The 144,179-nt window shown below is 43.2% G+C and overlaps 3 protein-coding genes across 7 annotated transcripts; 1 reads left to right on the top strand and 2 right to left on the bottom strand.

Moving 5' to 3' along the window:
• Nucleotides 1-6,023: 6,023 nt before the first annotated feature.
• On the bottom strand, nt 6,024-7,863 carry GSX1 (GS homeobox 1). The gene is made up of 2 exons (XM_048294762.1): nt 7,449-7,863; nt 6,024-7,004 (listed from the first exon to the last, which is right to left on the bottom strand). The coding sequence occupies exons 1-2, from the start codon at nt 7,834-7,836 to the stop codon at nt 6,649-6,651; spliced, it is 744 nt and encodes a 247-aa protein (XP_048150719.1). The 5' UTR covers nt 7,837-7,863; the 3' UTR covers nt 6,024-6,648.
• A 41,478-nt stretch (nt 7,864-49,341) lies between these two features.
• On the bottom strand, nt 49,342-66,883 carry POLR1D (RNA polymerase I and III subunit D). 2 transcript variants are annotated; one of them, XM_048294960.1, is made up of 3 exons: nt 66,755-66,883; nt 58,806-58,880; nt 49,342-50,689 (listed from the first exon to the last, which is right to left on the bottom strand). In XM_048294960.1, exons 1-3 carry the CDS (start codon nt 66,778-66,780, stop codon nt 50,404-50,406), a joined length of 387 nt encoding a protein of 128 aa, XP_048150917.1. In that variant the 5' UTR covers nt 66,781-66,883; the 3' UTR covers nt 49,342-50,403. The 2 variants fall into 2 exon arrangements, with proteins under 2 accessions (XP_048150917.1, XP_048150919.1); XM_048294962.1 differs by having other exon boundaries at nt 58,806-58,876; nt 66,755-66,853.
• A 517-nt stretch (nt 66,884-67,400) lies between these two features.
• Nucleotides 67,401-127,006, top strand: LNX2 (ligand of numb-protein X 2). 4 transcript variants are annotated; one of them, XM_048294958.1, is made up of 11 exons: nt 67,401-67,579; nt 97,113-97,163; nt 100,199-100,730; nt 108,423-108,661; nt 109,703-109,902; nt 113,493-113,864; nt 115,391-115,537; nt 117,748-117,925; nt 119,648-119,879; nt 121,621-121,779; nt 124,615-127,006. In XM_048294958.1, exons 3-11 carry the CDS (start codon nt 100,330-100,332, stop codon nt 124,748-124,750), a joined length of 2,064 nt encoding a protein of 687 aa, XP_048150915.1. In that variant the 5' UTR covers nt 67,401-67,579; nt 97,113-97,163; nt 100,199-100,329; the 3' UTR covers nt 124,751-127,006. The 4 variants fall into 4 exon arrangements, with proteins under 4 accessions (XP_048150915.1, XP_048150913.1, XP_048150916.1 ...); XM_048294956.1 differs by lacking the exon at nt 97,113-97,163; XM_048294959.1 differs by lacking the exons at nt 67,401-67,579; nt 97,113-97,163 and adding an exon at nt 89,266-89,459.
• The last annotated feature ends 17,173 nt before the right edge of the window (nt 127,007-144,179 follow it).

Genomic DNA, 144,179 nt, shown 5'->3' with positions numbered 1-144,179 from the left:
ACACATGAGATCCAGCAGGTTTGACAATGGCAACGTTCCAGCTGTCTTGACTTCCCTCTGTGCCCACAGCACATCTAGGCTCAGGACTGGTCATGCTCAAAAGAGCATCTTAATGGCCAGGCACTAAGGAGAGGAGTTTCCCACATCATCAGCTTTCATTTACCTACCCGCTAGTATAGTGTGGTGTCCTCCCAGCTCAGGCACTAAAGAAAACTCAGATTTGACATGGTGGCATCAAAGACAAACACCTCTTGTGGATTCAGTGCATCTCTCACACTCTGGTCAGCTCAGAGATCAAAGCTGGTTTTCTCCAGAGAGATGCCAGAGAGGCATGTTAACATTTGTGTGTCTCCTATAAGAAAGGACCTCCAATCCCATACACTGTTCATAGCTGAGACCACGAGAATAGACTCAGGAGACAACCCACATCAGATGTGAACAGCTTGCTCAGCAGAATAACCTTTATAGATCAGGCATCTCTGTGCTACCTACACCAGAACACCAGTGAGGAGACAACTCTGGTCTGACAGAGTCCTGTCTAGTGTGAAGGTTGGAGTGCAGACTGAATGAAAAGGCTCCCAGGTGTGTTTTTGTGTCATTCCTCAGGTAACAGCCTCTGCCTGATTCATTCCATGTATGTCCTTTGCACCACCTGGCTTGTGGAGGCCTTTTCTCCCCAGAGTTACTGATTCCCATAAACTTCCTCTGGGTTTGTATCATACTAAGTGCAAAACTACCATGACTTTAAAGAAAACCTAAACAACATACGTACACATATTTTACCATTCTATGCTTAATGTTTTACTATACTATGCTTAATCCTTCTGCTCTGCCTTGCACACTACAAGCCACCCAAACACCTGCACATGTTGCAGGTCTGTATGAATCATCTACTTTTATTTGGAATTTACCTGAGGTTAGACTGAGAACGGGGTTCTAAAAAAAAAAGTGTTATCCAAGACACTGCAGACTTTTGTAGTTTACCCACGCCAGGATCAGTCAAACACAGGCAGTTAGTCTCCCACACAGGATATTTAAATATTTCAAAATAAAACTAAATACAGATATATTTGCAGTCACAGCTACCATGTATTCTCTCCAGCAGTCTGGCTGTATCTGTTTTCTCTACTTGTGTTTTCAGGAGTAAGTTGTCTTGTCAATAACCATTTGATGTGCCTGGATGTGTGCCTAGAGCTATTGCAGATGTACCAGGGTACCCGACATCCTCATCAGACTGGCAAAAGGGACTTATCAGCTGCAGCCCCTTCTGGAGCAGTGACTGAAGCCAATCCAGACCAGATAATCCCACCCAAGATCTAACATATTAGTACACACCTGTGTTCAAGTATGGGAGCCACTGCCCATCCAGCTGTGAAGTGGATGAAGCACTTTTTAAAAGTAAAATAATGTATTCATAGTCTGTGACTGATGCTAATAGTTTTCATAGTTGGAAACCTGAGGCTGAGGAAAAGAATAGACACAGATCTGACAGGAGTCAGACTGTCACCAAAGCACGTTTTGGGTCCGTGCTGAGATTCTATTGATGTGTTTTTTCCAATTTGGTCCATATAGACTGGTAGCAAATATGTGATCAAGATGTACTCTTTTCCATGTGTTCTTTGTTGAGAACAACACCAAGAAGGAAAGGAGAAATTAGAGAAGGTTGCAGCAGAATGAGAAAGGGGGTATAGCAAACTTAAGAATGAAGAGTTTTCCTGTGTATGATAATTGCTACTTCTATTTTTAGTTAGCTAGTTAGTTTGGTTTTATTTATAGATGTCAGATGATATATGTATGGGTTATATAATAGAGAGTATACAGAGTAGTTCCAGGGTAGTCAGCTGTCCAGCACCGGGCAGGCACTCCTGTAGAGCTACAGCCATATTAAGCATCAGGCCCAGCCATTTGCTGTCATCATCAGTGTCAGTATCCTAGGAGATGTCCTGATCTTGCATAATTACATCCTGATAAATGAGTACTTTGTGTTCATAGCAAAAACACTTTCAAAATTAATGTAATTGAGAGATAGCTGCTGTTGATGTACCTGCCTTCAAATCATTAGGAATATCATACAAAACTATTTTATTTAGGATCTTTTGTTAACACCCACCTATATTTTAAAGTAATCACATACAGAGACCAAATTATATTGCCATTAGCGAATCAAATTTCAGAGCTGCCCTCAGGAACCTAAGGATTAAAAATGAATCCTTGTTATCCCAGTAAATTAATAGGTAAGATTCACTCTAAGTAAACAAGATTGAAAGACAAACACCCACAATGTAATGCTATTCCAAAGCAGAAAGTCCATTTACTCTAAACACTATTCCAAAGCCATGGGGCCAGCTCAGAGCTGGCACTGTGTAAATGCATTAACAGCAGATAAACTGAATTATGGAATTCCTGGGTTAGTAATACTAGTTTTGTGGTTAAGAGCAACAGCATTTAAAATACCAATGCATGTTTCCGACTGTAAACCTATTTGATGCAGCCTTTATGTGGAATGAAATGAGGTTGAGAGATAAAAATAAAAATCACATTAATGTAAAAGCCAAATAATGTAAATTAATATTAAGTAGTTGTAAGTACACAGGTAATCAATGTTGAAAAGATTCTTCATTCCAAACCTTTGTTTTTTTCCAAGGTATCCATACCATGTTCACATTTTTTGCCTGTGAAAAGAGAGTAGTTGCATATGTGATGAGATGGGGTGTGGGACACCAAAATTCAGCAATACGAGTGTGCGGAAAAGAGAGCCCAGCATCATCCTTTGTCCTCCTTTCCCTGCCAGGACAGCCACTTTTGCTCTGGCATAGAGTCTTTAAAGCCTTTATAGCATCCAAAGAGTCTCCTCTCTGCATGCTAGGGCAGGAGTAATTCAACCTTAAGATAGAAATACAATCAAAAAAGTATATGCTGGAAAATATTCAAACTCCCTTTGTGCATTTATAAGTCTGCTTCCTGTTGGAATCAGGTGAGACCGAGCATTTTAGATGCTAAAATGCTTAAGTAACTTTCAGAAACCTGCTGCCAAAATGGCTAGAGATAGAAAGTTGAAAATTGGCATGTTATGACATTCGCTTTAGCAGAGGTGCCCATGCTCTTCCCACAGCAAAATGACTTTAATTTGCCCAACCTCAGAGTCCTTGAAAATGACACTCTGAGCATTTGCTGTAATGATTTCTCACTAAATTAGAAAAATGCCCAACTAAGGAGAGATTATCTCTGCATGTGGATGTGGCATAATGACTGTCAAGTGCACTGAGAGCCCCACTGGGCTTTGCAAGGTACACAGGGTCTGCAGAAGAGGCCAGTGTGCATCAGAGAATATTAATACTGTCTTGTTGGGGCCATCCATTGTGATACTCCGCTGCTGTTCAGACAAAATTATACCATACAAGGGAATTCTCTTTGCTACTTTACATATATGAGGTACATTTTAGAGCTGAGGATTAGTTCCAAATTGTCTGACAAACTCAGTCCACAAAGGATGCAGTCACATGTGTGCCCCACACTCTCTGTAATGTGTGCACTGACTGGGACAGCATCACTACAAGATTTTTCCTTGCAGCCCACAGCTGCTGTGCCTGCAGTGAGGATGTGATAGTGAACTTGGTTCTGCACAACCATGAAGTTTTCCAGCTGTTCCCTCGGATCCCAGCAACCCTGGTTCCTCAGGACAGAATGTGTTTGTCCACAAGGTACTGCTTTTCTGCCAGGCATGCTGCTGCCCAGGTTTCAGAGGGAGTGGGGAGCAAGCTGGGTAGGCTGTGCCACTGCCTCATCATCCCTATCATAGTGGTGAGAAACTGTCCCTGTCTGTCTCTGCTCAGCCTCAAAACCAGAGTGCGAGGAGGCACATTTTGTACATCAGAGCTTGTGCCATGGAGGACCAGAGACACGGTGGGAATGTGCTGGCAGACAAGGATGTTGAGAGCTTCAGCACAAATGCCACAATACCACTCCAACAGCAACACTCAAATGCTCAGTGCTGGTGATCCTTGCATCTCACTGCCAGCCAGCTGGCTCAGTCCCATGCTGCTGAACAGGCATGAGGAGCGCACGCATGCGCCACTACGGGTGCCCGCTGGCTTCAGTGCCAGTGCTCCGTAAGAGGGTGCCAAACCCCTTGCTAAACCTACATTCGGCTGGTTCTGCCTCTATTTTGCACTGACTTTTTAGAACAAGTCTGGTAAATGTGAGCAGGATGGGAGGTGAGTGCTGGAAAGTCTGCAGGGCCCTGCTGTGCCAATTAGGGTCCTCTGAGGGGTCTTTTCTGTTGAAACTGGTCTGCTGGGGAAAGAAGGGCACACAGGGAACATTATGGGGCCAAGCACCAGGCAAGACTGACTCACTCTTGTATCAAGGCCAGATTTTGGTTTCAAACCTGCCAAATTCATCCCCAACAGTCAAAGGAAAAGGAGCCAGGAAGATGCTGCCCATGGGGTGTCATAACTATGAGCTTGCCCTGCCATCCCATCTCAGCTGGAGAATGTGGGAAGCCAACAGAGGAGGAAGCAGAGATGGAGAGGTGAGAGGTCTGAGAGTCCCAGGAGTCAGCAGGTGAAGGAAGGCCACCAAGGAGCCTGAACACTTTGTCCATGTGCCCCAATATTGATAATGCTGCTGCCTAGTGTCACCAGGTCCTTGCAGCTTCCAGAGAGGGGAACACAAATCAGGCCAGTCACAGCAGGGTGAGAGTACTGCCTTGTGCCTGTCCTGCACTGTCATGTCTAATGGTTTCCTCCCACCTCACATCATGCTGACTGTCCAGAGAGGTCCACAGTGTGCCATGGGCTGCAGGGTCATACTCTCCACTCATCCGTGGGATGGAGTTGCAGGAACCTGTAGATCTCCTGGACCCACAGCTATACAACGGGACCTGGGAAGGCTGAAGGGTGACATATTTGTTTTATGGACAGGACTTTATGTTGTCCCAGCCGTGGCTATTTTACCTCTGCCTTTATCCTTGGTGCCTCGGGATCTCAAACCCACAGCTTCCCACACCAACTTCAGCCTGTGTGAGGAGCTGCACTGACCTTCTCCCCGGGGATTTTCCATGAGGGAACAACATCTCCTTTCCTTGCTCTTCCCGGTGCATGTTCCGAACATGCTCTGGGATGAAAATCAGGTCCCGTCCCGGTACGGGCAGGAACCGACAGTAGCCCAGGGACCCAAGCACATTTTCCGGATTGCAGGGCATGAAACCCGCCTTGCCAGGCGGTGCAGCTCTGCGGGGAGAGTCAAGGCATCGGCTGCCGATGCAGGGACTGCCGCTGCACCCACCGATAATCGTCCCCGTGAGCCTGAACGGAGCGGGAGTCCCGGCACAAGCGGCCTTTTCCCGCACGAACGGAGCGGCGGCGGGAGCGCCGGGCTCTGGGGGTCCCGCACCCGAGGAGATTGATGCCAGTCCGGCCCCGCGCCACCGCGTGTGGCACCCCCGGGGCTGCGGGACCTCTCGGCTGCTTCCGACGGGGCTCCCAGCGAGCCGCCGGGACGAGTCACCGCGCGTAAAAACCGGCAGAACGCTGCCGGGAGCGGGGCTGCTGGAACCCGGTGGTCGTGAGGGAGGGAGCCCCAGCAGGGCCGACCCCGGCACCAGCCCCGGAAGGTTAACGGGAGCCTTCCTGGCTGGCTACGGCGGGCACCGGGAGAGAGGAGCCGAGTCCCGCCGTCAGCCTGGTGTTTATATTGACCTACAGCCGTAAGCAGACTTGCGGCTGGGATGGGAATGAAAGGTGTTCAGCCCAGCCTCTGCCCGGCCCCATCTTTAGCTTCGCGGGGAGGACCGAGAGAGCCCCCGCGACCGAAGGCAGGGGTCCCCCGCACCCCGTACCTTCAGCTCGACACGGAGAAAGGAAGACTCCCCGTCATCTGCGCTGGCCGGGGCGGGCGAGTCCCGGTGCCGAGCTGCGGCGGAGAGGGTTGGAGAGCGACGGTGCTCCCAGCGCACTCCCGCGGGAGCCGAGTGCCTGCTTTCTACGCGAAGGGAAGGAAATAAACCACCAACGAGCTTTTATTGTTATCATAATCATTATTATCATTGCCATCATCGTTTCTCTGCACATAAATAAATAAATAAATATCTCCCGCGGGGAGGGAGTGGGACGGAACGGTACAACCACAGCTGTGCGCCCGGCAGCGACGGAACCAAAACAAAACCGAGAACAATTTTGGAAAGGAAAAAAGAAAAAAATAGGAAAAGGTAATAACTCAAACAGCCTTCAACCCTCCCCGTCCGTCCGCCCGCTTTTGGGCACCGCCGAGTTACCCGAGGGAGCCCGGGATAGCATCCCTCCAGGCGGGCGCATCGGCCGTCGCCGCGCAGCATCCGCGCCCGCCTCGGTGCGCGGGGAGTTCTGAGAGGAGCTTTCCGGGCTCGGGGCGGTGTCTGAGGGGAAAAAAGTGAGAGAGCACTATGGGGGTACGCCTGGGGTCCTAGGGAGGGGTTTATTTACAACAGGGTGCCGGGACACCCGTCCCCCTGGGCGGGGGTCTAGAAAGGCGAGAATGTCCTTCGTAAATTACACAAATTATACAAAACGGTATAAAATCCTTCGGCTGCATGTCAGCACCGGGGCAGGCAGGACTCCCTCCCCTGCTTTCGCCACAGTTCCTGCGGAGCCGGGGTGGGCGTGCGGGTGGCTAGGGGGTGACTGCGAGACCTCTGTCGTCCTTCCCCGAGGAGGACGGAGACATGCGCAAGTCCTCGTCGTCCTCCGAGCACTTAGTGGTGGAAAGGGACGAGCATTTGCAGCTGTGACCGCCCCCCCCGCCCCGGTGGGAGCTACTTTTGCCTTCTTTCTTGTGCTTGACCCGTCGGTTCTGGAACCAGATCTTCACCTGCTTCTCGGAGAGGTTCAGGTAGGTGGCGATCTCGATTCGCCGCAGCCGGGAGAGGTACATGTTGGAGGCGAACTCCCTCTCCAGCTCCAGGAGCTGCGTGCTGGTGAATGCGGTGCGCATCCTCTTGCTACTGGGCAGCTGGCTGGACGTGCTGTCTGGGAATGGAGAGGAGCGCACCGTCAGGACCTGCCGGACCCTCCGCCGCCCGCCCCGCAACGCCGGGCACTCGCCGTTCCCTCTGAGCCCTCCTTGCCGCCCACGGGTCCGCAGCCCTTCCTCCTCCCCGGGGGCCCTGAGACTCAGCAAGCGGCTGGCAGGCTGGAGTCCGGGCTCACAAGGGTACCGCGGCCGCCTCTTCTCGTACGCACAGCCTGGGTCGGAGGCTCGGCGGGCAGCACGGGGGCTTCTCCTGCGCATCGTCCGGGGGGCACCGACAGAGAGAAGTGCCGGGACTCCCCGTCCAGCCTCCGTGCGGTGGGCAGGCACCCCCCTCCCCAGGTGTCTTCGGCAGGGTGCCCCGGGATCCCCATCACCTCCCCGCAGCGCCCACCGCTGTCACGCAGGCATGCACCCCCGCTTCCAGCCCCTGCCCGCCTTACCCACGGAGATGCAGTGGAACTGCCGGGGGTCGGGCAGCGGGTAGGCGCCCTGGTAGAGCGCCGGTGCGTGCCCGACGCTAACGGCGGAGACGGAGTGCTGCTGGCGGGCCAGGGGCGAGTGGCAGTACTGGGAGCCGAAGGGAGGGAAGGAGGCCTTGATGAGTGGGATAGCGGGCGGCGGCGGGTGCAGCTGGGAGGCGGTGACACAGAGCGGGCAGACGCAGAGCAGCCCTGCCTTGCGAGCGTGGCAGGCGCCGGCCGGCAGCCCGGGCAGAGGGTGCGAGGGGTGCACGGCGTAGGGGAAGAGCGGCGGCGGAGGGCTGCCCTCCCCCTTCTTCTCGCCCGCCTCCCGCAGCACCAGCGAGTCCACCAGGAAGGAGCGCGGCATTGCCCCGCGCAGCCCCCGCGCAGCGCCCCGCGCAGCGCCCGCGCGGCGCCGCTGGCCAGCCCGAGTGGTGCTGAACGGCGCCCGCCGCCCGCTTAAATAGCGCCCGCGCCATGTGATGGCGGCGCCGGGCGCTCAATGGGCTTTCTGTGGCTCTTCTCTTGGCATTCACGCCGCACGCTCCCTCATTATTTCCCTTGTTAACTAAATGAACTGCATAATGTACTCTATTCTTGTCGACCCCACCCACGCCGTAGCAGGCGGCCTCTCCCCTCCTCTCCCTTTGGCGGGGTTATTTTCTCATTCTCTCGCGATTTAATATTCTTTTCTTTCTCTTTATCGCTCTCCTTCGCTTTCAGCCCAGATTTCAGCCCGCTCCCACTTGTTTATTTTGCCGGCTGCAGCCGCGGTCTCCGCCGGCGCCAGCTTCCCCTGCCAGTCCCCGTGCCTTTCCCACCTGTGGCACCAGATCGGCCCCCCGGTGCCGACGGCCTCTCTTCTCTCCCCTTGCCTCCAGGATGCCTCGTCCCCACTACCTCGCCCGCCGTCTTCCCCAGCCCCGCGTCTTTGTTCTCAGCCTGGGTCCGGGACCTGCCACTTGTCGCTGTCTCCGCCGTCGGGCGAAACCCCCGGTCACAGAGATGTGCCAGCCGGTGCTTCACCGGCAAGGACATCCGCACGGCGTCTGCGTGGGCGTGGGCGCCCGGGCATAGCTAACGGGTACGGAGCGCCACAAGCATCGCGGCTGCCCTGGTGCGGGTACAGAAAACCCGACACGCAGACACTGCTCCGTGCCGGTGGCACCCGCGGAGGGAGAAGAGGCGATCGGCACATTCCGCATGTCTTTACACCAGGTCCCTGTGCCCAGTCCCAGCGGTAACACCTGCCATGGCACCATGGCACCCCACGTGCGGCGGCCCCGGCCCCGGCCGCCACCAAGCCGCGCTAGCCCGACCCCGCATCGCCGCGCACAAGCGCGCCGGGAAGTCCCCGGGGCTGCGGTGACGGCAGGGAAACGGCTTACTTTTCCCGAGCGATGAGATTTAACTGAAACACTGCGGCGGTGTCTGGATGTCTTAGCACAGGGATCTGCTAAGTTCACAGCGGTCCCCAAAGCGAGTGCGCGTTCGTCGGAGCTGAGGCGCACCGGCGCTGCCCCGTGCAGCGGCTCCCCTCGTCCCGCTCCCTGGAGATTGTTGATTTAGTAGGTGAATAAGGAACGCTAACAAATAATAAGAAAAAAAATTCGTGGGGCTACATATTCTGCCCCGATTTTCCCATTTAATATACAGGGAACAAAAAGACAGACGCAGCCGCCGACCCCTGTCAAAACGTGGGGAGATTGCTCCCCTACAGTAACCTCCCCGTCTCGAAACCAAAAGGACTTTTTTAAAAAGGGGGGAGAAAAGGGGAAAAGGAAGTAAAAGCCTTGAAAGCGGTGTACTCCGTGTCTCCGGGCTATGCAGACGTTGTTTTCCCTGCGGTCACATTTCTCACTGTAATCCACGGGAGTTTTGCCGAGATACTGTTGATGCCTGAGCCTAAAAATGTACTGATGTGCACAAGTGAACGGCGAAAATTACGAACAAAAACGAATGTTAATAAGAACTCAGTCCCGCAAAGATATAAAAAGGTTTCCCAAGCATCCTTTCCCTGAAAGCCTTAATTGGGTTTGGATTTTTCTTTTTTATTTTTAAGGAAAAGGTATTTTAAAATATTTTCCGCTGGAGCCGGCTCCAGGGACGAGGCATCTCTCCCCGCTGAGAAGTGGCTCGCCACCGGGGGGTGGTGGATTCAGCCTTATTCCGAGGGATTCCCGCTGCCCAGGGGCTGAACCCCGGGGCTCCGAGCCGCAGGGAGGCAAAGGGTTAACAGCTTCTGAATGCACACCAAGCCCAAAGCTACTGGGAAAGAATATCCAAAAAAATAACCAGTTTTTTCTTCCAGCCGCTGGACCTTATTGAATGTCATTGAAGAAAGTTTTGAATGCCAGATAAAGAGAGGCGAATTAAAGTGTGTGACAGCAGAGGATAAGCAAACACAAAGAGAACTCTGTCACACTTTGGGCAAAATCCGTGGGCTTTTTACCAAGCCTCTTCGCTATGATTGAATTAAGTAATAGGAAAACATTTTCTTTCAGTTTAGAGCCATTAGACAAAAACTTCAAAGCGAATAACACTTTTTAATGTGCAGCTCAACAATGGAATCTGTTTTGTGCTGAAATGTTTAAATGGTTTGTTGTGCAACTGTGGGCTGCAATAACCTAGACTGCAGCAAAATAGCATCCTTCAGGCCGTTTTATGAGCGCTTGAAACTAGCACAGACCTTTAATATCAGAGCTTTAAACCAGCTCCCCTACCCGTCTTTTTGCGCTCCCCTCTTTTTTGTATTTTGGGGTGGGGTTTTTTTGTTTTTTAATAGAGGAAATTCTCCTCGTATATTTGCTGTCTCGAAACGATCGCAGCTAAACGAAAAGGGTTCCGAGAGCGGGGCAAAGAGGTCCGCGGGCGGCGTACGCGCTGCAGGCGGCTCGGGGGGCGCGGGGGGAGCCCCTCCCGGGGCTGCGGGAGGCCCCCGCCCGGACCTGCGGCTGCTGCGTGGGGCGGCCCCGACCCCGCGGGGCTCCTGCCGGGACAGGGTCCCCGGCGGCAGCGGGAAGTGCCGGCGCTTGGGCTCCCGACGGAGAGAATCGCCGGGTGGTAACTGCTCCCCCCGCGCCCTGCCCGCTCTGTCACAGCCCCCGGAGAAGGGGATGGGGACAGGGACGCATTAGGGTGAGCGTCAGCCGGGGGACCCTTAGTGAGGGGAGCGTCAGGGATCTCTGCGGGGGATGAAGGAGAGAGAGGGCAGCAGCGCTAGCACTGACTGAGCCGTGCCTTCCCCCCTGGGGCTGGGTGACCTACGACACCGCTGCCTGCGAGGGGACAAGGTGTCACACTGCCGCTGCCTGGGGGCGGCTGTGCCGACATCGGCTGAAAAGAGCTCCCTCATCATTTTGAGGGACCAGCCACCAGCGCCTTTTTTGACGAGGCCCTCACTCTCCGCGGTGGTCGCCGTTTCTGTCTGAGGGTAGGAGGTGCCATGCGCCATCAATCCCTAAATAAGGCATGGAGAGGTGCATTAGTTTGGGAGCTGTGGGGAGGCGAGGATGAAATCCTGCTGGAATGGGAAGGAATCGCTACTTCCAAGGAGACCATGTCCTTGGTAGGTGAGCAGGGCTGACGATTGGTGAGTGACTGTAACATTTCCCAGCCTAGCCTGAGTCATTATTTTCTAATGGCGAATACCAACATGTAAATCGAAGCCAATTCTGAGCCACAAGGCATACACCATGTGATGGATTCTCCAAAGAATGTGCTTACATTGGACAAACACACCCAGGAGCAAGCCTGTGAGATACCTGTGAATCCCTTCAGTTAACTTGATCACTGAATGAGTCTCAGTTTGAGTAACCAGAAATAGGTTTTTTTTAAAAATCACTGCCTTATCAGCAAGATTGATTTTTGTAGCTGCTGGACTTTTCTCACTGATCTCTTGCTCCATTGTACAGGACTAACTGCATGAACAGATACACAAACTATGTTATTTCTGGTTCCTTACTCAAACTGTGCTCTGTACAGAATGAATGTTTCCTCATGGGTTTATCTTGTGCATCGACACCACAGGGCCTGCGTGACCATCTGTTTTGGCAGTGTTTATTTCCACAGCATTTCAGAGGAGAGGTGGAGCAAGATCTGTTCTGCTGAGGGATCAAAAAGGTGAAGTGATGAGGGGCTGGCAACTATTTGGGACCAGCAGATGATGCTTGTGGAGTGTTTGTGTCACTCTATGTTCACACGAAGCTCAGTGTTTGAAAACTGCAGTGTGCATTTGTATGTTTTATGCACTGACTTTGGTCAAATGCTGGAAGCGTTTGTCACCCTCAAAGCCAGACCTCAGGGAAGGCGAGCAGTCACTGAGAAGAGCACAAGGACTGATTATCTTCAGAAAAACCAAACCGAAACATTTTATCATGATCTCAGTAATTTACTTTGCACTGTCTGTGACGTACCATGAGAAACACGAATAAAAGCCAGTCTGAAAACAGGACACATCACATCAGACCAGAAGCCCATCTATGACCATCTCTGCAGCAGCGTCTGTAGTGGAAATCTTAGGAAGTCTATGGGAAAATGAGAAGTGTAAAGTGAGTCTTCCATGGTTTCCTTCTGGCCTCCAGTGATCCACAATATAAGGAATTCCAGAAACATAAACTATGTGTTTCATTGCTGTTTTTCCAAAATAAAGTCTAAACCAAAGGGAGTTTTGTTGTGCAAGTTTTCCTTTAGCTCTTGTCTGTTCAATTAACTCCTCTGAAATTTATAATTGTATAAATTTTGTAGCCTATCAGCAATGGTTTTAGAGTGGGCTTAAAAAAAAGGAGAGACTATTTATAAGGACAAATAGTGATAGCACAAAGGGGAATGGGTTAAAACTGCAAGTGGAAAGATTTAGATTATTTGTTAGGGAGAAATTCACAGGGCAGTGAGACAGTGGAACAGGCTGTCCAGAGAAGTTGTGGATGCCCCATCCCTGGAAGTGCTCAAGGCCAGGCTGGATGGTGCCCTGAGAACCTGGTCTGGTGAGTGACATCACTACCCATGGTGAGGGGGGTTTGAACTGGATGATCTTTAAGGTCCCTTTGACCCTAAATCATTCTATATTTCTGTGATCCAGCCCTGCCACATTTCCATGTGGTTCATCCAGTTTCATCTGTTTTCCATCACAAGCTATTAAGACAATAGCTTATCTTGCCAGTAAAACCTGTGCCACAGGAGGACCAAATCAAAGCTGCTTGTTTCTGTGACCTTTATTTTCTTTTCCTTTGACCGTTTTCCGCAGAAGATATCTAGGGTAGAGATTTGTCATTTAGATCTCCAGTCTCATTGGTTCTTAAGAGTGTTGGTTTATAAGGCACTTGTACTCATCTTCTAAGAAGACAATTTGTTGCTCTGCTTCTCCTCCTTCATTTGACCTTTCACTGAGGAGGAGGTTTCAAAGAAGTATCTGGACATAAATAACGAAAAAGTAACAAGAAAAGTAGGACTATGTAAAACCAAAAAATTTAAAATAACCTTTTGCTTTTACAGTGAGACCACATTTCAAATGCTGGTGACCTTGTAGAACAAAAGTACACGAAGGATGGAGAAGCTCTTGAGAGTTATGAAGACAAGGAATTGCAAAAGAGGAGTTGGATATTAGTTCTGTAGATGTTGTTAAAATACCAAATTGTTAGAAATACCATCCTCCAACCTCAGAATCCATGCTATTTCCCAGCCTTTTTTTATTGATGTCTTCTCCTTTCTCCAAACTTCTCACCTTCATGTATTTCAAGTCCGCTAAAAACTGAAAGTTTTAGTGGTTTTCAGACTGCCCTTTGAGAACATCCAAGGGGAAATTCTGTTATCTTGTACGGTAAGAAACTATATCATATCTGTATATTCATATGAAGCATTTGAACAGTTTCCTGTAGCTGATGCACTTCTTTTTGGGCTCTAGTCACATTAAGATGGATGCTATCATCAAACCATATTGATCTGCAGCATGGGTACTTGAGGTTGTGGGTACACTGGTTTCAGTGCTGGCTTCTGGTCCCCTTCCTGGCAGATTTGGAGGGTCTTGCAGTGGTGGTAGTTATTGCTGAATGGACATCTGGTTAATGCGTTCTGTGACGGAAGAGAGAGAAATAAAGGTCTATTAAATCACTGATAAAGATCTTTCTTCGTCTTCTAAGTCAAGTTCTACAGGAAGCCAACAGAAAAAAAGGAGTTTCCCCCTATCATTTAAAAGAGAATACCAGAGATCTGAAGATATTAGAGCCAATAAAGCCACTGAAGAACAAGCTCCCAGGTGGAGCTCCCCAACACACAGAAGGCATTTCCTAGATGCTTTTGCAGTGCTGCTCAACAGCCACATGCAGAAACACATGGCAAGTGTTGCCAAAGGAGGAGCATGTCAAATGGGGCAGGGTGTTCTGCTCTGGATCAAGGGCTGGTAGGTTGCACATGGTGAGTGGCAAGGGTTGTGAGTAAAGAGGGAGGTTTTCTTACCTGCACCAGGGTTTCCTGGCCACTGCTGGTGATATGGTGGCAGAGCCTGAAAGTTGCAGAACTCTGCAGCTTGGTTCCTTCTTTGATGCTGACTAATACATGTTCCTCAAGTGTTTATCACAGATGGATGTGAAACGATTATCTTAAATGCTTATTCAGCTTGTGTAAAGCAGATCTCACCAAGGTGTGCTAATTCCTTTAATTTGCCAGTCCTGGCAGTAGACTGAGAAAAGGAACACTCTGAACTGACAAAATAATTTTCTTATTTTCATTACATTTTTGAGGACTTAAACACCTCTTTTGAACACAGTAGAGTATCCAGAACATATTAGGTTACATGTGCTTGTGTCTGCATACCTGGACACGAACTGGTATATTTTACATATATATTTATAGAGACATATCAAGTCTGTATGATGGGTGTTTACAGCCATACACAACCATATTGTGGCAACTATATAGAAACAATTTCCTGGAAACTGAGCCATTTGTTGACCTCCTTATATTTGCACATAAATCTTCTGGTTTACAGTAGTTCATTTTTTAGAGACAGGAAACAACCACTGGCTAACAAAAACAGCATCAAGGGTATCCAAGGCAGTACATGACAAATATATGTGATGGCACTGCATTTTTTTGTATTTTAAATGCAAGTAAAGCCTGTGAACTTCTTTTTTTCAGCTTGTTTGTTTCAGTAAATATCGTGATCTAACACTCAACAAAGTTTGGATTTGTAGTTGTTATAGGCTGTCCTGGATTAGTAACAGACCTGGGAAGTTTCCTACTCAAAATGTGAACGTCACAAATCTGACTTCACACCCTTTTGCTGTCAGATCTTCATCTTCCACCTTTGGAGAGTGGTGTCAAAGACTCTCCTGTCCTATGCCCCTGTGTACCCGGTGCGTAGAATCACAGCTGAGCTACGGCTGGGAATGTGCATGAGCAAAGAGGCTCAAGGTTTCTCTTAAAAGAGCTCAATTTTTGGCTTTAGCTTCATGTTCCAGTCCCTCTCATCATGGGCTATGGTGGTTCCTTCCATTGTGCTTCAGCAGTACTGTCCACATCATCCCAAGCAGAGCAGTCTTATATTTTGGGAAGATAGCCCCAAGCTGGGCGCTTTGATGGGAAAAAGATGATCCCCAAATAGGGGCCTTAGACCTGTGAAGTTCAATAGGAAGGCAGCATACTCCAAAATACTAGTGGGATTTCCTGGATTTCTGGAATCCCACAGGTTTGTCAGACCCTTGAACTTAACTCTTGCAGTTCGTGAGAAATACTTGATCATGAAAGGATAAATTGATGGCTGTATAAATGCTTTTCATCAGCCACTCAAAATATTCTTTCTCCCCTATAAGGAACAAAAGAATCTTAGCCAAATTTTATTCTCAGTGTGGTTGTATACATAAACTTTCCTCAATGTGTTACCTTCCACTGCACCTCTTACACACAATACAGGGAATGCACTGTTTTAAGAGGAGAGTCATAAGAGCTGGTCATTGCTGACTCCCTCTGTAGTCAGTGGGAAGAAACATGTACGTGCACAGAGGGATTCATTTGATTTGTTGCAGAAATCCTTAAAGTTAAAAAAATTAAAATATACCACCAGAAATACTTACCCGGTGCTCTAAAGGGTCCCTAAATGCCTAACCCAAGTGCATGTGCCCAGGTGAAGCCCACGGGTGCTCTGTCTCTGTAAGGCTCTGCCTCAGCTCTTGCCTTTTCTCATGGATGTAGGCTGCAACTCTTTGGAGCATGAACTCTCCAGAAGCCATGGAGCTGCACAGCGTGAGCTGTGTGGAGCCCCTCTACTCCCACTTTTGAATCACTAAGTCTGACAATGAATCATTGTTTTTCTGACACCTCTTGCAGCTTGTATAGATGAGGTCAGAGCCTTTTAACTCTACTTCTGTCCCAGAGTATGGAAACTAATTAGAACCCTCTGTGGGTTTGGTGTCCCTGTCCTGGAAGACCAGATTGATCCATTAGATTTTAGGCAGCCCTTCCCATTTACTCTGTATCTCCAAAAGTTTCCCTCTAGTTTTTCAACTTCACTCCTTCTTTGGATGCTGCCCTTACTTTTCCTCCTCTTCTTCAGTGTCTGTAATTTTTTTCCATCAGCATCTTCCCTTGTTGCCTCTCTTCTCTTCAGCCAGATCACCATCTCAGTATATAGAACAAGTCTTCTTGTTCTAGAGTTCTTCTTGTTCAAGTTCTTCTTGTTCAAGAGTTTCATCCAGAATTGTGAGAGAAAAGGTTTGAGGCTGAAGTCTTCCAGTTGTCTCCTCCAAAAGATAAAACTAGGATGGTTGATAGAGTCTCCTCCAAATTTTTGACACTGCCCTGATGCAGGGCTAGAAAAAAACAAACAAACAAAACCAAACCAACAGAACTCCCAAACGGATGAGGAGACTCTGCTGTCTTGGTCACCGGCTCATAAAAAGAAGCAGTAGGTTAAAGTGGCCACAGAGACAGGCTGGGGGAAAAAGAACTTGGCAATCAAGAAAGAGGAGGAGATAAATTCAGAAATTTCAACCGATGTCAGGAGAATGATTGTTCTCAGTGGTGAATAAACATTTAGATCTAATCTTCAGCACCAACTGAAAAAGCTCAGTAATTCCACAAATTGTCCCTGCTTCTTGAGAGATTTTAACCAAACTTCCACTTGTTCTCTTTTGAGAGATGAGATGTTCTACACCAAGAAAAAACAGACTGAAGTGTGCCTGCCATGATTTTCCACCTCACTTGTCCTGTGGACACTCTCTGTCTTTTATTTTATCAGATCCCTTCCTTTCCAACAGTATAATCAACCTCACATCGGGGAAACTCCTTCTCCCTTCAGAAGGGAAGTTTTTTCCTGTCACTGGTGGTCTTGAAAATACACCATCCTTTTTGGAGCTGAGGCAGTGAAGGAAGGCTCATGCTCTTGCTGCATGTATCAGCAAGGCTTCTCTGCTTCTTCATAGAGCAACAAGACTTAGATCAATAGTAAAAATCTCTCTTCGAAGCAAAGAGACCTTCTTGAGGGAATTACTGTAGTGGTTGCATGTGATAGGCAAAAATAGCACGAGAGTAACGTGTGCCTGTCTATTCAGGACCTGTCTGTAGATGAGATGCTCCTTTCAGACATGTGTTTGCAATCTAAATCAGATGCTAAAAATAATTTGTAGACATGACAAAAAATCCCATGTAAAACTTGCCTAGAAGTGAGCTGAACACCTAGCGAAGGGTGCTAATACAGAGTTGAAGTCTTGACAAGTGTTTTCCACTCTGAAAACCAAAGAAATAACAAAGATGCCAGTAAAACATTAAAAAAAAAATATCCAAACCACAAACACACACAGAGGGATACAAGCCTGAGTCTGAAAATCACCATTGTGGCCTCCATGAGCCTACCAGCATGCAGAATTCAATTCAGCTGGTTGTTAGCTCAGGTTATTTGTCAGGGATCAAAATAACACTCTAATGCTCTTCTGAGACCAGTTCATTCTGACGCCTCTGGTTGCTCCAGAAGCTATTGCCAGGGGGCTCTTTGCCTGGAAAGCATCACAGGTCCTATCCCATCTCTGCCTCAGCTTGGAAACTTTGTTTGGAAAAGAATATTTTCTTTTATGTTTGGGTTAATTTCAGCTGGTCATATGGGCGTGTTCAACCCAGGCAATGTGGGCAAAGCAGTACAAGTTCAACACCACTCACACATGTGCCTTTGGTGGCCCCTTCAGTTATGCTTGGAAGTGAGAAATGGGGGAAGTAATCTCTGCTGCAGCTCCCATGAGACAGGGGAAGGCAGCCAAGATGTGAGTGTGTGGGAGGAGAAGAGCTCTACCACCTCCAGTTTCAACAAATATCATTCTTACTGTTTGAAATGTTATGGTAAAAATGAGGGAATAATCAAGAATTAAATAATAATATTTAAAATTTTGTGGTAAAAATAAGGGAATAATCAAGAGAAATTCTCCTTTAGTCATGGAAAAATGCCCCCAGCAGAGTTTCACAGAATAGCTCAGGAGAGAGTGGCACATATTTCATTAGAATTAAAAACTAACAAAGGACAACAACCAAAAACCAGCCCATTCATTTAACTTATTTTTTTAACGGCAAATTTAGAAAATGGTGCCACTTATGATGCATATCCCATTTTTTTTTTATTTCTTGGATCAACATACCATACCTGCTCTGTCACTGTTCCCCTCTGTTGCTTCACATCCTCTCCTGGGCAGTTGGGCATGGTGGATGGCTCTGGGCATTCGTCCACCTCTCAGCCTCCAAACAGGACCAGTGCTGAGAGACTGTGGGCCCTTACAAGGGACAAACTACTGCATCTATGCTTCCTTGCCTCAAATTAAACTTTATTTCTTAAATGCTATCACATCTTCAGGTTCCTGGTCAGATGTGTTTTGAAGTCAGTGGAAGAACTGCCATTGCTTCCAATGGCTTTTGAATACCTATTCCTTGCAATACTTTCCAGGGGTTTGTTGTTGTCCCCTCCTCAAGGAATTTGTTTTGTGCTGTTCTTCACATCAACACGAGGAAAAATGTTCAGCAGTTGCCAATCCTCCTTCCACTTCATGGTTTACCTTCACAACCCTCTATTTCCCATTCTGAATCAGGGAGCACAGGCCAGCCACCCTCTTCACATCCCAAAAGTGCTAACAGTGGCAGCAGAAGCTGCTGAGCTGTGCTCAGACTTTAGAGGGCCTTCAAGAGTAGATACATCCTGTGTGATTAAGTCCAAGGTAGGAGCTAAAGTCAGGCGATACATCTTGCTTGTTTTCATGTTTATATTCGTGTTTTTGAAGGGAGCAATATTTCAATTACCTTGTAACAACTCCCTGGCCATGTCCTCATATCATACTCAGGCTTGGTCGAGAGAATGGTTTAAGGACGTGTGGGTCGGGTGCCTTCTTGGAAAAACAAAAAGGGAAGCTCTGCCCCAAGAGGCACGTGAAGTGGGTACAACCCGTAGATGTGGCCATGAGGACCTGAACCAGCTACTGGGCTCTCAAGAAGCAGCAAAGCAGAAGCACAGCAGACACATTGGCTCCAAATCTTGTTCAGAAGATGCCCCCTCATCTGAAAATGAACCTAGGAGACAGTATTGCAGAGGCTTCAGGCTACACACCCACCCCTACTGTGCTGCATTGCTGCTGGGGTGGGTGCAGCCCCAGAAGACAAAGGTCACCCATCCATGGGGACAAGCACATTGTCTCCATAGCCAGGCCTTCCAAATTCACCCTGCTGAGCCTGTGACTTTGTTTCTAAATTACTGAGTGGATGGAAAGCTGAGCTGCAACAGAAAAACGATACATCTAAAACCTAAATCCTGTTTATTCTGCTCCTAATAATTGTCCTTGTTTTGACCACTTTGCTGAAAAGAAAACAAGGATCTGGGTCTCTAAGCCCATATTTCTCTGCTAGGGCATCACTAACAGCCATGAATGTGACTTGCACAATGCTCATATCAGTCCTGGAATAGAGGAAGCCACAATCAAATGTATGGCCTGTCCCCATCTACCCACCCAGTTGTGGTTATCTCCTGGAAGGCCACTTTTGTGAAGATTCACCTCCAAAAGAAGAGTGTAAAGCAAAGTACATGCTCACTGTTACATGCCTTGGCTTCTCCTGGAGGACAATTGCCCTGCAAGCTGTGCACAATGCAGCATTTCTGTCAGCACAGGAGGCTAAATCCCAAAGAGAGGATAATACGATGCCTGAGTCATGTTTGTTAACTCCTCACGCATTAGAGAGCTGCGTACCCAGAAGTAGGAAAGCACTAAAGAACAACAGTGTTAGAGCCCAGAAACAACCAAAGTCCCATTTTCATCTCATGTAGTGCAATACACCCACCTCACAACACAGACTTGATGAAAACAATGGTATTTTTAACCTTTTGAAGGCACTAGGAATAGGACAAGGCTCTGAATTTATAGGTTTTACATTGGCTGATATTTTACAGGCTTTTTTATTAGTATCATTAGAATAAAACTTGTGAGTGATAAGGATATAAGTGCAATGCAAGTGATTAATATAAATAAAAAAAAGATAATTATCTTTCTATGGCAGAAGATAAAACCAGACACAACCATATTCTTGAACTTCTTTTCTGCGTATGTCTCAAAGGTCCCTTTGTCCACTTTCTAGATTGCTCATAGAAATGCCTTTCTCAAGCAGTGATTATTCATGGTTTCACAATGGACATGGAGGTCACTATTGGAATCAAAAAATTAAAACCTCCAAATTTTTCTTTTGCCATTAACTTCTAATATGGAACAAAAAAAGGCTTTATTTCCTTCAATAATAGATAAGGGTCAAAGGCTACACATTAAAATCCCCTCCATTAGGCACAGTCAATTGAATTTTGAAGTTGGAGTTTTTATTCTTGGGAGTCTTGGTTGGGAACTAAATATAAGAAGAAGTCACATTTCCTGGAAAAAAAAAAAGCCTGAGGACAAAGGGACCTGCTGATGAGTGTTCACACGACTCTGGGCTATGGCAGCACTGCAGATCAGGTTCTGACTCTCAGCTCTAAGGAGGCAGTGATGGATGATGCCCCAGTGTGAAGGCTGAGCAGTGATGAATGAGGCAGCCACGCTGAGCACACTCAGGGTAGCATGGTAGTTTTACAACACATCATAAAACAACACTGGCTGCTGCTTTGATGGACAAAACTCGTGGAGACTGGAGAGGAAATATCAGCTGTCTGTGACAAGCCACCGGGAAGGCAAGCAAATGCAAACTAGAGCACCTTTGCTGGTGCCTCTGCTGGGAGAGCAAGAACAGCCATTCTGCAGGAAAAGACAGCTCATGCCTTTTCTCTATGGATTGCCATCCACAGAGGGGCTGTAGGTCAAGAACGGTGGGCAACACAGGAGACAAAACCCCTGAGGTATTTTGAGCCTTGGTCTCAGACACATAGGTATGGTGGGACATTTTTCCTGGACTTTGGAAAGAGATAGATGCCAAAACTTGGTGGTAAAATTTCAAAGAGATTAACTGTGTGAGTTCATGGTTTCACCAGTCCTTTGAGTGGGCTTTCCTCATTGAAGATAGATGGCCTCAATCCTGGGAAAGAAGAGAGTGGCCAGCTGACACATTTACAGTCATAAGGGACCTGTCCCTGTGACCTGCAGCTCTGCAAGAGCTCCAGCCAACCTCATTTCCCTAGGACCCCATCCCAAAACCCAGACACCTGTCAGAGTGGCACTCTGCCCCTGAGCAGTGGCTGTAACCACACTGCAGTTACATTACCCAGGGCTGAACGCTCTCCTGCACGCGCCTGACTTTCCACATGTGAGTACCTGGTGTTAAGAACATGCATCAGTCATTGCTTTATCGAAGACTAAGTTATTCATCCTGATTTATTAGTACAGATCCTACATAAAAGCTATGAAAAGAATTATATTCATGCAGTACTGAGGTCATATGTTCAGCACTATGATGACTTTGACCTGATTAATTTCCATGTTGACACAAATATTTTGTTACTTTTGTTACATGTGACAATTTGCACACATTGAACAATGCAGCAGGTAGGCCGTATACCATTTTCACTTTGTGATTGAAGGTGGGAATCAGTGAAACCAGCAAAGTGAGCCAAGTTTGGAGGAAGAGAGAAAAATGTTGATTTGTTTTATATTTTTTTGTTGTTTTATTTGATACAGAATTGCCAATCCAGTAGCAGTTCTCAGAGGCAATACCGAAGATAGAGAGCCTTTAAGACAACTTGCAGTTCCTTTTGCCCTCCACAAAGTCAGGGTGTCTTAAAAAGGGTTCATCCTTTATTCAATTGAATGATTCAATTTATATTATTTGATTAAATTTATCCTGTGTAATGGGCTAGATAGATGACCTTGTGTATCCCTAGAATACTGGCCTTTTAAAAAATCCCTAACTTTCTTGATTCTGTAAATGTATATGTTTTGGGGGTCCAGGTCCAGCCTGAAAACAACATACAGCTCAACTGAAAAAAAAAGAAATCTTCACCAGAAGAAAAATGGAGATTGGAAGCAAGGCAGCAGTGGACAGTGATCCAAGAAGAATAAATGGAAGTGTTGACATCAGGAAAGAGAGGCTTGTCCTGCAGGCTCCAGGGTACTGAGTACATCTCCCCTCACACCGAGCCCAGAACTATTTGAGGATGGTGACCTGGCACAGGAGATAGCCTGGGCACCTCACGAGTCTGGATGAGAGAGCGGGCCTGTGGAGAAGCCTGCGACAGCAACATTGTCACTGGCCTGTGAGGATGGCTGACAAGAGGCTTGAAAAGAGAAAAAAATGGGGAGAAAATGGCTGAGCTAGGAACTGGGGCGCTAAGGCGATAATGGGATGAGGATGTCAGATGAGGGCAGAAGAATATTAACATCATACCACAAAATGAAATTTCTGCTCCTTCATTGTGCCTAGGGATGTGCCTGCATGGATGGGTAAAGATGCCATGAGCTTTGAGCTTGGCTTCATACCCTGGGCTCTCATGCACATCCTGCAGAGCACTCTCTGTGCAAAGCAAGGGAGAAAGAAGCACTTCAGACCCATGAGCTGCTAAATTGCAATTCAGTGCAAATGGTGCCCTACGGCTGCCAAAGTTGAATGCAGAGGAATAAGAAACCTGGATTCAGTCCCAGGCAGGGCATGTTTGGTCTGATGCAAACAAACATGTTTGTATTGATGTGGACCTCAAAACACAGCAGGAAACAAAACCAGTCCCCAAGCACAAGGACATTAGCCCGCATGGTTCAGACCAAGACTTAAGAAACGTCAATGGGGCATTTACAGTGAAAGCTTTGCAAGGCAATGGAACTTCAGAGCTGCAGCTGCTGGCCATTGCCTGCACCCTGCTCTGCACCCATCCTGCTGCGGCCTCTTGACCTGCTCCTCTGTTTAACTCTGCAGTTTATCAGTTATCAAGCTGGACATTTTTCCCCAGAATCCTCAAAGACTGGCTTTGAGGTTTTCCTTTCTTTTTAAGTTGTATTTGGAGAGGCATTAAGGTCTTTTGTTGTATGACTCCTTTTGGCCTGTGCTACTGCGGTGAAGGCTGTACCTGCAAACTCCTTTCTTTACATTCTGGGGAGTTCAGTTTTCCTAATAAGACAGTGTCTTTGCAGGTTCAGGATCCTCTTCAAGTTCAGAATAAGGGTAGACATCACTTCTGCATCTCATCTCAAAGATAAGTGATAGAGAGAGCTCCAGATCTCAGAGAGTAATATGTTTGTAATAATAAAACTCAACTTGTCTTCTTTGTTTCTGGTGTTTTCTACCCAAAGGCAGCCACCTTTTCAAACTCTCCTCTGCAGTTTGGACAACAGGCAATATGGTGTTATGGCTGTTTCTTAGCCCAAGCTGAAAACTTCATATAACTCAGAACTGTACAACCAGGACTGAGAAAAACTAGAAATCAAGAGGCATTCACTGCATCTGACAAACCTGGTCAATGATAAAGCTCACTGGTTTTTTGCTGCTGTCCCATTTGCTGCGCTGATCTGGCAAAAAGTAACCCAAGTGAGGACTTCCTGTCCCATTACAGACTCCCCACACAGGGCTCTTTTCCTGGCTCTGTGTCCCTAAGTCTTTTCCCTGTCTGCACCTTTTCATGTGGTCCCTCCTTTCTGTTACCTTGGACACGATGTGTGTGCTTGTAGCTGCTCTGTTTTTCATCTCCAGGACAAGTCCAATCTCCAACTATCATTCAGCCTCTGAATTAAGTTTACGTTTTTCTCCACTTCTCTTTCTTTACTCTACTCTCTTTTCCCTGCTGTGGTCTAAAAAACCAAGTTGTATTTACCTTTTGTTTCATAAACAAATAAATGACGCAGAAAAGAAAAAAGCACAACTATCACTACTTTCACCTTCCCAAGTGAAGCAACCCCCAACTCCTATATTCTATTGAATGGTAATTGAACCTGGATGAAAACCCCTGAAGACAATTTTCTATCATATAGTCATCTTTGTCAAAACCAAGGAAGATATTAAGCATGAAAAATTTTCATTTAGAAGAACTTGCAGTGGTTTATCCTGTCTATATTATTCCTCAGTATGGAATAATGGATATTGTAAAATATTCCATATTGATAAGGTCAAAATATAACGGTTTGACATTTTTATTCCAGTTTTGATGCTACAGTAGCACATATGTTTTATCATTACCTAACATTTTATTATAATGCTTTCTCTTTACTAAAGTTAAATAAATTGTTAATTTAAAAGGTACTGAATTACCGAAGCAAAATCCTTCAAGGATCTTAAGCCATGCTTTTTTATTTTTAATTCAAATGTGTATTTAGAAGGAATTCTAAAGTATTGGCTCTGCATTTGGATACAGTTCAATATGAAATGCCAGCCAGTATACACAGCATTTCCCTCCCTTCCTCCAGCCTCTTTGGAATGGAACCATCGTCTCCTTGCTGTTCTGAGTGCACTCCCATCTGTCATGGGACTCCTTTTACAGGTAGCAGTCACCATAACTTGCTATTATTTAAAAACCCTCTTCATGAGCTGCCAGAAACATTTTAGGCTGACTTTCAAGTTGATGTGTCCGATAACAAACTTCAAGCACAAACCATGTCATAGCTACTGATGGGAAAGTCACTGGCTTGTGCTCAGGAGATACGAAACCAATAATGAACTGTGTTAGTTCAAATGAAAACACAGAAGCAAATAAAGTTTGCATCAGTGCAGAGTAGATAAAAAGGCAGTTCTCTGCCTCATTTCCAATTATTTTTATTTCTGAATAGCAGAATTTAATGAAACTTCCTTAATAAAACACCAAAATGTTTTAACTCATCTACTTTCACCAAGGCTGCGTGCACTGCTGACACGCTCACTACAGCTTAAGGCTTTGGTTTCAATTTAATGATATTAATTCCTCATTAAATTTTGTTGAAATGGGATGTGCCTTTAAAGCAAACAAGGGTGTTCATGAGGTCTTTTCACTGGTTTGACTAAACGTGTTTAAACTTCTGATTTCAGGCAAGCCTTAGCTGTGTTCTGTCACTGATGAGGCTGAACTGATACGTAGAAAGGAGATGTTTCTAGGATCCTGCAAAGCTGAAACATGAGTGGCTGAAACACATCATTCTCGCACTGCTCTGCCACGTGTTCCTCCTCTTGGCTTTCAAGTAGAAGCCTGCATGGTAAAATCCTTGTTTACACGTGCCTAGACAAAGAATCTGCTTGTACAACACATCTGAGTGAGAATACATTTGAGTGTTTTTCATCTATCCTGCAAACACTTACCTGGACCAACAGGAAAGCCAAGCGCTGACATGTTTGTTCAGTTGGTGTCTACCACCTCACCTGTAGTGGTGGAATAGTGGCAACAATTAACTAAGCCAAACTATCAAAGGGTAGAATCAAAACCCTGTGGAAAATAATAGAACATTTCTGACTTCAGTAGGATCGTGAGAAAAGATCCAAAATGTTATTTTGATGGCTCAGCGGGAAGACATCAATGTACTCTGAACTTAAAAAATTAATTTTCCTACCCAAGCATTGGGCGTTACTTCTCAGATCAAGACAACACTAGTACAGGTCTGACTGCATGAAGCAAAATGAACTCATTAGCTGATGAGATAGAAAGTCTAGGGAGGAGCCATAGGCAAATTATTATTGAATTTCTTCTTCATGGGATAATCAAACAGAGATCACCCTTCAATATTCTCTGCTCCATGTGGCTTTTGAATGGAGTAGAGATGATGTAAGATTTTTCCTTTTTTTTTCCTTACAGCCTGTGATGCCAGTCTGCCTTATGCACTGACTTCACCTTTTGGCCCTGAACAGGTATAAATCACTTGATGAGATGCTCGCAGACCTGTAACCTCTTCTTCCGACTTCATCCAAAGTGTTGACCTCTGACTGACTCTCCTACATTTGTTCACCTGTATCTGCCTTACCACAGAGGAAGCAGAAAAAGCTGGTTTTCATAACCAAAAGCAGCATATCCTCTCCTTTCCACACCAATCATAAATTAACTCATGAGAGACTTGGCAGTTGTCTAGTGAAAATTCCACTGTTCACTTTTTCCAGTTCAGCTACTACAAGTAGAAATTTCTCAAACTGAGACTTTGACTCTAGAGGTGCACTGGGGTCAAGGCTGGACCCTCCCCGACTCCTGTTCATACTCTGGGAGCCCAGTAAGAGTGCTTTTAGTCTTTACTGTGCATTCCTGTAGACTCAAATTGTAGGCAGAGCATGAATATTTGGCTATTCCTTTCCAAAAACCTGTAGTAGTTTATATTCTTTTCCATCCCTTTTAGAAACAGTCCATCTACCTTAATTACAACCTGGCCCTCAAACTTTACAGCAGAGAAGATGCACTGCCCACCAGAGCTGTCCACCCTGGAGCTTTAGCAGCAGTGTCTGGGCTCTGTGCTGTCCTTCAGCAGGGATGCTAGTTATGGCACTAAAGGGAAAGGTGAAAGGATCATAGTCATTACTATGCTCATTTCCACCAGACTTTGGTTCCACTTTCTTTAATGTAGAGTTGTGACAAGACATGAAATACTGGAGAGATGGAAGGTGTATTTCTCTCTGTTGTCCAGCTGTGACTCTCAGAGCACTATAAATTGCTGAAGATGCTGCCTTCATGAATCTTGCATCCTTCTCCTTGCTGATGGATGTGAGGATATGTATAATACCCCATTGTCTGCAGTCCTACATGATACAGGCACTTGCTCTTTACTGTACTTTGGCCGGTTTGTCTCCTCCTGTGTGAGTTTATTATACACACTGTCACCACCAGAATGAGACTTGTCTATACTCTCTACATTTTTAACTACAGAATTGTTAAAATGTTTGGAGCTCCTTTTCTTGTTTTTTTTTTTTATTGGAACTTAAACTTGTGAATCTAACATTTTTGGAGAAAGCTCAGATTGTTAAGGAATCAGCAGGACACATCACCAAGCTACAATAGGTTCACTTTCATGTGGATGCTGTAGCAGGCAAGCCTTCATGGAAAAACTCTGAATGTGAATTTAGCTAGTTTTGGATAAAGACGCCTTTCAGCGTCAATAAACACCATGAATGCAGCCACGGTAGAGTTACAACTTAATGAGATGAGGGGAAGTGCACAGGGTCAGGCCTCATCTCCCAGCCTCTGTCATGCTAATCAGCTGGGCAGCCTGCAGCTGAAAAACTGCTGGAATTTTTATTTGCATTTCATTTAGTTGGAAGGAAATTGACCCAGATGGTCCACAAAGGCAATAGAAGGCTGGCAAGCAGTCTAGTGCTGCACACTTTTCCGAGGGGCTGCACTTGTCCACCCGTCCCTCTTGGAGCCCAAAACATAAAAGATTAAAACAGCGTAAGGGAATTGATTTCATGATTTTTAGATAATTTCCCTAAGATTTCAGAAAAGACCTAAATAACCTAATTTAATCAGCCAGGAGCTCAATAGTAATTAAAGGGAAGAAAAGCTGAGATAATGAAAGAGGTGGTGGGGATTTTTGCTGTTGCTGGTGGGAACCTTTCTTAATTAGAAAAAGTCTAAAATCTAAATGATGTTAATGACGACAGGCATGGACATTTATTCCAAAGACACTGTATTCTTGGTCAGTTTAGATGATTGATTGCCAACTCTGATAAACTTCCTGAGGAAAAGCTAAAATAATTTGCTACGCATTTGTCCAAGCTGACTATTTCCATGTGTTTGCTCAAATGAACCATATTGGTGCCGCTGTTACTCCTTTGGCCAAAGCTTAGATATTTGCACAAGTGTTGTTTGATTCCACGCCATCTGCTCATGGTTTCACCTATTTTGCTTTGAAAACTTAGTTAAAACTCTGATAAGAATAAGGACACTTCAGATTCCACACACTTTTTTCACTGTATTGTTAGAGATTGTAACATTTCAGAGCAAGTGCAGCAACCTCATGGAGGGCCAGCTGAGGGCATATCCACTTAATCAGAAGATATAAAGCACAACTGTAATCATTTGACATAAAGTATTTCCTAATGGCAAACTTTCAGACAGAAATTGTCGTGGCACCCCAGGAGTGCATGAAGCTGGAAGAAATGGCTGGGGATCCTTCATCTTCTAGTGAAGGCACCACTGTACCAGTGAAGGTTCTGCCCTTTACCTCCACCTTTCCCTGGAAGGGGGAAACTGACCGGTCTCCCATTTCCACCAGCATTACTCCAGTCCAGGTGAAGCTTCTGTCTTTGTAGGCAGTTAGGCGGCCTCGGTCCGCAGCATGCGACCCCCTCTTGTCTGGATTGTTATTGAACATGAGCAAACAAGTCATCCCAGTGCAAGCCCCAGGGTACACCACCAAGGTGACCCAAACATACCACCTGGGCCCTGCTACAGTTGTGAGAGAGACCTGGTCTTTGTCTTCCAAGGAATTAGCGACTCAACCATGAGTTATCTCAAGGATTGTTCCTTCCCATCTTTATGACAATCACACTTCAGTTTTGATTTTATAAAGCTCACACAGAGAGCTTGTCCTCAGTCCTCTATGCAAAGCAGATTGGGATAATTTCGATTTCAAACACAGTCAGAAATCCCAAACTGCTCCTAATGTCCCTGTTAACATTTCAGTAGCTAAGAAACAATGGAAGAATGATAGGAGGTCATTAGCTCTTTTTCTTGATCTGGTAGTGGTCTCTCTAGTAACCTAGGGCAATTTATAGGACAAATATTTATAAGGCAGACAAGATTTATGTGGTTCTAAAGACCAAATACTCAGGATGGAACACCTTAAAATCATGCCTAGGAACTATAAGGCACGATGCACAGCTACTGTCCACATTGAAGGTGGCTGAAAGAGTTTCTGGCACTGCAAAACCTTGAATTATCATCTCTGAAGAGATCAGTACTTTCCATGTGGCTTCCAACATCCCTGCTTGTCCTCCACTGTAGAAGGGAAGGATGCTGACTGTTGGGAATATCTGTCTCTCAGAGACTGAGCACACTGTATAGGGGTGGTCTTGACTTGCTTGGAAGAACAAGCTGGTTAACACTTTTATTTGCACACATCCTCCTATCCACTTAGGAGCTGCGAGGTAATAGGACTTGATAGCAAATGTGGAGGCCTGAAGTATTCAGATGATCCACATTAAACCTTGAAGCTCATAAGAAGCTTCTTAAAAATGTTTAAAACAGCTCTTCCTAGTGAGACTTTACCACAGGATGCTCCCCTAGAAGCACCCTCAGTAATGTCTCAGAGTGAAAGACTTAGAAAGTTCAGGTCAGACATTCAACATCACTTGGACAAACTCATGGATATTGTTGCTTCTGTCTCTTCAGGAGCATTCTCAGTGCAGATACAAACCAACTTTGCAACTGAATGGAGAGTCAGTGCTAGAACTGAATGGGGCAGGTCCTGGTGTGCAAGCTATGTTTTGACTGGTGCCTGAAATCCAGATGTAAGACCAAAATTACCTTCTCTTCATACTGGCAAGGCAGAAGAAGAAACATTCTGAAGCAAAGGCAGAGCTTTTAAATTGTAGCTATACTGCTGCTGACCCAGAGCTGTCTCATCTGCGATGTGTGTGACATGCTCACCACCAAGCTGCCCGTTCCACATTCCAGCGTTGCATGAAATCCACGCTCGCTGTCCGGGGTAGCTGTGGTGTGCAGGTGGATTGAGTTCACCGCACCACACATGAGGGCAGCAGCAGGCTGGGCCTCATGAGCCACACTCATAAGCCCTGGAGGATGCCCACAGGGCAGATGATTGACTGAGCTATTCTCTGGCCCATCTTGCTCATGAAGCTCATGCTGACGGTTTGGATGAGCACAGTAGAAATGGAAGCTAAAATATGGGAAAAAAACCCAAAAAAACCACCAAAAAAACCCAAACCAAAAACCATCTGCAAAAACAAGCAATTTCTTTAGAAATCATTAATTGTGGTTAAAGAGCCTTATTATCACCTTGGCACATGTTTCAGCAGCTATCACTAAAAAGGGTTACCAGAACAGAAGCCATAGCTGCTGGAGGAAATTGAAAGATTCATTTCAATCAAGCTGAAATGAACTAAAAGCTGTCAGATAAACTAAACACACTTCTGGGATTGATGGGTCCAGTTGCCTCTCACTGCAAGACCCTGAACCCTGCTGGTTTCTAAGTATGTTTCAAAGCATTTCAGTATCCTTACCATATTTTCCTTAAAGACTGCAAAAGCAAATTTGTTGCTTATGCTGGAATCCTGAGAAGGTCTCTGGCAAAATAGGGAATGTTTATATAAGTACCTAGCAAGGAGAGCTACAGAGTGAGCTGGACTCTGACTAACTCTCCCTCCCTGCTCAGCAGTGATCCATGCTGCACCAGGGCTCAGCCTGGGACGTGCACACCTGTGAAGGTGCAGGCAAAACAGAGAGCCCAGTGAGGACAATAAGAACGACAGTAAGTCCAGAAGTGAGATGTACAATGAAAGAACTGGAGTTGCTCTAGTGCATGCCAGGGATTTTCTGATAATTTTTTCAAATATATCAAGACCTGCAGCAAAGGAGGAGGAAAATGCCCTTGGTGCCCATATAGGACAAGAAATAACATACTTAGGTGCAGTGCAGAGGTTCCCATAAGACACTTGGAACACTTGTGAACAGCATGAACAGTGAGGGAGTGGAGCTGTGCTGGAGAGGTGTGTGCTTGCAGAATACTCCACCTGACAGGTAAGGGTGATCGTGTCTTATGGTGATGGTTTGTACTAAAAGACTCCTTGAAAATCCCTCCAGCCTTATTTTTGTAACCTTTCAGAGTGAATCTACTTTGATGACTTCGGCTCTCTGGATACCTTTGGTTAGATTCTGTCAAGTCACCTTACACCCTATGTAAGGGTGTCTGCAAGGATTCATCCCTCTAAAAAAAGATAATGTCAAGTATAGGTCTCTAGTACATGGATACAACTCAGCTAAATGTATTAGGTTTGCAAATTCTTGTCCTGAGTCTGAATTTGATCTTTGTGAACCCGATAGAAAAAGTGCTATAGAATTAATAAAGGGAAATAATTTCACAAAAGCTAAATGATTTTAACAGAAGAAAAATCACACTACACAGCTCTGCAGTTTAACTTAAAATTCAACAGAAAGTTAATTCATTAGTAAAGTCACTCAACCTTGAATAATAACAGTCTGAGCCAGAAAATCTAGCGATTTAAAGTAAACCCTTAGCTGCGTGCATAACTTGATGCATATGATGCCAGCTGCAGAAATTGCCATTTCAAACCTCACTCTGGGTTGGCACAATGGGAACAAATAGCTCTCAGCTGCAGGTGAAGCCTATCAGACCTTTCTCCTCAATCTTTGTATAGTGTCAGTTCTTCTTAAAAACAGCCATTAAATTATCGCCATTGTCTTGGGGGAATGGTGATTGATGCCTCTTCTTTTATGCTAACTCAGCTTGTCTCTCTGTTCTAAATGGCCTTGTCTTTGGCATGGGTGTTGGTAGTACATCATTAGGTTTTGGTATGCTCGCTCACAGCTCGGCAAACAAGGCTGTCAGATGACGTGGCCGTGCAGAGGATTAACACAACTCTCCTCAACCCTTTAATGCAGAAAGCCATGGGCTCCCACCTGTTGGGGCTCGAGCAGGGCGCTTTGCAAGGAGTGCCCTCCCCTCGTGAACGTTAAGGTGACAAGGTGAAATAATAGGGCTTTGTGCTCCTTTTGCATCGATTGGGTGTCATCCCAGCTGCCACAGGTGACCTGGGAGGATGCACATGAGAGAGTGGGAGCTACAGGAACTCCCACGATGGCAGTGGAGACAAACTCAACCATTTCAGGTGTTTATGTTGGCATTCAAGTGCTGTTGCTTTGCAGTTGTGCTGAAAATGGGAGCTCCTCCTGTGTGTGTTGGTCCACTGCAGAGGATGGCCTGTATTTGTGCACAGCTGATTACTCTTTTTGAAAGTACAATTTATGAAAGCCATATACATTTGGAGAGGGACCGAAAAGTGAGAACAAGGAGAAAGAGAAAGCTCTAGAGGTCTGCAAGGACAAAAAGCCTGATCTGCGAACACCAGTACAAGCCCCCACCAAACCCAGAGATACTGGTGGCTATCCCTGTGACCATGGCCACTATGGTCCTGAGTGCTTTGTGCCAAGCTGGGTTCCCTGGGAGGCATGGAGTGGTTTCAGAGGTGACCCTTGCATTCTTGCAGGCAGAGCAGAGGACTGGCCGCCATGGTCAAGAGCAACCTCCCTCCTGCACCACTGTGCTGGCCTGTGCTGGGATTGGGACTGAGCCAGGAATCAGACCTGACAGCACTGCACTTTTGGATGAAGAGAGTTTTCAGTCTGAGCTATGATTTCAGCTCAAGTAAGTTGTTTCACTGTGTCTTCCCACAGAGCAGGAGTAACTGTTGTTGACTCACCAGGTGACTTCTGAGAGCAAATTTCTAAGGAGCTGTGGGATGTCTCGACAAGGAGATTGGGGAGGGCAGGGAGGACAAAGGTAGGAGTGTTTGAAGATACTTTTCTTGTGTGAAAAATCTTTCTTCTAAGGCTATAAATCTTGCAATAAAAGAGCCAGGCTTTACATTTCTCTGGTCCCACGTGTAGCATCACCCTTCACTTAACTGGACCTGTTCCCCCTTTTTCTCCCTTGCCCATTTTGATTGCAAGTTCTTCAAGCAGGTAAAGTTTCTTGCAACATGTCTCAATCAGCATAACATGCCTCTAGTGCTGACTGCAGTTTATTAGAACAAAATGAGCCTTAAATGCTTTATTTTTTCCTTTCTGCTCCTCACACAGTCATCATTTGAATTAGCTGTAATCTTCACAGTTCGTAGGCTTCAAACTTCCAAGACAGCAAGTACTAAAATAAATAGGATACATCAAAATTGTTACTTAAATGGATAAAAGAACCTTGGCCTATTAGTTACACATCCTACCTGGGGAGCGTGTGAGGCTTAGCCATGTTTCTGCACTTCAGAGATGCACGGCCTGGGCTCAGGGGATGTTACTTGGGCTCATATTTTTAAGCAGCCTCTGACTCAGGAGGCAGCCTATGTGTGCTGCAGCCACCAGAGCACCTAGCAGATGTCACATGGACAAAACCTCTCCCACTGTGAACCTTGTTTGAACCTAGGCTACCCACAGGACACTGCTAGTGAGATTACAATGGTGTTCATGGTATAATATGACTCTCTATATAGTGCATGATGTTGCTTCCATTTGCCTCATTTTGTATTCTTTTTCACTTTCTTTTTAGGAAGAAGAGAGATTGAAAATCGTATTTCTCTCATACCTTGACTATTGGGTGCAGCTCAGGTCTCTGCATCTCAAGAAGGATGTAGTAAAGTCAGAAGAAACAGAAGAAGGCAATGAAAATGACTCTGGGGTGAAGCAGCCAATTTATGTGCAGAGACCAAAGAGGCTCCTTAGTTTAGAGGCGAGAAGGCTGAGGGCTTACGTACAAAGTTCACCAAATCACAAACGTGATGGGTCAAGCAAACTTGGAACTTCTGTTCAGTAAATCCCTTAATGCAATGCCAGAGAGTGCTCAGGGAACCTGGTGGAGATCTGTTTAAAACAGAGATCAGCGCCTGGCTGGTCGTAAATATCTGGAAGTCACATCCATGGGAGGCTGCAAGCAAAGCTGGATGGTATCAGCAGGTTCCCAGTAGGATTAGACACATCTGCGAACAGCAGGCTCTTTAGATGGTATTCAGGATCTGAGCAGGTACCTCCCACTAACATCCCATCACCTCTGGGGCTGGAGGCTCTCACAGCAAGTGATAAAAATCCTGTGCTCTCCCTCACAGCAGCTCCTACTGCCCACAACAGAGGATGAGTAGGGGACCTCTGCCCTGGCCCACTAGGGCATGTCTCAAGTTCACCTTCTGCAGTTTTTCTCCCCAACAGCTTCTTGCTCTCCCCAGAGCCCAAAGAAGGCCCTCACTGCAAAGGGACCGCCTTGGACTGGCAGGAAAGGGGCACATGCCATGGACTAGAAGGTTCTCACATCTCTCAATGTGGTCCTGGAGTTACTTTTATTCTGCTCTGGTGGTCAGAAACAATACTCCTTTAATAGAAACACTGTTTTAGAGTGGCCCTGTTTACAGCCAACTCCAAACAGCTTTTTGCAAATGTTTTCCTAAACACAAAATAATCAGTCTTCTTTGGTGGCATTCAACTCCTTCTTCATCTCATTCCTTTCCAGAGATGTGAGGGCAGTACGGTTTGTCAGGATGTTCAGGGACACAGAGTCTGGCAAACATGTTCCTCCATGAAGAGTCACAGTAGGAGGGATCATCTGGTAAATCTTCAAAGCTCCAGGAATTGCCCAATTGGACATTAGAAAAAAGTGTCTCTAAGTTACCAGTTATGACCCAGTCACAAAACATAAAAAACCATCTTGGAAATGTACAAAGCAATAGACTAGGAATCTGCAGACAATCCAGAGACTGCCCAGTGCTGATCAGAATGCTATAGGGGAATAATTAAGGCAAACAAAATCCTTCTACAGATAATTTCGCAAACAAGAAAACGTTAAACAAACCAGCTCTGGTCAGGAGTCATGATTGAGATTTTGGAATCTCGATTTTGTATAAAATTGGAATAATGGAAAATAATGGCCCAAAAGGGCTGGTTTAGATCTGGTTTGGTGGGTTTTTTCCTTAAGTTTGAAATTGTTTCTTTTGAATGAACACCATGCCCTTGGAAGATTTCTGGGAACTACAGAATTCAATCAAAAGCTAAAGAAACCTTCCTTTATACCTCCATTTTTCTAGCCAGCCTTTCTGGAAGATGATGTCCTGCCATTAGCCAGCACCAAAGGCTTTCTATGTGTTGTTTCTGCTTCTTCCTTTCATCTTTGAGGTGGTGAGATATACAAAATCATAATTCCGTGAACCTAGAAATAGAAACAGAGCCTACTCTTTTATAGACCTACTGCTAGATGAAGGGGATTTAACCTGCTCCTGGACTTTCTTTTGAACACTTAAACTCATCAGTGATCCCCATATCAGCTGCTGTGTTTACTGAGGTCATTCATTTTATGGATTAGAGCACTGGCTTTGTCCTGGTTCTGCATCAGCTCAGAGCTGGAAGCATTCTGCTGGCAGCTGCTGAGAAAGTATTTGAACTTCTTCAAAGCTCCTGAGAGCATTTCTGCTCCAAGGGGACCATGAAGAGATAGCTGTGTTCAGAGGGGAAGAGGAGAAAGGGTGGGATGGCCAAACTCTGGCTGAGTAGGAATCCAAACACAGCACAGTCTAACACCTCTTGGCTCATTCCTTTTGCTGTCTTCTCCCTCTTCTCATGCTCAGTCCCCCATCCCCACAGGCACCAACCCTCTCAGCCTTTGAGGTGAGCAGGGACCCTCTCGGTTAGGAGCTGTTATCCCCAGTCCATGGGCCTGGTGCCTGCTCTGTCATCACTGTTCCTCTCTTCTGCTTCGTGTTCACAGGGATGAGCCTTCAGTCACATAACCAAATACCTCTAGGCAGCTGAATCTCACTCCTAATGCCACTCACAAAAATAATTGTTTCTGGACTGTTGTGCCAAATACTTGGATCTTGCATGATAACTTTTATTGACATTATAAAACTGCAGATCTTCTCAAGACAAGTTGTTTTTGAAGATCTGTGTGGCCTGTCATTTGGCTGAAGTTTACTCTCATGTTTGTAATTTATTTTTATTTCACTGCACTCTTCCCATTGTAAATAAGCCATGAACCTCTGCCAGGCAAGCAAGGTGACCAGTCCAATCCAGACTTGCACAATGGCATCCCAGGGGCAAGACAGGGCCCTTGGCGTCTGCTCTTGACCCCATCCCCACAGGGCAGGACCTGCCTCTCTGGCCAACTTGGGCTGCCCCTGCCAGTTTACAGTCAGTCTCCCCCTTCTCAGACCCACAACATTAGCTGGGTCAGCCACATGTAGAAACATCTCTGGGTTCATCTTACTAGGGCTGAATGAAACCCCCAGATTTCCGGCTGTTTGATGTCTGAGTCCATGTTGAGGACTAAACTGAGACTTAAAACATATGCTTATTCTCTAAAGGCCTTAAGTTTTATGCTGTGTTTCCAGGCAGACTAAACACTAGTTGTAAAATTTGATCTCCAAATGCAGAAGAAAGTTTGTTTCTTGATATGGTAAAAACTGATCCCTTCTTTTTCCCCAATAGTGTGGTTGACTCTGAGCATGTCAAGAGTCTAATGTGAAGCAACAAAACTCATCCCCGCCTGTCTGTGTGCTAAAGAGATTTTAATATTATTTGTCTACCCCTGAACTTTGCTATGCCCTGTTGAACAGATGACTTGGGGCAAGAAAAAATGGCCAGTGGGACTGTCTGCAAGCTTCAACTTTTTTTGTCCTCATTTGAGAGAGGGAAAGCTCTGATGAATTCCTTCAATGCTCTTGAAAAAACTGGACAAAACTGCCACTCCAGCTATAGCCCACACTTCAAATGGCCGTGAGATGGCCTTTTCTGTATGTTACATAGTTCAAGGAGGCAGTGAAGTGCTCAGTGGAAGATTTTGTATGGGAACTTTAACTTCCCATTCCATTTGACTTTTGGTCTTTAAAATACAGGTCAAATCAATGAATTTAATGAAGGCCGTGAAACACAAAGGCTTTGCCTTGCATTTTGACCTAGATAAAGGAGAGTCAGTCCAGGTCAAAAGGCTTTAGCAGCACTTTAAGTGGTTAGTACACAAATGTGACAGAGTGTTTAGACTCTCGGAGACTTGCAAGACCCAGTGACAAGCCGTTAAAAGTATTTGAAATAGCTGCTTGAATGAACTTTGATAAGGTACCTCTATTGTCTTCCATTGTCTCTTTCTTTTCATACCAAAACACCCCCAAAAGAACAAGAGTCAATGAATGTATAATGCAGTCCCACTTTTACTGGATTTGGGGCTTCTTTTGGCCCTTTGGACTTTTTTTGTGAACAGTTTATGGCATTTTCATTCATTTCCTCACATTAGGCCTTTCTCAGAAGCCAGTGATTAATGTGAGTTGTCAGTAAGAGCTTTTAAAGTGCAATGATACTTTCAGAAGCTATAACATGTCAATCGAACCTAAGATTAAGAACAAATTAAGAATAAATTTACTCTCAGTGAACCTTCTTGAGAGATGGAGCTCCCGTACGTGGAGGTGGTGGTGGCACTTTCCAGCTCCTACCTCACAGATCCAGACATCTGAGGCAAAGCTAGCTCAGAGCAGCAGACCTGTACATTAAATTCTGGATCCATACCTTTCCCCTCACTGGGATTAAACAGCTTGGTGAGACCACCAGGCACTTAACACACATTCTCATACTCTATGCAGGCATCTAAATTAGGTTTTGGAATCAGCTTATTGGTAAAGGTAAGTTTCTATCATCAAAAATAAGTATACTTTAATGGTGGAAAGTATACTGCCAGAAAGCACAGGATCTGCCAGATCTGCCAGAAAGCAAATCTCCATTTAAATACATAATTATTCGTCATTACCAGAGAGCATTTGTCCAAGGAAAACTGGTAAAATGTGTAACAGTTCATTATGCAGGACCAAATTTGTCTAGAAAGACCAAAATCCTAGTTAATTTGTGCAAGGCAGAAAGGTTCAGTTTTGTTTTGCTTTTCAATTTTGTTGTAAAAAGTCTGCTTCTTGAAAGCTTTCCAGGCCAGAGATCAGGTTCCCCCTTTATAAAGGGAGCTATTAATGCCTGAAATGGGCCACTCTAAAGAACCACATGTCCGTTTCACATGGTTTGATAGCTCCAAGATTTTGCTCACTGTGCTTTTGGGACTTTTCTCAGTATTCTCTATAGTGAGATTTTTATTGTATTTTACTCTTTTGTCTGGTTTTTGTGTTAGAAATTTTTCCCTTATTCATTGACCAGCAACTTTCTGTCACCCATCTTTGACTTTTCTTCTTACATCTGCATTAAAGCTGTCATTTACTTCTGCTTTTTCCCCTCTCTCCATATTTGACAGCAAAAGCCTTCATCAGCTTTTATCCCTTTTTGTTCACATTATGACATAACCTGCGCAAAGTGGCACAGCTCCCCAATTCTTGTATATAAAATTTGCAACATTTTTTGAGACGGGTCAATGCCCATTTTTGGGATCCTTTTCTTTATCTGAGTACCGTGTTAAAACTTTTTGCAGATGTGAGCTATTCAGGAGCAGCCTGCGGCTGCATGCAGAGATGGGGAAAAGAAGAAAAGGCCTTCCTATTTTGTGATTGCCATAGTAACTCAAACATTGCCAGGGCGTTTGTCGGTTTGGTAGGGCACAGCCAGGGAATTTTATTTCCTGTGCAATCAAGCCCTCTACTGGAGATCGTGGCTTGTATGACACAGGGTTACAGAGAGGACAGTGGGCTTGTTAGGCCTGGGATTAAGCATTTCACATTAAAATAATACCCGTTTGTATCCATTTTGTTCAACATAACAACAGCTGCTGGCCTTGGGTTGACAGGCTTGCCTTTTTAACCGAAGTCTCATATGACATTTATGAATGAGACAGACTCCATTTTCACTTTGAATTCACACTCGTTATTTTTGGTTGTTTGATTTTTTCTTTTTTTCAACCATGTGGTCATAGTCAACATTGTTCCTGCAATTACATTCGTGGTTTATGAGAGGGCAAAATCTAGCCTTATTTGGGGTGTCAAATTAACACTTTCATTTGAGGGGAAACAGGTTAAAAAAGAAAGGAGAAAGAAATGAAGAAAGCATTTTATGTCAGTATAGTGGAAGCTTTTTACTAAACCAATGATAGAGATGGAGAAAGAAACCTCAGGTGTAGGAGGTTTTCTTCAGATCTGTACAGGAACTGCAGACTTCAGGCAGAAAAGGTTTCTGTCTCTTTTCTGGGTCAGCAGAAGGACTTGCTGCTCCAAGAACTTCACGTGTTTCCAGACTGTGACAGACACCACTACTCCCTGCATACTGTGCTTTGCATGCACCCGCCCAGGCCGCTCTTTATCCGCAGCTGCTGCTACTCCAAAGCATCCCAGCTTTCACCTCACCCTGGCTTAACTGAGAGGCAACAGCTCCACCAACCTTGTCTCCTGAGGTCCCAACAGAGGACTGGAGAGAGATGCACTGGGGCAGACATGGAGAGGAAAATAGCAGCTTTTGGAGAGGCTCCTTCAATGTATTCATTTCAAAGGGAGTTCAATTTTCTGCTGCTTCAGGGTCATGCTTTCTGCTGACCTCAGGGCTGTAGGGAAAGGACTGACCCACCCGAGCAATTCTGATGAGGCTGAGAGACACCCTTTGTCCCTCATTCCCCCAAAAGAGCTTGTTGTATTGGTTTGCATTCGTAACCTGAAGCAAGTTAAAAAGTGAGGACCTCATTGATCCTGGCAGCAAGTTTTCCACCCAGAGAATGCAGGGGAGCTCTGCAGCTGCAGGTCTCATGGTCTTTGGCTCCGGCGAGCCTTCACGCTGCTATCAGGTAAACACAGGACAGTCCCATTCCAGTCAGGCAGCAATGGCACCCCTGCTGAGGTAATGCCAAGGAGCAAGGCCAGGGCAAATCAGGGCTGCCCAGAAATCTTCAAGGAACTTGGGACAGAGACACAAGTTTCATGTTTCCACCAGCTCCTCTCCTGACTTACCTGCTCCTGCAGCAGAGCTTTGATAGCCTCACAAAATTATCTTGACACATCTCTCCAACCTAGGACTCTGCATTCACTGAAGAATTCCAGCTCCATTTAGATATCAGCCAAAGTACTTCTAATCTGGCGCAGTGGGAAAGCTATAAGGGAAGCTTCCCTTCTATAAAGCCAGAGGTGAAATTCGGCTTTCCTTTTCCTTGACGTATTTCCTAGAGGAGACAGTCACCCTGACCTTTCTCCCCCACCGATGCTCATATTTATGAGCTTCCCTGATCCAGGACAGCAGCAGGAAGCAGTTTGGTGCAGGTGACCTTTGGCAGTGCCTTGCACCTGCCTGCAGAAGAAACAAGATGGGGTGGGAGAAGAGAGAGTGCTCTTGGTGACACCAGCACAGTGAGCTCAGCATCAGATCCTGCCTGAAGAAGAGAAGCTGCCTTACACCATATCAGATAAAAAAACGAAAAAAAAGCTCCCACCCTCCTCCCCTCTTCCCTTCCTTCCCTCTTACTCTCCTCCTTTCCCTCCCTCTCTCCCCTTTTCCCTCTCTCCCCTCTCCTTCCCTCCCCCATAGTGAGGTTCAAATTTTTCATTCCTGCATCATAAGAGAGGCTCCAAACTAGGTAAAACCTCAAAGCTTCCTTTAGTGCTGGTGACTGAGGGAACAAAGAGGAAAACCACTTTGATGGCACCAGAGGGGCTACAGTCTGACTTAGAGAGATGAAGTACTGGGAAACTGTTCATTCATTGTACACTCCACCTTGTGAACCTGGCATTTGTGTACACTAGACCTTCCTCAACCCTGCGTCCTAGGATCCACTGCTTCCCAGTGAGAAAAAGAGGAAAAGCCAATGAAGAATGCAGTTATCTTTCTACCTACTTTAGAAATGAAATAAAGTAACTTGCTCTCACACAGACACTGAAGCTACAACATAATACTCAAAAACATCATTAACCAAAGGTGGTGGTTCAAGGAGGGATTTCTCCTGCAAGTGCCCTGTCGTTAATTGATTTGGAATTTGGCTTGTTTTGCTTTTCCATTCCAGGCTGGCTTCACAGCTGTGAGATTGGTGGGCGTGTCACATACTGCCACATGGATCCACCTTAACCAGGCTGCAGTGCAACCACAGCCATGACCTATCTGAGCTGTTTGACCATGGAAATGCCTGGTGTTGCCCACTACTAACAGTCTCGGCCAGTACTTGCCCAGCCAAGCCCTAGGAAAGGCAGTGCCCTGTGCCACCTCACACGCAGTTCCAAGTCACACCACTAAGAACCAGAATGGGGATTAGGATCACTGGCCACTGGGAAAAATCTCTCTGGCCACATTTATTGCAGAATCAGCCTTTTGTCTCCTCTCAGAAATAAACAAATTGACCTGATGGAGAATGAAGAACAAAGAAGATAATGTACATTAGGATAATGGAGTGGCTGATCTTCTTAAGACTCTATTTTTCATGAACTACTTGCTTTCAGACTGAAAAGGTTAAGATTAATATTCATCTATTCCCCTGAAGAAAACAGGATTGTAGCCCATTGCTACTTCTTTAAGTATGCCCAAGGACCTGGATCCATGTCACTCAGTACACAGAATCTTAGAAGCCTGAACATGCTGCACATGACCCATTATCCCATGGAAGCTCTTTCTCAAGGCCAGCCTTCCTCTGTACCACACCCCCACGCCCCCACTTTCTGCATTGAGGTGGAAAAGCTAATGTGGGACTCCTGAAGAGGCTGCCCAACATGTGCACCTCTCCTGATGTGCAACCCACCTGGTGGGTGGGCTGGATGGGGCTGCAGTCCATGACCTGTCCTCTTAGCGCCCATGGCTGCACAGACCAGAGCTGTAACCACCAAAAAGGCAGGACGTCTGGAAATACCACCACTTTGACAGCAAGATCTATCTATACTAAAACCCCAATTCTGCCCTGAGATCAATCCAGTGATCTCAAAAAGGCTCATATGCATATCTTCCTTCCCAGAGGAAGACTTTCTTCATTAACACAGAGCTGTCTACATTCTGTGCTCTTGCGGCCTCTCTATTTTGCCAATTAATGGGAAATTTCCCATTTCATCTCTTTCTTCCCTTGAGCCAAAGAAACAATCCCATTGGGAGAGCCACCATTAGTCAAATAAACTTCTTTATGCTAGCACAGTTGATGATCATAATATTCTTAAAATATTTTCCCATTTCCATTACCAGGAATTCTTCCTCTCCCATTGCAGCAGGTAAAAAACATAAGGGAGTTGGCATGCTTTTATGGTGTCCATTATCTACATACAGTGAAATCAGTCACACTGTTACCAACAGCAGTTGAACCAACAACAAATCATCACAATGTGATGCCTGGAGATACTCCTAACTCCTTGGAGATATTCAGAATTCTTCTGGACGTGGTCCTGGTCAACAAGCTTTATGTGGCCCTGCTTGAGCAGGTGGTTTGGACCAGGTGACCTCCAAGAAAACCAACTTCAGCTCTTCTGTGATGCTAGGTTGAATGCTGAATATTATAATACTGCTAAATACTCTTTATGATATTGATAAACTACTGTAAACAGCCTTCAGAAAGGAAAGGTAGCAAAAATCAGCAAAGGATGTTGAACTTCAGTGATAAAAGAGACTACGAAACAGCTTCACTTCAAACTTGCACCAACATAAATTCACAGTAACTCTTTGGTTTATGGATTTGCAGAGATTTAAAAAAGGAATCCAGTCCAAGTCCCAGAACTCTGAAATAAAGTGTCTTAAAGGTCAGTTAAATACGGTAATGCATGAAAAACCATCGTTGTGGAAAACTTCACTTGGAAGCCATTTCACACCTTCCCTACTTACATTATTTGCAGAAGAATTTAACTGCTTTTTTTCTCCACAAGGTGCTTCATTTATAAGCTTTACAAACCCAAGCAATTCAAAAGATTGTATCTGTATGCAGCTGTTTCCATCATGGTCAGACCTATAAACACAGCTCTGATTTGGTGCGATCATGGTCCATCCTGCAAGTGAGTTGTGATTCACTGGGCAGCAACTTTGCCCTTCTTACAGCATACAAATTAGGATGGTAGAGGTACACATTTGCCTTTAGGTAAGAAATATTAAAATTCAGGGAGTGGTGACCTCTGAAATAGAGAGGTAATATGCCTTTTATATAAACTCCCAAATTTACTTGCCCAAATTTACATATATAAAATACCTACTCAATTACAGAACCAAATGATAGGAAAAACTTTGTGCAATAACACAACACATGGTGTAATCTGGTTCTAAGGAGAGCACTGATGTGTCTTAGAGCTTGTTTTCAAGGTGTGCATGTCTTGTCACTACAGTTGTCACATTAAGGTTGTTATGTAACACCTAAAATACACCTCTGAACAGGGGAAATCAGTAGACTGCTATTGTAGCTCAGATACTTTGAACGTAGCAGAGCTTAGAAGCTACTTCCATGTTTTTATCCTTTGCAAAGAAAAGGATTTAACCAAACCTCAGTACAATTTTTCACTGTGCTATTACCTCACCAGGTACTTTACCATGATATAAGCACAAAGAAAACCAAATAAAACCTGCAGCCAACTCCTCCTCAGTAAGTACGTAGTGTACAGCTCCTTTGCTGCTGCTGCTGAAAAAGGATGCAGAGACCAGATGCCTAATGGCACAGGAGAGGGGAAAAGAGCCTGTGCTACCCATGGCACGGCTGAAGTTGGCTCTGGCCCTGGAAGTGTTAAATGCTTTGTGGTGAGGTAGGACAAACTTCACTTAAACTCAATTCTGTGGCCAGCCCCGATTGTTTTGACACCTGCACTATGTGAGGGATGGCATGGTCTCCTTTGTGGTGCATAATGACACATCTTCATTATTGTTCTAATACTCTGAAAAAAAAAATCCCTAATCTTTCTGTGGTGCCAGTGACTGTAACAATGCCGGGACGTTTTATTTTCCTCCTTGCTCTCTCTTTCCCTTAACCCGCTATTGTTGCCATAGCCACGATGGTGCAGTACTGCTGGTTCAGGGAAGTTTCTGTACTGTACCGCCCTGAGCTTATTGTTTAAATCTGTATTATTCAACTGTTCTGAAGATTTACATTTTTAATGGCTCATTTATGTAATCCCATAAATAAAGTAGCAGAAAAGCATCCCACACAAATGAGTGAATTGGGGTTTGAAAAAAGCTGCTGAAGCAGGTCACTCAGGGTCTCAGCTGCGGGGCCTTGATTGGTATCAGCGATATAACCACTGTGGCAATGGACTTAAGACCACCCAGTCAGCCCCAAAATGGTGCATTACCAGGGAATAGTGGAATGGTGCTATAGTTCAATCTCCCCTATTTAACAGGGAGCAGAGTTCTGCTGCAAAAACCATTTCAGCCTCAGACTCATTTACCTTATTGCTTTGACAGCTGCACCTCTCCCGCCTTAAAGTTTAGATGATTAGCTTTTCCCTCCTTGCAGCTGATGGTGATAGGCTTTTTTTTCTTAACCAGTATATTCCTGAAGGCTGATAAATTCCCTCTGAAGAGTCGGTGAATTCAAGCACCTGTCTGAAGAATTTGTTTTACAAACTGAGCACTGAGATGGAGATACATTCTAACAATTCTAAGCTTCTGCCCAATGCTCCCCTTGCTGGCTCCCTCCCTGCACACAAATCCTTCATGAACTGTAAAACCTTTGAGCAGGGCAAGTCTATTCTACTAGTCGTGCTAATGAAAGATGGGGAAGATACTTTGTTTTCAGACAGTTCTCACCCTTCAAAGTTGATTTTTGGTTGTTACCTCATAGACCAGCCTCACAGCTGCTGCACATTTGGGGTACTCTGCCTTGGGGCATCCACTGCAGCTCCTGAAGCATCCTGCTCTCCAGGACAGGTACCAGCAACAGTGGCTGACACTTCACACCCTTACGCTACTCGGCTGAGTCAGTAGGAGAAACCCACCTAATCTCAGGCTTGTGACCCTGGCACAGCTTTGGATCCACCAGCAAGCCCCACCACAGAGGGTGCCAGGCTCTGCATGGGCAGCTTGCCTGGGGTGTCCCTGTTTAAGGGACTGCAGGCAGGCAGATGTGAGGCAGCATTCCTGGGGCTGAAGGATGACACTGATGTAACTGTGGAGAGCTGGTCCTCAGAACCTCAGCTGTGCCCTCATCACCTGGACAGCCTGGGCTTCAGGGGAGCTCAGGTCACAGCAAGATGGGGTTGCTGGGGCAGGGGGATGAGCCTGACAAATGGATATAGGACTGGCACTCCTTGTCACTCCAAGAGTTCTTCTGGGGATCCCAGTTGGCAAAGCACATTTGGAGAACAGTTTGTTCTCCTATCCCCTCCAGGTGGACACCCCTGCAGCTGCAGCAGGGAAGCCTGGCAGAGGCACGAGCCAAGACCCTGCCAAGGTGAGCACCTACCCCGAGGGCCTGCCATCACCCACCTCCCAAATGGTACTGACGGGTAACAGCGGGGACCATCCTTCCCCTGGCAGCCAGGCCAGGCCCTCGCCGTGCTGCTCCCACACATTCCCTCCTCCAGGAGAGCTGTGGGAGGGCATGGCTGTGAAGACAATGCCATCCCTCCTCCCTGGCTCTTCCCAAGGCTGTCAGGACAAGTGCCAGCCAAGGCATCGGCTGGAGGACAGACAAGCACCACACAGTCAGAGCTGGAGCCACGTGCCCTTGTGTCCAGCACCGCACTGCAATACCTGGTGTGCTGTTACTGAGACACAGCGACACTTCCATCCCTATGCACGAGTGTTTCTGATGCCAAGAACAAGGCGTTTTCCCCTAATTCCAAAGCAAAGCAGCTCCTCACAGAGGTGTATGCCTGCGGAAAGCTCTGCTGGCAGATAAACCACAGCGATCCACAGGGGAGGGGCAGCTGGACAATAGCCCTTCCTCAGTTTACCTGCTGGATCTTGTTCTGCCTGGCTGCATGGAGTGGAGTCAAAGAAGCTGCTCAGAGGCAGGGAGCAGGCAGCGAAACAAAGGCGGGGAGAATACCAGCCAGCCCAAAGGAACAGTGGGGAAGCTGGTAATTGGGCCGTGTGTGTTTGGCTTTCGCCAGGCTAGCAGGTTTGTTTTTCCCAGGCTGGAGCCCAGACTGAAAGAGACACGAAATTATTAAAGACCTCAACCCAGAAAGGAGAAAAAAAAGGAAAAAATGTTAGCAGGGAAGGCTGGAGGTGAATCTCAAGTAATAGCGGTGTGGTGGGGGCTCTCTTGTTCCTTTCCAAGGGCATAGATGCCTGGGAAATCATTTTCAATGGCAAAGAAAAATGAAGTTCAGATAAAATTCATTCCAGTTGACTTTTATTGCTAGTTTAACTCATTTCTTCGACAGCTGGGAGCTTACTGGGCAGGATGCAATAGGTCCTGCTACAGAAAGGTAGAGCTGTGCCTTCCTGGTCCCTTTCTTGTTGCAAGAAGTTTCCTGCAGAGATCCAAGTCTAAATGAGACCTGTTGATGAGGCAGACTCAGAGCCACCCTCAGGGATTCCCCCACAGTGGGGCTGATCCCCAGTCCTTTTGCCAGACAGATGTTGCAAGGAGCTGTAAATCTACCTGCAGGTCTGTAGACTTCTGGCAGGCAGGATGTGTGCAGGAGCTCAGCGCAGCAGAACTTCCCTGATTCACACCAGATATGGGTTTACTCACTGACACAGTACTAGCCACTTCCCTAGGAGCCTATGCTTTCTCACAGACATTTATTTAACCAGACTGACTCAGGTGCTTGACACGAAGGAGGTCTTTCAAGTAGCCATGCTCCACACAGCATCTTGCTGGAGTCCTCCGGAAGGGAGGTAGAGAGCCAGGGCACGGGAAACTTCACCTGCCTCTCCTTGGGGCATCCCCCAACTTAGTAAATGGACACTAGGAGAGAGAAGGGGCTAACACTCAAACTTTTCTAGACAAAACACACTCTGTTCTCCAGGGACTTAGCAAGTGCCTTCTCAGTATGGAAGGGTTCAGAGAGGTACTGACCACACAGCACTGCCTCGAGGAGCAGTGTCTGCTAATATGGTAGGTAGAGAAAACTGTATTTGAATATAATATACAGAATTAAGACAAGGTAACAGCTCATGCAGGGCCTTGGTTTTCCTTCATGTGTTATACTCCTTTCTTAATAATCTTATTATTGAACTTAAACAACAGTTCATTGCCAGCAACTGTCAGTTGTTGCTGGTCCTGATGGCTTAAGCTGCTTGCTGGCATTTTTCTTTGAGAAATTTTAAATGACTAGCATTAGGCAACTTTCATCCCTCGTGTGGTGCTTTAAAAGACACAGGCAATTCCTTTCCAGGAAAAGCTAGAGAATTCAGAAGACAGAGTCTCAAGCAGATCAGAATGCCCACTCATGTTTCCCAAAACCAGACTTTGGTCGTACTTACACAATTGATATTGAGATACCACTCAGTTGATATTGAGATATCACTCGATGTTGAGTGTCATATTGCTGCTGTAAGCACTTTCTGCAGGCAAAATTTTTAAGGCTTTCTTTTAATCAGAGATATGCGCTCTTTAACATTTACTCTTGATTATTTCCTATTGACAGTCACTAAAACGAAGTGTATATTAATGCAGACAGGAGTTTCATTCATTGATGGTGAGCTACAACAGGATTATTTGCAAGTGCAAAGATCACTCACATGAATAAAGATTTGGTGGATCAGTGATTCCACTGGTAAAATGACTAAAATCCTTCTCCAAACACAATCCAGATATGTTTTCTTGCTACTTATCCAAGCAAGTCTGCTTTCGTGTTGTTCCAGCTTAATTAACTGAAAGCACGTAATTATTAGTGAGAGCTTCGATGGGACAGGAGAGGAAACATGCTTCTTGGTGATTGACTTGCAGCCACAACAAAAAAACCCCCAAACCAGTTCTGTGCAGGAAAAGCAACCCCCTCCTGCTACATTATTCCATTGATCTACAAACATTTACATCTCCTTTGTTAACTAGTTTTCTGTAGAAATTTTGTGATCACTAAGGAACACTCTTTCAACTGCACCTCAAGAAACTTCTCGTTTAGACCGATCCAGTCTAAAAAAGAGGGTGGGTTTTTGCCTTTAAGTCGTGTTATACATGAAATCTGTTGGCTTTTCTTGGATGTTCATGATTCATTGTAAATAATTCAAATTGGATTTACAAAAGAGAAGAGGCTGTACAATGAATGCAAGAACTGCATGTTACTATCTCTCTGACCATCAAAACTAACAAAAGGATTTAGTGAAGGCTACATAAAATGTTTCCTCCTCCTTCACATTGTTTTGTGATCTACATTCAGTACCAGATTGATGAAAATGAACATTTGGAGGATTTCTATCCAAAATAATGATGAAGTCTAATGAGAAAATTGTTCTGGCTGTGGCCAGAGAATAGTCTCACCTGAATAAACTTTATCTACATAATGTGCACTGAAACTAAACATAGACAACACCAGTAGCTCACAGATTAACAAGAAACACCTCTGAAGTACCACTGCAGCAACACTAAGGCAAGGTGCATTCCCTTCCCACGAGAGTAACTACGGAAGCTGAGACCAAGAACATACTATTTATTTACGTATTTATTTAAGGACTAGGCACTTTCACAAGTAACAAGTGTACAGCAGTTAGTAACACATTGGGAAAAGTCATGTCCAAGTCTGAATTTTCAGGGTTAAATCCTATCTTTAAGATGCCTTATAAACATGATGCTAGTGTTGCACAATATGAGCAACTGCAGACAAAATACAAACCTGGCTTTGTGCACCCAAGTTCTTATTAGAAAAGTAATCACTGTGCCCCCTTCCAAGTTTACTGTGATTCTATAGAGTTGCCTTTAGAACAGTTAATGAGCAGCAGAGGATTTTGTTTTTATTAAGTACACTTACGAAAGACAACATTAAAAGATGGAATTAACCAATGCAAGATTGATAATTCGTGTATATTCTGTAAGTCAGAAAAATGTGGAATTAAATCTGAACCTACCACCAGCACCACCACCACTCAAAAAAACAAGCTTTCTCCAGTTATCTGTGCAGGTCATGTCAGATCCTTTAGCTGAGTATTTCCAGTATGCAAGCATTATCAGCAATCCAGACTAATTTTGAGAGCATGCTCTAATCAGTTTCCCTACCTGAAAGCCTGGCATAAATTAATATAGCATCAGCAACAGCCCTTACCCAAAGTGGTATTTGAAGGCCTGAGAGTTGAAAGCTCTCAGGACAGCATATACCAGCATGAGCCAGAGCAGCAAGAATTCACAAAAATTTGTTCTGTGGAACATCTCCAGTCCAAATCCTGACCAATGGTGAGATGAATTCTCTGCTTCAAAGTCACATCCATTCAGCACTGTCATTGCAGCAGAACGCAGCCAGTATTATAGCTGCTGTCCTTCCAAAAAGGATTATTAAGGAGTACACAACGGGCAATCAGCAAAATAAGGACTGCAAACATCATCTGTTTATTTAAAACAAAGACAGTCCTTACATTCTCCAAAGATACTCCTTTTTCACTGATCCAACTTAAATAATTGTAAATTTTCTGAAAGACTGAGAGTTCTATTTTAGTGCTGTGGGTCTTGCAGGGAAATAGAGGACTTGTGCATAACTCCTCTGGGGAAATGTCAAAGTATCCCACTTCACTGGATATGCTGACCCTGGCAGTCTCCAGAAGGCTCAACACCAGTATAACTACCTTCCCACTACTCAGAAGAGCAATTCCCAGCTCATGCACCAAAATCCAGCCAGAGCAGACCTCCACTTTGGCCGTCCCGTGTCGCAGCTGACACGAGCTCTCCGAGAGTCAGGTAAGCGCAGAGAGGAGAGGTGCTCACATGCCTATAGGTGGCACTCTTGCTCTGACTCAACACGGAAGGGCCACGGAGCCCCGCTCCTCCTGTCCCTTGGAGGAGAGAGGCACATCTCACTTAAGAAACCCATCAAAAGCATTAATTCCACAGGGCACTTTCAATTAACATTTTCGATTTTATTGTCACACACTCAAAAACAAAACTATGTTGAAAACAATTATTTCTGAGAACAGTAAAATACAAAGTATTTCACACAGAAGTTTGTTGTTGTAACACAAACAGAAGTGAGACATAGAATATGCCAACGTGTATTATTTGTGCTCACAGTCACAAGTTTAAAAACTGTACCACTATAGAATTGTCACATAGGCTTGGAAAGTGAGCATTTGAATGAAAGTTTAAGCATCACCTCTGCATTTCTAGTATTACATATTTACTTCGAAACTTTTTAGCAGTAGACAGAGAACATGAAAATTTTGTCTTCAGGGTTTGTTTTGAAAGCACCGTTACAACAGACTGTTAAAACTACTTCCTTACAGAGGGAAGTCTAAACAGAGACAATTATTGCAGTTGCAGCTTTTTAGGGGTAATGTTTATTGTTATCTATGATAGGTTTGTGAATATACATTAACAAGCAAAGTCACTATTTCCCAGCAGTCCCTCCTGGAAAGCAAAACCAGCATCGCCCATTTAAAATTTGGGGTTTTTATACTAAAGAAAGCAATCTCTTCTATTCTATACAAAATGCATATGCTTGGCCAGGCACTGACCAGCTTTCTCTTCTTCTACATTCTAAACCAAATAAGCAAAACTTCTTTATTGGCTAGCAGCAAAGAAGTTCTGCAAACTTCATGCAATAAATAGAATTCTGCTTAATTTAAATTTATTTCCAGAAGAGTGACATGACTAAATGATTTGTATTAGACAGTGACACACATATCACGCTCCATCACCAAGACCCTAAGCTTAGTCAGAAGGGGAGAGAGGAATGGAGTAAAGGGAATGTCTGTTCTAAAACAACTGAAAGTTTTATGCTGTACTTTGCTTTTCTCTTAAGTCCCAAAGGAAAGTTTCTAAAGCTACCTCAAGGTTACCTCTCACACAGGCAACTTGGTTCAACACGCAAGTTTGAACATCATCTCTTCCTGAAAAACTGAGACACCCCTGCTTTCCTATACTTAATGACATTCCTGACTTGTAACAACACATACTTGTCACTCTCCTCATCGCTTGCTTGATCGCTTTTCATGTTTATCCTTTGTGTGCTGGTTCCTGCTTTGGTGCCTTGGAGGAGAGTAGCTGACTCTCCTTCTGGACTGAAAGCTGGGTGTGTATGGGTGAATTCTGCGTTTCTTTGGTTTTTCTTCTTTCCTGCTTTTGTTTGGCTCAGACTCCTTATTGTCTTCCTTTTGCTCACGCTCTTGGTCTTGTTCTTTTTGAGATGGCAACGTGTTTTTGATGGTATTAATAAGAAATCTTTTATTTGTACCAGCAAGAGGACATTTCAACCTGTAAAGACATTTAAAAGTGATCAAAAGAGAAGGTAAAAATATCCGAAAACAAGTCTGAGATTTTAACTTCAGTGATTTTAAGACAGGTTTGTGATTTTGGCTTTCCTTGCATGCCACCTAGTGTAAACTCTCAGTACAGAAAGAGAAGTTCCAGATTATCTCCATTCTCCTTTTGTTTTGCTCTTTATGGGAAGAAAACTATTTTACTTCAACACAGTGAAAATCCAAATGATTTTCACAAGGTAGTGTGTGCAGGGGGAAGCAAAGGATAATACATTTTAAGGTTGACGGTGCCTAACTTAGGTATTCAGAAATCAAACATTTAGTAACATATTCTAAGTCAAATTGGAATGGTTTACAGAGATCGTGATCTTCTAAAGGCAGCATTATCTAGTGAACTGTGATATTCAGAAAGTAAGATACATGGGAATGAAGAACCCAAATAGCTGTACCATAAACATATACATGAGACATACCAATTTAAACATACTTAGCAACCACCAAAGTGTTTAATTTCTTTTTCTTAAACAGTAAAGATACTTATCCAACTATTTTCCATTTTTTTGACTTTCTCCTCTCACATCTTAACAATTTTGCACATAATTTATCAGCTAGTTTTAGTAAACAAGTATCGTAAATTTCATTAATCTTGTTGGTATCAGCTGTATTCTACTTATTTCCAATTTATCATCTCTTAAAGAACAGAATAAGAAAAAACAAGTTTGAATATGTTCCTACAGAAAGCAGAAATCACTCTGCAGGCTTTGTTTATATTTGGAGTCACTGTGGTGTTTGTCTTAAAAATATTTTTGAGACAAGTTATGGGACTACTTTTAAAAAAATCAGAGCTCTTAGAGATCACAGCCACTTACTGAATCAACCACAAAGCCATGGAATCCTAACACCACAATGTTAAGATCATCTATTCTACTTGAATATTTTGTGTAAGTGTAGAAACTATACCCTAACTACTCAAAAACCTCTGACACCTCTGAACAATCAGAGCTATCAGAACAATAAGCAAACTACAACAAAGATCACATATGGTTATTTAGCACACTTCATGACTTAACTGGACATGGAATTTATCATGATGTTTTGCTTCAGGTCTGCCTACTAAGCATTCCTGATAATTGTTCTTTTCCTAAATCCTTTAAGAACTTGGGAGAGCAATTTTAGAAGTACACAGCCATGCTGTTTTATTTCCACTAGGTATTTTCTGGCGCTTTTATTGCATAGAATTTTAGAATTTTCTAAACTTTCTTCATATAAATCTACATTATTTTTCTCAAATCCTGGTTTTAAATAAATAAGATCTTTAACCTAGTATAACTCTTTTGTAAATTAGGGAAACTATTTATCCATTATTTGTATTACTGAGTAAAAACAAGAGGCTAATAAATGTCAGTAGAACAGGGTTTCTACTTCAAGCTACACCACCTATGAACACGGTGCTGAACGTGTCATGGCACAGGTTACACTCAAGACATAACACAAACCAGCTAACATTTAAGTCCTCTGTATATCTTATGTGAGCATTAAACTAAACATTTCCTACCAAGGAGGGCAACTTTCTGTAGGCTGCATCCAGGCAAAAACTACTTCACATTTGTTCTTCGTCTTGCTTTTTCTTAGGAGCTAATGCACTGATTGATTTAAGCACTCATATATATAATGCTAGAATGAGACAGTCAAAGTGCCAAAAATAAATTTGTCTGCTTGAAGCATTTATTTCTTTTTGACACTATGAGTGCTGCCTGAGCTATACTAAGAACGAAAACTGATGAGAAATGCAGGACTTGAGAGTCAGCTAAGAGATGCCATTAGTTTACCATCATACTGTGATTAAAGTGAGCCACCAGGCTTTCATGGAGCAGCAGTAAGTCATGGCACTGAAGCAAAACATTAGTTCTTAGTTTTATTGACCTCAGACTTCAACAAAGCAAATTCTACCTTTAAATCTTAAAGCAAACAAGATGTATGGCATGTGCTACATTACATACACACACACGTGCGCATGTTTACATATAGCCATGGCATACATGGAACTGTGAAGATTAAAGTGAACTGTATTAATCCACTGATATCTTTGAGAGCATCTCTAATGGTGAGAAAATTGACATCTCCAAAGATCAGCCTTGGGTTTGCTGTACGGTCTGATCCTGCAGTGCTCAGTTCACAAATAGGTTTGCCCTCAGTGTGAGTTCTGAAGGGCTGGGAGGCAATCTCAGCCTGGGCACGGTGGAACACAATACTGCTGTGACCAGTAAACAGTGCCACAGAACTGATTTGACAAGTTTTGCTTTAAAACAAACAAACCAACCAACAAACAAAAAGAACAACAACAAAGACATGTTAAAAGAACATTAAAGTTCTGAACTGAAATGTGCCCCAAGCAGGGCTGCAGGCGTGAGTGAGACAAGCACACAAACTGCAATGCTAGAGCTATCCTGTCTACTAGACCCCTGTTCTGTAGCCGTGTATTCAGCCATTGTAAGGTTCACTTTTTGCTTTGCGTGCTCCAAAAGCTAAACCAAGCTATTTTCGCCAACAGAATCTTGCCTCCCTCCACAAATAAATCTCACACCCTCCAAAACCTCTCCACGATGCAATAACCAAGACAATGCAACGCATTGCATTTTGACAATGATAGTGCCTTTTGAGAAAAAAAATTAAATCCATCATTGTGAACATAGGTTACATCTCAACCTATTGACCCTTTAAGCCAACTTCTGTGCAGGAACACAGAATTTCTAATCAGTGCCTGTCACCCAGTGCAGTTCAGCACAGAAATGTACTACACAAGTTCTTAACAGTAAAAACATGCTGACACCATTTAAGACACAAGAGCACAGTGCCATGTGCCACAGTCTTGTCTCTGCTGAGTAACTGGACGTACTAAACAGGATTGGCACAGTCAGCCTCATCACACAGAGTAAAGCCATCTTTCCAAGAAAAAAGTTCACTATGAATGAACTGACAAGTACATTTCTACCATTTCCAAACTGCCATAGAAAATATCATATTTCAATAGAAGAGTGACTGAAGGGGGGGAAGCAGCGACAGATAGCTTTGGCAAACCAACTAATCTATGCTGTTACCCTGTCACAGGGGACCTTACAAAAGAGGATGCCTCAGAGGACACTTAAAGCTTTGAAATACAGTCTTGGCAGCCAGGTGCAGCTGGCAGGACTTTGTAGGATCATAGACTCACCTGGTTTGGAAGGGACCTTAAAGATCATCAAGTTCCAACCCTGCAGATAGTAATACCTTCCACTAGACCAGGTTGCTCAGAGCTCCATCCTACCTGGCCTTAAACAGTTCCAGAGATGGGGCATCCACAGCTTCTCTGGGCAATCTGTTCCAGCGACAACTTGACTTGGGATGTGCCCTGATTACAAGATTTTAACATATTTACTTTGCAATCTCTATCTGTACCCTGTTTCTCCTCCTCCTCCTATTCAAATGATGAGGGGAATCACATTGCAGTGTTTCTGCACAGTCACACAACACCCATTCGAAGACAAAATGCAACACAGCACTTCACAGTTCCGGTACCCTCATCATCATCATTCTGCATTCTGCTGTACTTCTAACAGATTCGGTATTGAACAGAAAGCTATCCATAGGAATGAAAGTGGTTTTAGGATTGCTTTACAAAAAAGAGAGTTGAAAAGAATTTAATGCTTCCAAAATTTTTTTGTTGTTCAGCTGCTCTTACAATGCAGAGCTGAACAAACCTTCTAAAAATATCCTGTTTTCCAGTTCTTAATTTACATAAGCTTTTCAAGTAAGATGATAAGCTACATTTGATTTAGCTTTAGCTCACATTATCAGCATCTTTGAATATCAGACCTATACACAAAAAAAGGCCTCTAGAACTTTTTTCACACAGTAACTTTTGTGGCATTTTAACTGCCTTTCTTGGTTAAAGTAAGAACAACTGCTTAAAATGGGACCTAACTTCACTGCTATAAAGAAGCTTATGGATTATCTACATAGAACCAAGAGAAACAATTAAAGGAAGCTGAACTTTTGGCTTCATTTTAACCAGACACAATGGAAACCCCCCAAATATCCTATTCCATCTATGTCAAATAGCCTCTGATGAAACAAAGAAATTTATCTAACCATTTCAAATGTTCTTACACTATTTTTCCACAACTTCTCACCCTGGATCCAACTGATCCCTTCAAATGTTAGCTTCCACACAGCTGCTCTGATGTCTTTTCTCATCTCATAAGTTCCAGCATATCAGCATCATCACTAGTATTCAACCACAGATTCTGCTCTCTTCTGATCAACTATTCCAGGATTAAGACACCTTCAGAAGCAGGTTCTTCCTTACCCTTCTCTCACACATTTCCTTTCATTTGTGATTAGCTGTACTAATGCTTGAGCCAGATACATCAGCAGCAGGATCTACATCATGTGTTATCATAAAGATGCAGGAGACCCCCCAACAAGAATGACCAAGGCCACAGAGTACATACAAAAGGAACACTGCAGGAACTAGAAATACTGCCTTGCTGAATGAAATCTATAAATAAGAATATCGAGTATTTCTTAGATTCATTTACCATGGACCTACACACTGCCTATCTGAGCAGTCCCTGAGAGTATGGAGGCCAATGAGCTGAGACTCTTAACCAACTAAGAGATCATGCAGCCCACCGGCAATACTGACAGCTGCTCCATGTCCAGAGAGTCTCAGAGAATTACCCTTCCTGCACAAACTCTCGGCCAATATCACTGCCAACCTCCAAACAGGGACAAGCCTTTCTTCCACCAGCCTCTAACCCACACAGGTTGCAGCACCTGCCCATGTCATCCACATTAAACTTGTAAGACAATGTAACACCAGCAAAACATTCCCAAACTGGAAGAAATACTAACAACACTGTCCTGTGTTTCAAGGCTCAGTCTTTATATGAGAGACTGGGCTACAGGTTGACTGCTTCGTACGTTTTTTCTGCACCTGTCAGCTAAACTGACAGGTTTATTTTAGTGTAGTATTTAGTTTATTTAGTGTAGTATAGTGTATTTTAGGCTCCAGCAACAGCTGACTATCCATCTCAAATGATGAGACAGCAAAAGGTTAGGCAGGGGTGCTTGGGGAACTTTTTTGAAAGTTTTTGTGGAGAACTAATCACACTGGACAGTAACAGAGCAATAGCTTGAACCTGAAAGCAGTTCCAAAACAGCGTTCAGAGGCTTGCTGGCTAAGGTTTTGCTGCCATCAACATCCACCAGGAGACACTACTCCTTTGTACTGGTATGCACAGTATCACCCCACCCAGGAATGCCACTTCTCCATACACCTCCCTTTGACCAACTTCTGTCAAATGCCACTGACTCCAGAAATGTATTTCCCAGTATTCAACAGCTGCTGGAAAGCAACATAAACTGGAATCAGTGAAGTATGAGCAGTAGTAGCCTCTGCTTCTCCTTACCCAAAGACAGATGGCAGAACAAATCTTTTCTTCATAGGCCGAGCTGCTTCAACTTTCCAGTGCCAATGCAGGACTGATGGCCTTACACTAGATGTCTCCAGGGTTTGTGCATCTCTTCTCCAGGACTCCTCTGACAAAGGGCTGAGGAATCCCAGAAGTCCTCATGAAACACACCTGCAAGTATTTTGAGTTTGGCAAGGAAGGAAGGTTTTGCGTTTTACCTGTTAACACTGTGCTTTTAGACAAGTTAATGATGACCTTGTCTTTGCTTCTACCAGTTACGATTTCGTGGATCTGGTCTACTAATACACATTTTCATGAACTAACTTTTCTGCTCATTTCATTTGCTATCCACAGAGCTCTGAGCAGCAGTTACCTTCTTCTCAGTAGTTTACACCTTGCAAGGTAACATATCAGTCCTGGATATAATTTCTGAAGGCCTTCAGGATTTACTTTTTTCCAGGATCAGTTACACTTGATAGCATTTTGCTGGAGTATGATACTCAACTGAGCACAGTTAAGTTTTCTTAACTTTTTCTTTCATTTTATCCCCCACATCTATATGCAATACCCAGCTGTTGGGCCAGTTCAGAAGCACCAGAACAGTGTAACAGGGCATAAAAATATTAAAGAGGTGAGAGTAGTGGCAGCTTGCAGCTGCTGTTCAGTCCGTTGTGCCTGCAGAACTGAACAGCAAAGACTTACTGGGAGTTTGCCTTTGGGGGGCTTTATACTTTCCTTACAGCCACACACACCAGCCGTACACTAGCCTATGCCAAACCCTACAGCAGCAGATTTGTGACAAATGGGACTACTACCAGTCTAGGGATAAATTCAGTGACATAAAAGTCCCTGGAGATGCATTACATACAAAGAAATCATTCCTGAGAGCACGATATCCTGAGCTGCAGAAGAAGTACCTTGAAGAAGGTACGACAGATCGTATTCAGAAACAAAGATATTCAGCAAAGCACTTCTTAGGCACCGGGCATGGGCCACTGATGGAGACAGGGCACTACACTTTGACCTAGTATAGGTGTTCTCAGGTACCACTGCAGTCTTCAGAAAGTACTTCAACAGCCTCAGTTCAGGATATCACCATGCCAATCCCTACATCCCTGTGTCCCTCTGCCTAAAGCCTTCTTGACAATCCTTTCCTCCTACAGCTTTAACAGAACCCTGGCCTAGCCAGACACCATTAATCTGCAACTGCACTGAAGAACAGGCCACCCTTGGCTATCCCATCTCCTGGCAGGTCTCGGGCATCAGGCTTTAGCAAACTGCATCCCGAGCTGATCATCACAGCCAGCTGAACAGGACCACTACCCTTTTACAAACAAGGAATAAGAAGGAGCCACACTCAGGAGCAGATGCCCATACACTCTCCTGGCAGGTATTCCAGACTGAACAAGTGGCAGCAAAATTGTACAGGGACACCTGATTATCTCCCTGAAGAAATCTTCAGTTGCCATATCTGGAATCAACTTGGAAATTCTCAGTATCTGGATGCATGCAACACTTCATGGTGCTAACTATGTGCATTGGCCACATGGCTAGGCTGACAGGGTCAAAGCACGGTGGATCAGTACAGCTATAGCCAATCTGGGGGATTAAACGAATTAAGCTACTTTAACAGAAAGGGTACAAACTGCATCCCTAGAAGAAATACTGAGTAAAACATACAGAAAACCCCAACCTGTTTGGAAACATAAAGGAGTAACTTTTTTATCAGCAAGGCACTATTTTAATCTCTTCAGAGCTACTAAAACAAACAGATAACTGAGCTGAGAACTTCATGAACAGTGCAAGCTTATCTCTTACTACTGCTGATGGAGGAAGCCAAACCTTATCTACAAGCGCGTTTAGTGCAGTCAACTGGTGCACTACTTGCGTGAACATCCCTAGATCCAACAGCTTCTTATCAAAGTCATATACACTATGTCATGATGAATGACTCTCCTCAGCATGTTATTACTTCTCTAATTACAGTTACATGCATTACATTCCATGACAATCTAGCTGTAAAATCTGGAATACTGCATTGAAGAATCAACGCTGTATTTAAGATTTAAATACTGTGATTCTTTTCCCAGTTACTATACAAATCAGCCCCTGGGTTTTAGGGTTTTTTTAGTATTAAAAAGTAACCCTCTCCCAAAACTGGATTATACATTTGAGTTCAATGAGTTCATTTTTGGCTACAATTTACAGATGAATTGTCTACTAAAGGATAGTTTGTTATTTTATTAGTACAAAGCTTTAGGTTTCCTTGTCAGGTTATGAATTCTTTTCACTTAAAACAGAGTCCAACCCAGGAACATGTAGCTAGTATGTAAGTACATGCACAATGAAGACAACTGGCATTTTAAAGACTCATGAGGTTCCAACCCAAACTTTGCAATTCCATCTATTATAAGAACATATTCCCAATTTTCCAATTGCTTTGTCTTCAACACATTCAGACAAGCAATTTCACGCAGACAGAATTTACCTGCACTTCTTTCTTATTTAGACTGCAATTTTTGCCCAAATTAACATGTGGATGAAGATGAATTATTTAAACATGAAACACATAAAAAGGTAGAGACTTCTCTCACACAATAAATATAAGATTTATTTTGGCATCAGCTGTAGCATTCATTTCCTTTCGGCACAACTTACCAACCCATAGCTCCCATTGTTTCAGCTCTAGTTCTCCCACGTTTTGCCTCTTTAAGTAACTCTTCCACAGCCTTCCTAAGAAAGAGAAAAAGAAAAAGGTCACCACTTGTGGAACACAGGAAGATGCCACTTTATGCACTTAGGCAAATAAAGCAGATAGCTTTATTCACTGTAGTGAATTAAGCAATAAAGAAGCTACCAAAATCACCTTGACTTTAAGATAATTCAGATTCCTATGCACCAAGATTAAGAGACACATTCTGAAGTACTGAAACTAACAAAAGTTGTTGCAAATACAAAAACTGTAATACTGAATGAAGAACAGGACTTGGCACACTTCAAATCCTTTTTAAGCACACTTCTGACTGTGAGGACAAGTTGCATGTCCCATCATACCACAGGCACTCATGGAAACAGAGTATCTCCCAGGTAAGCTATCATCTCTGGGCGATACCTGCTCCAAGATGCCAAGCACAGCATCAGCAACCTCACCAGCTACTACTGCCTTCCCACGTAAGAGAAGAAATGTGTGTGGGATGGCTACCTGCAAGAACACCAAAAAAAAGGGTGAAAAACACAGGCTGTACCACTGGAATGTGAGAGATGTTGCATTCACAGATCTTCATGAAATTACAGCAAAATTTATTTTTTTCTCCAGACCCAGAACTTGCTATCTGAGCATCCTGAGCTAGGTTATAGTGATAACAACAGGAACACATGGCATTTATAGAAGCTTGTCCTGAACCTTCAAATAGCAATGTCAGACAAAGGTGAGGAAAAAGGAGAAGAAAGTGTCTGACTTTTAATTACCAGTTACCAAACCCGGTGATTCTCTTTCTGAGAAAAGCCTGTCATTATTATTGTACTATAAAATCTGTCACAATTTATAATTGAAATAATAAACCAAAGAATCTGAGCTACAAAGCACTAATAAAACACACACATAGGTATTTAAAACAGCTATGATTCAGTCTTAGGGAAAAGATCATAATAAATTAATATGGTGACACCAATTCTATTAACTTAGGTAGGAATTACACACCTTTAAGTATTTGAGACTTTTTTTGTTATATCAAAGCTCAGACTGACCTGGCATCCATCTTAGTAGCCTTCTAGGTCCACACCTTCATTATCAACATTGTTTCCTAATATTGTTCTTTCAACATCACCCTTTTTCACTGCACCTTTACAAAGCCCTTTCAGCTTGCATGGACAAATGAAATGCAATGCTCAGATCCTCTTTGAAATCGTATGTTTCCACTCACTGAACTTATATCCTCTACACAAGTAAGCCAAAAGCTACGCAAACAAGTTTTTAAAATTTGCTTTTAGAGGCCTCGCAGGACTCCACATTCCTCACTCTCTTCATTTTTACAGCTTGGTTACAATACAAACAGTTCCGTGGCTGCCAGCTTCAATTCTAAGGGCAGCAGCATGAGCAAAGGGAATACAGCATGCAACTTTCACATGAGAACCATCCAAACACTGGGGGACTGACGGGAGGGAAAATTAGGGACAGGGGCACATTTAAGAATTCTGACATCTTTTATAGCAAGCACCACTTAAAACTTGCTGTGGCAATTATTTTTGGGCAATCAAGCTACAGAATTACAGCAACATGAAGGTACAAGCAGTGATATTTTTATCTTCAAGAGTATGGTACAAGACCTATTTACATTTCTGAGGGATTAGACTTTTTCCTCTTTCTATATTCCAAGGTTACAGGCAAAGCTCCCATTGCATATACCCTAATAACCAGTATCATTAATGCATGTGTCAAAAGAATAATGTTAAAGGCTCCTAGTCAGGCAAAATGAGAAGTACTTTCTATTCCTCACTCAGGGGAAGAGCTTCATCATTTTTTTCCAAAAGGTCAAATGAATAGACTGAAAAAATGAATAAATAGTAATAAAGAGGCATGTCTGATAGTTACAGGCAATGAAAACACCATGTTATTACAGAGACCACCCAATGTCTGTGATTACAGATGACTGTCAGAAGAAGACGTATCATGCTGGATCCGACAGCCGAGAGGCCAGACAGTCACAGCCCCACGTCCAGGTCCAACCAGTAGCAAGGCTGAAAAATCTGCTCCTAAGAGGCAGATACACACACCGTGCACTTACACTGCTGGCCACATCAATCACAGACAGACACACAGAGTGCTCACACCGACAGCTTCATCCTGCTCTTCTCTCCAGCTGGGTGTGGGAGCCCAAGACATCAGCCCAACTGCACTGCTGGTACAGACCACCACGCAAGGCTGACTGGGACACCCTGGTCCCCCAATATCCAACCCCACTGCGGTCTTGCCTGTAGAGACACACAGGCATACATACACATCTCACCCCCGACCCTACAGTCTCTCCAGCAGCTGACCAGGACTCCCTGGTGGCCCCAACAGCTAGCTCCTCCTGGCTCTTGGAGATACAAGCTTACACACCAGCTCTCTCCTTATTCACCCACTTACCAGCTACTCCAGCTTGATCTTCACCAGCAGCCACTTGGTCCCATACTTGCTCCAGTACTACAACACAGATAAACAAGTCCCCAATTCCACTTCAGGGACTAACATTTGGTTTTACTCCCTCCATGAAATGTCCCCAGTTGGTCTGGAGACCAGGAGTGCCTCAGGCCTCCAGCCCAGGGTCCAAGCCCAACTACTGGCATCCAAACCTTCACATGTTCCAGTTGCTGGCACCATGGACACATGGTCCCTCTGACCCACAGTCTGACTGTAGCTGCTAGCGCTGAGATGTACACCTTCTCCCCTCAGAGGCCCTCACCCAAGAGAGAATTAGAAAGGAATTTAACCGGCAGACAGGACAGGCTGTGATGATTAGGCATAGGGCATGGCCAAACAGGAGTACCAACCAGCAGCCTATACACATATGACCAGACCTTTTTATCCCCTTATTCCTCTATTTTCCCACTCTTACTTCTCCCCAAATCACTTGAACTTCCCGCTTTCCCTGTCTTTGGTTCCTCCCCTACACATCCCATAATAATCCATGAGTTAATCAACACATACAGGTAACCAGGGCGTGGATTTCTTTCCTTACCTCACTAACAAGGCCGGGTGGCATGGACGTGTGGGGATACAGGCTCTGTTAGGCTCAGTACATCCTGGTGGCCAGGGGAGCCCACTGCCCGCCCCAGTTTACCAGAGGGCCTCGCACACGTGCAGTTCATCACCTTGCTGTACTTTATGTCATCTCTCGGCTTTTGATCTCTCTCTCCCAGCAGGAGGCTCAAGCCTGTCTGTGAAAATGCCTCTTAAGTCTCTGGTAACATTTATGTTATCTCTACAGCTCTGTCAAACCAGACAGAGTACAACCAGCAGTAGGCATAATATGAGAAGTTTTCCCACACTGATATTCTTAGCATTCCCAGCTGCAACATCACTTGAGCAAACTATTCCCTCCCCTTGCCAAATCTTCCATTTTTGACCCTTTCCTCCCAACGTGCCATATGTGATCACAAACTGCTTTTCTTCTGCATCCCACAACCCCTCCCACAACCCTATGCAGCAATGCCCTTGAGTCCCAAAGATGCTCCAGCACTGACTCCTCTTGATGGGTATCATGCCTGGAGGCCCAGGCTATCTTTCGGGATCAGCCCTGGAGTGCGAGGGGGGCCCAAAGAAGACATCCATTTCTCTCTGACCTTACTGTGGGTTCCTACCCACCAGCTCCTCTGGGCTCATGGAGATGGAACTCTGATGGGCTGGTAATTCTTGGCATGGGCCTGGGAGAAGCCAGGACTGGGTGCTATTTGGGCTCCCCCCATCCATCATGGTCTCTCTGTAGTCCTCACTGGGAGCTTTTGGCACATAACCTAAAAAACCCTGCCATCTCCGCCCATGCCATCGTCTCATTAAAGATCCTGATGAGAACTCTAACGAAAATGTATCTACTGGACTTGCTTTACAGCACAGTCAGCTACAGAAGTGCACAGACCTGAAGTAGGAGGGCAGTGTTCATATTCAACATCTCCCAGTCAGAGAAGGGACATCTTTAACAAACACATCTTCGTGAAAGCATTAATAACTGTTTGCAGTCTATTCCACTACTATTCAAGCTCAAAGACCAAGCTTCTCTACTGTAATCGACAAAAATCACACTTAAGCCTACTTCCTGAGGCACTCTAGGTCCTGACAGCAAGATGCAAGCTCAGGAAAAACAATTAGCAATTTTTAAAATCAATTTTCTCAAAGCACTTTTATGCTAACTATACAATTTATTTTTAACTGTGCATGGGGCTAGAAATAGAAGTGAATGTTGGTATTCCAATTACAGCTGAATAATTAATATCAAGATCTTCAGTCAAACAAATGACTGAAGACACTGACAGTGTTATTTAAAATTAACTCCCGTGAGCTGGTCCTATCTGCTCACCCTTACTAAGAAAACTGATGAAAATGGAAGTCAGGAATAAAACCTAGGCCACAACTGTAAGAGCAAGAATGAAAAGAGGCACAAATACACCACAAGCTTTCTAACATTTGTTCAAAGGCAAAGGCATTCCACACCAGGCACATGAATGCTCTCAGTCTTTGTTGATCAGGTTTTGTACTTATTTAAACATTCTACTTGTCAATCTTGCGCTATTTGCAGTACATTTCTGTGCTGATATTCTCACCAGCCCGAACATACCACTCCATTTCAAACACCAATCTTAGCTTACAGACCACTTTTTTTTTTTTTTTTTTGCCAGGAGTATGGAATACTGAATCCTGACACTTGACACTGTTAAAATCAACAGTAAGAACCATCAGTTTTCTCCAAGGCACAAAGCTTGCTTGCTAAAAAGCATAGCTGGGCTGTCTGTGCAGCAAAAATATTAATTATTGATTCTCAACTCAACTACAGGCCTCTTGTTACAGAATTATAGCCTTCTTTGTGATTCAGAGCAGCATCTCCTCAGGAAACACTTAATCCCAAGTAAATGATGCTCTAAACAAGCTTGGCAGGCACTTCTAATAAAGTATGATATCCAAAGTTGAGAAATATTTGTAGCTATTGAAAGACAGAATGGATTATGGAAGGGTTTGGACACACAGTCTAACCAAGCCACTTCATCTGTACTTGAAGAGAAATGATGCATCTTCTGTGCTTCAAACACACAGAACTACCATGACAATCATTTAGGAAGAAGGGAATTAATTTTTTTTTTTTTTAGATAGGAATGAAAATGGTGAGCTCTGTAGTATCCCAATGGATGTTTAGCTGAAATAAACTAGGAAAAGCACATACAGGCACTTGCAGAGGAAACAAACTGAACAGCTCCTTCTGGCTGGTTTGCAACTTCTTTCACCTCCTTCTTGGGTCATAACTTCACAAGTTATCATTATATGTTAACAGAACTTAGAATTTTCTTAAGAATCAATGGAATCTCAAGGCTCAAGTGTCTTCACTGATGTACCAGCAAGTTCACAGGAGCAAGCCTCAGTTCATACCTCCATCAAAGGTTTTGGGTGAGATGGAGCAGAGGATGTAATTCAGCAGAATGTAGCAAATATTACTATTTTACACACCTGTGGAATTTACAGCTTTCAGAGTTTTAAAATCCACAGAATGCAACAGTCACACAGGGATTTATAAGTTAGTACTCAGCTTTCTAGGAAAACTTCATATTAAAGTGAGGAAAACATCAAAAGTATGATCAAGTGAGAGTCAGTCATGGTAAAATTGAAAAACAATATCAGGAAATGAAGCAGTAAGGATCAAATAGAAGAAACTAGATGAAGAGACTTCTCCTTAGATAGTCAATATAAAAAAAATAGGACAACTGACTCAACAGATCACTTTTTGGAATACTGGGACACAAAATTAATTTCTGACCTGAAAAAGCATGCACAAAACCAGTTACACTTCCTTCTCCCTCACGGTAAATTAAATAAAAACCACATGTACAAAACCCTTAAGTTTTTCTTTAAGATTTGTGCATTGCAAGACAAGCCTGAATTCAGAGACAAACTACTCAAAATATTCCACATAAACCTGCTTTTAAAGACTCAAAATCCACCCAAAGTAGTTAACACTGTGGCTACAGAACAGAAATGCCATTAATTGTATGCTAAAGCCATATTACAAACCCCCTAAAAATTATAAGCCTAAACTACCGTTGCTACACTATTCACAGGAGAGTATGAGCTACAGGTTATTGAATAGGAATCTAAGGCATAATGTCTGTAACCCAAAGGACAAAGAAAGGTCTGTATTAGACTGGAAGGGGTCTGTATTGAAGATTGTACATGGAAGCATATCTAGAGTGAGTAATACCCAAGTACGACATCTAAATGCACACAGCACAAGCTCATTTCAGGGTGCTACTACCAAACTGAGCTGTTAGGAAAACTTAAGGTATGAAAAAGTAACCAATGATAGACGGATCCAGGACAGAAAAGAGTTAATTGTCAAGTGCACTACGTTGTAGTTACAATGTGTTTGGAGCCGACTGAACACACTCTGAGGTGAACAGTGGCATGGATTGGCGACACCAGACAGCTAAACCCTCCTGCGTACCCTTTGGTAAGTGTCACTGAGCTTCATCCTCATTATCTACCACGCGGCCACAGAAAAGGAATAGCAAATCCCAGCTTGGACCGAACCATTAAGGCAGGGTAAAACTTTAGCTCCTGGGAAGAAGAGCATTAATATCAGGAGGAGACTGTGGAGCAGTTGGCCTTAGGTGGTGAGTGAGCAGCTATGTCCTGAACTGCTTAGAGAACCCCAGGTCCCTGGCATGGCAATAGCAACCAGAAGTCAGTGTGGAAGAACAGTGACATAGTTTCAATTTGCCATGAATGAAAATGTTTAAGTTTGGAATGGCACTAGTGAAAAAAACATTCATGCATACACAGAAAGAAGCTTTAATTATTAAACTGATGATCTGAGAGCAGAAGTAGCTTAGCAACTATTAAAAGCCTCTTAGAAAGCATTATGCTCTCTAGCCCTTCCACTGTCCCAGTGCTATTGCTTTTGGCACATTTCATATACATGCCAGACATAAAGAGAATAAAGTTATTTTCTACAAGCATACTCAGACACAGTTTCTTAAAAGTTAAAGGTGAGAACCATGAGGAGAACAGTTCAGAAAGCTTCTGGTCATCATGTCACTGTAACAGTTGTTTTAAACAGCCATAAGGAAAGTGAACAACCCAGAACTACGCTTGCAAAAAGAAAAAAATTCCAATCACACAAATAGGGCTATTTTGCAAAAAAATTTGTGATATAAACACCAAAAGTCTATTCCTAAAACACAATTAAGACAAGCCTACTTTGAGTATCCAAATATAGAAATCTATGTTTTATAACTCAGTGTTTGCTCGGGAGGACTGCAACTCAAAACGTGCAGCAAGACAAATCCACTGGTCCCAACGAAATGCCACGTAGAAAACAATTTTATTTTGTGACAAAATAACTGCCAAGCATTTTATATTTTCTTGATACCGGGACAGGGAAAATTCAACAACTGGTCAACAAGCACATCTCCAGCACTGAAAATTGAAATTTGGGATTTGAAAAATTTATTTTACCGAGTACACAATTCATCAAATTGTAACTGATGAGAGGTGAACCACCCACGACTTTCCAGTCTTGTCTCTAAGCGATACCAGCACGCACCCAAAGTTCTGTGCGGAAGACACGGCAGAAGCAGCTCCAGGCCGCGCTCCCCTCGAGGCGCACCCGCACCGCACAGCCCACAGGAGGGGCAGTCTGGGGACAGCGGGCAGAGCCCGGCGGAGCTCGGGGCCCGTTCTGCACCGCGGACCACTCGGGCCGGGAGGAGCCGCCCCACGGCCGCCGCCAGCCCGCACCGGCCCCAGCCCAGCGCTGCCCGGGCCTCGCGGGGCGGGAGGCGGTGCTGGGCCCAGGGCGACGCAGCAGCCCCGCAGAGGCCGCTCGCCCTCGGGGCCGGTTCTCCCACTATCGCTCGTCCCTCACCTCTCCAGCTCCGGGTCCTCCTCCATGGCTCCCCCACCGTCCCCCACTGCGACTCCTCAAGCGCAGGCCGGCGCCATCACCCGCTGTCGGCCGTGCGGGGCGGGGCAGCGGGGCGGGCGTAGGCAACGGCGAGGACCCCGGCAGGAGGAGCCGGGGCGGGGCGAGCCGGGCCCCGCCACACCCCGCCGGGCACCTGCAGCACCGGTGGTCGCGCCCCCCGCCAAAAGGAGAGCGGGGGCGGTGGGCTCCCTATGCGGGCAGGACTCCCATGCATCTCCGACAGGGTGGGGGAAGAGGGCGCGGGGCGGTGACTGAGTGTGCGGAGGGCGGGAGCGCCCGGAGGCGGGAGCGCCGCTGGAGCTGTTACTCACGGACCCCCCCGGGGTTTGCTCCCCGGGCACGGCCGCAGGGCTCGGGCAGGCAGGGACAGGTCCGCGGGCAGCCCTGGGCGGGCACCGCCCCACCCGTCCTCTCCTCCGTGCCAGCCCCGCCCGCGCCCCCCACCGCTCCGGGCTCCGCATAGCCGATCAGGCGAGCGGCGGGGACACCCCGGCCCGGGGCTCCGCCGCGTCCCGCCCCGGCCCCGCTGCCATAGGCTGCGGCACGCCCGGCCCCGCTCCCGGGGCCGCCGCCGGAGTGGCGGAGCGCCGCTGTCACTTGGGCCGCGCCGCTGCCCGCGGCGGGGGGCGGAGGCGGGAGCACCGGCCCGGCCCGGCCCGGCGAGACACGTTCCCGAAGTGCTGCTGCCCGGAGTTTGCTTCCCCGAAGGCGGGGCGGGCGCAGCCGGCGCTGCTGAGGAGGAGAGCGCGGCGCGGAGCCGGCGCAGTGAGTAACTTCCATGCCCCGCCGCGGTGCCGGGCGGCTCAGCCCCGCTCAGCCTTTCTCAGTGGCAGCCGCGCCGGGGGTCCCCGCGGGGGCTGCGGAGCCAGGTTGAGCCTCTCTGCGCGGGCAACAAGTACGGGAGAGGGACCGGGGCCAGGAGCCGCCGTGCGGGGCTGAGGTGGGAGCTTGGGAGTAGGGTCCCCGCCCTGGAGCCCCCGGCTCGGCGGCGGGGCTGAGCTCGGCGGCGCCTGCCCCTGCGGCGCGTCTCTGCGAGGCTGAGCTGTGGGCTCGGGGGCTGGAGAACCACTCGGAAAGCGCCTGGTTCTGGATCCCCCGATGCACCTTTGCTGCTCTCGTGTGGCTTCATTAAAGAAGCTCCTTCCTGGAAAGGAGTCAGATTACTGCGTGCGGGGGAGGCAGAGGAACAGCTGCGAGCGAACCCCTGCTGCAGGAGCGGGTTTCAGGTTGTGGGTTTTACAGCTGCGCCAGAGGAACTCGGGGCTGGCTGCAAAATGCCGCTGGAGTCCGTATGGTTGGCAGCTATTTCCAAACGTTCACTCTAGCCCTCGGTGCTCTGACCCACACTCCCTGGTTTCCCCCCTCATTTGTTAGCTCTTAGCACTGAAAATGTGGTTAGAAAACTTTTTGTCTTTTATAGTTTTAACAAGGCATACTTGTTAAAATTATCATTGCTCTTGACGGAATCATACTATTTGGTCAACTAACTGAGAAAACCGTTCCTGGAGCTCTGGTAGTCCCTGGTGATTTTTCTTACAGTGTTCCTAATGCATAGCGCTGATTGTTTACTTCTCTAGGACTCTATTAAGTACTTCTGAGCTTCCCTTAATTCCTCTTTTAATTACATAATATTAGAGGTTTGTTTTTTGTCTGTGTGTAAAGTAAAAAATGTCTGTTAGGGATTAGCTTTGGACTGTATTTGATAGTCTCTGGAAATACATTTCCAATCATAAATACTTTCGAATTTCTGTTCAAAAGAGAAACTGGTCTGAGCTGGACTCTCATTAAATAAGCACTTTGAATTACTGAATTTGTTTTTTTATTCTTCTACCCAGTTCTTCTGGCTTCATAATGCTTTATTCTAAGCTGCAATCCAGCAGCAGATCAAGGAGGCTTAGGAAGAAACATTAAGATGGTTTTGGTTAGTGTCCCTACCATTTGGAAAATAAACATGTTAGTACCATATGCTGCCCCGACTTTATTAAAGCAAATTTTCTCAAAATGGAAACAGGCTATATCACTGTACTTGCTAGAACCATATGACTTAATAGGAGTATTTGTAATTACTTTATATATAATATATAATTTGCTTTATAATTACTAATTTTTTTCCTAATTATCAGATCACTGAGTAAGGAATCCTCTTTCCTGAACATAGTACAATATAAAATTATTAACTCCAGAGTCAGTAGGCTGCAAAGAACACTATTGTGCCCAAGTAGATTTTTTCAAAATAAAAAAAAAGTTGTAATATTATGTTTTAAAGTGCTCGTACTGTTGCAATTCTAAAATCGATGGATATTTTTAAAAGCTCGTAATTTTGCAATGAGAGTTTTCGGTACTGAATTTCTTCCTGTACTCACCCTTAACTTTGCTTAGTGACTTCAGCAAGAGGGAGCCCAGGGCCTAGGACGCAGGTCTGAGATTTGCAAACATGGTATCTTTTCCTAACACTACCCCCGAATTTTCTATTACCAAAACAACAACAAAAAAAAGCGCAACAATTTAGAGACAAAACTTTGGAAGAGGAATGTATGCTGGTGATTGGGTAGAAAAGGACTGTTCTTCTGAGACAGGTTAAAAAATAAGCTAACTAAAACCTGTCCTGCCAAAAACGGTGGCTTTGACATTGCAATGTTTGGCATTTGTTTGTTGTGCTCTCATGGAAGCGCTGATCACCTCAGTGAAAGTTTCTTTTTTTTGTAAGCCTTTACCCATACTGAGCGGCCTCAATCTTGGTATATAATTATGGGCCTGTATTACTGAAAAAACAGCAGAAGTTTGTTAGGTACTAGTTAAAACTCTATACGTGAAAATATGCTGAAATATCCCCTTCTTCCATCTCATTTTTCTGTACTTCTGAAGAATATTAATGTATTTGAAAGCAGCTGGGAAGAAGTTATACTAACAATATCAAAGTGAAATGTGTAAAGACACGATGTGTACTAGACATTGAATTAATATAAATTATTGCCTCACATCAGCACAGGGTTGCTTGTTTAAAGAGCTACTAGACATTAAGAGCTGTAACTAATAAGAAAACAACATTAATTTGGTGTTAAAATGCTCCCTGGTGTAAAAGGCACCAGAGGAAGCTGGTTGCCTATTTGATACAGCAGTGGCTTGTCTCTGATATTTGAAAATTTTGTTGATTTGGTTTGTAGAAGCATTTTTAATGTGACACCATTGAATTGCATGCTGCTTAATTGCTTTATTAGGTCAGTGGAGTTTGTCCTTTAGAAATTGTAGTGCCTTTTGAATATGAAAATGCTTTTAAATATTAGTATTAAGTTATGTAATTGATAGGTCGAGGTTTCTATGGAACAATAAAAATTAATAATACTGTTGAGTGTGCTTTTTGTGGGTATTTTTGGTCCTAATTCTGTAGATGTTTGTGCTTGCATTTGCTTAATTTTAAACATCCAAGTATTTCTTCTGGAATTAGAGGGTCTGTTCTTAGGCTTAATGTTAAGCCTGCATGTAAATGTTTTCAGGGTCAGGATTTATGTTCGCAAAATTCATAGGCTAAACCTGTTGTGTTTTCATACTGACTGCTCTGTATTCTGCATGAGATGATGTAGGTGGCTGGCTGGGGACTGGTCTGCACCTCGACACATGTGGAGATGCCCCCAGCCCTGCTGTTGTGTTGCAGGGGGTATCAGTGCTGTACCTAAGATGACCTCATCCTTGCAATGTGCTCTGCAATACTACAGATGTCTCTTTTATTTCCAGAGTACTTTGGTGATACCAGAGATGTCAATCCTTTATGTTCTCATAGATGCTTATTTCAACTGATGTCAGTTTCGCAAGTAATTTAGGGGCTGGAACAGGAGGGGAATCTCTTGCAGAGTCTCTCCTGCTGAGCTGTGTGTTAGATGGTGAACACAAAAACCAAAGTATGCAGCTGTTTGATATAAAGGCAGATAACTTGTGAACATGCAAGATTTCAAATTGTTTTGCATTTTTGCAGTTTTTTCCATCCAAATAGTGGGAACTATTTTTGACATGGAAACTTGGGTTAACACAGCTCAGTATTTGTAGTCTCATTTTTGCTTCAAGTAAGTAAATTGATATTGCTCTGGAGTTGTGGCGTTTTGTTAAGAAAGTCTAGAATTTTCTTGCTGGCATCACAATGAACTGGACCAAATTGGGTAGGAAAGTAATTCTTAGATTATAAATGAGTCAGATCAGATACCTTATATGGAAGGTAATTTTTACTCAGGAAGAGTTGGTTTACTTTGGAATGGAGTGATAGATGTTGTATTTTGCCTGGCTGTTTTTACTTCCTTCCACAGAGGGGAATCCTTAAGTCATATTAGAATGGTTTGGGTAGAAAGGGACCTTACAGATCATCTGGTTTCAATCCTCCTGGGAAGGGACACCTGCCACTAGACCAGGTTGCTCAAAGCTTCATTTTGGAGAGGTGATCTTTGAATATTAACCAGCTTTTTTGGGCTCCTCTTCCCTCAGGGGCGTTATCTCATTATGCTAAACCAAGCAGACCCCTGGAGAGGCCAGTCTGCTCCCCTGAAGCCCAGGGTACTGAGCCTGCCATGCTCCCTGCTCGCTGCCCTAAGGTTCTCAAACTCCACCATTCCAAGGTCACTGCAGCCAATGCTCCCCCCTAGATTCACATTCCCTACCAGACTCTTTGTTGCTGAGAACAAGGTTCAGCATAGCACTTCTTCTTGTTGGCTCTTCTGTCACTTGGAAGAGGAAGTGTTTTTGTATTTCTTTGGAGAGATTTGACAAACTTAACCACTGTTTGATGGGCTGTACAGAATTTTTCAAAAGAACCCTTGTTTGCAGAACAAAAGGCAATTTACTCAAGTAGGATATCCAATATATGAACTGATCCAGTTTTAAAATGTTGTAAATGGTAGTAATAAGTAGTTCTAAATAATGAAGCAGAAGGAACAATGACTTATTTATCCTTTTTCTAGCATAGAGTACAATGAAAAGTGGTCCATGTTAAAGGAGAACCCATATGTTTCCAGGCAAAGGGAGGCACACAGTAGTTGCAGAAAGGCAAACCAGGACTTTTGGATTGTGTTGCCTGGAATGGTGTAGTGCTGTCAGATACTATTCTGCGCAGTGTGGAAAAATGAGCTACAAGCTTCCTACTTCTGCTTTGTACATTCCTTGCAGTGGGAGCGATTTTGAAGTGTGATACAGGCTGTGTTCCCCAGCCCCCGAGATCACACTACCACTGCATGTTCCCATGACCTTCTCTGAGGAGGTTGCACAAGCCCAGTGGAAGATGTCAGGATGCTGGCATTATGCATTCCCAGGGGCTGGCTCTTCAGAAAACAGTTGGTAATAAGCACGGTTTTATTATTGGGTTCAAGTCAGTGTTCTTAAATGCTGGCACTTCTATTGACTCTTGCAGTTGTACTCATTGTGTAGATTTTTGTTACATTCTTCGCATGCAATTTTTGCTTGAATCTGCGCTGTCTGCCGCAGACAACCCTCTCTTAATGCAGTGTCATTGTTAAAAACTGTGACCCCAAAAGACCAAAGAATACTGGTGATGAAGGATTTTAAGCTCTTACCTTCCTGTGGCTTTCTTTGTTCTTCACATTGGTGCTAATCCTTGTTTCTGAATTCATAGATAGGAAGAAGAAAGCTGGTGCAGCAGAGGTTTTTGGCACAACAGAAGAAAACTGAAATTCAAACAAAGCTAATGGAGGCTGACTTGTGTACTGAAACCAGTTCGTGGAAAGCGATTTTCCATGGTTGCTGTCTTGTGCTTGGACAAGCTGTCGTGTTCTGCCACAGGAATGTTGTGTTTACTTTGAAAGGACCAACCCAGGAGGCTTTTCTTGTGATACAAAGCAACGTTTCAGAATCCAGACATGTCGTGATTCTTCTGGCCATTGAGTTTTGGTTGGCTTTCCTGAACGAGGTCTAAATTTTAAAAAAACAAATAAAGCTTGCCTGGTATCAGTGAGCCACCTTTGTTGGTGCATTTTACTTTGTCATGAAGTGAAAGTGCTTTTGTCTGCGTACCTCATAGTCCCCAGATGAAATGAGCTGTATCATAGTGGCAATAGGATAGAGCCTCTAGTGGGGGGTTCTGTGGCTATGGCCATTTCATCCAAATAATTCTTCGAATTGACCAGCAAAACCAAAACAACAAAGAGAAAGCCCATTACCCCTACAAGGCTCTTAAGCTAACCATATTCTGACTTCAACACAGCTGGTTCAGTAAGAGCCTGTGCAGAACAGCACCTTCGAAGCCCATCTTATGGCCAAGTAGCCTCCATTTAGAGCAAGTCACATTTTAAGGAGGATGCTGGAGACATTAATATCTGGATGTGCCTCATGGATAGTGCACTGAATATCTGCAGTAGATTAAATACTTAAGTATGGATCTTCTTAAGTTGCCTCTACATGTTTGGAGCTTAAAAGTTACAGAAAAAACCCAAACGAGTTGCTACTATTGCCAGTTCATGTAGAGGAGGATTCCTTACTCTTACTTCCAAGTTCATGCGTTTATGCACCTGTGGCCCACCCTTCTTTGTCTTTTGGTCTCTTCTTACTGGATCTATTGCCCTGCCCCATGTAATTTTCTCTTACATTGGTGTTTTAAATCAAGTTGACATTTATTTATAACCAGAACGAATTAAGTGTAAATGAAGGCTGATCGATGCATCACAAGACCACATAGATCCTGATGTGTTGTGTAAGCGTTCTGGTCGTGTTCAGAGTTTGCCATAAACCCCATCCTGATTGTGCGTCTCTAAGCACCTTGGCACAGTGCGTGTGCACCACGGCTCTCAGCCAAACCCATGCTGCTCCGTGGGGGCTGCCCCAACTCTGAATTGAAGTAACTTGTTTTTTAAATTTCTCAAAATACTTTTTTCAGTCAGGCTTCTTCCGGAGCAGTTTGATGAGGGTTTCCTTCTGTCTGGCCTCTTTTTCCTGTTTTTATGTCTTGTTTGCTCTAGTGCAGTTTTCTCAGCCTTTTATTGTTACTGACAGAAGCTAATGAAGGTTCATCCAGTGAATTAGTAAAATAGTTCTTTCCTGCCTTTATGTTAATTAAAGATTAGTACAAGTCAATTCCTGGACTATTTTTACAATTAGTCCATTGCTAAGCTGTCATTTCTGCTTCAAATGAAGATTGAAGGTTTAAAATTCACAGGGTTTCCTGCCTAGTATTAAACCAGTATTGAATGCCTTCAGATTTAGGTTCGCTTCTTAACTATTTTAATTCCTTTTAGATGTTAAAGGTACAGCTAGATTCATCCAGATTCGATTAGGCTAAAAACACAGATATGTTTGTGTATTTGTGGATCTATCATGCATTTCATGCAAATGTCTTAAAACTGTGTAAGTTAGGTCTGTACATACACATAACAAAACTTCATAAGAATTCCGTGACAGCTGTCAAATGTGTTTCCTTTTGAAACCACTAATAAAAAAGGTACCTTTCTACTTTGTCCGGCAAAGTAACTACTCTTTATTCCTGTTATCTGGGGGGTGGCTCCGCATGTCTGTTCAGCACTGATACTTTTATATTCTATAGCTGGAAGTGGCATGAGCTGAATTGGGCTTTACTACATGTACAGCAGCATATATACCTGTCGTGGTGTATTTATACAGTGTTGGAATGATCCTGCATAAATAATCCTGATGGATTTAGTTGCGTGGAGGGTTTTTTTCCCATTTTGAAATCTCTTTTGACTGTAGCTGCTTACTTATCTATTGAATGTGGCTCCCGTGCTTTTTTGCAGGGAAAATAACTTTGCAGTGAAGCAAAAGTGAAGGTGATTTAGTGGTGGTATAAAGGAGAATCAGCAGCACAGCTTGTCTGAGCACTTGACCTGAGATGTCTTGCTGTGTAAGCAGAAAAAGAGAATCTATGGGAAAATTAACACTAAAGTAAGTGGTAACACAAGATTTTGGGTTACTGGAGTGTGAAATGAAAACTGTTAACAGTCCTTTCTTCTGCAGTAAGGGATGTGTGCTGTTGACCAGAGAAATGTTGTAGAAGTGTAATGCTTTCCTAACTGATATTTCGAAAAGTTTGGAAAGCTGTGAAGCCAGGAAATGTTCCTAAGCATTGTGCTGTTATGAAGTTGAAGATGCTTGACTAGGAACTTTTTGGTACAGCTTGACTTGTTATCTTCTACAAACAATCAGATCTGGATTTCACAACAGGTGAAGCCTTTAAGTAAGCCTCAAGTTCAGTGAAGGTAACTTATTTCACACAGTAATGTTAACATTGTGCTGACATTTTTATTTTTGCCTCAAATTGTCAAAAAGGGAAAGAGTTTTGTTTTAGCTGATACTGACTTTGAGGATAAAGAGGATGTTTTGATCTAAAGTGTTCCTGTAGGTGAGTCTGTCTAAACCTGAAAACCTGCTAGCAGGTTAAGTTGATATGCAGGAGAGAAGGGACTTCACTACAGTGCACCCAGGTATTAGGAGCAGTTGGTATCCTTTATATACCCTTTTTAAGGTGATGTATCACGTGTTGAATCCTATTTAGCCATCCCTGTGGCTTGACTGTACAGTCGAATCCACACTGGTGACTCCATAGGGTTCTTTATGGGTATGAGAGTTCTTTTGTCTGCTTCTGCTACCGAGAAAGTCACTGAATTCAGCACAGTTATGATGATATGGTTGCAGAAAAGCAACCCTGATGGGCTTTCTTTGCTAAGGCTCAATAGCTGCTTGTACAGATCTGGTTAACATTCTGCTTGACACTGAACTTTACGTGTATGTATGTATATATAAAACTAATTTCTGTGTGTAAAGAAATAAAACATCTTAAAAAGGGAAAAAACAAACCCTATAGTTTGTTTTCTTTCTTTCTTTTTTGCTTTTCAGATCTTAGAAATCCTTCCAGATTTAGCTCCAACATTAAGTATTTTTATGGAAGAATGGAGTATAAATATGGAGTGAAAGACATTACAAAATCTGAGCCAGTATGTTTTTACCAATTTAATTATTGTTCAGTTCTGTAGTTTTTACTTTTTAGTAGTAAAATAAATAGTCTTCTGATGCTTTCAGCAGTTATAGCAGTGAGGAGCTTCAATCATGCAGTGTTTAAATAAAGAGGAGTACTGTTAATTGTCAACACTGATTATAGAAAATGTCATGAGTTTATGTGTTCCATTGTGGGGATTTTCACCCCACACCAAGAGTTTGGAACACAGTAAATGGATGATGGAAAAATAGTAACGTTTGTAAGATAAAAGGAGTTATTTTCTTAATTTTCCAGCTGATGAGTAAGCAAAAAAAGAAAGACACCAAGTTGCTTTTGCTATCATGATATATTTTTATTAGTCCACAAGTTGTTCTGTCCTTATTTAATAATAAACTTACCCAGTTTTCTGACATTAAATTACCCTGCTTCTCAAATTTGGAATAAATTTGGAGCAATTAAAAAGTGGAGTAATCAAGCAATCATTTAATCAGGATTAAAACTGTATGTAAATATATTTAAGTATTCATCTATAAAATTACATTTAAATATAGTGATAACAGTCTTTATTAGAAAAAGTGCTCTGATTTAACATGAATTGACAAGGATTAGGATTTAATAATTGATTAATTACTGTTTCCTCTTCGAGAGGGGAAAATATTTTCACCAAAGGTTTTGCTTTTAATACTACCATCTTTTTTCCCAGATGTTCTTGAATACATTCTGCATTGTTTTAAAACAACTCTAATCTTTAATACGATTATCTGTAAATTTCCTTTGTTTACTGAGGGATTTTTTCAGATTATCAAATCATTTTATATACAAATCCTCCTTTCCTTGGTGCGTGCTGTAACTCTTCATTGCATGCCCTAGGCAGTGCCCCAAATGAAACCAACTGACATCAATTATTGATGATTACTCTGCCCGCTGGGAAGTGAAATCAAGTCTCAGGTCTTAATTCAGGATTTGTTTCAAACACCGGGTAATGAGAGCAGGTGCAGGGAGACACCGGAGCAGACGCATTGATTTGCAGTGTAAGCATAGACAGGTGCCTTATGGAGTACACAGGATTGAGAAGACAAAATGGTTACAGCTGGAGTTGTCATTGCTTCTGAAGAGCTTGGGTGATGTGTTTTCCTGGTACCAACATACCAAAACGAGAGGAGCTATTTTTTTCTCATCATGGTGATAATATTTCATTACACTGGGGCATGTGATAGCACTTAACAGGAGGGGAGAGCCCCTCTGTCCCAGTTCTTCATCCCACCTAAATGTGGCCTGATTTGATTTGCTGTGACTCCATCAGGCTTCACAAGCTGAAACTGTACTCCTTGTTTCTCATGCACCAGTAACTGTTTTTCAGTGGGGTTTCCTAAGTGTGAACTCAAGCAACCCAACAATGGAAATATGCTTATGCATCCCTTATGGTACTCCCTTTTGTGTCCATGCTTTGTGTGGGATTGGGTTGTGGGGGAAAAAGCTTCAGAACAGAAACCAGCAACTGGGTTACAACATAGGTTCAGTAGACATGAGGAAAAATTGAAAGGCAGTGGATAAGCTAAAACATGGCATTTCTTAATTTTGTAAATAGCTACATGTAATTGTAGGGATTACTACATGTAATTTTCGACATTGGCTTTTTATTGCAACAATTGCAGCAACTACATCATTAATAAAATCCTTATTGCTTGTGAGGTTGAGAAGGAGCTGGCAATACTGGCTGAGCTACAAGACAGCTTAGACACAGCCGAAAACTTATTATCCTATAGGGGAAAATAAGTCTGCTTGATTTTTTTTCTGGTGAACAAAGTAATGAGTGAGGATTTGGGTCCAGCCAGATTTCCTCCACTGCAAATTTTTTCCAATGCTGGCAGCCCCTCATTGGCCTGCCTGCCTGGGTTTCCCTGCAAAGCGTTCACTCTTGTGTGTTGTGTTGGTAATCTTTCAGGCTTTCTGAACAACAGACAAAAGAAGGGAAATACACGTTTTATTCAAAACCCAGTGTGGAATTTCTTGGGACAGAGCAAGGTGTGCAGAAACATAAGCATTTTTCATGTTTGAGGTTGTCAGAATCTGTTGTAGGGAAAAAGGTCGGATATGAATACAAGAGTCTGATGTTTCCCCATCAGGACTGCCCCTCCATCCTCCGTCATGGATTCAGAAGTTCCAACACCAAATGTTAGGCAGGAGCAAGAAGTAAGTGAAAGAGGATGCATCTTCGAAGGACAAAGCAATGCAGGGAGAGCTTCCCTTGTTGGCAAAAGCCTGAGTAAGCAGGTGGGGCTGGCAGCGTGCCCTCAAGGTTAATGCAGTTGGTCACCAAGCTGGAGGGGAAGGCAAAGCCCTCCCTACTGCCAGGCCTCTCAAGAAAGGTGCTCTGAGCAGGCTTCTGGCTGCTGCCTCTCATTTCACCTTGGGTGCTGGGAGAAAGAAATGGTAGCTAGGACTGAGACAATGCAAGGCTAAAAAAAGCCAACCAAAAAATCAATGTTTATAGTATTGATGTCATTTAGAGCCATGTTGGTTTCTTTCTTTGGTGAGCTCCAAGTGGCAGGAGGGCCAGTGTTTCCTTTCTTCTGCAGATGAGCTGCCCTGGTAGGCTCAGAGGCTGCTGTCTGCCCACCCAGCCACCCCAGCTGCCTGCCGTGCTGACTGGGATTTTATGGTGCCTCTGAGGCTATTCCTGGATGTCAAGTCTATATTAGAGAAATACTGACAAATTTTTTTAGTGCTAATGCAGGAGCGGTCTAGCTGAGCAGAGACAGTGATATTGTTAATTTTCCAGGCTGTTGCTATCTTACTCTCAGCCGTCCCTAGACATCGTCACCATTTTATGTTTCCTCTCTAATGGCATGAGCCAGGATGTCATAATACTCAAAATCAAATGTACCAGAAAATATAATAAATTAGAGTTGGGCTAGCAGAGTAATTGAAGAATAAACTGAATTTAAACTAAACAGGATTATGTTATGAACTGATTGCTATTCACAAAATGCGCCAGAGGAGTGTGACTTCATGTAGATTTACTATTGATGGCAGCATTTCCTAGATGACTATTGGCAATAAAGAAATGAAAATGATGTGAACTTTTGAGTTAGTACCAGAACATAATATTGCAATAAAGGAAAAGTACTGTTCTTGTTACACTGCAAAGTGATTCCGGAAGAAAAATTTTCTTGTGTTTTATTTATTTATTTATTCAAGATGTTTACATGTATTTAGAAATCCTTGAGTTTATAAAAAGGGAATGCAGGCCTTGGCATGGAAAGAACTAAATCTTCCCTCAACTCTTAATGTAATTCTTTTGTAAGAAACTACTTAGGAAATGTAGTGGTATAGTGGGTTCCTGTCAGTTCAGAAAATTGAGTTTAAGGACATTTGATGTCCTTGAGGAATTTTGAAGTTGTTTGCTGGGACAATTTTACAGCAGATACTCTGTGTATTTTTCTTTGAATAGAATTTTCTATTTTTTATTTCATTAAAACCAGGTAATACATAAGACATTTTAAAAATAACCCTCCAGCTATGATGCTAGTAGAGATGTAGGGAGATGGCATAAGATATGGATTTGTGAGCTACAAGTTACCTGAGCTGAGCCCTGTGTTGTTCTGTTCTCTTGAAGTGTGAAATGAGGTAGTGCTAGTGAAAGGCACCCTGAAGGTTGCTCATAACACTAGAAGCCATGGGAAAGCCTGTGGAAATGGAAGCAGTCAGCAGCAGGTACTTGCTGAAAGATAACAAGTGTTGTCTGAGCTGCAGGGTTGAGAAATCTGCGTGGGTTGTACGAGAGTAGGCCCTGTGCTGAAGCTGGCCTGTTGATGTTAAGTAGTCAAATTGCTGGTGTGCAGAGAAACTTAAAAACTGGACAATACTTTATTTTATATTTATTCTAATTTTGAGTATGCAAAAGAAATTTTGTAAGGATGAGATTTTTGGTGGCAGTGATCCAAGCTCAAGGCAAGGCTCTGCCACTTTCAAAATTATGTGCTACAGTGGAATACCAGCAAACGGAATGGCTGTTCAGTGGTAGAAATCAAACAAGCCTTTGGTGGCAGTGGGGACAGAAGGGAAAAGAGCAATATTGCTGCACAAAAAAAATTAATTTTGTAATAATAAGCAATATGGTTTGTTAATAATTGAATGCTTTTAAGTTTAAAGGTTTAAGTTTCATTTAAACATGAAATGGTATTGTTTATTTTCATTATTCTTATAAAATTTAAGTAAGGTTCTTTACCAGGAATGGTAATGAAATCCATTTGATTTTTAAACTAATACTACAGAATAGTAAAAAAAGGCAGCTCTTGTGAGTTAAGTGCTTGAATATATACAGTAAGGTTTAGCATTATTAAACTAATTCAAAGTGCTGTTAAATCCCTTGATTTAAATTACTTCACTGTGCCATGACCTGATGGAATAAGTAATTAATCTAGAAGATGCAATTAATATACTACTTATATCCCTCATGTAGCACTTAAAATGAATTCTTTTTCTGTGTGTATTTTGATCACTTAATAACTTACCTCCTCATATCCTGTAGAAGTAGACTTGAGGGATCACCCCAGGAGGGAGGATGGCCATCTACTGCCTGTCCTTCTGGGCTGACTGGGGAGATAGTGAGGGCTAGTTTCATAAACAAGCTGCAGACCACCTTGGCTCTCTCTTCAGACTTGTGTAGAAGAGAACTTGGGACAATGCTGTTATAAGGGAAAAAATGATCTTCCTAACAGTAGGGGGGAAATAGGCAGCATTTAACCCACTTAAAAAGAAACAAGCAGTACTGGAATTCCTACAGGAAAGTTTTGAGGAAAGTAGTCTTCAAGATCTGATATTTCTGCTTGCTGCAATGGGAAGTTCTGATATTTTGTTAAAAATTAAGAGCTCTTCTGTGCTAGTGAGGACTCCCTGTTACTTTCCATCTGTCCTGCATCCCAGGTGACTTTTGGTGAATTAAAAAACACTGCTTATCTTTGAGAGCTTTCCCCAGTGGAGCACAACACTTGTACCAAGTATTGTATGATAAAAGTTTTTTTCTAGCTGTGGTTATCTTTCCTAATGCTTCTTACCTCGTTAACTTAGCGCATGGAATCTGTGCTATAGGTGGGCTCTTACTGCGGGTAAGACCACTGGAGAAACTTTGAGTACAGTTGTTAGGGAGAAATACGATGGGTAAGTGGAGTTCTTTCAGAGACTTGTGAAGCATGATTTTCTTTCAAAATACATTTGTGGCATGGAAGAAGGTAACTATTTCTGATAAAGTTCGTTTCAGTAGTAAACATTAGAAACAACTCAGTTTGAGCAGTCCAGATTGTTTTGGAAGCTGCAGGCAGTTGACTGATATTTTAAAATTTAAGCAGTATAATTTCTTTAACATTTAGAAGCAGAAAATCTAAACCATTTTCACAGGGTGAATGCATCCTGGAAACATGCGGCAGTTACCATGATTAACCATTGGAAAACAATGCTGTGCTCTATCCTGTTGTAATGTGCCTAAAAGTCCTTTGAGGATCAAAGGGAGTAATAACAAAGAACTCAAAGGTTCTGTTGCTGGGGTATGGGGCACAGGCACCTAGGACCTGTCAGTTTCTGATGTGAATGCTTTCAGTTAACACATGAAAGCTGAAAGGACTTTAAAAAGAAAAAAGTTTAGAAAGAAATACTAGAGGATGCTTTATGGTATTTACTCAAGAACTCTTCTTTCCTCATCTGATTGGTAGTGCATGAAACCATGGTGCATAAAAATGATGGGAGTTTTCATAATTTAAAAAAAAGTTTATATATCTGGTGGCATCACTGATGGGCAGCTAATCCAGCTAGGTATGCCTGGTAATGCTTTGCTACAGACTGGGTAAATACAGTAAACACCTAATGATGGGAAACCCTCAGGAACAGTAAACGTGACCAGCTAATACCACTGGGTAAAGATTTCACTGTTGGATGCAGAGCTGCAGAAATGTGTATTAAATGTGTATATGTGAACTAATTGCTTCAGGTAGTTACATTGTGCCCTGATGCTGTTGGGATCAACATTTAATGCTACATTTCCTATTGAGGAATGCTTTTCCTGTATTAAGTGGGCAGGGAGATAATATTATGTAAAGTCATTGATGTCCTTGCATGGCGGCTGATAAGGGGGAACAGGTGGGATGGGAGATCTGAGGCTGATGTGCAGGGCAGCCACATCCATGCTTGTACAACCTGCTGCTGCAGTGGTGTTAGACTGCTGAGGATCATTGTACGGTATGTTGTTGAATACTGTAAGGAAAGACTTTTAAAAGTCTGGCAATCAGCTTTGCCATGGAGATTCTTATGCCTGAAGAATCTTTTCAGTCTATTATTTTAAATTATGTATGTCCCAGAGCAAGTATAAATCATAGAATCAAAAAATACCAGGGTGGAAGGGACCTCAAGGATCATCTGGTCCAACCTTTTGACAAAAGCACAGCCTAGACAAGATCATGCAGCACCCTCACCAGATGCATCTTGAAAGTGTCCAGCATTTGGGAATCCACCACTTCCTGGGGAGGTTATTCCAATGGCTGATTGTTCTCATTGTGAAAAATGTTCCTTTTGTGTCCAATCAGAATCTCCCCAGGAGTAACTTGTACCCCTTACACCTGGTATTTTCCTTGCGTCTCCTTGTAAAATAGGAGTCCCCAGCTTCTTTGTAGGCACCCTTTAAATACGGGAACATGTTGATAAAGTCTCCCCTAAGCCTTTTCTCAAGGCTACACAAACCCAGTTCTCTCAGCGTCTCCTCATATGGCAGACTTTCCAGTCCTTTGATCATCTGTCCCCTCTCTGGGCCTTCTCCAATTTCTCCACATCTCTTTTGAACACTTTAGGTGTGTCCATTAGATAGGGACATGAACAGCTCATAAATTCAGATGTTGCTCTGTTTCATGTTCAGTCAAATAGACTTTGATGGTTTTAATGTAGCAGCACAAAGGCATTTTGAGTTTTGTGAATGCAAAAAGGACTATTAATTCCAGCTTTATCCCTGAAAAGTTGAATGAAAAAACCCTTTCAAATGTTTTGGTATGTCCTTTTCCTACCTTAGTAAGAACTGCTTCTCTTTAGCCGTTATAAAGGATGTAGTAGCTGAAAGGATGCTTTTTTCATGTTAAAGAAAAGAAAGAAAGTGAGAAACTGCAAAATGAGTTTAGAAGATTGTCAGCAGAAATATTTCATGGGGCTTACAGAGGATCCCTTTGTGTGAAAGTGGGAGAACTACAGATATAAACTAAGTCCCTAAATGAGGCAATAGTTTGTTTGAAGTGGCATACCAGTAAAATTGGAATTTTTTTTCATCTCAGCTCTTCCACCTGTCTGAAGAGGGCATGGAAAAAGCCCATCAGAAAAGTTCATAAAGGTTAAAACCTTTATGACTGTCAGTGATTTAGAGATTATTGGGTAAAGGCATTAAATAAGTGGAGTGTACAGTGACTGTATCATGGGCTGTATGTTGTTCTGTTACACCTTACCTTTAAAGTGTCGTGAGTTGAAAATGTGTTTCCTCATATTTATGCACACCATAGACCAGCACAATTGCTCAGCTAAATAAACAGGACATTTTCAATTATAAGGTGCCATTACCTTTGTGTGTTCTTGTCATTTATGAAATCAGTGGGTGGTTAATTAAATTGCTCCTTTGGACTCTCCTGAAGGCTGTGTATTAATTATGTTTTAGTGGTGGTGTGCACATTTCTCAACTTTTTAATGAGGGTAAAAGTTGTTTACCTCTTCCTTTGGAAATACTTTTTTTTTTTAGATTACTGTAATATGGGGGTTTGTGGTAAATTTTTCTTTATTTCTTTCATATTAGATCTCATTATTCAGCTGCTCTTTGCAATCATGTGGCATGCTTAGTTTAAATGAAATCTTAAAATGTTAAATTTCATGTTGCAAACTATTACTAAAGCTGCAGAGTCTGTGTGTTAAACCCCATGTTGTTGGAGGGAATAGGTTCATCACTCAGGAGAACAGGCTTCCTTCAGCCACTCAGATCTTTTGAAGACATGGCTTCTGAAGGCAATTCTGGGACTCACATCCAGAATTCTTGTTCAGCCTGTTGGCTGAGCAGGCAGATTTCAGCTGTCCTCTTCTGCTTTCATCAGTAGTAGGAGCAGTGCTGATGCTTGCGAGTTTGGAGGGAGGCGTGTGGCAGCAGGGCTGGGCTGGGGAGCAGCTTTTGTGTGGCATGGTGAGGGCTGTGCTTACACCCCCTTCCTCTGCTGTGTGGTGTTTCACCACGCTGTTTCATGCAGCTGAGATCCTCATGGTAAAAATCGTGGTATCTTAGCAAATGCCATTTCCAGCTATGACTTTATTTTAATTAATGTCACATGTGCTGAAGGAGCCCCACGTAGGTGTAGTATTGGTGTGCTCACAGGGGAATACAGTAGCTGAGATTGGTTTGCGTTGGTTCTTCAGCTGAAATGGTGCATTACAAGTAGATGTAAAAACCCCAAAGAAAATGCCCCTAGCCTGACATTGTCATTTTAGTGCTGTTGGAAATGTCTCTAGCAGAAGTCAAAAGTTTTCTTAGTGCTATGTCTTCGAGATACAATCACTGGTTTTATCTCATGGGAAGGAGCAGAATGGGCCTCACTTCTGACTGGACAATTTATTTAACTGTTCTGATGGTCTCACCAGGAGTGATGTCTCATCTAAGCCATGCAGCTCTTCTGTGAACCAGAACGATGTCAGTCCTTTTCATTATGCTGTTTATCCAATCCTGTTTGTTTAAAGCCATGCCAAACCAAGAAGCAGCAAAAAAACAGTTTTGCTACTTTTTCATATGGATGATTTACTTTGCAGTCATGTTTTCTCAAGTGGAGAGTATTATAAAGGCCACCCTGAAGTCTTCTGAAGCATCCACTGAGGCCTCAAACTGAACCCTTTGCTGCTGGAGAACACTCTTGTACAGCTCATTTATCATGGTGTTTGTAGATTTGGGGGTTTTTTTTCATGCACTTCATGGAGCTAAGAGAAGGAAGAGGATGGTCTTGAGGGATATAGTGGTTATCATATTTAGCTGGTTGTCGGCTCTCCTGTATGTAATTTGTATTATGTCCAGTATAAGGGAAAAATAATACTAAAGTATTCAATTTGCAAGAGGAGTTACTAGACTTTATAAAAGCTGCTGTGGAAGATAGTTTGTGTGTCTGCAAATAAGCACAATTTTGTAGTATTCAAAAAGCCAGGAACTTAATTTGAAAGCAAATCATAACAATTTTTTCCCCTCCTTTTCTAATTGACAAAAGTAAAGCCATTTCAGGATGTAAAATGGACTTTCTGCGTTGAAGACACCTCTAGTATTGAGATACTGAATTATAAAACTATACAGAAGTAGAGACTTTTTCAGGAAGTATGTGCAATTTTGAGAACAGTTTCAATGTCTCACTTCAACTTTCTTCTTCAAAAAAGCAGATTTTTCTTAAATAGAGGAGTGGAAGAAAGAAAAAGGATGTTACATAATCCAATTTGTTGTTTTTCTTGCAAACATTGTGTTGCTTTACATAGTATTTATAGCATATAGCAGGACAGGGACTCAAAATGTCGTGTCTGTGTTGTAAAGCCACCGTACACACAGAGTTACTGTGAGGATTCCTGCGCGGGTCATCCCCGCACACGCTCACCGGGTGCGCTTACAAAACTCTGATGTGCTGCATGGAGTAGCAGCGTCTCATTATGCATTCATGAGAAATTGCTGGCGACATTTTAGCCCGCAGTTAATTTTAATGTTAAGTTTAGGTTTTGAGAAGGACACACTGTAAGAGAGTGCCTGCAGATCTTTTACACTGACTCCTGCTCCGGTTATTCATTGCTGAGCCACAGCTGTTAGGGCTTCATATTCGTGTGAGGTTAGGTGATTAATTTACTGCTTTAAGGAAATCAAACCCCGAGAGCTGCTTAGTGGCTTTAGGAGGAACTAGTCCTGTTTTAATTACCCATTGGTGATTTAATTTGTGTATACCAGCATGTCGACAACCTTTTTCCTTGGCGTTCTTGTTGTCATGTGATATCCCCTCCTCCAGGAGACCAACAGTATGTTCTTCTTTTCCTGTTGGGCAGGTGTTCTGTGCTCCCTCCTCGCCTCTGCTGGGATGGAAGGCTAAGAAATGTAGACTAGAAAGGTGATGAAGGGAAGGGGCTATCATGCTCTGTGTTGCAGGTTTTGTAACAGATCCTGGGTGCCGGCTGCCAAAGAATCGTACCAGGGTGTTTCCAGGGCTCTGCTCGGCATTTTAAGGATGCTCCTCTTCAGAGGCTGGGCACTGAGTCCTTAACTGCAGGTTAGACCCTGTGATGAGAATTAAAAACAAGAAATGAGGGGTATGCTTTTGATTCAGCTTGTTTCAAATGCATAGGCTATTCAAACATGAAGTGTAATGTGAGTCTCTTTTAAATTAGCTGGTTTGTGCTTTTTGTTTTTGTTTTCTTTATTTCTTTTTCCTAAGCTTTTTCCTAAATTATATGGTTCTCTGGTATTTTTTATTTTTTTTAACAGGCTGATGCTTTGCGAAATGTTGTGGTCAGGAATCTAGATTTCACTTGACTAAATACAAAGGCTGTTTCTGGTGATTTGTATGTATGTATGTGAATTTTTAAAGATTAAAAGAAATTTAGCTTTGCACAGTTGTAAAATTCAATTTTTAAAAACATTTCATGAATTACGTGAGATAATCTTACAGAGTATCTTTGTTGTCAGGAGGTGAGAAGAAGTGAAATAAAATGAAACATTTATGCAGATACAAGCAGAGGTCTGTGTACCTTCTGCCTGAAATTAAACCAACGTCCTCCTTTCTCATGGCTATTTGTATTATTTATAATTGCATGAGATGTGTATCAAGAGGGTGGCTGGGGAATAAGCTCTTAAATGTGAAAGCTCTTTGGTCTCCTAGGATACGTGTGTAGTAGTAGTTGTACAGTTATCCATAAGGTTTTCCAATGGGCATCCTAGAAACCCTGGTAAACTTCCAGGTAGCCTTTATTAACCACCTCGCAAAAAAAAAAGGTTGCTCATTTTGCTGGGTGCTGTGCAGAGCATGCAAACTTTAAGTAACACAAGTCCTTTGATTAAGACTTATTTAAAAATTGGGAAGGGGTGATATGCTTCTGAAAAACAGAACAAGAAACTGAAGATCATTCAGGCATTTGTTCCTTCTATTTTTAATAAATCTGTTTGCCTTCAGGATTTGTTGATGTGTAGGAATTTTGAAATAACTGCACTTAATGTTTCCAAGTAGAAATGTTTGTCCCAAAGAATAATTCCCATTTTGCTGTTTTTCCAGGATTTGAGGAGGGGAAGGAAGGGGAGAGAGAAATGGGAGATCAAGTGAGGCATCAAGTCTGGCTGTCAGGAGTTGTTTCTTTTAATTGCAGATTGGAAGTTGTTGGCAAGGTTCAGTGGTTTTTTTGGTATATTTTCTTACCCTAAACATACTGTGTATCAATGCTAACAATAATTACTTGAGATAAGGTTTTATAGCTACTTCATGGCATGCTTTGGCCCCCAGTTTTCCACTAGTTAGGAATCTCTAAGCCAAAGCACCCCCTTGGTTGCATTTGCAAGTTTGAAGGGAGTCAGGAGGCTGGTGGAAAACAGGGGTCTCCAACCAGCAAGAACCTCAGCCGATGTGCTGTTCTCCAAATCCATCATAGAGAAAAAAAGCACACCTTTATTATATATGGGAAAGCTGCAGTGATTTATTTTCATGTACTCAGTGGAAAAAAAAGTCTTTGTAAACGCTTTCTGTTTTATATTCCACTTAGTAATAAGGGTTGGCTAAAGCAACACAACATGCTTTAACAGCAAAGTATCAGTTCAGAATTTAACTTTATTGAAACTTAATATTCAGTTAAACTGGTCTGTATGGACAAGCAGTAAATCTGAGTTCATATTTTTCTAGTGCTGAAGTTTACAAAGGGAAATGTATGCAAATTACTCCCTTTAGCCAAAGTATGGTATATTATTGCGGTAGCTTTCCAGTGTAACTTACTGGTTCTGTGAATAGTTTTGTCTTTCCTGTCTTAAAATTCTTCAGCTAGGATGGCCTTTTCATGACTCTGTCCTCCCTATATCTTTCATTTACAGTGTCAAGTTGCCTGGGATATTATTTATTGTTTCTGTATTCTCATCCTGTATGACTGATATTAAGAGGCAGTGTTGCTTGTAGCTGAGTCTCCTGCTTTTAAAGTTGTCTCCTTTGAATGAAACTCTCATCATGTTCTTGTCTGGAGTTCAGGTTTTCAGATTGCACACAGAAAGGACGGGATAAGGGCTTTTAATTACCGTTTGCCCTTGTCTTGGTTCGTTAAATTGAAATTATTAGCTTTTTAACTCTGAAAATCAGTGAAAATCAAGGCTGTTTTCTTATTGCAGTATTAAACAGTTCTTCACTGAATTGTGGAAAGTTGGGTTTCTGACCCAAATGTCTGTGTCTAGGTGGAAACTAGTAACTGTAGAGCAGACTATTGTTTGGGGTATTTTGTGGAGGTTCCCTCATGCTTCTCTGTATTAGAAGCTTGATGCAGAAGGGACCCTTCTCAGGATAGTGTGCACTTGTTTTCTGGGTATTCCTTAGCTTTTTTTAGTGACTGCCAAATGAAGATGACTTATGGCATTGTCTGTTTGACCCACTTAGACCCCCTTCCTTTGAGTCACTGCACTGCTCTGAACTTGATGGTAAGTTTGAGTTACTTCTTTAAAGATCTGGGTTTTACGAACAGCCAGTTTGCAGGTGAACTTCCGAATAACTCCTTGACTCCCTGTTGCTGCTGATAGGAGAAAAAAAGCTTGGAAGTATGCTATTTCCAAATAATCCGTTGCCTGAAGCTATCCTGGCCTTATGAACACAGATGCTGCTGCTGTTTCTGTATGAAGGGTAGGCAGGTGTCTACAGCCCCTCTGGTCCTTGTGTTGCATTTCTACAGTCTTTGTGCACAGCACTGCTCCCTTTTCGTGGAAAAGAAATACATCCCATGGGAATGTGTGTCCTTATCTTGGAGACGCCATAATACTTTGGGGTCATTTGCACAGTTTCCAGTGCAGCAGGAGTGTTGTCTGGGGTGGTTTCTGGCTTTTGGACAATGTAGCAATTTAAAAAAAAAGTTTATAAAGTTAAAAAAAATGTTTAAGTACCTGGCATAAAACATGTGAAAGTGTTTAGTCTGAGTTGGGAGTTAAAAAAAAGTATGGAAATAAAAGGCAGTTTGAATTTTTTATGTCTGTGAACCTAGCCTAACTAGTTGAGAAGTGCTTGGTTTGGGAAAATGAAGATTGTGGTTAGGGAGTGCAAAGAAGATGGGTACTCCAGAGGGCAAGTCGTCTGCCTCTTAAAGACTTTTTTCCAACAGCACTGCTAATGAAGTAGTATCCTTCAAAGCAAGACTGGTATTTTAAAAGCTAGCTCTTAAGGGTTGAATATATAGAATAAATGAGGAAGTGAAAATTGTGTCATCCCCCACAGAATCTCAAATGCAAAATTTCAGCCTGCTGAGAAGAGATTGGACAGGGAGGAGGAGGAGAAGGTTGGCTCCTTCCCGATGTAGCATGTTTCTGTCAGCCTCTGTTGCTGCAATCTTTTCGACCGTGGATACAGAAAAGTGGTGCCTGAAGTTAGGAATCTGAACTGGTAGGACTCTTTAGCACACCACTCCTTTACCACTGTCTTCCCAAAATGTGGTGAATTGGAATTCCCTGGTGATGTGAGTAGATGTCTTATATATATTTTGCAAATTCATTATTAACTATCTTATGAACTGAAATGCATTTTTCTTTCCTAATGTCATGCCTTTGGTTTTTTTAACAATTTGGGTTTTGTTTGCTAGATGAGTGTAGCAGTTGGAGTCCGATGCCTCCTCACCCTAGCAAGCTTCTGAGCTTTCACCCATTTGCTTGTAGCCTTCTGTGAGGACTTAGCTCTCTTTTATTGAGCAATTTTATTCTAGTTTATTTATTGATTTATAGTTCTATTAATTTATCTCTTCTGTATAATTTCTGCCTATGGCTGCCAGTTTGATGTTTTACATAGGTGCTTCCACTTACTTGTTTTCAGTGTCGGTTTTTTTTCCTTTGATTTTAATTTTTACTACTCACTTAGAAGGTAATGATTTTAAATTTTTGCCTTTGTTTAGGAATGTTACCTTTTCTTAAAGAGAGCGAGACTACTGAGGAAAGCGGACAGAAATGCTGTAACAGCAGTTCTGCTCTTCCACATTATTCATTCTGCAAGAGGGAGTTAGGAGATTGCTGGTTAGTATTTAGCCCCTGTCACTCATGTGAGGATACATACCAGGGCCTGTTGGCCTGCTGTGTTTGTGCTACTATGCGTCTTTGTTAATATTTCTCACTTGAATCTTAAAGGACTGTTTTTCAACAGTGTAACCACCGAAGTAGTTTCTTTCTGAGGACACTAACAGGATTCAGAGGACACGCTATAGCAGCCAAACTTTGCACCTCAGGCAGGTAAAGAGCTGCACCATAGAAGCTTCCCTATGTAATAGCTAGTGAAATTCTATATTTTAACATACGTGTGTGTGTGTGTGTGTGTATATATGTATATATATAACGTGCGATCAGGCAAGCTAATACAGAATGTGAAATAATGAGCTGGCAAACATGGTTAGGGGATAGAGAAGTGTTTTTGGAAAAAATGTTCATTCAACAACTGTTGTCTCTACTCTTTCTTCCTGGCCGTGTAATTACAAGGGCTGAAGTGGAGAATATATGATTCCTACAGCAGGACTAAAAACAAATGCAGGCTTTGCTTCCATATTCTTTGTGTCTGTAAAATACGTATAATCAGACTGGATTTTACATAGTCAACTCAATGTCCACTTCCTTTTCTGAATCCTGTCTGGAGGCCTCAGATCAAGCAGTAGTCTACTGTGTATGTAAAGACCTGTTTGCATACAAAGTATTTAAATGGGTTTAATTTAAGATAATATTTGTATATTTTAAGACTACAACTTCTAGATCTTATTATGTAAACTTTGCTGATGTGTGGAGCCATTTATTTTCAGTATCTGTACAGAGTACGTCTGTTGCAGTATGACAGGTAGCCTAACTGGAAGGTCTCAGTCTAAAGGTTTTAATTTCTGAAAAGCATCCTACAAAATAATATGGAGGTATTTAGTGCAAGTAATGTTCTGCCTTTTTTGTGTGCCCAAAGCTGGGTCAGGCAACTGGCTCTGAAAATAACCTTTTTACACTTACCAGAAGGAAAGTTCCTCTTGGAAATTAACTGGAAATTAAGTTATGTACAGCAGCAAAGTGAAATGTCTTCAGCAGACTTAATAGGGAGAGGCATAGCCATCATCCTCAAGTGTTAAGAATTAAAGAACTTGCCTTTATTGTGGAGTTAATTCAAATGACGGCTACTGCATGGCATCCTAACATAATTCCCAGGCATGAGTAGAGACTACTCAGGCATGGCAGTGCTTTTTGGAATGAGTCACCTGCTTGCCAAGGGATGGCCAGAGCCAGCCCAGCTTTCTCTGATCCCTGGTTGTGCTGGGCTGCAGACCAAGCGGGGCAGTTGTGGTGGTGAGTCGGTCACTCTGCATGCAATACCGCTGCTCATGGGCAAGTTATAATTCGGCCTGCACCTAGGTAACCTGAGCTAAATACTCTTTTGCCTGTGGGCTTAAGGCAGCTCTTATTTTCTTCTTTTTCTTGAGAGTTCTGATGTGGTGATACTTGTTTTATTTTATTAGGGAGAAAATAAGCAGTCTCTAGGCAGGGCAGACCGGTTTAGGGGGTTGCCGTAGCTCATCAAGTGATGTTCCTTAGCTGCTGGGATTTGGCAGGTTGAGGCTGAAAATTGAAGCTGCCAGCTTCAGACCAAGTCTAGAGCATCCTCTGCACTCTTTCTGCTGTACTTTCAAGTTTCTTCCTCTGGCCATGGGTTGCCATGGGTTCCTTGCAGGCCATGAGCACTCATTCCTGCAGAGGACTCTGCCTCCTTTCCTGCAGAAGGATGACAGTGTGTGGCTTATAATTTATCTGAGCTGTCTCTAAACCATGTCCTCTTGGCTCTGTCTTGCACAGATCTTAGAAATGCTTGTTTTCTAAGAGATTGGAGCTTTTTGTTAGCTTAGGAGGTAGCTTCATTTTTTTCATGCTACGTCTAAGCTAAAAAACTGCTTAGTAACAGCATAGTTAACCTTTGAAAATAGCTTTCATCATCACTCAAGTTGTGATTGATGGGGGAAACCAGCTGTAACAAGTTGTGCAAGGTGGCATACGCCTGAAGGAAGATACGGGATGGTGTTTCTCCCTGAAAATAGTTAAGTCCTACAATTTAACTATTCAGAAAGTTCTTTCATCCTTTCCACCCCTCCACCCCCAGCTTCTCTCTGTCATCAAAGCTATTTCGTGATTAATCCCAGTGCTGTCTCCCTGGATTTCCTCCATGCACACCCGTAGGGATGGGGGCTGGTTATAAAGAAGTGCAGAAAAAGGGAACATAGCTCTCCGATTCCTTTATTTTCTTTGAATCACTACTGCTCCTTAAAATCTGAATTAATCAAATCAAATTCTCTCTGTACATATCCAGGAATGAGCTGCGTTTAATCTAGTTAAGTGTATTCTGTTTATCCACAGAAGTCCCCGTTTCAGGGCAAAGTGCGTAGGGGAGGGCTTTCCAGAAGGTTTAGCATCTTGATGGACAGCTTTCTGCTGCCTTCATCTCTCCCAGCAGAAAGGGTGGCACATATGGCAAGGGCTGGTGGACAGATTGCACGGCAGAAAATATCCATGGCAGATAAGCAAATGTTTTACTCTTTCTTGCTTTTCTCCTCTGCTCCATCAGCGAGAAGAAAGCCTCACTGATTGTATCCTTTTCATGGATTTTTGACTGTTGGGGAACTTTTTTCACTTCCACTGGATATAAAAGGCCACCTGTTACAGCAGCAGTAATTAAATACTGCTTTCCTTATTCTTTTGGTGCTAGGAAGGAAATTTGGTTTTGGGTCTCCTGGCGGGTAAGTCTGCATTTCTTCATTTCTATTTAATTTTGTTTCTTTCTATTTACTTTTTCGCTGCTGCAAAAATCCAGAAATGAGTTTAGGAATTTGGAGGTTTCTTGCAGATTTTTTTTAATGCACTTAAACCTAAAAGTTGCAAACCTGCTTGATTGTTGAGAGTCCTTGGAGCATCTTGATTCCCAGGTTCTTGTCCTGTGTTTGGGGGTTCCTGCCATGGGATGATTGCTGACACAGAGCAGGATAAGCTCCCAGAAACAGGCACATCCCTTTCCACTTAACAGAAAATTTAATGTACCTCCAGAAAATTGATCTTCTTGCAAATTGTAAAGGCAGCTCCTACCTCTCTTATGAAACATAATGGCAGAGAAAGGCAAATACTTGAGTAACACTTTGATAGGGTGGGCAGCAATGCCTGGAGAAAAGAGGGTGCAAGTTCAGGTTCTTTAGTGGGGTTTGTGCTTCCTGCAGACCAGGACAGCTGACTGGCCATCCAAACCTGGGTAGCTTTCATCTAGCTTGGCTTATGTGTCCTACTTCCTCCTTTTTCAGCGTTACTCTTGTTCAGTAGGACTATGCAAAATTTAATCTGTAGATGTGTAGATGTATCGTTGTTAAAGATTCATACTTGCCTCCTTTTCTTCTGTTCTGAGATGATTTATCGGATGTAGCTCTGTATTTGCAATAAAGAATGGATATTTCATTGCAGGGACCTCTGTATAGTCACAGTCCTTATCTTTCCTGTCTCATTCGAGACCAATTTGACGAAAGTAAAGCTATTTTAATCTCCTGGTCTCAAAATAGAAGCCATTCCATTTGTGCCATGAAGATGGCTGCAGCAGGATCTTTGTCTGGTAGAGCAAAACCTTCTGCCTGCTTGTTTTATCTCTGGGCACCAAGTCCCTCTTTCCTGTCATCCCCTGATGCTGAGCATTCCTGGGTTTGAGGTGGTGGTTTTGGGAGGTGGGCATCATTCATCATCTCTCCTAAGGATGGTCAGTCTTGTGCTTCCCCTTGGTTTCCCTTTCCCAAGCATCTCTTCGCTTTCTGGTTGCTCAGATCCCCTCGACCTCTGCAGGCAGCTGTGGGGCAGAGAGGGCAGCGCAGACAGCGCTCCTTGGTCCCCCTGCCTGGCAGCGTCTCACACCCCTGTACAGCAGGGACCCTTAATGTGGCGATGGTAATTAAAGCCCATAGCCCCCAGTTGCCACGGAAACGCAGCACTCCACAAATACGAAACACAACTTACAGTCTTGTTAATTTTCCCAAACGCTCCTTATTTGTCAGCTCTAAGCAGGGTTTCATGTTGCATCCTTGAAAAATGCTGTACTGTGAAAATACCCAGCAAGGGAATGCGTGCGCACTTTTTTTTTTTTGAGGAATTTCATATAAAAACCCTCACCCCTGGGGCAGGGAGGGAAAGTTGTCACCTGTGACCTATTGCCTTTGCAGTGGTGATGCCACATCAACACCTGGTGTAGGGCTGACTCCTTGTCTGTGAGGGCATTCTTTTGATGGAACAAAAAGACTAGCAAAGAGGCAAAAAAAAAATCTCTGGAGGAATGGTTTTACTGCAAGCCCAGCATTGCCTGATTGTGGTTCAGTGGAACAAAGTCACCATTCAGGCACAATATTATTTAGTTTGAATGTAAAAATTCCAGTCATTCTGCTGAACAACTTAAAAACATGGAGAAGGTTGCTCATCAGCACAAAAAATAGGTGTATTGGATAACTGGCAGGCAGTGACAGTGGGGCTGCAGCTTTAGCAGAAAGTGTCCCAGGCTAATTGCTGTGCTCTGTCCATCTCTTGTAGATTTTTGACTTGGAGCTGCCAGGTGCCGTGTTTTGACAAAAATTTCATTTGTTTGCATTTTCAAAAGAGGAGGAGTCTAACAGGATTATTGCCTCATAAACTTGGACAAGGATTGGATCGGGATTTGGTGTTTGAAGGCAGTGCAGCCCTTGGATATCAGTATGATTAACATGGATATGTAAAGTCAATACATGTTGGATCACTTGTTTGCTATATGGCTTTAATATTAAAGCAGAGATTGTATCTAATGAGCTAGGTCACACTTATTGGGAGATGGGAAATAACATTTTTCCCCTGTGGTGATGTTTGCTAGCTATTTATTCTCATTATGTTTTTTATTAATTTCTTCTGTCTTTTATTCTTCCACTTAAGCTAGGGTCTGCTTTGAGAACAGTTAGAAGTCATCAGCCTGATTCTGTAATTTTGTGAAGAATACTGGACTGGGAACTAAGAACTAATGTTTAATTAATGTTATGATGTGGTTTTAAGCAATGGTTTTAACCACTGTCTAGTTACCCTTTCCTGGGGCTTATGTCGATCCACTCCTGACTGCTCAGAGAGCCTTTTCACAGCTGTGGCATTTGAATGAAGCAGGGGAATTTGGGAATTACGAGACCCTTCCTAGTTACCTTAGGCAGTCAGGGGCCACGGAGAACAGATTTTGGAAATCCTGTGACCTTTTAAAATTAAGCCAACCTTTCCTGAAATCCAGGGTGACGGCTGTGCTGTTGTTCAGAGTTATTGATTGCTGTGTGTTATGTATTGCCTTGCAAGGTCAAATCTGCCTGCCCAGGACAGGACTGCCTGAATTCAGGGTCACATGAAACCTTCACTGTGGCTGTTACAATTTTTTCCATATGCTCCCTTTCCATACTGGAGAGGGATAAGGAAGGGTTATACTAAGGCATTCCTGTGATGCCAGCAGGCAGCAAAATTTTGGGATCTCATCTCCTCTGGGATGAAGAGGAGAACCAATACCCAGTGGCCTTTAATCAAGGGGAAAATACAAGTGGACAGTTTTTCACTTGCAGCTGCTTTAAACTACACCGTAGAAATTAATCATTGATTCAGTGGTTAGAGAGATCTCTGTGCAAATACATCCCTTCTGGTTAGAGTTTTCAGGTGCAGAAATGAGATTTGCATCCCAGCTGTTTTGGGATACAGGGACAATGGAGTCCTCCAAAGGAACAGGAGTGTCATTCATCTCAGGGTGTTCTTTTGACATTTGCTTTTGGTTGAGAAAATTGTATAGACAGTTGTAAACAAAATAGAAAATTGGGGTATATTAAAGGTAATTTTTAAAGAGATTAGTTAGTAAGATGGATGTTTTGCATAGTTGTTTACTTCTGGGGTATACTTGGGTTTTTTGAACAGTCAGTTAATGGGCTGTAAATCTCTAGGATTTTAATAAGATACTTTAGAAATATGTTGCTTAAATCTCTGCGACTATTAATTGCAAAATACATGTTTCCATTAACTTCAAACTGGAACTAGTGTTAATTATTTGTGACTTATGTAAAGACAACTACAGTTAAAAGGTTAAATTATTGCTACAATTCCAGTTTGCTTGTGGTTTGCTTTTTTTAATTTTAATAGTGCCCATTCAGACAGAAGGAATAAACATTGTGAAATCTGATGTATGTATAAAGACTGACATCTTCTGCTTTTGTAAAAACGTGTCGAGCTTCTCCAGAGAATGTTTGTTGAATCAATAAATCAGAACTAGAGGAGGCCTAAGGATAAGGCTGTCTTTTTCACTATAAAATTTCTCTTGCACACACTCCAGTTAAAAAAATAAAATAAAAATTTGCACAGCTGGATGTCCAGTCTTGTCCAGTTCCCAAGTAGATTGTAATTTAAAACTGAAAGCAGGGCACCACCTGCACTATTTGACTGTTTCAATGAAGTCCTGGGAAAATTACTTTCTAGGGAATTGCATGACTTGAATAACAGGCCTGGCTGCCTCTTTTACCCACTTCATATTTTTTATAATTCTGGTTATTTTTCCTGTTTGCAGCTTTCCTGGGCTGTTATCATCCTGTGGAGCTGGTGATCTGCTGTGATAAGAGATACAGAAAATAATATAAGGGATGCAGAAAGAGGGTCGAAGTAGGGTATTTTAAATGGCAGTGCTCTGGTATTGTGGATTTCAGGGATATAGTACTTTACATCAGGGAAGTGTAGTCCTGGCTAGTCATCCCAGCTGTTGCTCAGACCACAAATTCTGTGTTTGTGAACTTTGTAAATAAATTGATATTTTGCACTGGGAACAGATGGTAAAAAGTCCTTAGATCAATAATGAGTCAGCCACAGCGTATGAACAATAAAACTCCTGGTGAGTGTTTCCTCAGTCATGGAATGGGCTTGCCCCAAGTACAGCACAGCAGTGTGAAAGTAAAGAAATTTTGATTTTTTAAATTTTTTTTTTGGGGGGGTGGGGGTGGTGGTGTCTTTATTTATTTATTTATTTTTGTTGGTTTAGGGTTTTTTGGGTAGTGCCAGTGGGATTTTTTTTTCTTTTGAATCTTCATGCTGTAATCCACAATTCCTTTCTTCCACAGCACTGCTGGCAGAGAGGTGGTGGAAGGGTGGTCACATCCACTGCAGAAGAGGTGGTGGACTTAGTTTATATGGCATTTATTGATGGTTTAAACTACCGGGGCACTGGCAGCACCGAGGCAATGTCGGCTGCCACCAGGAATAGCCTGTCTCTGGCCCAGGGTAGCACCTCTGCAGCAAAGCACAGCCCAGGGCATTTGTCCCTGCACCAGCAGCATTCAGACACTGGGATGGGTCAGCCCTAGGAACAGGTGTGTCTGCTCACCTCCTGCAGTGGTGGGCAATAAAGTGACAAGCTCTTGTGATTTCAGTAAGTAGAGCCTGTCTCTGGGTGTACCCTCTCTAAGAGAGAAGGCTTGTCATTATAACATGGCAGTGAATGCCTGGTTGCTCAGTGACTTCTCTGCTTTTACCTTTTGTTCAAAATTTATAGAGACTTGCTAAAGTTTTTAACACAGAAAAGGATTTAATTACAACCTCCTAAAAGAGAGGTATCTTTGACCATAGCCAGTCATAGAGGTCAAAATACCTCATGGGTATATTTACTGTATGACACTGCCTTGTGCTCTGTCACAGACTGCCATGTGAGTTACATTGACTTCAAAGGATAGAAACACTAGAAGCCTTCAAGGAGGTGAATTTGGGATGCTCACTCTCAGGGGTCCTAACTGGATCTCCAGTACAGCAGTGCACAGAATGGTGCTTGGGTTTTTCCATAGCCTCGCTGATGGTCTTCAGCATCCTCATGGGGGAAGGTCAAGGGGCAAGTACTGATATCCGCACTCATCGTGACCAGCATGAAGCTGAGGCAGGGGAGGTTTAGGTTGGATATCAAGAAAAAGTTTCTCATCTAGAGGGTGGTTGAGCACTAGAATGGTATCCCCAGGGACGTGGTAACAGCACCAAGCCTGACAGAGTTCAAGAAGAGTTTGGACAATGCTCTCAGGCACACAGTGTGATTCTTGGGGTGTTCTGTGCAGGGCCAGGAGTTGGACTCGATGATCCTGATGGGTCCCTTCCAACTCAGAATATTTTATGATTCTGTGTAACAGGACTTGGTCCTTTGTTGGGATTTTGGTTGCTTGGAGAAGGAGGGAGATTCCTGGTCATAGTCAGTAGTAGCAACAGGTCTACAGTTTGGACAGCACACTCGTATAGTGGTTTTTGCTGCCTGTTCTGCGTGTCACTTTGCTCTGCAGGGCCTGTTGGTGTTGCAGGTACCCCCGAGCACAATACAACTCACGCCATATATTCCTCCCCTGGTGCCTTGAGTGACAAAATAATTTGGTAAAGTCATAAATCAGTGCTGTGTTTTTTCTAGAACATTTATCTGGTTTATTTTGCATTACATAAAGACCAGCCATTAGGTGGGTCTCATCCCTTCTGCATTAATCCAGCAGCATGAATGCAGAGCGAGAGAGCTGTGGTTTGAGCACGAGGGCCCCGTGCGCTGCTTTCCTTATCTGCTCTCCAGTCTTTGAGCTCTTACATGATATGTTTAAGACTGGTTTTTTGACTAATCTCTTTTGGGGTCTCATTTTGCATTCTTAGTCTCCAGCAACAAAGAACTGCTATGTTCTTCCCTTGTGAAATCCTTTCCAGAAGGTGCACATTATCTACTACGAGACAGGGCAATGATGAGCATCAATTTCCATGGCAGAATAGGAGCCTGGATTACAAATTACTATTTAATCCTTTTTGCGTCAAAGGATATAATAATCCTTGTAAAATGTGCTCTAAGTCTTGTGCTTGGCTGTGTGAGGTTAAGGGGCAAAAATCAAAATAGGGAATCTCATAGAATGTAAGACGGGGAAATGTATGTGTTCCACATGAATTTCAGAATATGTTTAGAACTGCATTTCAACAGCCAGAATAAAGATGATGGGCTGATACCTAGACTACTAGTTTTCATTTCTCTGTATGCTTGCTACTACTCTGCTAGAAAACAGTAGGTCTGTCATGAGTGTTGCTTGCTGAATTGCAATAAAGAATTTAGGCACAAAGTAAGCATTGCTCTGATTTGATTTTTTTTTTCCTTCCCTCGCAAGTGAGAACGCTTACCAAAACTAACAAAGATGGAGGTGTCTTAAGACTGTGAGGAAATTTGTTTTATTTTTTAAATCATGAGGCTGTGTGTGTCAGGCAATGTGATTCTGTAAGGGAGAGAAGGGTAAATAAGGCTGGGAGGGATAAGGATTTAGTGTTTGAAATTGCAGACTGATGGCTGCACAACTTCCTGCCCAAGCAGCTATTTTAAGAGGGGCAAAGTTTAATAACATAAAAAGTTTAGAAAATAAATCCCATGGTGACAGACCTACAGTCTTTTCTTGCCACACTGAGTATGCTGTAACTTTGTTAGGTAAAAAGCAAAACAAGGAAGTTGTTTGAAATCCGTAGTTTCATATTGCTAGTTTATTCCATATTTTTACTACTGGCCTCTGTACTAAATCAGATGGGGCGTACTGGATAGAATCCTTCTTACTGTGTAGCAGTAAGAAGGATTACTTAGTCCTTCTTACTATGTAGCAATCCACAGAGAAAACCTAGAAGTAAGTGATGATATATCTGCAATATTACTAATGGAAGGAACCAGGGTAAGCCGTTTGCTGTTATTTTCAATGCAGTGTATTTAGAACTTTGCTAATAATCTAATATTCTGTATAGTCAAAATCCTAAAAATAGAGTAGAACCAGATTAAAATTGTTATCTCATATTAAAGAACACATTTAATTATTTGATCATATAACCATCATTCCACGATAAGGTATTTTTGTGCCAGCTGCTAATTGCATGCTTCTAAGTGTGACAATGCATAATGTGGTGTCCTTGCTGTCACAAAATGGTCATCTTGCAGGTGAAGACTGTGCACTGCAGCAGCCCTTATGAAGCCGTAAAATGTTTGTGTTGTAAAAGGATTCGTATTTGTGGATTTTTTATTGTTCTTTTCTATGACAAATTCACAGAAAACAGGAATATTCCCCGATCTATCTAGCTGTTGTATTTTGGTAAACCCAGAAGTCAAATGTTTTGAAGAGAACTTCCATATTTCCTGTAAAATGAATAATTTCTATTTCTTTATTTGTTGTAGAAAATGACACTTGACTGAAGAGCATATATAAGTCACCCTGGAAGAAGTTGCTTCGCTGTGAGCTTTACATGAGTATCCCCATCCTATGAGAAGGAAGAGGAGAAGGATCCGTCAGCCTTCTTAGCTGTAAAATGGGGACTACAGGTGATGACATGGCTGCAGTGGAGCAGAATGCCTCCTTGAACCCTCTGTGCTTTGAGTGTGGCCAGCAGCACTGGACAAGGGAGAACCATCTCTACAACTACCAGAACGAAGTGGATGATGACTTGGTCTGCCACATTTGCCTTCAGCCCTTGTTGCAGCCATTGGACACTCCCTGTGGACACACTTTCTGCTACAAGTGCCTAAGGAACTTTCTGCAGGAGAAGGATTTCTGCCCATTGGATCGAAAAAGACTCCATTTTAAACTCTGCAAAAAATCCAGCATCCTTGTTCATAAACTGTTAGACAAGCTCTTTGTTTTGTGCCCCTTCTCTTCTGTGTGTCAGGAAGTGATGCAGCGATGTGACCTAGCGGCACATCTTAAAAACAGGTGAGTGCTGCAGGTGCTTGCATTGCATTTTCCCTACACCCTTGTTTGTGGCCAGTTTGTGTACCAGTAGAAATTGGGGGCAGGAGAGGGGGAGAGAGTTGGTGGTGGCTTTTAAATTCACGGCAAAAGACCGTAGGAAATGGTCAGTCTGTAACTGCGCACAGGCAATGCACTGGATTACCCTTTTTTTGTACATCACACCAGAAAATAGTGAAGAATGCTTGGTGATAGCCATAGGGAGAATGACGTAGATCATTAGAGGTCTGAAGAAAATGATTTATCAAGAAAAATAAAATACAATGGCAGTTGATTAGGGGGAAAAAAGCTGGGGGGGGGGGGAATTAAGAGATGTGCAGACTCTGTCTGCAAAGAGGAGAGAAATGGTGCAATAGGAGCAAGAATATTAAGTTCAGATTTTAGGAAAAAAAGCTTTACAATGGTTGGGCACCAGCATAGATTGGTTAGGTGGTAGTTGTCCATTCCCCATTTTTAGAAGTGTTTATGAACACGTTAAACAAATTTTCATCAGGAATAGTTACATCAGAATTGGTTCTGAGGTAGGCAGATGGACATGGTATCTCTCAGGACTGGTGGGCCTTCTCTGCCTGCCTTTAGTCCAGTCCAGTGACACTGGTGACCACCCAGACAGAAGGGTTCATTTGAGAGGTGCACAGACCTTCTCCATGGACTCCTTTCCAGGTCTTGGTCTTTGTCCATTTGGATACTCTTGGAGACCATCTTCAGGTGAACAATGATGTTGCAGAGGACATTGGGAGCATGTGCGTGGTGTGGGTGTGCGTGCAGGCAAGTGCTCTGCAGAGAAGGGGAAAAGGACAGATACCATCTGCCTTGGAAACTGTTCGTTTGCGTTCATACTTCCAGTGTGCCCTCTTCCTTTTTCCACACATCCTGAGCATTCTGGGGATTCAGAGCTTGGGAGGACTCTGGGCATGCAGAACATGCAGCAGCCCTGTGGACTGTGGTGAGCCTGGATCTGCCTGGGTATTTTTCATTGTTGTAGTATGGTGTCCATGTCAGGGAGGTACAGGGACTAATGAGGAGCCTTTCTCTCTAGATTTTTATCTTCTTTAAATTCTCCATGTGGTTTCCGTGTTAGCTTAAGCACTTGCTTGTTTCCTTGTGGCAAGTTTCTGATCTAAATGATGACTTGGGGGTCATGAGGAGGCCTAACTATTTCATGATTTATAATCCTGGTATTAAACGGATTCAATTTTAATAAAAAGCAAAATGCTAGCAAGACTGCTGCTAAATATTTGATTCGTCTTCTGGTTTCTCACGGTCATATCCCTCACCTCTTCAGTCCTTTTTCCTTGGCTGACATCTTCTTGAATGATATTAGGGCTGTTTACAACAGGATCATGTAGTTTATTTGTACATAGAACACTATGTATGCCCTCTTTAAGTATATGTGAAATATCCATTTACTTAATGCACAGGGTTATTATGGAATCCAAGTGAGCTGAGTCACAGGCTTTTCCTGTTTGTCAACTGGAAAAAAGCTTTCCGTTGCAGAAGGCTGCTCATTTTCAATTCCTTCTGTTGTCTTGGTTATCTTGGCTGATACACGTTTTGAGTATATGGTGATTTACAGTTTCCAATTAAGTTTATTTGCAAACATCTGAACACCTCTAAATTGTCATTGCTGACATAAATGATGGCAGTAACTGCGTAGTTTGAATTTAATTCTATATGGATTAGTGAATCCAGTAAAATTCTACTGCTGATCATTACATTTAGGAAAGAAATACAAAATTCAGTATTATTGTAATTGTCAGCATTGATTAATATAAACCAGTCTCAACACGCCTTTACATGAGCTGGTTTCTGTTTCTGAGAAAAGCAGTATGGCTGGTTAATTTTCACTGTCTAAAAACCTTCACACTGGGGTTTTCCAGTGTTTTTTTAATTGTCTCCATTTGAACATAAAAGATGGAAGAAAATGTCATTGTATCCACCAGGTGCCTCAGACTGTAAGGTTACCGCAAGATGCTCCCACAAGGAGATGAGAGGCATCAGACACAAACCTGATTACTTCACAGTCACTAATTGCACTCCATGATACCTTGTTGCACAAAGAAAATACTCTTGATTTCTTAAACTCTTGAGTTTCATTACATTCACTTGCAAACTTGGTTTTTAAAGTTAAACACAATGCATGTAATACGATTTAAAGGAAAGAACCATATGAGTAATGTACTGTTTTTCAGTCACTTGGTATAGAAAATGTGTTAATGTTTGGTAAAGTAAGTGCCAGTTTCATTCCCTGTAATCGTTCAAGGCCAAGACTGGGTGTGGATCTCAGTGCCATGATCTAGTTCACATAGTGGTGGTGTTCAGTCATGGGTTGGACTCAATGGTCTCAAAGGTTTTTTCCAACCTAGTTAATGCTGTGATTCTGTGATTTCTAAATATCAAAGGTAAATTTATGAGAAGAAAATCCAACAAAAAGTTACTGAGATTTTCTGTGTACAATTTTAATTTGGTTAAATTCTTACGGGTTTTTCAGAACTGAAAAAAGTCCATTGTACAAAAACATATTGTGACATTCATACAACTTTATAATGAGAGGGTCAGGTATTGTGTTTATGGCTTTTGAGTTGGGCTTTAGCTTTCACCTCCTGTATTTCCCTATGGTAGCTTAAGTTATCATTTTGGATGGAGACATTTTTCTGACTGGGCAACATTGCAGATAATTTTATGTCAAGTTAAGTTTGAACTTTATATAGGATTGCCTTTTTTGGAATTGAAGAAACAATTGGGCTATTCATTGTGTGTCACTCAGCATGCTTAATATATGGATTTAGAGTAACAAAAGCCATGGGAAAACAAATTGTAAAGGTACACAATTTTATCATATAAAATCATGGCAATCCCAGTTATTTTGGTGTTTATGACAGTGTTGGTGAGTCCTGTTCTTCCCACCCTCTCCCATGTTAGCTGCAAGCACTGTCCCTGCCTGGCACTTCAAACACCAGAAGTGAAGAGGATCTATGGGATTTAACCCTCTTTTGAGTAAGTGGATAGGCAACAGATTCATAGTTTTTCCATGCCCTATGGGTTCTATCCATTGCTTGAAAGGTAAACAATCTGTGGTTGTTCTCTGCTCTGAAGCGTGTTGACAACATTGTAAGCTGCTCTTGGGTGGGAGAGAGAAGTATGCACCAAAACCACTCTTTTTTTATTTCCTTAGTCTTCTCTGACTCCTAAACCTAGGTAACTCCTGGTGCCTCATTTCCCCCATTTTCTTCTCTTTTTCCCTTCTTTTTTTCCCTGTCAAAAAAAACTCCCCAGACACTTAACTTTCCAAAGCAGCATCAGGTTTTACTTTGAATTGCAGCTGTAAATCTTGCCAGAATTACTGCTTAAGGTCGTTTTGCTGGCAAAGTTTTATGAGCAATAGCAAAGGCACTTGGGTTGCTTCTTTGCAGTCTTTGCTTAAATACAGCTCCTGCTTGGAAAATGATTTAGTGCAACTGGTCTGAGGTTATTTAGTGTGTTTGCTTTTATCAAACCACTAGACTGGGCAGAAGCTGATGGCGTAGGTTACAATGAATTCTTTCTTTTCAGTAGTCAGTGAGCAAATGTGTTTTTCAAGCTCCTACTGTTATTCCACAGAAATACCCTGTAAACTACATCTTAATTTTGTATGAAAGCTCTTTTTATCAGCAAAGAGGGATTGCCGCTAGTGTTCCAAGAAGTCAGCTTTTAAATGAGAAATCCAGCAGACTTGGCAGTAAAAAAAACCCAACAAAAACCCACCAAACAAAAAGAGCCATTTTTCTTCTCTGTCTGATATGAATTAAGAAAAATTGAAGGTAAAAGCTATACTTTGTCACCATCCAGAACTGAGCAGAAGCTGGTGCTAAAGAGGGTAGAGGAAGAAGTGAAATATAAGCTGAAGCTAATTTTACATCCCTAGAATAACTGCCCTTCAATCTTCCCATTAAATAATATCACTCAGTTGCTTTAGCATAGAATAGTTTGAGTTGGAATCTTTCTCTTGAGCGTCTTGTTTCATGAAAGAAATTAAGGAATTTCTAAATATTCTTAAAACAGTCCTGCCTTTGTTCTTGCTCCTAGACAAGGTATTCTGGCCTTGTAGGTAGATTCAAGATGCCATTTCTATAAGTTTGAATTCAACCCTTATTTATGCAATTTGTTTTATGAGAATGTTTTCATGAGTAAAGGAATCCAACCTTCAAAGCTTGTTTTCATCATGAGATGCCCATCTGTGTACATAACTTGTTACAAGATTAGTCCAAAATGCTTTTTATCCCAGATATTTGGTATTAGTGAAAGTGTGCACCTCTGGAGATTTATTGGCACTTTGTAACTGTTAGAACTGCTGTATGGTTTTGCTGTTTGTGAATAATACATTCTTACTGCCAGTAAAAATCTTTTTATGTTGCAAGTGAAAAGGAAAAATCTCCGTTTAGATCTGCTTGAATACCAGTACAGGGCTTGGCTGCTTGGTAGGCAGCATGCTGTGTTTAAAGACCTAGAAACTGGCATCCCATGAATTAATGTCTCCACTAGACAACTACTTTTTTGGCAATGCAGTTGCACTATACTAGACTGAAATTCAGAGTCTATTGCAATTACTGGTTAATTTGGGGTAGAATCTGTGGGGTTTTCCCCTTTTTTGCCTCATACAGTGCTGCGCAAAAGGGATTCCGCTGAACTGAGTAGGTGTGCTCAGGAGGCTGTTTACATTTCTTGACGCTAGCTTTTGAAATGCTAATTAAACATCATTGGCAAAAATAAACCTCAAATCTATTTATATTTTGTGTGATGACTTTCATCAGCTGGCAGGTAATGATGGGAGAATGTGCTCTGTGTAGGAGGGTGGAGGAGGACCTGGCTGTGGTTTAGGAGGCTTTGACAGAAATAGGACACTTCCAGGGATGAGTTTCATGCTGTCCTGGTTTGACACAGCTCAAAAAAACCCAAAACTCCAAGGTGTGCTTTGCCACCTCGAGCAGGTCTTTTGAGCTCCTCAGGCCTTGTGAGATGGCTGAGTCAGAGTCAACAACAGCACAGTGGTTTGGTAGGTGGTACCTAAGGAAGTATCTTGCTCTCGGAAGTAGTCCAGTAAGGCTGGACTCTGATGTCAGGCTCAGTGGGATTGAAGCGTGGTTCTCTGACAGTGTTGGTTTCTGTTCATTTGCCTCCTTGCTGAAGGAGCACCACTTTTATAGCACAGCAGTTCAGGGACAGCAAGGACACACGGCTTGGGGTGGTTTTGTCCTAAATTCTTGTGAATCAGTGTGTGAGAGCATGTCTGTCAGAGCTCCCAGCAGACAAAAGGTTTTCTCTGCAAGAGCATTTACCCCTTGCTGTGTTGCTGCCGAAGTGAGTGATGTTGGAGACTGTTCCTTTATTTTATTTTCTTTCCCTGTTGACCGTGTGAAGATTTGAGGGAGCATGTGGCTAACCCGTCAAGTTAAAGTATGTTAGAAATACTGAGGGAAGTGATAGCGTCCTTATTTTTCTTGGTCTTTTGGGACTTTTATGTTGAGGTTTGCATTGTGAAATGGTCGGTGATAGAAATTTCCTGGTGATTTTCACCTGTAATTGTGTGCCTCTATCACCAGACAGATATATTGGCCAATCAGTCCCACTGTGCCAGTGGTTTTCTGTAGTAAATACTGTCTGGGCAGAGCCAAAAGATAGGGTTGTGTTCCATCATTAAAATAATAGAAACATTTTCACAAAGCAAAACCTGTCAAATAATTTTCATCTTTCATGCTTACACTTTCTTAGCTTTGAAGAACCAAATGACCAGCAGTTGCTTTGGGAAAAGCCCCAAGGAATTATTTCTGAAATGCATCATGTCATAATGTGAACTGTCTCTAATGTATGGTTTTTTGCATATTTCAGAGCATATTTGATTACCTTTTTTCTTTTCTTCGAAACATGGAGAAGGCAAAGCTCCAGGGAGGCCTTATAGCACCTTTCAGTATCTAAAACGGATGTAAGAGGGCTGGAGAGGGATTTTTTGTAAGGGCATGTAGTGATAGGTCAAGGGGAATGGCTTTAAACTGAAAAAGGGTAGATTTAGGTTAAATAATAGGATGAAATTCTGTTCTGTGAGAGTGGTGAGGCACTGGAAGAAGTTTCCCAGAAATCTGCGGCTGCCCCATTGCTGAAAGTGTTCAAGGACAGGCAGGATGGGGCCCAACCACAACCATTTCTATCGTTCTATGTATATCAAAAAAAAAAAAATAGGTATCATGTATTTACAACATGGCTGGGGGTCACAAAAGCTTTATCAACATTCTTTGGATCTGAAAACTTTGTTAGCAGGTTATCTTCAAAATCCCTGCTGAAACAGTCTAACCATATAATTACCAAATCCCTTTTACAGAATGTCAGAACAGAGTCATGATTCTCAAAACATTCTGGTTTAACAAGTTAGGATGTCATTAGGCTTCTGCTGTCTTTTACTCTGTTGACACATTTCTTCTCTTGCAAAAATAAATAATTTCTTCTTTTGTTATAACAATCTGCCAAATTCTCAAACACTGAGTCCTTTCAAGAATGTGATTCCTTTTTTTCTGGCACTGCTACAGTATGAGTGTTTTTTAGGTGGTCAGCACCTTCAGAAGCAGGAACTTTAAGGGCATCGAATACTGTAAGACGTGATTTATCAGACACTGGCAGAACTGTCACAGAGGCATATGTAAGATTGATGTCCACATCTAATTATGTACCTGTAAGTGCAAAATGATTCGATAAATGAAGACTTTCCATGAATTTGCAACATTGTGGCCCTTTTATGCAATAAACTATTGGAGGCTTTTAAACATAACCCAAAAAAAAAAAAATACTGCATTAAGAGTAATGGAAACTCAAAAAACTGAGTTCGTAGTGAGAAGCATCAAATGCTGAGGGAGCATTGCTGCATGAGGGAAACAAAAAATTGCACCTCCTATGTGAAGTCAGAAATTAAAAACAGGAGACAGGAGGGAGATGTAAACGCCTTCTACTGGTCCAAGAGGAGATGATGAACAGAGCTGTTACTTTTGCTAAACCTTTCATACAGATTCCTAGACAAGCATAATTTTCTTTCAGTATTTCAACGCTTAGATTGCAATATAGGTAAAATTTTCATCTCTTTAATCCCTTGAATGAGCCCAGGAAAATATGATGCTTACTTCTTCTGGCTTACTAAGGTGAAAGGAGATGGCTTCAGTGGGTCTCCAGTTGTGTCTTGGAACAGGGCTTCTCTTCTGTGGATTTTTTTTGACCATCCTGTTTAATCTTTCCAGCAAGGTTATCTTCCAGAAATTGAAATGTACAGAATCCACCTTCTAGTGGAAGGTGTCCCTGTCCATGGCAGAGGGCTTGAACTAGATGATCTTGAAGGCCCTTTCCAACCCAAACCATTCTATGATAACAGAGTAAGTCCACATTCAGAAGGTGTTATAGCACATTGAGTTCATGGCCAAAAGAGTACCTCGTAGAAGTTTTGTGAGGAAAGCAGTAATGGGGTTTTGTCCACTAAAACATATTTTGGCCTTAAAATTCAGTGTGTTTAATATTTTTTTAAGGCTGTGTTTAAAGCTGTGGCTTTGAAGAAGAATAATTTAATTTGATGAAGTACTTGGGCATTTTGTGCTACAAATAGGGCTGCAGACTTGAACCATGATACAAATGTTGTCTTCACAGGTGTCCTGGGGCTTCCCATCGGAGGGTTGCTCTGGAGAGAAGGAAAACGAGCAAGCTGCAAGCAGAAGCAGAGGGCGAGAGTGGTCTCGGCGGGCTGGAGCAGCCCAGCAGTTTATCTCTGGACGCTGATCAGGGAATAGTGCCAGCTGAGCAGAGCTTTACCTCACCCGCCCTTCCCGTGTGGACAGATGAGCCCGGCATCGACAATCCGCCTTTTGAAGAGAACACAGTAGCAGACAGTATGTCATCACTTATCTTCTCAAGTCTCTTTTATCAGATGTGGAAACATTTGTGGTGTCAGAGCTTGTCTCTTACCAACTGTGAATGTGCACCTTCGGCTCTTTTCTTTTGCAATTTCTGGAGAAATATTAGTGGGTTTCGATTATGTGCAAGTTTACAACTGAGATAAAGTCACAGGAAGGAAGAAAATATCTGAGTGTGTGCCAGCTACTGTGGTGCTATATCATTTATTGTGTCACGATGCAGTAGTTCTTGTTAATCTGCTAGTGGAACTGGCCTCACAAGTGAGATAGAAGGAGTGTAACCTTTGTAAAATTACAAAAGTTGTTTTCTAAGATGAGATTTGTTTTTCCCTCTTCACCCTTTCCCCCCAACTGGATCAACAGCCTTCCCACAGATGGAGCGCTGTCCTGCTCGAGAAAATAGGCAGCTGAGTTACTCCTGCATCCAGCTGCACCAAATGAGCAGTAACACCTTTAGCATCTGGGATTTTTGAGAGGAAGTGCTGAGCCTTACCACAGAGGAAAATGATCCTGTCCCCTTTCCTCTATATTTGCCATCCTTTAGCATTCTCCTTTTCCCTTTTTAGTCGTATCCATGTTTGCTTCAGAAATGGGCTCCTTCAGTTAACCCGGTAACTCAACAGCAGCTCCTAATGCAATTGCAAGACAAAGAGGTTATCGTGGAGTAACCCCTAAAATACATTTTTATCCTCATCACCAAATGCAAATCCCCAGGTGACCCAATGAAGTATATGAAATTTATTATAAAGGATGGGATCCAAAGGGTTCAGAATATCCTATTCCAATCCAAATGACCCCATTTCAGGAAGCATGGATGCTGCTAAGTCATTAGAGAGCTGTTTCTAACAAGCATGGGGTTTCAACAAGTAGTGGAACGGACTCATTTGCACTGGTTTAGCTTTTTGTTAAACTGCTGCTTTGTGACCTGTCTACATTATCTTTTGGTGATTTATTTTATTGAAAGCGAATGAGGTAGAAAAGATATTAATTGTCTTTCTTTTTAAAAATAATTGGCAGCAAATCAACAGCCACCTACCTTGCCTGAAGGAGAGATCACTACTATTGAAATTCATCGGTCCAATCCTTATATTGAATTAGGAATTAGCATAGTGGGTGGCAATGAAACACCTTTGATCAACATTGTCATTCAAGAGGTTTATCGAGATGGGATCATTGCCAGAGATGGAAGACTTCTTGCTGGAGACCAAATACTTCAAGTATGGAACCTAATTACGTATTCTGTCTGCTTGCTTTCTATTCACTCCTTGCAGAATTGTTGTTAAAATGAGATGGAAGATTTTCCTTGTCAGACTATGTTGTGTCAATGTTAGCTTTGCAATTATCAGTTGGAAAGCAAATTAATATTCAGAGCAGAGCCTGTTGTTCTAGCACTTTTGGCTATCATGCTTTATGTTGTTTGTCGGACCAGTCTCTGGCATTATCTTTCCTCCCTAACATCTGTTGTCAACGTTTAAAATACAAGTTTATTTTTCTGTTTTTAAATGTTGTGGGACTTGGTCCTTATTTCAACTTTATGCATTCATTCCAAAGGAGCCCAAGGTTATTTCTGGCTAGCAAGTTGGCGTAACGTGTCCTATGTAAAAAGCAATTTGTAGATTGTAAGGCTGGCTTCATCTAAACTGTTATTTTAATCTGGCTTCACTCTTGCCTTCCAAAAGCCGAGGCAGTTGACCGGCATCTTTCAGTATGTATAAAAGACTCAGTGATAGCCTTCAATGGAATGATTTAAAGCCAGGTGCTGTAAGTGTTTAAAGAAAAAAAATAAACAAAATGTAAGTTGGTTTTGATTGATTGTGTATTTTTGTTTTGGTTTTAAGTAATTAGCCACAGGCAGTAGAAAAAGATAAAATTCTATTAATTTTGAAGTTTAAATTTTTATATTTGGGGAAGGGGTTGTTTATAGGACACTTCAGAATGACAGTAACTGCGTGCTGCATAAACAGAACAGTCATCCAGCTTCTATTTTTAATCATTCCACCTGAAACAAATATATTATTGTCAATTCAAAATTACTTCAGTAAGAATGTTTGCTTTTGATCTGGCAGCCTAAGATCAGTCCAAATGTAGTTGTAAGCCTTCTTCATTTCACTGTTTTGAAATCAAGCCGATAGAAGTAGCTTAAATACAGTAGTTATCCTTGGAAGGAAATCAGTTTGCACTTCAGAAAATAAAGTCTCTTTTGAGAAATGTGCCTTTTTCCTCTCTTGGAGTGTAAGCATAGTGGCTGGCCAAGAAAACAACCCAAGAGGTTTCCAAGATGTTGCCTTTTCAACAAGTAATTGCAGACACTGATTGAATGCTGCCTCATTTACTTTTATACTAAGGGCTCTACTTGTTTGACAGAATAGGGAGCTTGAGTTCCAGTGAAGCTTTGGAAATTCCTGCTGTTTGGGCAGGTGTCAGTTACAGTTTCCAAAGCCATAAATGGCAGTGAATTGACTGTAAATAGGAATTTACGAACTGCAGTGAGTCTTCCCTATCAACATCCTGGCAGTGGGGCTGTCAGATGCTAAGTGGATGTCCACGAGAGTCGTCCTCTCATGCCAAGGGAGAGGTACAGAGGGCAAAACGTAAATTTTTAGGGGAGCTAGAATAGCTTTATTTCTTTGAATTTACCTGTGCAGGTGCTGAGCTGTTGTATTAAAATGATCAGGTTCAATCTCTGCCATCTGTAATTAGGTGCACTTAGGTGCAGCTCAGCATGCACACTTCGGTTGGATATTTCTGAAAATGTTTTCCAGGGCTTTTATGAGCTGTAAAGGTCTAAAAGAAAGAGCCAGAAAGGACTGTGAGATGAAACTCAGCATTTTCTTGCCCAGTCAGACAAGAAGTATTACCCTTTTAAGAGCTGTGGGAACAGCATTTAGTAACAGCTACATAAAAGCTTGTGTTGTCTGCAAGGTACAGATAGGTGCCTAACATTTTCCAAGTGCTCTACAAATTGTCGCTTTTTTGTGCTGGACTGTGACTGTAATTCATGTGAAGCATGTCCTAATGAGAATCTCTTTCCCCAAGAAGTGATAAGGCTGTTGTATTCTGAAATTTTAAACTGCCTTTTAGAAAGAAGAATTACATTTTATTGCATATATTCTTCTTTGCCCTTTGAGTGCTCCTATATTTTATGTATTTACTTCAGCTAACTACAGTTAAAAATAAAAATGGATTTAATTTAAGGGTTTTGCTGGATGAGCCCTAGTGGTTTTTGCAGGAGGCAGCTCTAAATGTTATTTCTCCTAGTTATGCCTCTTTTCCCTCTGCCCAAGGTTTACAACCTGTCTCAGGGCAGTAGCAGAGCAGGACACCACCGTGGTTCTGTCTGAGCTCATGGTGCTGCTGGCAGCTATGGCTTTGTGCTGGGTTTTGGGCTGGAGGTGGCTCAGGGAGAGGGCAGTACCCCTTTACCATTTGGAAACCACCGCAGCCAAATGGTTTGGCACAGACTTCTGGGAGCCCCTGAGCTCAGATGTGTGATGTAAATGTGGCAGCTGTTGTACATTACTTCGTATATTTAAAAAATTTTAATATTGCTATTAGATGGTGAGAAGCTGCATGCTTGTTTTTACTTAGGTTGCAATGGGGAGTATTGAAAGGCTTAGGTAAGGCACATCAATCAGTATAGACCATTTGGTGTTAGTTTCTATCTGCTGAAATTGGGGGGCAGGGGTTCCTCCACCAAGGCTCAATAATACGTGCTAAGGATGAAATTCTAGTGTTGACTTTAAACCGTTTTTTACAAAACAAGGCAAACACAGCTTTTGTGCTGAATTTTTTTCATGTTCGTCTTTTCTGCCAAATCTCATTGCACTGTCAGTTCTTATTTTTACAGTGCAGGACATGACTGAAGGTTACTGATCTTTGTATCAGTGGGCCATACAACAAACACAATTCTTAGTTGTAGGTAGAGAAAGTTAAATCTGTTTTTCATTTACAGCTGGATTTTGTGTGATACAGGTTATAAGTCTGAAACTCTGACCTAGTTGAAGTCTGTGGAAAATCTAAGTTCATGTTAAGACTTGAGAATTAGTACAACTACCTTTTTTCTACTGTCTTAATGAAGCAATTTCATTATTCTGGATTTCAATTTTTTTAAATGTTTTTTTCACAAAATGCAAGTATGGCGTATTGTAACACACAAGCTTTCTTCAGAGATTTGGATGCATTCTTTTTATAGCTATTATGTTGCAGTTTTAAGTGATGCTGGGCTTGGCACTGAAAGTACGTGCCATGTTCTTCTCCTGGGGAGCAAACAGTGTAAAGATCTAAGGAAGACAAGTATAGGAGACCAAGAGGACAGATGGCAGAGGGTGTTAACTTTTGAGGACATGTTGTCACCTTTGTGGGAAAAGGCCTAAAACAGTGCTAGGGGAAGCTTAGGTTGGATATTAGGAAAAATTTCTTCGCAAAAGGGGTGTTAAGCACTGGAACTGGCTGCCCAGGGAAGTGGTGCAGTCACCATCCCTGGAGCTGTTTAGACATGTAGGTGTGGAACTTGGAGACATGGTTTAGTGGTGGAGTTGGCAGTGCTGGGTTAACATGTGGACTTGATGATGTTGAGGATCTTTTCCAACCTAAAAATAAAAATGTGTAGACTGAGCATCCAATGTGAGTTTGCAGGAGAGAATGGAAGGACAAGAGAGGAAGCCTAGTAGGGTCAGACATGTAGGTTGCTCCAAGGCTGGTTTTGCAGTGAGTGCATTTACTTTGGAAAGGGCTTATTTCCATAACCAGGAACAACTAAACATACGAAAACATCACTGTGACCTTTTTTTGCTGCTGTTGTTTGCAGGTCAATAGCTTTGACATAAGCAACGTGTCCCACAACCACGCTCGAGCCGTGCTGTCGCAGCCGTGCTCGGTGCTGCACCTGACGGTGCTGCGGGAGCGGCGGTTCGGCAGCCGCACGCACACCCACGCGGACGCGCCGGGCTCTGGCCGGGACGACAGCTTCCAGGTGACCCTACACAAGCGCGACTCGAGCGAGCAGCTCGGCATCAAGCTGGTGCGCAGAACAGATGAGCCAGGAGTTTTCATCCTCGACCTTTTGGAAGGGGGCTTGGCTGCTCAGGACGGCAGGCTCTGCAGTAATGACCGCGTGCTGGCCATTAATGGACACGACTTGAAGCACGGCACACCGGAGCTTGCTGCTCAGGTTATACAGGTAATTTGCTTTCCCTGCCTGAGCCCTTAGCTCAGCTTTATTTCTTGGGCAAAGCCTGGGCTGGAGTCTGTTCCCAGGCAGAGCAGCTTGTGCGAGGCCTAAAAGCCTGTGTCAATGTAATTTACAGTGATTTATGTTCTGAAAATAATAGTGAAGAACAGGATCTGCTTTGGCACCTACCAGATGAACTTCACCCCCTCAGAAGTGAAAAATGCATTAGTCTTCCCTGGAATGCAGCCTGAAGATTAGAAGACAGCTCATGTGAGCAAGGAGAGTAGCCTATTGTAGCCTATTGCTTAGCAGGGAAGAAAAAAAAAACCAGGATTATTATTATTATTCTGTTTATGTATGTATTGTATTTTAGTCTCTCAGTAAGCTCTATAGAAGTGGGCTTTGGTTTTTATTGATTTGCCTGTGCATGGGATTGAGTTAAAACAAGAAAGTAATTTGTCAGACCTTAGAGTCAATAGGTAGCAGCTGATAAGTCAAATATAGGTTTTCCATGAGTTCTGCATGTTACAGCTCATTTTCTGAGTGTTCAAAAAAGGGCTGTTTCCAATGTCTGGCTGTGTTCCGGACACGAATATTACCCAAAGCTTGATGCAGTGTGACATATAACCCTTCTGTGTCCCCACAGGAAAACATTTACTCCATGCCTTTCTTCCAGTCTGTAAGGAAACAGATGCAGCACTGCTACTTCCTGCTGATGGGATGTTGGTGAAAATGGCTCTGTTTTTAGGAAAGTTGGAATATACCAGTAGTACGTTCCTGCAGTCTGGTCATCCTTGCTTAAAGCACCACATAGAGAACTCTGATACAAATGAGTAATAAATACTTGTTCCAGGAGTCATTTCAAGAGTTTTCCTTGCAGTGAAATTAAAATAACAACGATCTTGGGAATTGTAATTTTAGTTTCCCAATTTTTGTAAACAGTGATCAGAATTTCGTATCGCATAACTTTTACCTTTTAAGGTGTGGCTTTGCAGCAATAAAAAGAATTGATGTTTTATTTAACATCTGGTAACTCCAGACTGGAGCCTCCCAGGATTCCCCAAAATCCAGAGTATGATGGTATGCTCATGTGTATCATTGTTCTTGCAAGTGTCTTTGGGAAGTACCAGATGCGGTCAGAGCTTTTGATCAAAATCTGCAGATCTTGGGGCTATCACATAGGCATTTCTTCCATTTATTGCTGTGTGTTGCTGAAGTTCAGAGGCTGCAAATCGAATGGGGTGAATTTTAATATTTGAAGCTTTGTAACACAAAGTGAGAAATGGTCCTTTTGACAAAGGATTTTCAGCTGATGTAAAGATGACATCAGAGGAGAAGGAAGAGTGTTAATTTCCCTTCCATTCCAGGGGGAATTGCAAAAAGAAGCAAGTAAGAGACTGTGCAGTCTATAAAGGAACTGGAAAACAAAGTCTTCTGTTGTCTGGTTTTGCATTCTGTCATATGTTTTCCTCCCTTTCTAACAATCAGTATCCTATCAAACTTGATGACGTTTGATGACCTAATGTACTCAACAGGCTAGTGGGGAGAGAGTGAACTTGATCATCTCTAGACCCCTGAAGTCACAGACAGTCAGTATTATCCGAGACACCGGGACTCACAGCAGCAGCTCACACCAACACCAGTCCCAGCAGCTGTTTCACAGCAGACCTAACTCACATAAGGTTGGTGCTTCTCCTTCTGAAAGGAATAAATACTCATTTACTCATGTGGTGGTGTGTGTAGCAAGGCAAAGCTAGAAGAAAGGATTATGTCTTCTTTTTAATCTAATTAATAAAACAATGGTGATGACTTCCAAGTACTCAAGTGCTGCATCATGTCTGGAGTAGGAACAAAAGATACGAAACAGGTTCTCAGTATGTTTTTTGATTTGCTGACTACAGTGAAAGAAGCAAGTTCTGTGGGCTCATACAGCTGTAGTTAGACCTTGTCTAAGACAGTGGCTGGTGTTACTCCTTCATGGAAGGGCTGTCATTCAAGAATGTTACGGTTTTTGTTGCTGCTGTGCTGGCTGCAACCAGGAAGGAGCCCACCATCCAGCATATGAAGAGCATGTTGGAGGGATGTGTCATCTCCTTCATGAGTCCACCGTCCTGGCTACAAGACTGATGAGTACTGCAGGGTCTCAAGCAGGGAGAGAAAGGCAAAATGAAGAGACTTTCATGAAGCTAGTGTCAAATTATTTGGAAGAGCTGCAGAAATAGAGCCTGTGCCTGAGATGTTCTTGTAATTAGAAAAAATACAACTTCTCACTCTTAAGAAGTTGACTTTGTGAAATAATTGTTATGTTGACCATGTCAACAAATCCACCTTTGCTCCTGTCCACTCTATTTGCTTTACTATTTATTGTCGTACTTCTGTTAGGATAATTTACGTGCATTAGTAGTATTTTCTTTTAAAAGCGGGGATCATTTCAGAAAAGAACGAATGAGGCTCTAGGAAGGTTGTTTTCCTCCTGAGGGACAAAGGTGAGGCTCCTTAAAACCATGGCTGTGGGTACTTGCCACAGTGCTGGGCCATACCTACACAACGATTAGTTCATTGATGTCAGAGTGTGAACCAACTTCACATGTGCCAGCATGGGTTGTACTCTTACCATGGTTCCAAAGTTGGATGAGTGGATTTCCCTCGTGGATCAATGCTATCTGTGGGCTCTTTGAAAATGGGAAGTCCCATGTAACAGCAAGAGGACGTTTCTCATGTTTTGTATCATTTATCTTTCTCTCATTGACTTGTAGTTGGCTTAGAAGCCTTGTGGCTTAAAATATGTTTATATGATTGTGTGGCAGCAGCCAGTTCTAAAGCCTGAAGCCTTAGGAATGAACTGTTTTTATAAGCTATGGTGTGTTTACATGTAGCTACTTCCATGATTAATGTGTATGTGTGGAGCAGAGCCAGTCCGAAGGAGCACATGGCACTGGAGGTCAAAGAAGACAATGTTGTCATTTTCCAAGAGAAGGCAGGGGAATATATACATAGATACACTTTGAAGAATATCCCAGCTTACTTCTTTCATTATTTTGGATTCCTTGCAAGTATTCTGTTAATTTAAGATGCTACTACAGGTGTATGTGCAGTGGTTTGAATCTTTCGCTTAATAGCCTGAGGGAAAGGCTTCAGCAAATAAAATTTACTTTGATTTAGGTTTAGATCTTTTTCATTTGGCAGAACTAAATACAGACTGAACTTCATTCAGTTGTCGGAAAATTTAATACAGGATCTCTTCTTGTTTCAAGCTTGAGTCTTCATTATAATCATTAGGAAGGCTGCCCAAGGTACCCATTATAAGCCATTAGCATCAATTGGCCTTAGTTTGTGCTCTGGGAGGTTCTACATACCAGCTGCAAAAGAGAACATGATGCATAAAGGCTTTAAAGGGTCTCTTATTGTCATCATGTTTTCATTTCTTAGCAGCTTCTTTGTAGTTCTGGGGCATATTCTACTGACAAATGAAGTAATGCTGATGTTCACCAAGACATCAAAAAGATTTGTTACTGGTTTGTCTGCAGAGTGTTGACCATATGGTTTTGTAGTGCAGTCCTAAAATTTAGCCTATTCCAGTGTAGGATGTTCAGAAAAACTAGAGTGGGATTTTCAAGATGGGCCTTTACAAACTTTCTATCTGTGTTTAAGTATCTACATCCATGGGGTTTTTGTTGGTGATTTTGGGGTTTTTTTTTTGAGGGGGCAAGGATCTGACCTGGAAGAAATCCAGCCAAAGCTGGTTTCTTCTACTTAGTCCTTTTAAACTGTTCCATTAAAGTGCCAAAGCGTGGGTTTGGCGTGCATTTAGTTGTTGTGTTCTGGTTTTTTGTTTTGGTTTGCTTGGGTTTTTTCCTTAGTTTTAAAAACGCTTTTTATCCCTATTAAACAGGATCTCTCCCAGTGTGTTACATGCCAAGAAAAGCACATTACTGTGAAAAAAGAACCACATGAATCTCTGGGAATGACAGTGGCAGGAGGCAGAGGCAGCAAAAGTGGCGAACTGCCCATCTTTGTGACAAGTGTGCAGCCTCACGGGTGTTTGGCAAGAGACGGCAGGATTAAACGAGGTGGGGTTTGGCTTCCCTGGTGGCATGGCTACCTCTGATTGCTTTTTGATCACTGCATTCTCTGGAGTCAGGTGGTGTCAAAAAGTCTTCTCGCAGATGTAGGGAAATGCTTATGGATGTTTTTCTCCACGATTCAGTAATGGAAATACAGTATTTAGTGTTGCACTTTCACCTTTCATAGGAAGGGGATGTTTACAGCATGATAGCAGGGGAAGTGGATAAGATCAGGAAATGTATGGTTAAATTCTTTAAAGCTGATGGTAGTCCCCTGAGCTGGGGGTCTGGTGTGATGCACACACACCCTGGTTTTGTGTTTAATTTAGTGGATTGGACCACATCTCTGTCCAAGGAATTTCTCCTCCTCAGTGTAGTATCTGAACAGCAGAGAAGCTCTGATGATAGGCCACAGCTCACCCACGCAGAGTTTACCCTAAGAGCTACATCAATGTTGATCCCGGTTCCCAAAAGCTTTCTTGTCTTCTGGGATAGCATGAGCTTGCTGGTCTTCAGGGGTGCTGCAACACCTGCCCTTGTTCCTTGGCTTTGTAAAAGGGAACGGGGAGGTGGAGGTTAGGCTCAGCATAGGTGAAGGCAGTCCTGCATAATTGATAGCAAAGGATTTGATCATTAAAATGTATTATGTCATATGTGAATCAAAGACTGCCTATGGGATCTCTCAGATCTTCTGAGACAGTTCACAGAATTAGAGAATGTTTCAGGAAAGAAATTTAGGAAAAAAACTTCACAGATTGTACATTTAAAAGAACAGTGTGGGAGCATCCTTCTTTGCTTCTGAGAAAGGGAGATTTACACCCACACACCAGCAGGTATGCTTTCTTTTTCTGTACTACTATGAAAAACACACTTGGTAGAAGAATCACTATTGTTCTTCCATTGTGTAACATTAAAGTAGCCACAGAAGCTACTGGGAGGAAAATCTTCTAAAAACTGAGTCTCATTCCAAATGTGACCTGGGTGTTTGCACTTTTGCTTTGGTTTTTCTGGCTTTCATTGGTGAGACATTGTGTGGAAAAGGAGTCTACCACTGGATAGTTAATAACATTTTTGGTTTTATCCTGAGGCTTTTAAAAAACATAAAGCTAAAATTGTGGAAATTTTTTTCCTGGCTTTGACTCTTTCCAAATTATCTTTGTAGAGAGGTTCCATTTCTGTCTTTGAATTAACTGGGTTTTGTACTAAACTTTCCAGTAGATTTTGAATTCCATTTTCTTCTCCCAAGTAACAAGTTGTTAAAACCAGATGAATTAAAGCACTCTGTGGAACCTTACCTGTACAATAATTGGTTACTTTGATGTGCCTGCATTGTTCCTGCCATCATTCTTCCTTCACTTTTAAAGTTAGAATGAACCCAAGATCCATGTCTGGAGACAGCTGTGTCATGACATCTGCAGTATTAGTTGCAGCCGAACTGGTGAGGTCCTTAGTTAATTTCTATTCCAGATTTTCAGGGCAGTATACATAGGAGTCACAGTATTTGGTGTGTTATGTGGAAATAAACACTGATCCAGCTTGATAAAAGCTCAGTACGTTAAAGTTTCAAACTGACAATATAAGGCTTCAGAGCTATTCGCATTCCCAGTCTGTTAGTTAAGACTGTCTTAGGTCCCAAGACTCCAGTTTGGAATGAAACCCTGGTGTGGGAGGTGCTGTGGGTGGGCAGGACTGTCAGACTGATGTGCTCTCCCTCGCATCTTTGCACAGGTGATGTGCTGCTGAACATCAACGGCATTGATCTGACCAACCTGAGTCACAGCGAGGCGGTGGCCATGCTGAAGGCTAGTGCTGCCTCTTCAGTAGTTGCCCTGAAAGCCCTGGAAGTCCAGATTGTAGAAGAACAGCCCCAGGCTACTGAAGAACAGTTGAGTACCATCAGTGAAAATGAATACGATGCCAGCTGGTCACCGTCGTGGGTCATGTGGCTGGGACTTCCGAGGTACGGAATTAATCAATAAAGTACTTACTTAGCTGTTGTAAGCTAAGTCCTGTGAGAGACATAAAGAAGCAGAGACCTTCTTAGTTGCAGCACATCTGCCCTTATTTCTGCTTGACCATCTCAGCTATATGCAGTTGGCAGTGTGCTTAGGAAGCAGGCTGTGAACAGGAGCGGTGTTTCCTTAGGAAACTCAAAGATTAATAGACTGGATTTATCCCTTCACAAACCATAGTAACTACCCATGTGGAATGTTCTGTTCAGGCACAATTAATCTTTTTTTTGTTTTATTGTACTGTAACTTTCTGTAGAATATCTAAAACCAGAGCAATTACTAATAAAACCACAAAGTGTATATCCATCTGTCTCTTTGCTAATCTGCTACCTAAGTTTATGAGGCCAAATAGTTCACTTCAGAATATTGCATCAGATTTTGGCCATTCTGACAGATTCTTGACATGTCCTGTGCCAAGACTGTTGCCATGTAACTATAGGCTCACATTGTTTTTTCTCAAGAACCCACTACCATCTCTGCCAAACACAGAAACTCTTAGACGTTTGCAGCAAGCTCCCTCCCCTTAACTACTCTGCAATCTGCTGGACATCATTTGTACTCCTCACTCTCTTGAGGCTGCAGCTATAATCTCATTCTGGCATCACTTGCTATCAAGAAGAGTTCCTACTACAGCTAGTAGAGTTGTTAACTTCAGTCAGGGCATACAGGTTAATTCCTTTCCCTCTGATGAATTTGCCAGGTCTGTACTTAAAGTGTAAAACCACAACAAGAACCAGTCAGACTGGGAGCAGAATGCAACTGAAGATAACACAACCATGCATTGGCCCTCCAGAGGTTTCTCTTTTTCTGAGTTTAACTGTCAATTAATTTATCTTCTATTAAAGTATTAATGAGTAATCTCAGTAAATGGCTCTCAGTTTTGGTAAATATACTTCCTTTTCATGCTTTAGCAGCAGTTTATTTCTTATCTGGTGGTTTATTTCTTCTATGCTACAGATGCCCGTGTATGCCTCCTCACATTATGCTCTGCATGGGGCTTTAAAGCAGTGTTGAACAACAGTAAAGAACTTGGTGTCTTTTTGACAAAAAGTTAATTTCTATGTAGATTTGTTTGGTTTTTTTTAAATTACAGTCATTGCCAAGTTCATTGGCGAGAATTAATTTTCACTAGGGCTGATAACATAGCAGTACAGTTAGTGAAGTGTGATCTGAATTATTTACATTCTGTGTAATAAAATGGTTAGTCATTTATATTGTCATTACTGGTGGTGAATCAGTTCAGAGGTAATGAAGATTGTGCATGGATTTTTAATTTTTACTTAAAGTAGAAAAAGCTTAAACTGAATGGGGGTGGAAGACAAATGCTCTGCATTTTTGACTTGCAAGCTGAACACATCAGGTATGGATTTTTCACCCACATTGTTGCCACCTGTGAAATTCCTAAAATGCAGTTCTATTACTGTCAGTTTGCAGAGTTAACTGTGTTTAAGTAATTATTCTAGCACTGTGTTATTTCTTTTAAGACACTTTCCTGTCTCAAGATTGTGAGGCTTTTTCGGTAATTGGTTTGATTATTGCAAAATTCCTCTGGGAACAGAGGTCTAATCACCATCCCTCCCTTTCTCTTCCACTCTTGGTGCAGTGGTAATGATGAGACAGCAGATGTTGTGCCTACTGTAAGACTATACATGGCTTTTTCTCTTGTTATCCTGTGCTTCCATTCCACAGCTGCCTGCATAGCTGCCATGACGTGGTGCTGCGGCGGAGCAATTTAGGGAGCTGGGGCTTCAGCATCGTCGGTGGCTATGAGGAGAACCACACAAACCAGCCTTTCTTCATTAAAACAATTGTTCTTGGAACTCCTGCCTACTTTGATGGAAGATTAAAGTAAGCCAAAGTAACAATGGTAGAAATAATAAAAATAGTAATAACAGCAACAATAATAAAGCACTTTTAAACAGTTATGTGCAACTAATTGCTTAAGGAAGTACGCTGTAGCATCTTGTGCTGCTGGATGGTGCAGCCCTGTAGTGCTTTGCCTCCTTGATGAGTGGGATGCAGGGAAGTAACAGGGTGTTTCTGCTGGGGAAGGGGCATCTCTCAGAGGTGATGGCATCTCCTGTGCTCCTCCCCAGCTGTGCTGGTGATGTCACCTGCTGTCTCCTGTCGAACTCTTCTTTCAGCCAAGAGACAATGTGCAGTGTATATGTGCAGAGCTAGCTAGCTTTTGTCTTCCTATAGAACAGCTAAAAGTTAGAACTTAACTTCTGCAAAGTGGGCAAAACTGCTTTGTCCTTTCACATAGCCTTCTGAAGCCACTGCTGGAAACTGGTACTGAAGATGAGTGCTGCTGCTTTAATAGAAGGGCAAGAAAGCAAGTGATAAAGATTTCTGAAAATATTGTTAAGGAACCAAGTCCCCATGGCATTACCCTGTCATTAGTTGGCAGGAAGTTCACTGATAAATGAAGCAAGTTCAGCAGAAGCCCCTGAGATGGTGGAGCTGGAGCACTTGCCCTGCAAGGAGAAGGCTTCAGGGGCAGCCAAAACCCGTTCCAGTACTTACCTGGAGATTATCAAGGAGACAAAGCCCAGGCTTTTCAGTGGTGCAGGGTGAGAGGATGCGTGACAATGGGCACAAATTGCACAAAAGAGCTTTGAGACTGGCTATAAGAAGAAAGTATTTCCCCATGAGGATGGTCAGGCAGTAACATAAATTGCATGGTCTCTGCCCTTGGAGGTTTCTGAGACCCTACTAGGTAAACCCCTGAGAGTCCTGGTCAGATCTTACAACTGACCTTGCTTGCAGCGTAAGGTTGGGCTATAGACCTCCTGAGGTCCCTTGTGACATTAAAGATTATATGATTTTACTTACACATTACATTTCGATGCAGCCTCCAGGTCCAGTATCCAGATATATGTCTTAGCCTCATGTAGGATTAGTTCAGAACTAGGACTTAAAATTCCCATTAAAGGTTCTCTTGTTCATAGACTTGATTTTTTGTGAAGGTGGCAGTCAAGAATATGCAACTTGAAGTTTTGTGGCATGAATTTTACATGCAGATTTTCTTACAAAGTGACTTAAGAAAAGAATGTACTTAGGCCTAGAGCCTTGACAGTAATTGATTTTTCAGTTCAGTGACTAAATAAATAAATGAAAAAAATAACTTGGCTGAACACAAAATTACGATTTTTTTTCCAACTGTGGAACAGTTCGGATTAAATTAAAGATCTTAGTTCAACCCAAATTAAATAATTTCACGTTGGGGGCTTAATAACTAGAGGTCTTCACACAAAAGGAAGTTCAAGCATCATTCCTAAGAAGAGTGGAAGAATCATTGTGATCACATTTGTCCCCTTGTAACATATGGAAAAGATGCTCTTGTGTGATAATGTGATATAATACTGTCTTTTCAACTGTACTGTTCCACTGAAAATGCGGACTCAAAAATGGGCCATCAACAAGGGAGAGCCCCTTAGAACCCTCACCGTGAGTTATTGTGGGGCAGGTCTCTTCTAAAGCTGTTCTGTTTTGTTTTAATTATCTAAATGTTAGGCTGGAGAGGAAGGGAGTAAATAACTTCACAGTTCAACAGTTTAGACAGTTTTCTGCTTACATGATCTGTCTGGTGTGATTTTATAGAAGGCAAAATGACTTCATCGGAAAGGCTGTGGGATGTACTGAAGTGAACGGTAGCACTGCAGTTTGGGTGATGGGGTCCCTTGGTTCAGGCAGAAGAGGACTTTGGAGTGCACATTTGACTGGTGTTGGTAACTCTGCTTCCTCTTCCTCGGCTCTGCCGTAGGGAAAGCTCAGGAGAGCATCTTCTTGCCATCCATTTTGGTGCTTTCAATACTTGAGTGGATCAGTTTCAGGAAAAGTCCTGTTTGATCTCCAAGTCACATTTAACTACTCTGGGGAATGTCACACACTCAAGTTGCAAAGCAGAGGTGTCTAGAGATGGGACATGGTCAGTACAGAAAGAAATTGGGTCCATATTTGAAATTTCTCTGAGGTTTTAAAAACCAGAACTTAACCCTTCAAGGTCAGTTTTCTCAGGGCCAGCAAATGGCACCCTCAAAATTTCTGTTACCCATTTCAAAATGCAGAGATGCTGCAATTCTCAGTTGAACCATCTGCTGAGAGAGATTTCAAGCCAAATGGTTATATTTGACAAAATCATAAACCACTGAAAACAAGGTTCGTAGTTGGAATGTGGTTGGTTGGTAACCATAAGTATCTTTACTTACACCTCCTACAGTAAAGGCATGTTTGGTGTAAATGTGTCATAATCCACACAAACAAACAGAAATGCTTCTGTCATGCACATGCTATCTCATCTTCTCTTGACTCTATTAGGTCTTCCCAAATCTCTTTTCTCATGTTTCTATACAGGTCAGCTCTTAACGCAGAATTATCTTGGTATTAGAATTGAAATAGAGTGATTTGGGAATTTCCCGGATGAGTTTCAGAGAATCCTAGAATAGCTGGAAGTTGGAAGGGACCTTTTAGAAGTTACCTAGTCTAACACTCCTGCAATGAGCAGGAGCATCTTTCAGTAGTAGGACAGACTTCAAGTTGAACTGCTTTGGGATTTTTAGCTACACTCTCCAGCCTCATGCAAACCTACCACCCCAGCAGTGAAGTGCTGTTTGTTGGTGTGTGCTACTTACTGCAGAGCGGGACTCATAATGTGTTTTTTTGTCTTCTTGTGTTTTTTAGGTGTGGTGATATGATTGTTGCTGTAAATGGACTATCCACGGTTGGAATGAGTCATTCTGCACTCGTTCCCATGCTGAAGGAGCAGAGGAACAAAGTGACTTTAACTGTGATTTGCTGGCCTGGAAGCCTCATATAGAGTTGTGAATCACTTCGGTTCAAGCAGCGTCTTTTTCTAGATAGCTGGCACAAAAATCTCTTATCTTTTTTTCCCTATTGATACAGCTGGTTAAAAGCAGGGCCAAAACTGCTGTATTTTCCTTTTTTTCAGGCCTCTCAGACTTACTCTACCTATTTTGCCATCCTAAAATAGCTATTTCTGTTCGCTATATCTATTGCTGACACAAATGCAAATATATTTGAGCTCACAGAGAAACCCCCACTCCAGTATGGCTGTCATTGAGCTTTTCCCATCAGGCTTGTAGGGTCAGCAGAAGAATTTAGCAGTTCTTTGGGTTTCTCTGCAAAGTCCTCAAGTTGAGTCATGATATATAAACGTAACATTCATGTGCCCGCTCTTCGCGGCAAAGAGGACGTGTGTCAGTACCAGAATGACACATGCCTGCTGCTATGAACCAAAACCTGTTTCCAAAGGTTGCATCTCTTCATTTCGTAAGCCTTCCCATTCTCGATTCCGTATTTCGGACTGATTCAAGTATTCCATCTTACTCATCAAAAATTACTTGGTCCCCCAAATTTTTCTTGCAGGGCATCAATGTTCATAGAAAAGTAGGACAAAAGCCTGATATTACTAGAATTTTTATAAAGTGCAATAATTGGACTCTTTGTTAGGAAACTTTAATATATTACAGAGTTTGTACCCTATAATGACAAGAAATATGGAAGCAATTCCCGTTGCAATGCTGGCAAGGATACATGTGCCCAAGGTCGCCTTTGAGTGAATGGCTTGCAGTATTAGACTTTACTTTACAAATGAATGTTTTGCTATGTCAGAGAATTTTGATGAACATTTTTATGAAGATCATTTTTACCGTTTCTATTGTAGTTGTCAGCTCTCTTTATTCAAGTGTGGAAACAATACTTTGACTTGTACTTTTTAAATGAGAGAATTATTTCCAGGGATAAAAGCAAGCTCTTAAGAAACCATACGTTATGGTTTACAGGTGAGCAGGCTAGATGGAAAGCTCTTTGATTTCAAGTCCAACTGCAAAGTAAGCTGCAAAGTTCACTCTTACTGTCTGTCACCTCCTGACAAATGTGCAAATGCCTTGATATCAAATGCTGAAAAGATCTCTTTTGCATTTCAGGATATTTTTTTTTTCCTTTAGAGAGCACCTGCTATTAAGTTGTCAGTAATACTGTTTGTCTTCGATTGTATTTAGTATTTTTACAAACCAACCTGTAACTTCTAGACTTTGCCTTTCCATGATATTTGCAGGCTAAGCACCCACTTGTTTAAGAAAAGAGGGGTGGAGCACAGCAAGGAATGTGCTGACCTGGAGCTAACCCTGTGTGTTGTCAGTGTTCTCAATATTTGAAAAGAGCTTCATTTATAAACCAGGTTCCCAACCTGAACTGATTTTATGAATGACCTCTGTATTGTATTATTAATTACCAGAGAATGTATTTGAGAGTCACAGCATATTTCAATTGTGAAGCATGAACTTTATTTTCAAACTTAGCTGGTATAATATCGGGGCATATTATCGCATGTCATTAATTCCAGTAGCTTTGTTTTCAAAAGAAAGAAAGTTATTCTTTTGCAAGAAAAAAAAAAAAGTTAAAAATCTCATATGAATGGTTTGATTCCTCTCTGTAATGTATACTGTTGGTTTAATTTCATAATGTTAAAATACAAAAGAATGTCCTCTCCAGTATATTACCGTAGTGAGAATCCTTGTTTCTGAAGCAAACACCAAATTTATTTGATACTCTTAACTGATTTAAGAACCAGTTTTCTCCCATCCCCAGATGGTGTTTAACTGTATGCTTTGCCCTTAATGCAAACTTTTTTGTGAAGTACATCTTAGTGTGTAGGCTTTTGTAGGGAAGTTTTTGACATATGTACTAGATTTAGTGTTTTTTATTTTAAAAATTACACTTTTCATTCAAAATCCTGCAAAAAATATTTTTAGACTTTTTTTCCTTTTATACGTTAAATGTAACAAAAGCATGGGTTAGCTTAAACTGTGCAGTTTTGTTTCTGTGTGCTGTAGCTTTTGATCAGAATATCTAGCGATAAAACTTTTCAGAATAAATTCACTTCTCAAATCATTTTTCCCCTTTCTCTTGTAGCAGAATAGTTGGGTTTGGTTTTCTGTGCCTTCTGTTTTAAATTATTTCAAGATTATTTTTTTCCAAATATTGCTATATAATTGTATGGTATTAATGAAGGATGAATGAAAATAAAAGTTCATTCTACACATTGTAATAACTCAGAAGTATCGTCTCATTCTTTGCTAAAGACATGGGGAGCTCAGTGCAGACTCGGTTTAATCACAGGTTTCTCCTGTGATTTATCATAAATTACAGTTAGTGAATGTATCATAGGGGTCTGAGGGTATGCTCATCCTGCCAGGGTCCCATTAATCCCAGCACTGGGAAGTGTTTCTAAAGTGCAGGTAAGATCTGTGCCGTATGGTACTTTGCCACAAGTAGTGTTTCCTCTTTCTCCTTCCGTGCCAGCTGGTACTGATCAGCTGGAGGATGTTTTCACAGCAGAGATTTGATGCAAGGAGACAGTCTTGCTGGAAACATCAGTTTTACAACTGAAACTTGACCCTCCTGGTTATCAATCCCCATCTCCTGCAGGCAAGTATGCTCTATCCTTAGATGTCTGCAATGTTACAATGAGTCTAAAAGCAATTTCTTAATGATTTGCAGTAAAGTTGCCCAGACTCTGTGTTACTGCTCCTTGCAGTAGTTGAGTTCCTTTAAAAGAGAACCATGCCTGTGTACAGAAGTGCAGAAGAAGCCTGCCATGTCTGCCAGTAGGTTATGAGGTCTTGTACTTCTTGTAAGGTAGGAGCCAGATCATCAGAGTTTTGGTTTACAGGCAGATGAATGAGTTCATTGCTGCGGGGGGAGGTTCACAGAGCTTTGTGTAAGGTGGTGGACTTGGTCATCTGTGTGCTGGAGCTTCATGGGAGGAACACCTTTTCCAAATAACCCTAGGGATCTCCAGTTAAGAATGTAAAAGTTTATGCCACATCACAGCATGCCAGTAAAGTGAAATGTAGAGAGTTCGTTTGCCACTCTAAACTTTCTCTTTACAGTCATGAGCAACTGAGGAGAAAAATCAATGTCACGGAATAATTAAGAATACGTATTAAGAATGTATTTCCAAATTCTGTAATAGATCTGGGGTGGCTATAATGAAAATATAAGCCTGGTTCTCAGAATGTCACGCAGACAACATCAGAAGCAAGGCAACTTCCTTTTTTTAAAGAAACTTGACCATGTACTACTGAGGCAATTTTAATGGATCATAAACATTTATTAACAAACTAAGGTAGGAGATCCTGATGACATAAAAGTGTGTGTATGCCAGGCAGGACAGCAGTGATGGCAGACATGGAATTAAGGCAATACATGCCACATGGCCTGAGAAAGAAGGTGGTGTAATGCCAAGGCAGGTCAGTGAACCTCCTCATCCCATTTGTCTCAGGCAACTTCTAGGTGAGTTTACTTATCTAAAAAGTGGTTCTTTGTAGACACATAGAGAAAGGAGAGACCTTGTCACACCTGAAATAAGTCTGTCTAGCTAGTGAAGAACAATTCTTAAATTACTTGTAGCTCAAAGGATGAGAAGGCTTTCGACTTTATACTTCTGGGACAATTCAAATAACATTGTATGGATAAGAAAGCTTACTCTTAAGTAAATGCTGATGTTGTCCTGTTCGTTGCCATACCACACATGGATAAGTCTCCTGAATATCAGCAGGGCAGTGTGGATGCAACACCCATGTCAGTGATGCATTGCAGCAGGTACAGTGGCGATGAACTCCCTTCTGGAGAGTCTCACAGAACTCAGAAATCAAGTTGGCCCAAGAGTCTGGTTACAGGCAGCCTGCTCAGCTGTGGCATCCACTGGGCCTGAAGCTGGTTTAGAAGGAGAAGGAATGTGTTTGGGTTTGGGGGTTTTTGTTGTTGAACTATGCTGGTAAAGGCTGGCTGGAGGAATCTGTGGGTTGCAAGCACAGCCAAACAAGCAGCATGCTCCTCAGTGGGGAAAGCCAAGTTTGCACAAGGAGGGATGAGGGCCAAGTGCTCTCATCACAGGCTGGGAAGGAATTGGGCATGAAATAGAAGGGCAGAGCCTGTTCTATGACTCTAAAGGGCAAATACCACATCCAGGAGGGGCTGTCCCTCTTTGTTCTCCTTCACAAGTAGTAGCTTCGACTTCCCTCCCAGACCTTTCCTACCCTGGCTTAGCCACAGCAACCAGGAGTAGAGACCCTGTAGAGACCATGGCTCAGGTTTAGAGAGGAGAGGGAATAGCTTTGAGGCTACTTTACATCCCACAGCACCCTGCTGTGGTGGCAGATACCGGCTTCAGCCACATGGGAGCTGGTGGTCCCACTGGTGACTCAGTCTTGGGGGGTCTTGCAGGGAGGTGGTCTGCAGGGCAACCACCCCCTACTTTTAAGATGGAGGTGCAGGAGTTGATGTAAACACATCAGGAGCATTCTCTAACTGGTGTCAGAGCTCAACTTGCTAATGCTAGGGATCCATAGCACAGAGAATAACCTCTGCTGGGTACGGGGTTCATCTGCCAACCCTGTTTTACCCCCAAAGCAGTGTATGGTGGTGCAAAACCACCAGGCAGCAAGACCCAAAATGCCTTTTTTCTGCCCCTGAAGAGGCAGCTATTGAGCCTTAAGCAGCCTCAGGGCAAGCCTGGGTATCTGACTGGTTCCAGTGAACAGATCCACTAAAGCCACACAAGCTGGGTTTGCAGTTTGGGTGCAGCTTTGTAGGGTAAGGAATGAAGTACACTATTAAGGAATCAATTTGGTGTTTTGTTTGATCTGGGACAAACCAAAGTGCTGGTTGCTTTGCTCCCAGGTTTTGATGTAAAGTGATTGTGGAAAGCTACAGAAGAGAAGCCTTTTAATCAGATTAGAATAGATAAAGAGTATAACCCCTTGGTTATACAATTGAGCTTTCTAATCATATTAAACTTTAATACCAGCATCAGTGCCATACTGGAACAACAATAGCAAAAAGCTGTAAGCATAAAATATTACAGATCCTTAAACATATTACAAAATGTCATCCACTAAAGTTAAAAAATGTTATCGTGTTTGGGGAAATGTGCCAGAGGAAAAAAAAACAACACCCGCGAGGCTGAAGTCCTGTGTACATGTGCAGATTAAACGCAACACAGCAGAGGCAAGACTTGACCTTTCTATTTCTTACATTTTTATTAATTAAATTGCTTCCCAAGCAGCTACTTCTGCTATGGCTATTACCCACCTTAGCCCTCATCTGCCAAGGTGCTAAGTACACTTAACTCTTTTTGCAATCAGTTAAAGTGTCCCTTGTTGTAGGATGCAGCAAGAGGTGGCTCCTCTTCACTGGTGAAACCCCTGGAAAGAAACAGCTTCGGCTCTCTTGCCCCTCCACTGCTGCAGCCAGTGCTCAGCATCCAGCAGTGCTTAAAGCCAGAGAGGACTGAAGCCAAGAGACAAAGGGAAGGGATGTTAATGCATTTCAAACGCCTGATTTAAGTGGGTTGATTTTCTGGCGTCTCTGTTCCTACAGATCTGAGTTTCCTCTGCGAGTCAGGTTTGCGAGTACAAAGGACCCTGCTTGGAGTCAGTGGTCTTGCACCGAACCTCTGCCCGCGGCTGCGAGTCCTGCCAGGACGCCTCTGGGCTGCAGCCGCCCTGAATCGGAGCAGACGATTGTGGCTGCACCTCCTTGAGCAAAACAGCCAAGCAATAATTCAAAACTGAAGCTTTTCCTTTCTTCTTCCCTCCAACTGGAGTTGCCTCTTCCCCCAGACGTGCCGGAGGTGCTTTGCGGTTTGTTTTGACTGAGCAGAGTCAGGGTACCAAAGACCTTCAATTTCAACCACGCGGTCCCTTCTGGCTGCAGTGTGAGCGTGGCTGGCAGCTTGGCACAGGATGATGATGGCTGAGAGGGCAGTCAGGACCGGCCAGGAGGCACCATGCCACGGCAGCCCTCATGCCATCCTGGGGAGCTGGCCCAGGGATCCTGGGTCAGCTGTCCAGATGCAGTAGGTTTTTTCCTGTTTTCACCCCAGGGTGAAAACCACACAAACCTGTCTGTGGTTTTCATCTTGGGGTGAAATTTTATTTAGCTGAATATTTTGCACCTCACAGAGTCTTTCCCATCCTTAGCTAAATAGCGTTTACCTTCAGATATTTCTTCCCAAACTTTCCACCGTTTTTCTGACCCTCTGCAGTCCCTACAACTGCCCTTGGCTGCTTCCCTACAACTGCCTTAATTGCTGGTTTTTCCAAGGCATCTTCCAGCCCACCAATGCCTCCTTCAGGCTCACAGGGTCTCTCTGCATCATCCTCTGACATGTAGCACACAGGGTGGTGTAAAGGCTATTTTGGGCCAGCAGTAATGGTGCTGGGGGTTCAGGGTGGCACCAGGACAACTGCTGGATTTTCTGCTCCCCAGCCAGGGGAAGACTGGGACCCATCATGGCTGGGTCTTGGAGAGGTCCCCCACTTCTGGTTCCCACCCCAGCACCCCACACACCAGTGGCCCCAGGTTGGTGGGCTGGGACCGCTCTCTAACAGCCCGGGAAGTTTGGTTCTTTGTGTTTCTTTGTGATTGGCGCTCTGGTAATTACGCACCTTATGAAGATATCCGATGTAATCATACCCTTCTAAAAATGCCTCGGATTAAAAGCTTTTCCTGGGTCTTCAGGTGATGGGCCTGCAATTACAGAAAATGAACTGCATTTTAGCTTTCCATTGAAATTAATAACAGTGGTTCTCCAGTTGACTCTGGGAGTAGTTAATGGAACAAACTGGATGCTCCACTACAATGAGGGTTTTAAAGCTATTTGAGAGAGATTTTGTGTTTCAAATACGACAATAATTCGCACGATGCAAAATCATTTTGTCTTTGCATCTTTGAGAAATAATGGCTCTGTGTAGCTTCAAGATGCAACTATTTATCAATAATTGTTTCAATGTGCTCTTCCATCCTTTGCTGCACTGGAAAAGAATGATCCGCAGAGAACTCTGGAAAAAGAAAAACAAGTCAAGGAATTAATGATGCAGAAAGAAGCTCCAGCCTTGTCTGAGCTCCATGAGGGGGTTTTACCATGAACCTTGAAAAATAGATTTGTGTGAGTTCATGCAGGGCAGAACAACAAATATTCTGAGACTTGTTGAATTTCAGTTATTCCATCTCCAACTCAGCTCAGTTAAACTCAGCCTCTGAGAATTGGCAAATTTTGGAGTGCTGCTGGTGAGTTGCAGCCGGTATCAGGGAGAGAGGAGCCAGCCCCTCTCCTGCATCCTGGTTAACCTGCCCCATAGACAGGGGCAAAATAGCTCACAAACCTTCTGCTGCATCAGCTTCCTTTCATAAATTCTTGCCCACGGAGTAGAGGCGCGTTTAGTGCATCACTCTCCAGGGGAGTGGAAGAGCAAGTGGTCTCTCTGACCCCAGTGCCTTTTTCATATGAACTGGGCAGAGGACGGACCAGGATCCAGCTCTGCACCTCTCACAGTGAAACCAGTCCCACTTCTCCTCTGCCCTGGGGATACTGGAGATGCAGAGCAGGTTCAGACCATGGAGCAGATGTACTGCAGGGCCACCGTATCTTTACAGACGCTATTTCAGTGTCCCCAGATTTATCTCACATCCATTGAACACCTTTTTGCACCATGATACTGCAGCAGAAAGGGCACTGAGGGCCCTGAGCAGCTCCCTGGGATTGACACCGGGACTGGCTCCCTGATCCTGGTTCCCTTAGCAAGGCAAGAAGAGCCCTGAGCATTCCCACCTCCTGCCCAAGTAGTCCTTCCCATGGGCTGTCCTCCCATCCTGCAGGGTTGGTCCTTGCTCCCACGTGCTATATCCTGCCAGGAGCTGCTCATCTGTCAGTAGTGCCAGTTTTACTGCCTTTTCCCTGGGTGATAGCATCACCTATCCAAGTTTTACTACCTTCCCTGACATCAAAAATAGTTGTGTTTTCAGGGCAAATCTCTCAGCTGTCCAAAGCAACTTGAACTGCAATCTAAAGAAACTGTGTTTTGCATGGAGTTTCTTGAATGAAACATTTGCTCTTTTCTTTCCTCTCTCTCCAAAAGTATCTGTCAGAAATCCAGTGAGACCATCAATCAGAGGAATCCTTTTCATCAGCTGAGTCTCCTGGGACCCAAAATCACAGGAAAATACTCCCTCAGTCAGTGGCCATGTGTGCAAACCTGTAATTCACCTGCATCCTCAGGTACCCTTGGGAAGGGTGAGAGGCACCAGTTTCCAGCAACAACCCAAAATCTCTGGCCTGGGCCCAGAACCACTTGTAACAGCAGTTCTTGCACAAGGACAGGTTTCGGCAACGTCCTGCTTCCCAGGCAGGTTGATCAAGAATGAGGGTGTGCCACCAACCAAAACCTCAGCACATGAGGCTGTAGGCTGTTTTCTAGCATGTTTATAGATATTTTCATGACCCATATGTTATGTATTACCCATATATTATAATTACCTGTATAACTAACTAAAACTACCTATATGATATAGGTTACAAATTGTAGATAATTACCTAAAGGTTTGCAGCTTTTGGGTGGCCTGGTGGGCAAGACAGAACTTTGCTTGCTTGTTCTCCTTCCAGACTTGCAGCTCCTCAAGGCACAGCTCTGCTTCCTTACACAGCTGTAAATCAGCCTCAGCTAGGTTAAAAAAACTACCCACACTCAGCTTTCCTTTTTTTTCTTCTCTCCTAATTCACCTTTCCCTCACTATTTGTACAGCCTACCTTTTCCAAAGGACCAAGACCCAGGAAGGTCTGACCCCACCGATCTGGACCAGAACTGCTGCTGCAAGTACAGCTGGGACAGGTGGTTCAACCCCAAGACAGGCTTTGAAGGCATCCAGCAGCAATGCTTCTGTCTACACTTATTTGATTTTTTGTCTGTGTCTCATTATTTTTGTTGGCAAGGAAGGCACAGGGAGGGGTTTTTCATCAGGAGTGGAGTCAATTGAGAAGCAGCACAGAAATATCTTTTGGCAGCTGCTGCTGCTGCAATCCCATCTTCTGTGAGGCAGAGGAAATCTTGCCTAATCTAATGAGGTCTGACATGTTTGTCTGCTTTTAGAAAATCCTTCCTTTATTGCTATGATTGGTTAATTCTGTTAGCAAACAGATCAGCTACATCCATGTCTTTGTGTGTACGTGTTGATGCCATGATGATTTTTTGCCTTTTCTTTTATACCCCTGTTATACCTTTTTACAACTTCTGTATTCTTAGTGTTTTTTGCCTACACTCTTGGACTTGTTTGTTCTGCTAGGAGACTAAACATTTTAGAAGCTTCATAGGTGGGAGTTAGTATGCCCCAGATCCCAAGGCCCTCTCCAGAACACATTCTGTAAACTAAGATAGAACCATCCAGGGGAAGGTTCCTTGGAGAGAGGGGCTCATTTGAGCCTCTCATTGGGGAATCTTTGATAGACATGCTAATTAGTAAAACCTATAATGTTATACCAGATCTTTTGGGGGTGTGCATTGTGGTGTGCATTGTGATGTGCATCGAGGTGCATTTGACCTGGATGTAGTGCACCCAAGGACCCTTAAAATAAACACCAAGGTAAAATCCCTTTTTCCCTTCTAACTGTGTTTGACTCTTGATTTTCAAGACCAGGAAAAGGCATCATGTTATGGTCTCATGTGCCACACAACTACTCTGCACCTGGATTATCAACAGGAGGTCTCTGTGATGACTGTGCCTTAATTCGTGCTCTGCCAGCACAAGAAGCCACACCTCCTCAGCTGTTGCTGGTGCTCATGGCTGGGGCACTCAAATGCCTGTTCTTGGAGATAAAATTACACGAAAAACTCGCTCCCCAAACAAACTCCCCTGTACAGAGCTCCAAAGCAAATCAACATTTACACACGTGTTCTAAAGTCCTGAAAGAGGAGGTTTTAGTGGCAATGCTGCCAGTCCCCTGCTCAGAGCCACTCTGATGACTGGCCTCACAGTCATGACACTGCCCAGTGCTGGTGGCATTGTGGTGGCCATCGGCTGCCCCAGGCTGGCAGGGTCTTCCTGAGCACCAGCCACAGCTCCCTCTCAGAGACTCCAGATAAAGTCAGTCAGAGTGAATGAGAGGTGAGGCTTGGGCTCATCCTTCAGTTGTTATTTTCCAAATGAGCAGGTAGATGGATATTTTCCTCGGTTCAGGGTAAATGCCTTGTCAGCCGTACCCTTCAGATGCTGCGTTGTTCTCTCCTTGTCTCCCAATCGCAGGAGATGCTCACCTGGGCTTGAGAGTGTTTGATTACCAATCCTATGGGTTTTGATGCCGAAATGGGAAACGTATCTACTTTATCTCGAGGTGGAAGGCTGAAAGCAGAGATGCATCTTTGTGATGCAAATTTCCCCTTTGTTTGGCGTGATTTTTCATTGTCGAACACATAAAAGCTAAGCAGGGAGCAAGGAGCAAACCTGGCACGTTGTGACAGGCACTTGCAAACAACAGACAAAATGTGCCGATTCCAGCTTCAGCCAGGTGTGTCTGACTGTCACTCGGTGAGTCTTCGAAAGATTCGAGTAGCAGATATTTTAATTATAAATGCTCAGTCAAGTCAATACATTTCTCAGTACAGAAGCAGTGACAGACAAAAAAAAAAAGGATTTGCTTAAAATTCAGCATGCACGGCAACATCCCCAAAATTTAAAAATAAGATAAGCACATCTTTAAAAATATATAAATTTAAACTCATATATACAAAACAGAAAGAGCAAAATAGACCTATAGGGAAACTGCACGTAAGCTTCAGCCTAAACTTGGAAAGATACATAAGCCTTGGAAGTCTGGAAAACCTTGCCATTGTGTAATTATGTTGCACTTCCATAGCTCGGTGTAAAACACAGCTGTGCAGTCTTTGGGCTACCCGGGACCTTCATGATGGAGAAGAATTGCACCAGATGAGCACTTCTCCCACCCACAGTCTGGGAGTGAGGCACAAGGATAGAGATGCTTTGCCCAGGCACAGGTATCTGTCATGTTGACACCTGAAGTTTATACCTGGAAGCCTGAGCTCCCTTTCTACTTAATGGAGAGAAATTGGCACTTTCAGGCGCTCTTTGCCTCATCCTAGTGTAGTTGTCTAAAACAAATCACAGGATTCACACTGTGGGCATAGCTTTTCTTCTCCCCTCTCCTGAAAGGGAGTGGGGATGAGCAGAGCAGCCAATGTACCAACTTTTACACAATAGTGTCTAAATCTCGGTGAGAGGAATCCTACCACAGACAGGAGGAGTTGTCCAAGTTAGTCCGAATTAAAACCTCTGAGAAGGGCTGCTTTGAGAGCAGCCAGGCAAGCTTGCCCTCTGACCGATGAGGGGGTTAGCTGAGCCCTAAACCCAGGTGAGGGGGGCCCATCATGACAACGTCACAACCAAGCAGCAGTGCTGAGATGTAAGTTTAGAGGGCAGACATTTACATCAGGCATAAGCAGTGGCCGATCTTAAACACAAAAATAATGCATTGGTTTGACTCTCATGGTAATTCGTGGTTTCTCAGAGCCACATGCTGCCTGCTACACCTAAACTGAAGAAATGTCAACTCCCACCTTGAAGATATTCAGAAGCTGGCTGGATATGGTCCTAGAGAACTGGCTTAGGGTGCTGGACTAAATGACCTTCAGAGGTCCTTTCCCACCTCAAACCCTCTGTGATCCGATGAAATCCAAAAATAATACAGAAATTAAGAATGTTCCCAATCAAGCTTTTCCTGAAAGACAACTGAGCTTTTCAAAAATACTTCCATCACTCAGGAGCACTTTGTGTTTGAAATGTCATGAAAATACGCTTTTATGGAAGCCTGCCAAGATCCACAGATCACTGAGCACTTTCCAGCAGAAAGGATCATCCTCCTCCGACCTGGCTGGACAGGGGGTCATCACCACCAGTGCTCAGCAGGGAGGCAGCACCGGGGCATCATCCTCTCCCCAGAGCACTCCCTCCCCTCCTGGCCTGCCCCTGCTCCCTGCCACATGATGGGGAGGTGGCCATGGTGCCAGGCATCCCTCCATAGTCACCCCGTGGCAGCCAGCCCCATGTCTCACTCCTTCTGTTTGGATTTTCATATACACTGTGGGCGCACTGGTGAGATACGGACAGCAAAACCTCATCCCTTCCTCCCCTTCCATGGCTCTGCACCTGGAGGGGAAGAGGATACTGATGTTGTTTAGAGACAAAGGTAAAAAGAAAGAAAAGGAGCAGGAGGCAAAATTATTCTTCCCCGATGGAAAGCTCTTATGTTTGTTCAGATCATTATCATATCAGCAAACCTACATAAAAGTACCATTAATTTTAATACTTTCCCAAGACTAATTAGGTTTAAATTGGGTAGAAAATATTGTGCAAATAACTAGCTATGCATAAAATCCTCGGTGAAGTTTAATCAGGAGGGGTAGAAAACCGGGAAAATAGTTTTTATTAATGCATTTACACCATCTTAGAATTTCCCTGAATTGTGTTTTACCTTGGCTATAAAAATGAAAACATTTAAATTTCTTTAAAATTACATTTGACTTAATTACAGCCAATCCCTAATACCAGCAAACAACCCATTTTGCCTACTTTTCAGCATAAATAGCCACCAGCCTCATCATTTCATAAAGAGTTGTTTTCCTACATGATGTTCTCTATGTGCAGAATGTTAATAGCTACTATAGCTGAATATGAATAGGCTTTGTAGCTCCACTTGAAATATAGAAAAATGGCCCAGACATTAAAAAAGATAAAAGGGAAAAGGGCAGTAATGAATTTAGAGGAAAATGAACATTAATGGTACTAGCATTACCTCATGTTCCACATAACAAATTATTGGAAATCTGTCAAGCACACCAAATTATCTACTCATCTGCTGTTGTGGGGCCCTTTGGAGCCATCCAAAACCAGCAAAAGCAAGACAATTTAAGCTAATTTTACTATTTATAACAATAGAACAGACCATTAAGATAAATTAATGTCATTATCAAGTTTCTATGAAAATGACAAATACCGCTATTTCAAGCAGCTTTAGAAGCTGTTGACTATAATGAAATCTGCTGTACAGGTACTAAAAAGAAACACTCCAAGTAATTATTTTCTAGTAGCTTGTTTGTTTCCTTCACATTCATTTACTTTCACCACAATTAGTTCTGTACACAATATATGGTAACTAAACAGTCAACACTACGCAGCATTAGGACTAATTGGACAATTATGATGCAGTTTTCAGCCTTTTAGGTCCTAAAGAGAGCCAGGAGTAAACATTTTAGAGGCAACAATAGTGGCACCACATTGATTTGCGGGGTTGGAGTTTGAAGAAATACAAAGCAATGCGAGAAATAAAGCCAGGTAAAATGCTTTACACAAACCAGCTCAAATTGAGATGGTTATTAAATGATCTAATTGCTGAGGCTCCAAGCATGAGGCTGGACACTGCCAACAGAAACCAGCCGGGGTTAGGATGCTGGAGCAGGCTGGCTCCCGGGTCAGCTGTGAAGCTCAGGGTGAGGGCAATGCCAGGCCAGTGGTGGCAGCCCTGAGGTGGGACCAAAGTAGCCAGCTGACCAACAGCCAGTGTGACACCAGCCAGGGTGGAGAAAATGAATGCCCTGGGAAGATTTACGTGTATTCTTTCAACACTTCCTTGATGTTGTAACTCCAGGTATTTCACATGCACCGCCCCATCCCTTCAAACCTCCAGCACCCCTTTGCCCACTGCGCTGGACAAAGAATTCTGCAAAAAGAACATATTTTCTTAGTGCCAGTCTTGACTTTCTGCTTTGGAGGATAAGGAAAACACTCTACCACTTAGGATTTCCTGGACAAGGTGAGGAAGGATCCATATGTATTGCAAACACAGCACAGATGCCACTTGGCACATGAACACATTCCAGCCAAAGTATCCATGTTCAGCTGCATTAACCAAGCACAGTGGAGGTAGCCATGGAATGCTAGGTGGAGATGTCATGCTTTCCCTGGCCAGCCGTGAGTCTTTTTCCTCACCTCATTTGCTCACACAGAGGGCAAAAATAGGATGAGGAAGCTTAGCATCCCTCTTTGAACTCCTTTTCACTTTTCCCATTTCTGTAGCTGCCAAGCTTTTATCTGCTCCGTGTGTGCCATTTCATGCCAGCAACATAATGAAATAATTTGCATATTTTCACATAATTTCCAGTGAACCATCTCCAACTTTGAAGCCCCCGTACAGCTGGTTTGTGGGGCCAGTGCGAGTTGCAGGGATTGCTCTCTGGTGTGATACCTGCTGGGGAACAGCAAAGCAAAGCTCTGCCTTCCTCCCTACTTGGGGACGTTCAAGTTGGGCCAGGAGCCTCCTTCTTGCTTCAAACACAGCAAGGGGTTGAGCTGGGCCATTCCCTGTCCTGCATCTGGCAACACCACTGTGACACCAAGATTTTTTTGGGTGATTATCAGTTCTGTGCTAATGATAATGAAAGGTAATTAGTCTATAAAAGCATTATCACAACATTCATTGTTATTTATGACATTTTATTAGTACTATCAGTCAGGGATTTTATGAAGCAGAGGTTTTCTTTTTCCTTAATTAGACGTTTATGAGAGAATATCAAACCTGACAGTCCATTTAGGAATTTATTACAGAATAAAGGGACTCCAGCTGAAATCCAGCTTTGGTTTATATGACCAGTTTTGCACTGGATTTAACAGAAGCTGCATCTATTTGCAAATTTGGCTCTATGTCCCTGTGATGGACTATGCATCCATTGATTTAGGGAAGGCTGAACCATCCACCCTGCTCACAGCTGCTTCCAAAGGCTGGACATGCTCAGGTTGTGTGGGCATGCAAAAAAGGTCCTGGGAACTCCTGCAACAGGATATTTCCTAATGTTTTTTTTTACAGTAACTGCCTAAGTGAGTGCTTCAAAAAAGTGCTTAAAACTTTCCTAAAGCTCTCCCAGGAGCAGCAGCTGGAGCCTGGCAGCCATCATACAGCAGGGGCTCAGTGAGTTCAGTCACTCAGATGGATGCCTGAGCCCCTGGGACCTTCACTTCGGTTTCTGTCTTGTTACAGTCTTTGGCCCTTGTGCTTTGTCCTGCATTTTTCGCTACCTGGACAGATACTTGCATTGTTCCCCCTCAAAAAGATGCTAAAAGGAATTAAAATTCAACACCTGAAAGGGGTGATGACCCGGCTGCTGGTTCCTCATCCAGCAGCTGTCAGCAGCACCAGAACACTCAGCGGTCGTGTGCAGGATGGGGTGGCTTCGACAGGAGACAGCAGGGACTGGCAGTCTCCTTGGTGACCAGGAGAGCAGCACCTTCCCAAGTGGCTCAGGAGTAGCTGGAAGGCACACGACAGCCATGCTGGACTTCTCAGTCTGCCAAGCCCTACAAGGAAAAGTCTTCTGAAGTCTGGAACCAGATGCAGAGCAGTAGGGAAGGGAGCAGGACAGCAAGACTATGTCCAAGGAGGGATGAGGAGTCCAGGGAAAAAGCAGGAAAACGTCCCTTGGGTGCCTAAATGGTCTCTGCATACGCAAAGGAACTGAAAGGGGTATTTTAACTGTGCACATTGATCACCTTAGCACTTTATCCACTCCTGGCCTCTGCAATTCTGGAAGCTGTTCAATATTTAAGAAGTTACAGTAAAAAAACATCCTGAACATTTCAAGGCTTGGAGAAAACCTGAAGTGCTTATAAAGGATAGTGAGAGCTGACCTTGCTACAATTTGTATGAACTTTTGCTCAGGGGGAAAATAGGGGTCGCAAAGGAACAGATATAGAGGAGGAAATCATAGTAAAAACTGAGGAATGAAGCTGCAGCCACACAAATTCAGCCTGGAAGTGGAGTGCAAACCTCCACCAGCCAGGGTGCTTAACCATTAACTCTCAGTGCCAAAGGCAATACCTCTTGCCAGCTCAAGGTTGGATGCCTGTATTCCCACGCAAGTAACTGAGCTCCAGACAGAGGTGAGCAAATGAAATGTAATAGCCTGTGATAGACAGGCAGTCTGCCCAAGCGATTTGAGGCTCCGTTCTGCCCTTAAACACTGCGGGTTTACGAGAAGGATCTGCAGGCTGAAGAGCTGGGTCAGCAAGGAGCTCACCTGGGCACCCACTGAAAATACACACCAGAAAGGACTGGGATGGAAATACCACAGCATTAGCACATTTGCTGATTTTTCCAGAATTTAAGCTCTGTAAATAAAGTACACCCTGGGAAGTTTCTGAGAAAGCAGAAATTTTTTTGTGTGTGTGGTCCTGCAAGCACAGGATTGTGGACAGGCAGGAAGGGAGAGATTTACCACAGGAGCCAGTTACATGCTTAAACACCAACTCCCCTTGTTCCACTACAAACCGATGCAACCCCACAGACACCCTCTCTCGTCTCTTTGTCTCCGATAAAGGCAGCTGGAGGTCAGCTCGGCTTTGGCAGCCGCGGACGCTGCGCCTGCCGTCGGTGCAGAGCCGCAGACCCAGCCAGAAAGCGTCAGATGCCCGACAGGCGACCAGCGCCGTCTCGCACCTCAGCTGCGCTGCCAGGCGCCTGGGGCTGCTCTCTCCCCGTGGAGGCTGCTCAGCATTTTCTTTATGCAATAGGAATAAAAATTAACACTCTGTCTGCAGCAACAGACCCAAGTAGGGAAGCGAATATTCTTTTCCGAGCCTTCATCCTGCCTGTTGCCAAAACTGCTTTTATCTGTGTATGTGTGTTAAGGAAAGGGACACAGACGGACAATGGGAAAAGCTGCAGGAGCATCGGTGAGGATACAGAGGAAGATAGAACAGAGCTTTTCTCATTTTTCCATGCTTTAGCAGGAGACACAGGACAGCAGTATCACCATGGCTGGCTCTTCCCTCGTGCCCCTGCACTTGCTTGTGCAATATCCAGAAAGTCCCAGTTCACCTGGCAAGTCCCTCTGCCATGACATACAGTGCAGAAAATTACCAGCAGATTTCCTACCCACCAAGCTGATGCTTTGCAATAGATCCAGCCTGAATAACCCAGAAAACCATGTGGTCACTGGTTTATGTTTTTCTGGACTTTTCTGAGTTTGCATTTAATCTTTCCCTCTACACCCCAGAAGCACAACCTGGGTAGTCAGGAAGAAATCTCCTCCTCCCACTACCCCAAGTATTTTTTCTTTCCCTCTACTTATAGCTGACACAAGCAAGCCAAGATCAAGGCAATGAGATGGTGGTCAAAGTCTGCAGGCAGCCTGGCACAAGCCACTCCAAGGCATGGGCTAGCATGGTAATTTAAGCAGCAGTGAAGTAAAATCCAAAGTCATCAAAGTGCAGCTGACTGAAAATGGAAGTTTGTGAGCACAGAGACAGTACAGGAGTGTACTAGCAAACCAAACAGCATCAAACTGATCCTACTGCATAGTTACTGTCAGGTGAACTTCACCAGAGCTCTTCATTTTAAGAAACAGATGGATTTTCAAGGACTTTTCCATTCAAAGAGTGCAGTCAGCAGGAACCTGGTGCAGAGCTGACAACCAGCTCACTGCGGTGCTCAGCAACCTGCAGACATGATGCTAATAGCTGCTTATTACATCCTTCTCCAGGCTGGATGCAGAGACTCAGCCTCTTTTGCAGGAAAATGTTCCATAGTACAGGGTGTGCCACGCTGTATTAGAGGAAAAGCTGTAGTCTCCTTAATTGTCTTTAAGCATCTCTCCTTCCCCCAGGAAAAATTAATCACCATTCCATTCTGAAGATGGACGAAAGTGTGTTCCCTTCCATAGAACCAACTACAAATTACAGCTAGTGAACACGGTTTCCCCCTAGATGAATGGATCACCTGGCAGTAATTACTGTCCCTCCACTGATGGAGCTTTTTAATCCCAGCAATGCTTCCTGCTCCCTCCAGAGAAGCCTCCTGAGAAGGCTGCAGAGGTGGGTCCAGAGGCTGCAGCCCACATTTGCTGCCTCTGTGAGTAGGTGACCTTGGAGAGGCTTTGCCATGGAGTGCATTTCATGGCCAGAGGATGACAGCGGATAGCCTCTTCCTTTACACCCTCTGTGTACAGGCAGTGACGGGCTGTCCAAGCCTCTCTCCAGTGCCCTGTTACCATCAGGAGCTTCTGTGCCTTTGATGGCCAAGCTGTGCCTGGGATGTCCCAGCACTTCACCCACATTAGATGCCACTGGGGTCTGCTGCCCTCAGGGCTGGGAATGCTCTCAGAAGGACCCACCTGGGTGTTCTTGGCCTGAGAGGGATTTGGGGGACAACACACTCAGTCTGTGTGATTTATAGCCAGCTTGGAACAAACTACTTTAAACTGAAAAATTATTTGGTCCAAGAGAGTTTCAGAGCAGTGTTGGGTGACATGAGGATTATATGACTTGCTTCATCAAGTTAAGGAAAGGAACTGGCACCAAAGTTGTCTAGAGAAACAGGTTTCTGGTGTACCTGCCTGTGGGGAGACGAGCAGATCCTGCCATGGCTGAGGGGACCCTGACCTGCCTGCTTCAGGGCTGCAGGAGGGACCTGCTGTCCCTATCCCTGCAGAGCTCTGCTGGCACGCAGGGTACAGACACCTTGCCAAGACAGAGGGCTCAGGAGCACCCACAGGCTGTCAACTTCCACAGCTTATCTGTGTGTGTGCCTGAGCTCATGAGGAGGGCTGGAGCACCAACCTATTCTGGCCACACTGAGGAGAGGAAAGGTGCACACACACAGAAAGCTGACATGGAAACCTGCTAAGAGCAGAGGGAAAGGCATTAGCATGAGCACATCAGTGTGTCACTGTGGTGTTTGAACAAAGCACTTTATCACACAGCAGCTGTGGGACACAAGTACCTGTGCACAAAGATTCTCAGGCGTCAGGAGCAGCCGCTGACACTCTGCCTGTGTGTTTGGTCTCCAGAGCAGGGATGGGGCCATAGGGATACCTGACAGTATCAAAAGCCCAAACATTCCTGATACCAGCACTGCGTGGGGGATCCTGGTGTCTCCATGTGAGACATGGTAGGACCTTGGAAACATGGAAAGCACAGAATATGTTTCCTGGGCTGTACACATTTCAAAGGTACCTGTATTGTGTACATTTCTACATTGCCACTAACAAGACAGTCAATCCATATTTCCCCCTAAATCCATCTTCAGCATTTGCTTCTGCTTCTAGGCTGCCCACCAACTGTGCCAGCACGGTCACTTGTGCAACACAGGGTGAACAGGATCCCCGTACTTACTTGGATGACAAATAACCCACCTTTTTGCAAAGTCATTTCTCAGCTGTTTGGCTCAGCAGTCATGAAGCTGCTTGTGCCAGTAAAGCACAGGTGGTAGCATGGTGGGTGGGCATGAAAGGGCAGGGCAAGGAGAGGAGAGCAGTGGCTGATGGAGAGCTGTCTCCACATGAGGCTGCGGCTTTGTGGAGAGCAGCAAAGCATCTCTGCCCCCT

This window comes from Corvus hawaiiensis, chromosome 2 (genome assembly GCF_020740725.1).
Source record: "Corvus hawaiiensis isolate bCorHaw1 chromosome 2, bCorHaw1.pri.cur, whole genome shotgun sequence".
Lineage (NCBI taxonomy): Eukaryota > Metazoa > Chordata > Aves > Passeriformes > Corvidae > Corvus > Corvus hawaiiensis.
This window is presented reverse-complemented; position numbering and strand designations above follow the sequence as displayed.

Excerpts from the sequence above, each read along its gene's own strand:
- GSX1 (XM_048294762.1), bottom strand. The coding sequence starts at position 7,836 with ATGCCGCGCTCCTTCCTGGTGGACTCGCTGGTGCTGCGGGAGGCGGGC. Across the intron at positions 7,005-7,448 it reads GTTCCACTGCATCTCCGTGG|ACAGCACGTCCAGCCAGCTG; the intron begins GTAAGGCGGGCA and ends CTCCATTCCCAG.
- POLR1D (XM_048294960.1), bottom strand. The coding sequence starts at position 66,780 with ATGGAGGAGGACCCGGAGCTGGAGAG. Across the intron at positions 58,881-66,754 it reads GAGGACCCGGAGCTGGAGAG|GAAGGCTGTGGAAGAGTTAC; the intron begins GTGAGGGACGAG and ends TCTCTTTCTTAG. Across the intron at positions 50,690-58,805 it reads ACAATGGGAGCTATGGGTTG|GTTGAAATGTCCTCTTGCTG; the intron begins GTAAGTTGTGCC and ends ATGTCTTTACAG.
- LNX2 (XM_048294956.1), top strand. The coding sequence starts at position 100,330 with ATGGGGACTACAGGTGATGACATGGCTGCAGTGGAGCAGAATGCCTCC. Across the intron at positions 117,926-119,647 it reads AGACGGCAGGATTAAACGAG|GTGATGTGCTGCTGAACATC; the intron begins GTGGGGTTTGGC and ends ATCTTTGCACAG. Across the intron at positions 121,780-124,614 it reads TACTTTGATGGAAGATTAAA|GTGTGGTGATATGATTGTTG; the intron begins GTAAGCCAAAGT and ends TGTGTTTTTTAG.